The following is a 144179-nucleotide window of genomic DNA, read 5'->3' on the forward strand; positions in this document are numbered from 1 at the left end:
GGACATGAACCAAAAACATTTACTTTTACCATTCTTAACACAAACTGCAGTATGGGTTAAGGATGGAAGAGGCCTAGCCCTTAGGGAGGGGATTGGGCACCCCGAACCTAGGGGCTAACAGGCGGCGGCGGAATCGCAAGGTTCCGAGGGCACGATAAATACTTTCTATAGTGCTGGGGAGTGACTGAAGGCCCCCGTGTCTAGTGAAGGGTGAGTTCACACCCTGCCGTGGTACCGTCTAGTCGGCGTGATTGTCGCACATCGTGAGACCCTGTGAGGCAGTGTGTCAGGCAACACGTGGTACGTGGATGACAGTCCACACCTAGCAGAGGGTGCGGTTTTTGGGACGACCTCTGTGAACAGGCAAGACTGGTGAAAACGGTTAAAGTTTCGATTCCCATAGCCAAGTGGGGTCGGGATCAGACCGTCGGCTTCCTCCCTGGGTGACCAATCATCACTACGGGGTCAGGGGTCGCTAACGACTCGGTCACCGGTCGGTCCCATCACAGATGACAGTAAGACTCTATGGAGCCGTCGTGTGGGGCTTAATGTAGAGTCTAGCCACAGTAAGCCAAAAGCGAATGCGTCAGTAGGCGAGCTGTGTCTCCTGTGATCGGTGGGCTTTGAAAAGAAGACACCGGGAAGCAGGAGAACTTGAACTCTCTGTCCAGGGTTGCCTGGGTGCAGACCTCAGGTGGAAAGGGGTCTGCCCGGGACTGCGCCTTATGGGAGGTCCGAAGGACTTAAGTGGCTTTACTCAACCTTTAATTTCTCATGTTGGTTTATTTTTGGTAATACTTTATCCTCTTTACTTGAGTAAAAGCAGGCTGAGACGGTTCCAAAAACAATTTAGATGGCTGGGCTCATTCAAACCTTTTCAGTCAAATTCCACAATTATTACAACCCTACTGGGCTTATACGGGATTACACATTATGGAGAAAAAAAAATGACATTATGATTATGTTATGTATTTTTATTATTATTATTTTACTTCTTTAAAGTCTCTCTCTCTGGGACACTTTCAGTAGAGAGCCTTTCAGCAGGCCTCGCTAACTATTGTTTTGGGAAAACCTTATCTTGTTATGATACACTTCCCCCCTCACAGGCCTGGAAGCTCACTCTAACTCTGACAGTGAGCAGAGTCATTGTCCTTTACTGTACCTCGGTACCCTACTGTACCTCGGTACCATCTGTTTCTCATTTAACCATATTTTAACAAATTATCCTCCAAACAAAACAATTTTTGTCACACCCAATATTTTTGGCTGTGGCAAACGGGAGGGAATGTGTTTGGAGAATTTCATTTTCTGAATTCATATTTCATTTTCTGAATTCATATTTTATTTTCTGAATTCATATTTCATTTTCTGATTTCATATTTACATATTTCATTTTGTTTTCATCTCATTTTATTTCAGAATATATATATATTTCATTTTTGCTTAACCATGTTTAAATCTGTTTACCCCTAACAGAACAAACTTAATACAATTTGACACAAATGGTGTCCCGTGGTGATGTATATCTAAAACAAATCAAACATGTCTATACCTAAATACACACAATGGTCTTAACTTCCATGTAATTCTGATGTTTATTCTATTTTTCAGACTTATCTATTTGATAGACGGTCCATATCTCTTCCCATGATCTGTGAGGAAGGATCATTTTTCGTGAGTACGAGGATTCAAGTCACCTGAGTTCCTATATCATTTTTGTTAATATTTACAGTTGTCTTGTCCCAAAATGCAACTCTCTTCTTTTGATAAGATCTCATAGCCTCGTCCTGGAAATGTTAAATACTGTCATATTAAGTGTATAAAACCTTACTGAAATGATGAGGACAGAGGTCCTATACCTTACTGTTGTGGAGTCAAAAAAGGTCCACCCTGGCTGGGACATATCGCGAAGGTCATAGGTCAAGCAAGGAATGGACCATGACGCTCCACCACACTAATCAAATTTTCAAAATTCTACATTCGTCAATCTCAGGTGAAGCGACTTCACCAAACAAATTAAAAACAAAAAATATATATATATATATATATTCTCTTTCATTAAATGCACTCTCTGTAGTGCACCCCACCATCAACCCAGGTGAGGCTGTGAAGAAACTTTGGAAAGATTCTAAATTTAGTGATAAAGTTTGTCATGGTGCGACAGGACAATGTTTGTTATTGATGGATCAAAGGTTTCCTTTTCCTATCAATATATTTTAAGGAACGTGTGATTTTCTCCTCTCTCTCATAAAAATATTCTAACTCATGTTAACTAAACGTTACAGGCCCCAAATTATAAGAGAAAATATCCTTGGTTTAATCTCAGACTGCCCTTTGACGCACTCCCCCCAATGATTCCAAATTATACAGTCCTTTATCTTTCATTATCAAAATATTTTCACCTTTGGTTGTATTCTGATTTAAATACCTTTAAAAGACTTAAATAACTTTGGAAATATACAGTTCTTTTGACTCTCCTCTTTAAAAAACTTAAAGCTATCGAAATGTTTTGACTTAAATTGTTCAATTATTATGTTCTGTTTCAAATACCTTAAAAAAAAGTTTAACCCATGTTTTCTTCCCTTGTTGTTTATGCTGCCTTGACATTTAACACTTCAAATGCTATCTCAGGAGGGAATTGATAGTAAAATATGTTATTGTTGTTTAACATGGTATAGATATCATTCTCAGTGTTAAAAGTCAATGCCATGATGTTTTGATCTGATAACTAATGCACGAGACGAGAATCTGCCCCACTCCAGGGACAGAAAGATTGACCAGCGAAATGTCAAAGTGTCCAGGACACTGGATAATGGAAAGCCAAAACATTCTACATCCTTGACTTCTGAGTCCACGAGACTCAGTCACCACAACATCCCATCCATGTTATGTTTAATTGTCCAATCAGAATGTGACTAATGTATTCTGTAAACTCCATATATCTGTGAATCATTATGCTTGTCACTCAGAGAGCTACGATGGGTGATTTTGCTCTACTGTACTTGTACAGTACTTTGAACTCTGACTAAACTTCACAAAAACGCATATTCTCCGGTGTGGTCTCATTCATTGTGTGGAGTACTTTATTATGGTTGGGGAAAACTGTTTATACATATGGAATATGATTTTACAATTCCATCAGTTGCCATGTCTTCTTTGGCCTTTAACGACAATGTGATGCTGCATGCATGATTTGAGGCATTTCGTTGCAAAAGTTTGTTCGGCAAAAGTCAACCTGCTGGTGGCGCTATAACAGGCCAATGTGAAAGGAGTGGCATTTGTTCCTCGACCTAGTGGGAATGCGTGCAGAATTTCTCTGTAATCGCAAGCTGTGTTCATGATTTAAGTCATTTTGTTCAAAAACGGATCAATCCTACAAACTTTGACGACTGAGATTAGGTGGTAACAAACTGCGAGGACGTACGCACGCACGCACGCACGCATGTACACACACACACACACACACACACACACACGGACGGACGGACGGACGGACGGACGGACGGACGGACGGACGGACGGAGGGGAAAACATACTCTCCCCTGTGCCTTCGGCTGGTGGAGACAATGATGGAGTGAGTGCGAGACATGGCTGCTATGGTATTCTGATTTCCATATGCATTGTGGGGAAGCGTCGTAGGGAGTCCGCAGCAGTGCCCGGGTGCGACGAACCCCTTGAGGGCCCTATGGAGCGGAGAGAGTGCAGGAAAGATAAGCAGAGTGGAGTGAGGGGTGCAGAATGCCAAAGTGGAAGGGAAGGAAGGGGTTAGGTGTGTATTCAGGAGTCGCACCAAATTCTGGGCTCTGGGTACAAGGATTCACTCACATTTTGTGCTTTAGCTATTGAAAAATAGCAGATATACAAGATCATAGCGTGGCACCGAGTGCCACGCTCTGAGCTTGTAGATCTGCTATTTTTGAAAAATCATGAAAATTTGTCTTTGAATATTTCAAATCCTTCTAAGATTTTTTGAAAAACCTATGTTTCTATTTCAGTGGTGCTCAAACTTCTTCATGTCAAGGACCCCCAAAATGATATGTATTTGGCCACGGACCTCCATCTCAAAACATTTAGTTCCAGGGACCCCCCAGAAGCAAAATATTAGTTACAAATGTTCGCTTAAAAATACATATATTCAAAGATTTGCAAACATTTTCACGACTTTTCAAAAATAGCAGATCTACAAGCTTGCAGGCTCGCAGCATGGCACTCTGTGCCTGGCTAGCACTGGTTAAGTCTTGGCTGCGACTGCACTAAAATCCACTTTGCCAGGCGGCCGGACAAGCTGCTTTTCTATTGTGGAAAACCATGGCTGGTTAAGCCCAGAGCGACCGGCCCGTTTTGGAACTCACAACAAGCCGCGTGTAGCTGGCTGAAGGGGGGAAAAAAGCAACGAAAGCGGCCTAGCCCCATTTTCACGCCTGTGCATTTTCTCCTCCACAACGTGAAAGGGACTCGGGAGTCACTGGGCGCAGCTCTGATGCTTTTAGCCCACATTCAGCAGCCGTCAGGCAGGATTCAGTGGGTCAGGTGCAGCGCGAGGCGGGGGGAGGCGGGGCGGCTCACGTGACTCTGGCATCCCCCAGGGGTGGAGCCGGGGGAGGGTGAGAGCACCAGGAGATGGGGTAGGCACTAGGCAGGGGTGTCGCACCAAATTCTGGGCCCTGGGTACTTTAGCTATTGAAAAATAGCAGATATACAAGCTCACAGCGAGCTTGTAGATCTGCTATTTTTGAAAGATCGTGAACATTTGTGCTAGTCCTTGAATATTTCAAATCCTTCTAAAGGTTTTTTGAAAAAAACCTATGGTTTCTAGGTCAGTGGTGCTCACACTTTTTCATGTGAAGGACCCCCAAAATGATATGTATTTGGCCGCAGACCCCCATCTCAAAATATTTAGTTCCAGGGACCCCCCAGAAGCAAATATTGGAGTTACAAATGTTCGCTTAAAAAATACATATATTCAAAGATTTGCACACATTTTCACGACTTTTCAAAAATAGCAGATCTACAAGCTTGCAGAGCTTGTATATCTGCTATTTTTCCATAGATAAAGTATCAAATAATTAAGGCCCCTCCACCTTGGGCCCTATTAACTCAGTCCCACTTTCCCCCCTTGTGACGGGGGGGGCTGGTGATTTTGATGACGACGCAGATATTGTAGACAGAGGATCATGAAGATGAAGATGATGACGATGATGATGATGATGATGTTGATGATGTGGTGATGAAGATTTTCAGTGGTGTAAATTAACTAAGTACATTAACTTAAGTACTGTACTTAATAAGTAACATTTTTAGGTATTTGTACTTTACTTGAGTATTTCCAATTTCCAATACTTTTACTTCTACTCCACTACATCTCAGATCCAAATACTTTTACTCCACTACAATTGTTTGAAAACGTTAGTTACTAGTTTACTACTTTACAGATATAAATTACAATATTAAAAAACATACATTAACCTCTTTAGCCCTATTTTCCTACGCTATTTGAAAATAGCCAATCTCCATGCAGGCTCACAACACGTTGCGATACGATGCGTTGTGAGCTTGTAGATCTGCTATTTTCAAACATTATTGTACTTTTACTTTTGGCACTTTAAGTACATTTTGATGCCAATACTTTCATACTCAAGTCAAGTACATTTCTACATTGCAGTATTGATACTTTTACTTAAGTAAAACATTTGAGCACTCTTTCCACTACTGAAGATTTTGATGGAGGATGAAGACGTATGAATTGTGATAATGATGAAACAGACAATTAATACAAGGTTTAAATTACTCCAATATAAATGGTTAATGAGAACATACATAACTCCTGTCAAACTCCATATGTCCGCCAACATTCCAGATATCTGTACCAAGTGCTTAATTGAGAAAGGTATTATTTCACTGTATGTGGGAGTGTCCTAAGATGCAAATATTTTGGAATGAAGTCATAAAGTGTCTGTCAGGAATCTTTAAAATTACCATCCTACTAAGTGCCAAGCTCTGTATACTTGGAATTCACCCAAGGAACTTTATACATTCAGCAAAGCAAATTAAAATATTTGACTTTGGTCTTCTTCAAGCCAGAAGAGCTGTGGCATTATGTTGGAAAAGTGTGGAAGCCCCAACATTGAGGATGTGGCATCGAGAACTCATGAATTCCATCGGGCTGGAGAGGTTGACATATATAGTTAGAGGTAGAAGGAGTGATTTTGAACAACTTTGGGGGATGTATGTGGGTGCCATGGAGACACTGACAGCTACCTGAATGTAATGACAACATATGGATAAGAAGAAAAACAAATGTTAATTCATTATTTATGTTTTTATTATTTTTATTATTATTTTCAATAACGCATGTGCAGGTGGTATATGTGTGTGTGTGTGTGTGTGTGTGTGTGTGTGTGTGTGTGTGTGTGTGTGTGTGTGTGTGTGTGTGTGTGTGTGTGTGGTGTGTGAATGTGTGTGAATGTATGTGAGTATATGTATTGTATTGTACTATTGTATGTTTATTGTATGTCAAAAAAACCAATACAAATATAAATTATATATAAACAAAATTGTGCTAATGATTCTGATGATGGTGTTGACGATGACGATAATGATGGTGATGACGATGATGATGGTGTTGACGATGACAAAAATGATGGTGATGACGATGATGATGGTGTTGACGATGACGATAATGATGGTGATGACGATGATGATGGTGTTGACGATGACGATAATGATGGTGATGACGATGATGATGATGATGATGGCAATGAAGCAGGGCGGAGCAGACTGCGGCCCCATCATATCTGGGCCAGCAGGATTAGGTGGGAGGCTCTGCAGATAAACCACCACAGGGGGAGGGGAGGGCGAAAATGTGTGTGTGGATTTCTGTGTGTGTGTGTGTGTGTGTGTGTGTGTGTGTGTGTGTGTGTGTGTGTGTGTGTGTGTGTGTGTGTGTGCGTGCGTGCGTGCGTGCGTGTGCGTGTGTGGTAGTGTGTGTGTGTGTGTGTGTGTGTGTGTGTGTGTGTGTGTGTGTGCGTGCGTGTGTGGTAGTGTGTGTGTGTGTGTGTGTGTGCGTGTGCGTGCGTGTGCGTATGCGTGTATGGTAGTGTGTGTGTGTGTGTGTGTATGTGAGATTGTGCAGAGGAGGTGGGTCAGGCCAGGGTTCAACCATCAATAAAGACAGGAGTCTGAGCCGTCAACATGAATCTGTCCCATATAGCGCCACCATCAGGTTAATTTTTTCAAACACATTTTTGGACACTACAGATTCTGCCCTAAAATCACGCAAATCGCTACACAGTATGTCTACACTCATGCCATCAACATGGATCTGTCCCATATAGCGCCACCATCTGGCCGATTCTTTCAAACACATTTTTGGACACTGCTCCTACACATTTTGCCCTAAAATCACGCTGTGACCTGTCGGTCGCTTATCTCCCGATTAGGGAGTCTTACCGGTATTGTAGTTAAAGTCTGATCTCAGAAATGCACTTTTACTTTCATCTGATCTACACCCTCACCACCAGAACCATTTTAGGCAAGTGCGCGTGCGCGCGCATGCGCATATACACACATGTGTTGTGTGATAGACAAAAAAAGAGACAAAAGGACAGTAGTGGTACACGTCTCTTGCTTCCTATGACTGTATGTTCCAGTAAATCATTAAAAAATTTGACTTGCTATGTCCATCTATTATCATAATGCATGTTCACTAACATTATCATGTCAGCGTCGATTAGTCTCCAAAGCAATTGTGCTTTGATGCAAACATGGAAGCTGGAAACCATATAAAAAAGTCTGAGAGGAGAAATGAAGAGCAGGTGCGTTTCCGCACGAGAAGATTAGTTTGCATGAGTTTGCATAAAATTGTCCCTGCGCGGAGAGACAGAGAGCGAAAACACATCGTATTGGCCTTCAACTGACCAATTGTTGTTGACCAATAAAATGAAATGTGTGTATGTGTGTGTGTGTGTGTGTGTGTGTGTGTGTGTGTGTGTGTGTGTGCGTGCGTGCGTGCGTTTGTGCGTGCGTGCGTGCGTGTGGATTACCCTCTGTCACCATCCCACGGTTCCGTTCGGGGCATGGGAGGCAGTCGTATCCTTGGTTACCGTCGGGAAGCAGGCAGGACAGGGGTTGAAAGTGGGTCAACACTACAGATTAAGGCTCAGATCTGGACACACATCTCTCTCGTCTTTCTCTCTCTGGCCTATCTCTCTCTCTCTCTCTCTCTCTCTCTCTCTCTCTCTCTCTCTCTCTCTCTCTCTCTCTCTCTCTCTCTCTCGCTCACACACACACACACGCACGTACGCACGCACGCACGCACGCACGCACACACACACACACACACACACGCACGCACGCACGCACGCACACACACACACACACACACACACCGAAAAACATACAAACAAGTACACAGACAAACAAACCAAACGTCATACAGAATGCCACATTGGATGTATGTTTACAGAATAGCCTACTGAACGTCGGCGACACAAAGTGCTGTCCTTTTACCAGCTGATAGACAGTACTACACAGATCCAAATCCGAGCTATTATTGGAGCGGTGAAAGCGCTCCCAATGAACAGGTATATCCGTGGGTATGTGGCTGGCTGGCTGGCTGGCTGGCTGGCTGGCCCTGTCCGTAGCCTGGGCAATACCTTGAGTGGCCACACACAACACACTAGTTAAAGGAGGGGCGCTGTTTTGTGCAGGCCAGGCACACTCACCACTCACTCACAGGCACAGTTTACACTCACTCACTCACTCACTCACATAGGGTACAGCTGCTCAAATTCACCGCTCCACTTCGAACCGAGGTTTGATTTTTTACTATGAGGTGCAACACCTTGGTCTCTCTGTTAGCCAAGGTTTACCTTCTAACTCAATAACAACAGAATTCTCCCCATGGAATCTATAAAGGTCTATTGATCTAATCACTTTCACCCCTGTATCACTATTTTTGAAAAATAAATTTAGTTTAATTTTATTCATGTTCCAAAATAGCAGATCTACAAGCTAACGTTAGCTTGTAAATCAGCTAGCTTTTGCTATTCGTCGTATGATGAAATATATAGTGCTTAAAGGGGAAGACCACCCATTTTCAATATTGAACAATGTCATTAATATACCTTAGATGACATCACACCGTTGTACTTCAATACAAACCCCAAAATCAATCCTCCAGTTCTAGGCAACGCAGAAGGGGAGGAACTTTTTTTCTATTTCCACACAACTCCTCTAAGGTATATTAATGACATAGTTCAATATTGAAAATGGGTGGTCTTCCCCTTTAAGTGGTTAAAAAGCCATGGATTATTAGGCTAAAGTATCAGCGGGAGACTGATTATGCTCGATGTCTTGCGTTTCGAAAATAAAAAAAATAAAACCACCCAGCTCTATTCCACTAATGGACACGCGGACAAGTGGACTTAAGCGTTAAAGCCGAGACAGGCAAGTTGAGGGCAAAGCTTATGTCCATCAATCAAGTCACACTTATGTCCCTCGTGTCCCACTTATGTCCATCACGTCCCTCTTATGTCCACCACCAGGGACGTGTTGCCCATTGGGGAAAATCGGGACAACTCCCGAACGGCCGGTTCATTCCCGGCCGGTCGAGGCCGGCCATTAGGAAAAAAAAAAAAAAATGTTGGTCTTCATTCCATTTTGGGGGCTGGGCGGCCAACAAAGTAAATCGTCACTGTCGGGCAGAAACCTTGTATCTTTCAAATGTATAAATTTTTTCGCAAAGCAAAGCCCTGCTTCATCATACAAGGCCGTTGCACAAAAGTAGTGAAAACAGCAGATCTACAAGCACACAACGCCTCGCGGTGCGAGGCGTTGTGTGCTTGTAGATCGTCTGTTTTCACTAGTTTAGTTCATTTTTAAAATGATAAATACAAAACGAACGGTCTTGGACATACAAGGTTTCCACCCGACAACGACGTTATGTCCCTCGTGTCCCACTTATATGTCCATCACGTCCCTCTTATGTCCATCACGTCCCTCTTATGTCCATCACAGCCCAGTTACAGTATGTCCATCACGTCCCTCTTATGTCCATCACAGCCCAGTTACAGTATGTCCATCACGTCCCTCTTATGTCCATCACAGCCCAGTTACAGTATGTCCATCACGTCCCTCTTATGTCCATCACAGCCCAGTTACAGTATGTCCATCAGGTATCAAAGTTCTGAGTGTGCTGCCCGGTCGCCACAGATGACCTATGGGGCTGTTAAGTATGACATCATTTTGTAGGCAGAGGAGAATTTCTGCCCCCAGTTTCCGTGAATCTTTTTACTATTTTTACTATTTACACATTTTTCTTTTCTTTGTTGTTGAAAGGAAAGTGTTAGAATTATACTTTAGTCGTTATCGTTGTCTCGGATCTGTTGAAAATAGCGAGGGAGGCAGATTCTCTCTGCCTACAAAATGATGTCACGGCTTAAAAGCCCCATGATGACTAGTGGTGGAAAAAGTATTCAAATGTAAAACATTTGAGTGCTTTTTGACAACACAGAAGAGGGGGAACTTTTTTTTAACTCTTCTAAGGTATATTAATGACATAGTTCAATATTGAAAATGGGTGGTCTTCCCCTTTAAGTTCATAAATTTAACATGAGTATATAACTAAATGCGTTTGAAATTAATTCATAATGTTACATTTCAGGATTCCAATTAAAAAATAACAAATAATAATTCAGGATTCCAATTCAAAAGCTGCGATGCGTTTTGAGCTTGTAGATCTGCTATTTTTGCTTCTTATTGCAATATGCAATGCGGCCCTCTGGAGTGAAGGTGGAAATATAGTGGCCATCATCAAATTTGCCCACCCCTGACGTAAATGAAAAGACAGTTTTTTAGAACCCAGGCAGGGATTTCTATTAGGGATGTCATTAAAATAATCTTCTAAAAATCTTCTTCACATGACTGATGTTTGTAAAGAGTGATCCCACAAAGACAGCAGGATTAATGAGTTTAAAGAGTAGAACTGTATAAGGGGAATCCTGGACTTTCCGTTCCATAAACCGCAATCAGAGAAGGCGTGTGTTTCTGTGGCAATGATGGTCTCCTCTTGTTCAGTGGGTGTGAGAAATGAAGAGTGCTGGTTGGCTGTATAGGATCCATAATAAATGAATTGATTGAAGAAGCCTTGAAAGGTTCATCACGAACACGCATGGTTTGGGTTTCGCCAATCCCAGCTTGATTGTTCTTGATCCCCCAAATAGAAATCAGCTGTTGTGGAGCCTGGCTATCCAGAAAAATGCCACATCTGGCTAGATCTAAAGGACAACTTTAGTTTTTTACAACAAGGGTATAACATATTTTAGATTGTAATTAGCGAAAAGAAAAAGTGAGTGTTAAAATGTTTTAATTTGCTTCGTTCTATTGTTTTATCGCGTTTGTTGTGCTAAAATGTGGGGCATACGTACGCATGGGGGCATGCGTACAAGTGGCTAAATATGTCTTTTTAGACACAATAAGCCAGCAGTTTCTTTGCAATTTACAGTAACACTTCTAGCCCCCATAAGTCACATCAAACCATGAAAGGTTGCGTTGTATCTTGGGAATGGGCTTATTCTGTGTAGAATGACATATTTAGCCACTTTTACGCATGCCCCCAACCACTGAAATAAGAATCTCTAAAACAATAGAAAGAAGTAAATGAAAAAACTTTAACACTCATCTTTTATATTCTTTAATTACAATCTAAAATATGAACCCTTGTTGTAAAAAACTAAAGTTGTCCTTTAAGTTCAAGACATTTTGAGCCAGATTTCTGGAATACGCATCATGTAGAGCAGGGGTCTACTGTCTTCAACCCTTAGTTGAGAGAGAGATGAAGCAGGGACCCCCACAACCTTTTCGTAGATTCCATTTCTTTTTTACAGCAAAATCATCAGTGTATTTTGGATTCATGTCAATTTGTGTTTTCTTGTAGATCTGCTATTTTTGGCTGAAGTTTTCAGAATATGGACGTCAGGGTTCAAGTGGTTAATATATAAGAAAGAAGAAAAGAAAAAAAAAAACGTTTCTATCACACAAAGATTTAGAGGACCCCCCGTAGTAACTCTGAGGACCCCCTAGGGGTCCCGGACCCCCTGTTGAAGACCCCTGATGTAGAGGGACATTCTTTGGCTGCCAGAGATGATGATGGGTCAACAATTGCAACAAAGGAATGAATATATAGGCCTATATTTGTTCCATTTTCTTCAGGTACTCATGGTGCTCATTTGAATGCATCCTTCTTGAAAATACATTTTAGTTTCTTGGATCTCTGCAAACTCACATGCTTACAACTGATAAAATCACTAACTATCAATGTTATGTTATCTGGTGTTTTATATGTTGCTATGGGGACAAAAGTACAATATTTCTGTTTGAAATGTAGCGGAGTGAAAGTCATGAGCTTGCAAAAACTCAAAATATGTACTTAAAGAACGACTTTGCCACTTTTCAACCTATCTTCATATAATAGGTCCTCAATAATGTTCATAATAAAATAGCACAAAGAAATTCTACTTGGTCCAGGTCTCTTAGTTAAGTCTTTTTAGTTAAAAAATGATGCTATTTTATCATGAACATTAGTGAGGACCAATTATATGAAGAGAGGTTGAAAAGTGGTGAAGTCGTCCTTTGAGTACTGCACTCAAGTAAATGTAGTGTCCACCAGGGACGTGCTGGCCATTGGGAAAAGCGGGACAACTCCCGAACGGCCGGTTCATTCCCGTCCGGTCCAGGCCGGCCATTTGGAAAAAAATACAAATAAAATGTCGGCCTTCGTTCCATTTTTGGGGCTGGGCGGCCAACAAAGTAAATCATCACTGTCGGGCAGAAACCTTGTATCTCCAAGTTTCAAATTCATACATTTTTTCGCAAAGCAAAGCCCTGCTTCATCATACAAGGCCGTTGCACAAAAGTAGTGAAAACACTACTTTTGTTCGCGGTGCGAGGCGTTGTGTGCTTGTAGATCGGCTGTTTTCACTAGTTGAAATCATTTTTAAAATGATAAATACAAAACAAACGGTTTTGGACATACAAGGTTTCCACCCGACAACGACGAAATATAACTCATGCACAGTAATTGGCCCACTGGCTTGTCACTTGTCATGATCTGAAATGGCAGCGCTATAGAGAGAGATCTCACTCTATATAGCGTGCAATGAGGGCCTCTCCAACTCTTTTTCCCGGGCTGAATCAGGGGCCCAGCACGTCCCTAGACTGTCCACCACTGGTCTCTTCCATTGTGACCACGTCTGAGGACATGAGAGGACTGTAATGGCCTCATTACTGAGGGGACAACCGCATTTTGGCTTCCCTCCATGTCGCTGTAATGAGAGTAGGCAGGCGTCCATGGCACAGCTAGGCCTGTCACAATTATTACATAATCACCTAATCACAATTACAAGATAATCGAAATGATTTCGCATAATCGTCTTAATCGTTGGCATGTCGAAAAAGGTTCACACATTCTCAAAAGTATTCAAAGAATTGTGGAAATTGCAGATCCACAAGCTCACAATGCATCGGATTATGAGCTTGTAGATCAGCTATTTCCACTATTTTGAATATTTTTCAAAGAATAAAGTTATTAAATGTATTATGTTATAATGTTGTAATATAATACTAATGTAATAGTCTGTAGCAAATAATTCCATCTGAATAGAGATATTTAACAATTCTTTTAACAAAAGAAATCACTTAATTCACACACCCTTGTACACTGAAGATTTCACTGTGTACACTACACATACATTATGTCCACACATTCTCCAGATGTTGAAGTGGAAAATTCCAGAGGATCATAAACTCTAAATATAGCTTATTATGCATACAATATACAATATACTGTATATTGAATGTGTTGTGTATGCATGTAAATTATAATTATTACTGAGGGCTATTTTCCCCACAATATTAGCATTTTAAAGTAGGTCAGTGATTCTAACCTAGTTCCACATTTATTTTTATATAACCAGAGCTCATTTATTTTATAGTTGCATCAGCTAAAACCCATGTTATAACATGCATACATTAAAGTCTAACACAAGAGTCACAGACGAGGTGTGGAAGAGTCCGTCTCTGTCACACATGTATGACAAAGGGCTCAGAGTATAGACTATAGCTTCAGTACTTTCATAATGATTTGCATACTGTGACGCTTGGCCAGCAAGCACTGCAGTGTGTGTGTGCGTGCGTGTGCGTGCGTGCGTGTGCGTGCGTGCGCGTGCGCGAGATGGTGGAAAGTGCCAGAGTGCACCGCATCTCATCTTCTGGACAAGTCCTTAATCTGTGTGATCCATGGGCGGATTATGATGGGGTGTGAGTGGGGGATGGAGGGCACATGGGGGTGTCACTGCACTTGAGATTCATAACTGAGTTTGGACAGGGGGGTGGGGGGTGCACCGGGGGTGTTTTTGTTTTTGCATGTCATGTGTTGTACTTTGCTGTGTGTGTGTGTGTGTGTGTGTGTGTGTGTGTGTGTGTGTGTGTGTGTGTGTGTGTGTGTGTGTGTGTGTGTGCAGGGGCGTGGCACCAAATTCTGGGCCCTGGGTACAACGATTCACTGCGGGCCCCCCATGAATGTTCTTCAAAGGGGGAGGGGGTTTAACCCATTTAGACTGGGAACGCATTATTTTGTGCTTTAAATATTGAAAAATAGCAGATATACCAGCTCACGCTGCGAGCTTGTAGATCTGCTATTTTCGAAACATCGGGAACGTTTGGGCAAGTCTTTGAACATTTCAAATCCTTCTAAGGTTTTTTGAAAAATCCATGTTTCTATGTCAGTGGTGCTCAAACGTTTTCATGTGAAGGACCCCCAAAATTATATGTATTTGGCCATGGACCCCCATCTCAAAATATTTAGTTACAAATGTTTGCTTAAAAATTACACAAAAATACATTAACCCTCAGTCCTCTCCCCGTAACACCCCTGTGTATGTGTGTGCTCCAGTGCGTGTGCATGTACATGTGCCGCTGTGCGTGTGTGCATGTGTATGCGTGCGTGTGTGGGGGTTCATGTGTGTGTGGAGAGCACTGTGGCCATGCTGCAACCACAAAGGAACACTTTGTCTTCCTGCATATCTTATCAACAGAGAGAATAAGATTCCGTCCATCCGTCATTGGCTGTACGCATGTGAACAGGGTTCAATTCCCCATTGACAAACACTGACACCAAATGAATAACGTCGATTCTTATATGAATCGTCAGCACATTATTAGCCTGAAAGCCCTGCATACTTTGTCGACATGCTGTGAACGAGTAGATCTGTTCTTTTATTAAAAAGAAATTGAACTTGTTTCAAAATGTTTCGCCTGCCCCAAAGTATGGGTGTCAGGGTGGAAGTGGTTAAAATGACGGAGTCCCACACCCCTGAGTATGGCAGAGCAAAATGGCCTCTGTGAATATGGTCAATTACCAGATAATTGGCCAAATCCCGGGTAGGACGGTAAACATATGGTTTTCATCTTTAATGTTAACCCCAAAGTACACTGTGCAAGTCAGGGGTTCTCAACTTTTTCAGGCCGCGACCCCCAAAATAATCTTATTTGAACAGGGGACCCCCCACCCTGACGAACGAAGTGGAGTTGGAAGAGTTGAGGCATTACATTTCACGGTTCTATTGTGAAAATAGCTAATCTACATGCTCACAACACCGTTGTGAGCATGTAGATCGGCTATTTTCACAATTTATGTCTGTAATATTTGACAATTTGTTCAAATTGTTAATTTTAGAGGTATTAAAAAGGTCTTAACCCATTTAGTGCTCCAGACATGAAAGGGTTAAAAGTCCAAGCTGCCGGCCGCCTGCTCCGTCCACGGCCAGTCTCTTATTTTGAAGGCCGGAAGTAGATCAAGCTCACAATTCCTACTTGACGATCTTTACGATTCACCCGGAAGTAGTTCTTGTCCAGATGTAAACAGGAGTGGAAGATGGATCCCTTTATACTTTTGCTATTTTAGCGAGAATCCAATGCCAACTTTTTGGCAGAAAATGGACTATAAAGATGAGAAAGACCGTTGGCTTCCATGTTATGGGCACACTATTGTGTGCACGTGGATGCGCGATGATGATGAATCGGCGAGTTCACCCGTGCCAGCACTTTCCAACGGACGGTACGTAGCCCTTGCCAGCTTTACTGTATATACAGTAAATATCGCGAGTATACGCGGGATCGGCACTGTAGATACCTTTTAATATTTTGCGAGTATTCGCGGGATCGGCTACAAATGAGAAGTCCTTAAATTGTCACTTTAGAAATGTGCAGATACACTTAAACCAGACCTGGGCATTGTACTCTGAACGGCCCTTATAGGGTTAATGGCACGTTACAAAATAAACACACTTTCTAATTTTACCTCATGCATGGACTAAAATGAATTTCTTTTATTTTGAAGTTTTCTATTCACATACATATGCAAAGCGTACATCCGTGTGCGTGATCATTGGATGTTGTCTCAATAACAAGCAGGTGTTTAGACTCGTCACACGTCAAGACGACCTGCCTTACCTTACCCATAAAGAATGGCTAAAGTGGCTAAAAAAAGAAAAGTCGATGCCGAATGCCGGGTTTTCAACAAGGAGGTAAAGCTGTATGTTTAGTTTGCCGCGAGCACATCTTGCAGGGACAGTGATGTCATTACGTGCGCATCCCGCATCAAAAACTCATTCAAGTCACCCAGGGACTCATTCATGTCATGGTCCTGGGGTCCCGGGGATGCGCCTCCATTGGAGTCCATGTTAAAATAATTTACCGCGTCGCGGTAAAAGAAAAAAAAAAAATTCCACAGACACCACCATTGTTCATGGGTGAAAGCATCCTACTTTACCCTACATTAACACAAATAAAATCCACGTAGAAAGTCTTAAACAGGCGATAGAAACGTCAATGTTTTGATTCCACCGACGTCCGACAACATTTTGCGCGCGTAAACTTTATATTGAGGACTCATAAAAATGTTCTGGGACCCATTTGAATGACCACCTGTGGGTCCTGGGACCCATTACATTGAAAACCTAGTAACATCACTGCAGGGAGCACTGTCTTTTGGCCCGGCCCTACACAATATATATATATATATATATATATTTTTTTAAGATTTGTTTTTGGGCTTTTTATGCCTTTATTTGATAGGATAGTAGACTGACAGGAAATAAGGAGAGAAATGGGTAATGACATGTGGCAAAGTTCGTCCGGATCGGGAATCGAACCGGCGACGCCAGCAGGCATCATAGCCTAGTATGTGGTATGCACCTTGACCACCGGGCCAGCAGGCACCCCTCTACACAATATTTTTTGTTGTTCATGTGGCCCCGAGCATGGAAAAAATAACTGGCCACCCCTGACTTAAACTGTATGTTGGTGTGTTTACTGCTGAGTGAGAAAACAATGTTGCCCATTAAACCAAACATCTGGGGACCCCCCCCGCCCCGCCCCAAAATAGTTTGGGGACCCGCCCCACAGATTGAGAAACACTGGTGTAAGTCATGTCCTGTGCTCAAGTAAGTCAAACTGACCTACTTTAAAACCTTCTATATCTCCCTCCAGTCCCTGCATGGGCCAAACATCAGGCGCACACAGAGGGTACACAAAGGGTACCCTCTGTGAGTACCAGGCCAGCACATGTGCGTGTGCGCACGGATGCACATGCACATGAAAGGGGGGGATGTTTCCTGGACAGTTGTGCGGGGGCTAAGCTTTGCACTGTAAAGGCTACGTGTGCCTCTGTATTAATACCTTATTTAAGAGGATTGCAGGCAGATGGCATCCCCCTTTGTTTGAGGATGTGTTTATTATTGAAAATGAGGTGAACTGGAGCCCGGAGCGAGCCCGCTGGCCAGTGGACACGCCCACTTCTATGTTTTTTTCTTCTGGATTCAGGATCTCACTGCTATGGTATATATCTCTCTGTCATTGGACGCTGAGAGTGGATTCTGTATCACCGGCCAATCGGCTCTCTTTCACAGACAAAGGGTTGGATGAACCGGCATGAGAAAAGTAGACCAGCGGTTCTCAACCTGTGCTCACCAGTAAACAAACCAACATACAGATGGTATCTGCACATTTCTAAAGTGACAATTTAAGTACTTGTAAGACCCTGTACCTGTAATATTTCAAAAAAAAAGAAAAAAAAAAAAAAACATTGTCTCACAACGCCTCGCAACATAATGTAATGCCTCAAGTCTAACAACTCCACGTGCTCGTCAGGGTAGGGGGGTCCCCAGTTCAAATATGATTATTTTGGGGGTCGCGGCCTGAAAAGCTGGGGGGTGACTTCTGGAGGTCCAGCATGACCATGCCGCAATATTTGCCATCGTGAATTGCATGTTTGATGTAATCATTCAAATAGATGAGGCATGTATCTGTGGAATGGGACTCTCTGAAGCCAGATTGGAACTCATTGATCAATTTACTCTCTTCAAGATATTTAGCCACCTGTTCGTAGACAAAAAATGTTCCATTACCTTAGGCTTAGAGATGGAACTAAGGATTGAGATTGGCCGGTAGTTGCAAGGGTCAAGTTTACTGCCTTTTTTGTGCAGGGAAAAATGGGACAGATCCCTGTTGATGACATGAATTTGGAGATACTGTGTACCGCTTTGCATGATTTTTTTTGGATGCAAAAATCGTCCTGATGGTGGCGCTAGATGGGACAGATGCATGTTGATGAGTGATGACATGACTGTAGAATCTCGATCTCATCATCATCATCATCATCCTTGTCCAAAGTCGGCTTGTTGTGTTGTGTGGCCTGTGACGTTAGCGTCAAAGCGTTGTCTGGCATCGATTGATCTGAGGCAAAATAAACCCAATCCATGATCTGATAGCGCAGTTACGTCGACGTCTTGAAAGGGGATTGTAGAGAGAGGGGGTGGGTTGACGGGGAGGTGGTTGGTTAATAGAAAAAGCAGCGCGAGAGAGAGAGAGAGAGAGAGAGAGAGAGACTGACTGAGAGAGAGAGAGAGAGAGAGAGAGAGAGAGAGAGAGAGAGAGCGAGCGCAAACGAGGGAGAGAGAGAGAGAGAGAGAGAGAAAGGGAGCGCAAGACAAGTCGCCAGGATACTGCATCCATCCAGTAACAGGGTACAAGTGCCACAGGGGGAAACTATCTCAAAATGGATGGAACAAAGCCTACCTTGGAGTCTAACGCGGAGGAGAGTCAAGACGAGGGACAAGAGAGCAAAGGTAGGCTACGACATATTGCGTCGGTGACATTGTTTTTTGCGCGTTTTGGTTTAGTTTTGTTCCCTCTCGCATCCTCGCCGCCTGGCTGATCGCTTCAACCTGAGGCGTCAATTGGGTATGGCAACAGGGGAAGTGGCTACAGGGGGAAAGTAATACAATGCACTTCTTAAAAATTAATTCATCGTGCCTGTTGATAAGGTATGGCAACATGACGGGTGTCTGTCATGTTGCCATACCTTAGCTTTCGCTGGACTGACGCCACTGGCTTCAACCTGGCAATGGCTTCTCTCGGTGCGCGATCACACAATAGCGACCACCACGGGGGTCCCAATCTACAACATCATCAATGCAAAAAAACAAGAATTGATCCGATCAATATAGCCTACGAACCAGCTGGGGAATTATGAAACGTATTCAAATATGCATAATCGTTTTTTATTATGTCTGACATTTTGGTGCGCGGCAGTCAGCACAGACGGATGAGGGGGGAGGGGGGTGGGGCTGGGAATGGAGATGGGATATGGGGGGGGGGGGGGGGCGGTACGTGGACGGCTCACCGTCTGTTTTATGGAGCATATTAATGCTAATTTGCCTTGCTTTGTTCGTAGCCGTGCGGGATCACACGCCGCCATTACCCTATTTCTAGTTAATGAGGAGGGAAATAAAAAAGGGCCCATAATAAAAGCGTGTCAGTGTGTATGTGGCCGCGCGCAACACGCCTGAGCGCAGGATGGCATTGTTTTGCGAATGTGAAAGGTGTGTGTGTGCGTGCGTGAGCGTGTGTGTAGGCTGTTTCATCCAGACATGGGGATAAATGTCTTGAGATCTCGTTACGTGCGTGTATGCACACAGACACAGGGATCATCAATGGACTGCACAGAAAGAAAGAAAGATCTTATAACAAGGTCCCTCGGCTGATCGAGTATTTGCGCCTGCTATTAGGTGGTCTGTGCGTGTGTGACTGGCTGGCTGGCTGGCTGCGGTGGTTTAAAATCAAATGAAGACATGATCAACTTGATACACTTGACACAAACACACTGGGGGATGGTCAACAACACGCCCATCACCTTAACGCCTCGAAATAGGCCTACATAACGCACTTGGGCTTACTCACAGTCAATTTACACATACTGAATTGAGGCTTTGGAATTTCAATAGATTATCTTATTGAAACACCTTCTAGATACAGCTGTGTGTGTGTGATCACTTAATAGAATAGAATGAAGAGAAGACTCTTCTTCCACAGAGAATGGGAATGGGTGTAGCCTATCTGGTGGTGTGTTTGATGTGGCATTGCAATGTAGTGAGATTGCACCTTTGCCTGGAATGGATGCACTGCAGACTAAACTGTGGACTGTGGACAGATCACTTGTGATTTTAGGTTCTTATTTCCCAACATGCCTGTTCCGTCTTAATAGCCTACACCTGTCGAGAAGAGAGCTGTCATCTTGTTATTAATACCAGTAAGACTCCCTAATCGGTCGCTTATCTCCACAAATATCACAGCCTCCACCTCTCACGTCATACGGGCAGCCATAGTTACACCTGGAATGTTGAATCTCCATATATGGAGATAACCTACCCATCACACAAAGTCTGACCTCACCAGCCCATACCTGGGCATGGACGACTTATATCTCCATATACGGAGATGGCCATATATGGAGATACGATGACATCACAGAGTCCACAGCTGATGATGTGGCGTGATGTCATACAATACACAAACAAGCCCTATATAAAGGGGCAATTCTCACCAGGGAAGAGAGCATTCCCCACTAGCTGAGTATCTTAAGATGGTTGGATGTGATGATAAGCCACAAATAGGCCAAAAGTTTGTTTTACCAATTATCAAGACATACGGGCAGTTGACAGTTTGCCATTGTTACTCATTGAAGTTGAATCTCCATCTGAATCCCTTTTATGCCCATATATGGAGATCCCTGCTCTGAGTATCTGACATCACTAATCCCTTTTATGCCCATATATGGAGATCCCTGCTCTGAGTATCTGACATCACTAATCCCTTTTATGCCCATATACAGTATGGAGATCCCTAACAGAATCCATTTTATGCCCATATATGGAGATACCTGCTCTGAGTATCTGACATCACTGTGATGTCACCTGTTTATGCCTAAATATGGAGATCCCTGCTCTGAGTATCTGACATCACTGCGATCTCACCTGTGATGTCACAGTGACACATCACCTCAGTATCTGTGATGTCACAGTGACACATCACCTCAGTATCAGGCGTTACACGTATACATTGAGCAGGGCAAAGGTGTGACGTGTGTGACGGACGGACGGACGGACGGACGGACGGACGGCCGGTGGAGGTTTTCATACTAAACTGCGACCTTACGGTCGCAATTATACGTGTTCTCTCTCTCTCTCTCTCTCTCTCTCTCTCTCTCTCTCTCGCTCTCTTTCTCTCTCTCTGAATGTATAATTGCATGTTTTCTCTTGCATTTTAGAAATCAACATGTTTGTATAGGTGCCTATTTGGAGGAAAGGGTTCTGTTGCAAAACACCATACAAATGTCAAAATACAAATGTCTGTCATTCATTGTTATATGAGTTAAAGAGAAGGATATCCTTGGAAATAAGCCGCAAGACTCACCTGAGTTTCCTTTTAGTTGACCTTGTACCAGTGTACTGTACTGTCATGAAACTGTACCTTTCCCTATGCAAGCTTCTAATTAGCTCCTTTCGGAACCACTCACTCCACGGCTATGCCGCTCCGAGATGTGGTTCCTACTCCTAGTCACTCCATGCCCAAATGAGGCGTCGCCGGGGGTCGTTCGCCAGGTTTTCAACCGCTCTTACCGTCACCAAGCGTTGTATCCAAAAAGAAATGGTCCTATACCCGTTTCTTGCATCTCTACTTTTTTAGCGGCGGGGGTAATCTAATCGATTTGTTGAAGCAATACTTTAAAAACGCTCACTTTGTCAGCCCGGTCTGTGTTTTTTTGTCAGCCTGTTGCCATTTCTCACAGGGAAATCTCGCAACACGCTCCCATTTCTCGCTTGAGATTAATGGCGAGTCACGTGGTTGCTTCCGTAACATTTCACTGGGAAAACACAGACAGGGCTGATGAAGAGAGCGTTATTAAAGTATTGTTTCAACACAACGCTTGGATTACCCTTTCCGCTAAAAAAGTAGAGATGCAAGAGACGGGTACAGGACCATTACTTCTTGGATACAACGCTTGGTGACGGTAAGAGCGGTTGAAAACCTGGCGAACCACCCCCGGCGACGCCTCATTTGGGCATGGAGTGACTAGGAACCACATCTCGGAGCGGCATAGCCGTGGAGTGAGTGGTTCCGAAAGGAGCTAGCTTCTAATAAATACTTCAATCAATCAATCAGTCAAACCATACAAATCAATTGGTCACTGCTTCGAATGGGATTGGCATGATCCCATGAAAAACTATCAACATTAGTTTTGTTGAATCCCCCCCCCCCAAATATATCTTAAAATATGTTTTCAATTATAGTCTAAAGAGAGCAATGGACCATTTTGACAGCAGACATTTTGACAAGAAACACAGCTGAAGGTAACGTAACGTTAATCGTGGGTGTGTTTCAACACTGTAGGTATTTCAGTATGCCAGCCTGTCCAGGCTGGCACAGGGTGGGAGAGTGTTTTTTGCAGGTCTTTCAGTCCGAGTGTATCATAAAAGCAACTGGGTTAAGGCACCGGAAGCTTGTGATTGGCTGCACGGAGGTGACGAAAGTCAGGGGGACGGAGATACACCTAAACCTAACCTTAACCCCTAACCCTAACCTCAGTAAAACTAACGCTGGTGAATGCTAACCTGGTGAAATGCTAACCTGCCGACGCTGGTGAATGCTAACCTGGTGAATGTTAAACTGGTCGGACCAACGGTGCTTAACCCAGTTGATTTTTTGATACGCTCGGATTGGAAGACCTGCAAAAAACACTCTCCCGGCATAGGACAGCACAAATGAAACAGACACAATTTATGTTTTTACATTCTGCTGTCTTTGTCTGTCAAAATGTCAGCGGTGGTCGTGGAAAGATGGATATCTACTGTAACCAGGGCAGGAATTTCATGGAGGCCGTAAAGGTCGTTGCCCCTCAGTTTGGCCTTGTGCCCCTCAAAAGAATTGCATGACCTGAGGCCACAGTGGCCTTAATGCACCAGCTGACTGTACCACTTTCTCCTCTGTCTCTTTCTTGTCAATATGTAGACACCAGTGTCTATGTCACGGTTTGATAGAGAAACAGTACGGTCGAGAAACGGAGCACTCGTCGTGCGGCACGGGGCGGAACAAGCGGTCGCCACAACAACGTCCTCCAGGCGGAGCCGCTCGATTGTCCACGACATTGCAAGCGGCGCAAAGGCCAGCGGACCTTGGTCCTGCTCTTCGCCCCCGAGCGCCGCAGGCGCGAGTGGCCGCGAAGTTACGAAGCCGTGGTGAATGCAATCGTTATATTTATTCCCAGGCCGTAAGGCCTGGGCAAGCCCACGATAAACGCCCTGTCCAAGTGACTACAATGGAGCGCTCCCTAGCTCATAGTAAGCTAATGGCTAAACACTGCCGAGCTAGGCTAGTAAATAAAGAAAGAGAGTCGCAAACGAGTGACATCAGCGCCTTCACTAGTGAATGGCTGTCGTCGCCATCTGGTGGTGATTGGTGTGTGGTGAACGACAAAACAAGTGCTCTTACAATGAACGTACTGAGTTACCCAAACGTACTGTAACATCTATATCCTGCAACCTTTGTCTCTTTTCTTGTCATAATCCTTAATCTTTCAAATCAATTAACTGTTACAATGGACTAAAATCTTGTTTTATTTGACGGCCCTCCTGCCCTGGCATTTGGCCTTTGTGCCCGCAACAAATGGACAACACAAAAGGCCAAGTGGCCTGACCCAAAAATGACAAGACATTTCAGGCCTGACTGTAACATAACATAAGGGAAGAGAGTGTTGTCATCTCAGTAAAACAAACCATTAATTTTACAAATGCAGTTTTTAAACTAGCTGTGATGTAATGTGCATGGAGGAGGGTGTCCCTAAGCAATGATGATGAAAAAACTATGATGATAGCTCTATGTCTATGACAGGGGTCTTCAACATTTTCATGCCAAGGACCCCTTAGCTGAGAGAGAGATGAAGCAGGGACCCCCACAACCTTTTTATAGATTCCATATAGTTTCATTGTTTGACACACGATCATCAGTGTATTTTGGATTCATGTCCATGTGTGTTTTCAGATATTTATATGAACCGTCAATACTTAATAAACTTGACCTTTCACTCTGTACTTAGTCTGCTCTTTTTCCCCTCTACATCAAACCTCTTTGCCGAAAATAGCCGATCTACAAGCGTTGTGAGCTTGTAGATCTGTAGATCTGCTATTTTTGGCTATAGTTCTCTGAATATGGACGCTAGGGTTCAAGTGGTTATTATAATAAAGGAGAAAAATGTTTCTATCACACAAAGATTTGGAGGACCCCCTGTTGAAGACCCCTGGTCTATGATGATGGGTAGGGAATGCAAGCCAGCTCAAGTATGACCTAGAATGACCCATGTATGCTCTTGTAAAAAAAAAAAAAAAAAAAAAAAAAAAAAAAAAACGAAATAGAAATAGTATCCCACAACCTTAATTAGAATTGCCCCGTGTGTTTGTTTGTGTGTGTTTCCATCTGTAACTCCACGTTCAGCAGTTGTTCAATTGTCTAAAAAACATAATACAAAAATCAATAACGCATGTACCTTGCCCAACATCAACTTTATCACCTTCAGATGTGTCTCTACTTCTCATAATCCCCAAATGTTTAAAATATTTTCCCAAATTTTGGCCTGTAGGCGGCTTTGTCCTGTGATGCGATTTACATCACAAATGGGCGTCAACAATCCCAACTGCCTGCAAGCAGACATGGAGTGAGGGGGAGGGGCGCAGTTCCAGAGAGAGCAACATCACAGTCTGTCTGCTTCACACCAAGGGGCTGTAGGCTAGTTATTCTTATTATACTTTGCCCACTTTTTAGGTCACCTTCAGATGTGTCTCTACTTCTCATAATCCCCAAATGTTTAAAATATTTTCCCAAATTTTGGCCTGTAGGCGGCTTTGTCCTGTGATGCGATTTACATCACAAATGGGCGTCAACAATCCCAACTGCCTGCAAGCAGACATGGAGTGAGGGGGAGGGGCGCAGTTCCAGAGAGAGCAACATCACAGTCTGTCTGCTTCACACCAAGGGGCTGTAGGCTAGTTATTCTTATTATACTTTGCCCACTTTTTAGGTCACTCTGGTATGCCTACCGTACCAGTACATTTTACAATGGCAGTGTGGCATTCTTATCTGTCTAATTCAGGTTCTGGGGCTTAGAGGGGTCTATTCCAGTGATGAGTGATGTCAGAAATAGGACTAAATTTAAGGACGGCCTGCTTGTTGTCTGTGCCATCAGACTTTAGTCAAGTGTGTGTGTGTGTGTGTGTGTGTGTGTGTGTGTGTGTGTGTGTGTGTGTGTGTGTGTGTGTGTGTGCGTGTGTGTGCGTGCGTGCGTGCGTGCGTGCGTGCGTGCGTGCGCATGTGTGCGTGCGTGTGTGTGTGTGTGCGTGTGTGTGTGTGCATTTGACAGCTGGAATGCTGCGACCATAAGCTTATCACTCGTTAAGATGCTGAAGATTTGCGGTGAGAGCTAGAAGCTGAAATGTAGCTTGGGGTTGTGTGTCTGTCGCACATGTGTTGTGATGAAAAACACTGTTTAGAAAGTAATTTACTGTCGCACTGGTTTCACTTATAGACTTACAACAAAACAAGAATTGTCTACAGCAAAGGGAACAGACAGTGGATGTCACAGGGTTCAATGTGTGACAATCAGTTTGTCATAACGTTACTCGTGTCTGATGTTGAGATCTCTGGGTAAAAATGGGCGATTGGACAGGGCTGTAAGAAGTGTTGGATTGTATTTCAAAGGCTTGGTCTTCTTCAAAGATCAGTTTACCCCACTGAGATCTGTTCAGTAATGTCAAACGTTCTCAGTGAGTATTACTATCCGTATACACCACTTCAATAAAAGATTGCATTCCGCTGTAGGTCACACATTACTGTTCATAATGAATTAGGTAAAATATTTGTTTACTTTTGTGCACTCGCTGCCTAATATAACCTACAGAGGGTGCTACAGTTAGCATTCCTGGTTCCTTTAGGACAAGGGTCTTCAACCAGTAAGACTCCCTAATCGAGAGATAAGCGACCGTAGGTCACATGTATACACAAAGAGGGCAAAAATGTGTTTTTCCAAAATCTTCCTGAGCCATGTTGATGACATGAGTGTAGACATACTGTGTAGTGATTTTCGTGATTTTAGGGCAAAATCTGTAGGAGCAGTGTCCAAAAATGTGTTTTTAAAAATCGGCCTGAAGGTGGCGCTATATGGGACAGATTCATGTTGATGGGATGAGTGTAGACATACTGTGTAGCAATTTGCGTGATTTTAGGGCCAAAACTGTAGGAGCAGTGGCCAAAAATGTGTTTTAAAAATCGGCCTGTAGGTGGCGCTAGAAGAGGGCCATGTGAGAAATGAGGGGTGGGGTCTCCGCGTTGCCTTGGCGGACGAATAGGTACCGGCCCCGGCTCTCCCGGACGCTCCTAGGCCGAGTTAGGGCATTTGGTATTTTTTTTTACACCTGGGGGTCCCCCAGGGACCTGGGGGTCCCTGGAACTCCGGGGGTCCTTGGAGGTTGTAGTTTGGCAGGCAAGGAGTTTGTGTGCAAAATGTGGCATGGATCGGGGCAACGGTTGCGGAGATATGAGCAGGGCAAAAGTGTGACGTGTGAGGTGTGACGGACTGACGTGTGACGTGTGAGGTGTGACGGACTGACGCACGGACACCTGGTGGAGCTTTCTGTAGTAAGTGCGACCTACGGTCGCAATAAGGGGTCCGGGACCCATAGGGGGTCCTCAGAGTTACTATAGGGGGTCCTCCAAATGATAGAAACCTTTTCCGCCTTTTATATTAACCACTCGAACCCTTGTGTCCTTATTCTGAGAACTTAAGCAAAAAATAGCAGATCTACACAAAGCCTCGCGTTCTAAGGTTTTTTGAAAAACCTATGTTTCTAGGTCAGTGGTGCTCAAACCTATCCATGTGAAGGACCCCCAAAATGATGTGTTTGGCCACAGACCCCCATCTCAAAATATTTAGTTCCAGGGACCCCCCAGAAGCAAAATTTGAGTTACAAATGTTCGCTTAGAAAATACATATATTCAAAGATTTGCACACATTTTCATGACTTTTCAAAAATAGCAGATCTACAAGCTCACAGCGTGGCACTGTGAGCTTGTATATCTGCCTTTTTTCAATAGCTAAAGGCCCCTCCACCTTGGGCCCTAGTAACTGAGTCCCGCTTTCCCCCCCATGTGTGACGCTCCTGCAAGGTTTCCACCCGGCCACGACGATGTATGATCCTTGATGGCTTCCCACCCTAACACAGTGACTGTTTGTTGGAGTGGCCCGCCTGGCCAAGCCAGAGGCACTACTTTCTAACCCTCTATGCCTCCAGGACGCCCCAGAATGGCTGTAGTAGTATTTGATGTTGAAGGACAATCTATGCTGCTTTCATTTTCCTGCTTCAGACAGCATTGATGGACTTAACGTTCCAAGTTTTATTTGACACAGTTAATACAATTTGTACAATATGCAAGGAAATGCTTGTTGGCCAGGCATTAGCCTCGGAAACCCAGGCTTATTTTGGTGATCGGAAGAAGAATAAGCCTGGGCAGTGGGCAAACCCCCCTATAACTGTGCTGGTTCATGACATTTTAATTGTATAAAATACATTTAGCCGTTCAGATATCTTATTTTACATCAGCATTGTTCATGTGAACTGGTTTGTTTAGACTTATCCATTATAATGATAAAATCGCTATGATTTATCACTCGTTTTCCACCGCGGATCACCTCCCCATTTACTCAAAGCGGACAGCAGCAGGAGTCATGTCCCCCTCCACGTCATTTCGAGACGCCGGAGCACCCGGCGAGATCCGCCGGCCAACAAATAATGTCTGCGTTAGTCTAGAGTAGCCAGGCATAGTCCAAAAATAGAATAGCAATACAAGGAGATACTATACATCAGTGATGTTACTAGGTTTTCAATGTAATGGGTCCCGGGACCCACAGGTGGTCATTCAAATGGGTCCCAGAAAAGTTTTATGAGTCCTCAATACAATGTTTTCGAGCGGTGTGAGCTTGTAGATCGGCTATTTTCAAAATGTTTGCCTATTTCTTATATTTATTTTACAATTTGGCTAATGTTTGAACTTAGAACTATGATTTCTAAATACACTAGTCTACAGACACCCATTTAATTATATTTATATCACTGGGACCCCAATTTATATTAAATGTTAAAATACTAGAGTACAAATGGAACAGGTCCATTTGGTTCCATTTGTTCACCGAGTTACAGACCCATAAAGTTCTATTTGGTTCCTAACTATCATTTATTTGGGGACCCCCTGGAACTCCCTCAAGGACCCAGGAACCCACTTTGAGAACCACTAGTGAAAATACTAGTTTTTAGCTGTTCCAGGTTTAACTGATAATAAATCTTTACAGTGTTTATCTTACGCAATACATTAAAAAACGAATTAAACTATCTAAACTAATATAGCAACTTAAGTAGAAGAAGTAAATTATTTTAACATGGACTCCAATGGAGGCGCATCCCCGGGACCCCAGGACCATGACATGAATGAGTGAGTGATTGAATGAGTTTTTGATGCGGGATGCGCACGTAATGACATCACTGATACATTATACAGAGTTTTGTATGTTCTGTGTGCAATATCACATGCAAATGAATATGTGATAAGTGGTGATCTTGGCAAATGTGCAATGGACATGCAAATGCCTATGGATTCTATACAAATACTACAGCAAGAGACAGTAACTGTATAGACTATGGAATAATGTACTGTAGTCAGGTTTGTATACTAGTGTAACTAGACTACTGTATGTAAATAAATAAATATTTGCCACATAATTTTGAGATACTGTACAAACATGGAAGTAAATACAGTACATAAGTCAATAAAACACGTAACATATCGTCACTGTCGGGCAGAAACCTCGTATCTCCAAGTTTCAAATGTGTACGTTCTTTGGCAAAGTAAAGCCCCGCTTCATCATACAAGGCCGTCGCACAAAAGTAGTGAAAACAGCAGATCTACAAGCACACAACGCCTCACGGTGCGAGTGGTGGGTTTGTAGTTCTGCTGTTTTCGGCTAAAGTCCTCAGAATATGGACGCTAGTGGTTAATATAAAAACGGAGACAAAAGTAACACAAAGATTTGGAGGACCCCCTGTAGTAACTCTGAGGACCCCCTAGGGGTCCCGGACCCCCTGTTTAAGGCCCCTGCTCTATGTCCAACATTCTGCTTGATGGCCTGCACTCATGTACAGTTAGAGTACACGTTCAATGTAAACTGTGTTACGGTTATGTTTACAGACTTAATTGCAGACAGTACAGTAAATGGGGGTTCATGGTCTTGATTGGAGGAGAAGAGAGTCTCTTTAGTGCCGTGCATGACTAGGGCTGCCACGATTATGACATTTTACATGACGATTAATTGTCACTCTAACAATTGCGATTAACAATTTAATTGTGTTTTTTGTCGTTGACAATTAGATTTTTGGCTTTTAGGCTTTGAAGTTGCACATGGCAATTATGACACATAACTTAAATATAAAAATATACGATTATGCAAAATAATTGCGATTACCTCAAATAACTGTGATTAGACGATGTCTAATTATACAGTATGTAATAATTGTGACAGCCCTATGCATGACACTGAGTGAAGCACCGTTTATGAACTGGAAAATGAGTGCTGAACGCAGACACTGTTCATAATCCCAGCGAGAGGGGACATACACATTGATCTTTTTGCCTGATTGCTTGGCATAATCTCTAATCTGTACTTCTACAGACGTGCGCTGTGCTCAGGACTCAGAAGTGCTGACACCAACCATTAGAGTGTTCTCCAGTTATTATAGCACATCACATTCAATAGTATGAGATATTTTGAGTATGGCTGCACAATTCATTGCAAAATCTTTACATTTATTGTTACAATATTATACACAAAATGTCTTTAAATATCTATCCATCCATCCATCCATCTTCAACCGCTTATCCGGAATCGGGTCGTGGGGGTAACAGTTCCAACTGAGATTTCCAGATTTCCTTATCCCGAGCAACTTCCTCCACTCCCCCAGATCCATCTGGTCTTTGGTCTGCCACGGGGTCTCCTCCTAGTGGGACGTGCATCGAGGACCTTCCTAGGAAGGCGCTCGGGGGTCATCCGTACTAGATGCCTGAACTACCTAAGCTGACTCCTTTCCAAGGAGCAGAGGTTCTATTCCAAGTCTCTCTCGGGTGACTGAACTTCTCTCACCCTATCTCTAAGGGAGATGCCAGCCACCCGTCTGAGAAAACTAATTTTGTACACTTGCACCCGCGAACTTGTACTTTTGGTCATGACCCACATATCATATATTTTTCTACAGAGAAAGTATTGACATAGATTTCTAAAGCCGGTATTCCAGTGCCAACTGAAAAAGAGAAGGCTACTGACATAATGACTCGTTATATTTGTCATCATCTCATAGCCTTAAACTCTTTAGCTCTCTAGACTTCGTTATACAATAAATAGTGAAAATAGCCTGATCTACAAGCTCACAAGACATCGCATCACAACGTTTTGTGAGCTATCTTTGGCTAAAGAATATGGATGCTAGGGTTCAAGTGGTTATTATAAAAAAGGGGGGAAAAAATCACACAAAGATTTGAAGGACCCCCTAGGGGTCCCGGACCCACTGTTGAAGAACCATGGTCTATAATGAAAGACGTGCAGACACTGGAATCAGATTAACTTAGAGTTTGCTACATTAAAGCTATACTATGTAACATTTTTAATAAAACAAATCTTAAAATTGTCCTAACTATTAAATCGCTGAAGTTTTAGAACACCCACTCTGTTAATTTCAGGCAATAGCCTTTTCTTATTATGTTTTCTACTACCGCCGTGTGGCCGTGACCGGGACTGTTTTTCCTTCCCTTTTTCCTTTTTCTTTCCATCATTCCATACGTGTCTCCCAGATGATACACTACCGGCCAATCACAGCGCGCATCATAAAGGACCGGCCAATCACAGCGCGTCTTGCCGTCTTCTCAGGAGGTAGCTTGAGGAACGCGAGACCACTCTATGGATTCATCTCGGCGAGGGCAAGGCAGTCGCGGTGGTCCGCGGCAGCCCCGGGTGAAAACGACCAGACAAGACCGTGTTTTTTGTAAAATACCTGCAATACCGCTACTGACCAGTAGTCGAGCAACTTCCAGAGTATAGCTTTAATTATGGATATTTGAATCTTTGATGGAGAGAGAGAGAGAGAGAGCCTTCCTGGCCTTCCTGTTCTCAAAGTTATTGTTATCGATCGCGAAACATCCATATTGAACGAGCTCAACTTCATTGTCTTTCTAAGGAGCTGTTCACACAGAAAGCATTTATTGAGCTGCCTGTGCATTTCTGCTAGGGGTGGGCGATATGGAAAAATACAATATCACAATATTTTTCATGTTGGTTTTTATGGTTACTTAACAGTACAACCACCTACAGTACAAGAAAAACTAAAAGAAAAAGGAGTAACAGACCATTTAGACCAGTGGTCCTCAAAGTGGGGTCCATGGACTCTCTTGGAAGGTCTAAATTGACCCTTACGCAATGAATCTCTTGTTATTAACAATTCAAAAAGGCTCCCTCATTGTATCACAATATATACGATATCTCTGAAAAGACATATCGTGGAGTCATTGTATCGTCCCAACGATATTTATCACCATATCACCCACTGCTAATTTCTGCCATGCATTTCTAAGCTACGAGCGTTCTTTCCAAAAAAAATATTCAGTGCAGTTGGTGTCCAGCGTTTCTTTACCCAAGGTAAACTCATGTAACCTCAACTTTTGAAGAGATGCGCCGCTCACTTCCCTATTGGAGCGCCACACCCACAAGTGTCAAACATTGTGTGTAGGCGTTTTGCTCAGTGCATGTGCAGCGCTCTGGACATGATATTCAAAGCTCTCTCTCTCTCTCTCTCTCTCTCTCTCTCTCTCTCTCTCTCTCTCTCTCGCCAGCTTTCTTCTTTGTTCTAAATGAGTGACTTGACCTGTGTGAACATACCTCCTTTCACTGTTCCCACCTTGCCTCAATCCATCCATACCGACCCACCCACACACACACACACACACACACACACACACACACACACACACACACACACACACACACACACACACACACATGCATGTGTGTAAACTTGTGCATGTGTGTAAACTTGTGCACGGTGCGAGCACCATCGCAGCATTACATAACGTGGCGTCTGCTTGCCATTCTTGAGTTGCTGGTTTTCAGATCCGATCCATGAGATTACAATATCTTAACCGTGGTGATGGCGGGTGTGTTTGTATATGTATAAACTCAGTCTACACCAATAATGATGATACATATTGTTGATAACATGTTATGGTTTAAATTCAGCATTTTAGTAGCAGGAAAGATGGAGTAGAAAGAGAGATGACATATTATGTGATATAGACCAGTGGTTCTCAACCTTTTCAGGCCGCGACCCCCAAAACAATCATATTTTAACTGTTGGGGACCCCCCCTCCACCACCCTGATGAGCACTAAGAGTTTAGGCATTACATTCTGTACAACACGGTTCTGTTGTGAAAATAGATGATCTACAGAGGCGTTGTGTGCATGTAGATCGTCTATTTTCACAATTTCTGCCTCTAATATTTGACAATTTGGCCAATGTTTAATTTGGCATTTTAGAGGTGTTTAAAAGTCCTTAAATTGTCACTTTAGTGCATACACTTAAAATCTATGTTGGGTTGTGTGAGAAAACAATCTTGCACATTACGTAAGTTAATCATCTGGGGACCCCCCAAAATAATTGGGGACCCCCCCTGGGGGTCCCGACCCACAGGTTGAGAACCACTGATATAGACCATGAGCAGGATGCCAACCTATGACTAAGATTATGTCTGTAAAAGTGGTATGCAAACCAATTGGCAAAGATGATGTCTTAAGATAAACGATGAGTATACCAATAGTAGATTGGCTGGCTGTAGTGATCAGCTCCCAGATGTGTGTGCGTGCGTGCTTGCACGTGCGTGTGTTGAAACGTAAGCATGAATAGTACCATGGTGTCTCTTTGCACCAGGGCAACTGGACCATGCCATGACGTTGGGGTTCTAAGCAGGGGCGTCAATTGGGTATGGCAGGGGTATGCAGCTGCCATACCCTGGGTTCAGGGGGGAAAATAAAAGTTACTTTTAAATATAAATACATGAATGTCTCTTTGTCTATCTGTGCTTGTTATTATGTTGTTAAAATACAGTAAAATAGCTACAAATGCAAAATGGTCACTTCAACAAGGTATTAGCCTAGAATAGATGATTATATTCTCCACATTTCAGCTGCACGGGTGCAATGCATTATTGTGGCATGTTTACATGCCAAGTTTAGCTGCACTTGAACAACCATTCCAGGCTGCCATATCCCGCCCAAGAAACCATAGAAACCGGGGGATTGGGGGGAAAAAAGAAAATGTACTGTACTTCTCAAAATAAATGAATCATGCCTGTTGATAAGGTATGGCAACATGACTGGTGTCTTACACCAGTCATGTTGCCATACCTTAGCTTTTTCTGAACTGAGGCCACTGGTTCTAACTAAGTAGGACTTTGAATGTTTGTCTTTATTACAATTAATGAACGATAAAAAAAATAGGCGATCTACAAGCTCACAACGTGTTGCATTGCCATTCTTGAGGGGCACCATTGCGCAAGGAAGTTACGAAGTATAATACAGGATTAAGAAGTTAATCAGAAATCTTCATGTTGGGCAAACATGGAAACACCAGAGGAATATGACCCAGCTGAGCCTGGGTCAAAGGTCACTCTCAGAAGTTTTCTCCCCTGCTGCTGCGACGTGTGATGGTGTTTGATGATCACAGAGTAGGAGACAGCAGGAGAGGAAGCATTTTGCAGCGTTGGTTTAACCATAAAGTAAACACATGCACACAAACAGTGCACACATGGATACATACAGTGAGAGTTGATTTAGCACTGAAAGTGTGAAAATGGCGCAAAACCAACATGTAAGGGTCTAATTTTTACTTAAATACATTAACTTTTTCCCTGCCAGATGTTGTTATTTATTATTGGGTTTTGTGCCAGCAAAAGCACCTTACCTTTGCGATGATATAGACAAAGATGTATTCATTTTTTTTTTTGAAATTTTCTCTTAAAGAGGTGTGCCGTGGCTCTACCAGCAGTAGGGGGCAGCCTCATGCAAGAATTAATGTGAAAATGGTCTCAGATCACTCTTGCTCGTCAAGGCTGTTCAAGGCTGATGAGTCGCTACAGAGCAATAGATCCAGAGAAAAACACATGGAAGAGTGTTGTGACTCCATTGATGCTAACGTCCAGTTGGATTTTAAGAGTACTTTTATGGGAGCTGTTTCAACGGTACACACCCGCGCGACGCCTCATCAGGTTACAGACATCAAACCAAGGTACAAAAGAACGAGCCAAAGAACGTACAATTGGCGTTCCGCCGCCGTAAAAAATGGGGCGAACGTGAACGTTCAAAGCGTTGATAGAGTTAACACTGATTATTTTAAACAAACACACATACACACGCACACGCGCATGCGCACGCACACACACACACACACACACACACACACACACACACACACACACACACACACACACACACACACACACAGTGGTGGAAAAAAGAGTACTACATTGCATGCAGTATCAATACTGCAATGTAGATTTACTCTGTTCCAAGTAGAAGTATGTGTTAAAAGTACAGATTATGCAGAATGTCCCATTTCAACATTTCAAATATTTAAAAATCTTTTGAAAATAGACGATCTACAAGCTCACATCGAGACACATTGTGAGCTTGTAGATCGTCTATTTTCAAATGGCTGAAATGTACCGTATAGGACTGAAGTGGATGATGTAATGATCAAATCTACTATGGAACTAGTAAATAAAGTTTTCATTTAAATGTAGTGGAGTAAACGTACAATATTTGGATCCAAGATGTAATGGAGTAGAAGTAAAAGTATTGAAAATTGGCGATACTCAAGTAAAGTTCAAATACCTAAAATTGTACTTAGGTACAGTACAGTACTTACACATGGTAGATATGACACATAACCTAAATACCGTATTGGCTCGAATATAGGACAACTCTGATTATAAGACGACCTCTATTTTTCAAATATTATTTTGGGAAAAAAATATGTTGAAGACGATATAAAATATTTATAAAGAAAAACGTTTTTATTGTAAAATTATTATAGAAAAGCTCATTCAGAGATAACTTTGTTCTGTATTGTATTGCATTAACTACAGTCAATTACTCACAGAGGTTTACTGCCTGGCTGGGGAATAAAAAACACTATTTCCCATCAAGCTTAGCGACCGCAGATCTGTGTCTTTTTGCTCCATTACTCTACACTGCGCCAGACGCATGAAAGCGATTGCCGATTTGTAAACAGGATCCATACTATTGACTAGGCTGCTAGCAACGTCAGCTTCGGTTGCGCTTTGGATTAATCGTCTTCACTACGCTAAAGATCACATGTGCGTCATTGAATGACGGGCGCACACGAACACCGATGTTTGCGAGAACAACGCACATGCACGCGCCCCGGTAAGTGCAATTCCAATGCAAGTCAAGCCATCCGACTTTGCCAAACAGGAGGTGAAGTGAGCCGAGGTCCAAATTTCGCTGCGCATCATGTAGTGTAATTACCGTAGGAGCTCAGTGTGACGAGAGCAGGGAAAGGTCCTGAAAGATACATAACGTATCTCTCCGGTGAGACGACCCCATATTTTGAGGATGTGTTTTATAGAATAAAATGTCGTCCTATATTCGGGCCAATACGGTATACAAAGAAATTACTGACATATTTGACAACTTTATACTTAAAAGAGAACATTGATAGTGGAAATAGACGATCTGCGACGCGTTGTGAGCTTGTAGATCTGCTATTTCCACTATTTTTTACTTTTTTAGAAATATATGAAAAATTTTCAACATGGAAACGATTATGTCAAAAAATTGCGATTAGATGATTATGTAATAATTGTGACAGCCCTACACACACACACACCTCGATTGTCCTCCCCTCCCCGAAGGTGTGCAGTAGCATGTGAGAGCCATCACAGAGGGAGAGACTCATGTGTTCCTCATTTGGAGCCATTTGCCCAAAGCATGCTGTCAGGCTCCATCTGGTTGTGTGTGCGTGTGTGAGCGTATTGTGTGTGTGCGTGCGTGCATGTGTGTGTGTGTTAATGTGTGCCTGTATTTGTTTACGTGTCAGTGACCCCGGAGTCATCCAGGGAAACGTCTATGTCAGCGCAACGGTTGTTGCGCCGGAGGAAATGCCTATTTTTGTGTGCACGTGTGGGCGAGGCCACATGGAACCCTATTGTGTGTTCGCGTTCACGCTTCTTTTCACCGAAATTGTCTGGGCCCGGATCTCCATTTAACGACCGGGTACACATTATTGCACGTAATGTTTTGCTTTAGCTATTGAAAAATAGCAGATATTCAAGCTCACAGTGCGGCACCGAGCTTGTAGATCTGCTATTTTTGAAAAATCATGAAGATTTGTGCAAGTCTTTGAATATTTTGATTCTAATACCGTAAGTGTCTCCTAAATCCTTCTAAGGTTTTTTGAAAAACCTATGTTTCTATGTCAGTGGTGCTCAAACTGTTTCATGTCAAGGACCCCCAAAATTATATGTATTTGGCCACGGACCCCCATCTCAAAATATGAACTTCTAGGGACCCCCAGAAGCAAATATTGAGTTACAAATGTTCGCTTAATACATATATTCAAACATTTGCACACATTTTCACGACTTTTAAAAAATAGTTGATCTACAAGCTCGAGCACCGAGTGCCGCGCTGTGAGCTTGTATATCTGCTATTTTTCAATAGTTAAAGCATTAAATAATTCTAGACCTGGCTTTTTTAACCAAACTAACGAAAATTGCCGATCTCACAACACCGTGCATTGTGAGGGTACAGTCATGGTTCATAGTTCTGTGTACGACTGTACATGACTATACACTGCCACAGTACTTGGTTAATTTTTAATTGCCTCATTTTATAGATTCTTCCTTAAGCCATCTGCTGAAATATTTACTGCCTTATTCCACTGCTATTTTTACCAGGCGCCTTATGTTCATTTCTATCGTTCACTTCATGTACAGTATGTATTTCTTCACGCTGCCATGCTGACATCTGGTCTGTTTCTTCTGTTTCTTTCTTTCTCCATCTCTTTCCGCCCTTTCTTGAACCTGCAATGGGTCAGCTTGTATGACTAAGAACTTCGGCCGAGGGCCCAAGACCGTGTTTCCGCTCCTGTCCCGTCCGCTTGTGCGTCTGTGTGTCTGTGAACAGACCTGTGAATAGTTTTCCCTGGAGTCCTTGGATCATGATGTAACTCCCCATGTAGGCCCTGGCCATTTGTTAGAGCTCTGCATGGGACTGTTTTGTTGGTCCCGCTTCCTGTTGCATCTAGGGCTGTCCCGATTATGACATTTTACATATGACGATTAATTGTCACTCAAATAATTGCGATTAATGATTTAATTGTGTTTTTGTCGTTGACAATTACATTTCTGTTTGGCTTTTAGGCTTTGAAGTTGCACATGGCAATCATGACACATAACTTAAATATACAAAGAAATTACTGACATTTTTGACAACTTTATACTTAAAAAAGAACATTGATAGTGGATAGCCGATCTACAAGCTGCGACGCGTTGTGAGCTTGTAGATCGTCTATTTCCACTACTTTTTGAAAGTGTTTGAAACTATATTAACATTTCTCAACATGGACACGATTATGACTATTATGACAAATAATTTCGATTACCTCAAATAATTGCGATTAGTTCATAATGTAATAATTGTGACCGCCCTAGTTGCATCTCTGATTTCTGAAATTCAGACTATTCTTGCCCGTTCCTCAACTTCCAGCAAGGGTTCATATTTTAGATAGTCATTAGAAAAAAGAAGAGTGTTGATTTTAACAGTTTTGATGCAAGTGGCTAAATATGTCTTTTTAGACACAATAAGCCCATTCCCAAGATGCACCGCAATCTTTCGTGGCCAGATGTGAGTTATGGCGGCTGGTGTAAAGAGTAACAAAGAAATTGCCGGCTTATTGTGTCTAAAAAGACATATTTAGCCACCCCCACCCACTGAAATCAAAAAACTAAAACCGCTAAAACAATAGAAAGCAGTAAATGAAAACATTTTAACACTCATCTTTTCTTTTCTCTAATTACGTACATTCTAAAATATGAACCCTTTTTGTAAAAAAGAGTAGTCGTTTTAGTACAGTCCTGCAGTATTTCCATTGCAAACAGAAACACAGAATATGAGAGAGAGAGTTGGCCATTACAGCACCAGGGACAGCGACACAGTAGGCCGGTCTTACAGTGGGTTATTAATTAATACATAATTGCAAACACTATATTCTTTTTTGCTCCTCCAGTTTGTTTAAAATGGTTTCCAGTAACAAAACAACAAACATGAGAAATGCAATATCAGACCTGCCGCCCTTTGCTTTGCTTTTGCTTTGTAATCGCCGGCCTTGATCTTCATTTCAACGTGTTATGTTGACTTCATGCTGTGCTCCTCCATGCTGCAACCGTGCATGGTTCAGGTGGGAAACATTTTGTTTATTGTGGGACGGTGTGGGACCCACAGGTTGTTTTTCTTGCAATCCCAAATACAGGGAAGTGAGGGCACTAATGTTGTTGTAAACTATTGGTCACCCGATGGCAGATGTCACTTCTCATGCTTTTTGTACTGACCAATGGACACTTTTTGTTTTAAAACAAGCAGCAGCTTGGCCATCAGTGGCCAAAGGTATTTAAACCTTTGGTCATTTTATCGTCTAATCAGGCTTTTATGAACACCCTGAACAGTTTTTAATTGGCTTGATTCAATATTTAGATATTTTATGTAAATGTTACCAGGTCCTCCAGGCCCAGGGCCTCTCCCCATACACACATTGTAACTACAAACTCCATTTTAATCATGATAGATTCATCAAAAGCACCCATTATCTTTTCCGGTGACTCATACTACCCTCCTAATACCTGCGCAGGCCGTGTTTTCGCAATAACCTTTTTCATTTATTTTTAGTATCTTTTATTGTATTTTTTTTCCCCAAAGAATTGTTAAAAATAAATGAAAAGGTTATCACGTATTAGGGTAGTATGAGTCATCATAAACAATAATGGGTGTTTTTGATGAATCTATCATGGTTAGTTTGAAGTTACAATTGGTGTGTATGGGGAGAGGCCCTGGGCCTGGAGGGCCTGGTAACATTTTACATAAAATATCTAAATATTGAATCAAGCAAATTAAAATATGTCCAGGGTGTTCATAAAAGCCTGATTATACAATAAAATGGCCAAAAGTTTTTTTGGAAAGTGAAATATCCCTTTAAGTATTATTACTGGTGTTATGACGAGATAAGGGTGACACACTGATGTAGCAATGACTATTAAGGACACTTTATTTGGTTAGGGTCACTTTTTTTGTTTGGCACTGCATTGATAAGTAGTACTATAAGTATTGTTGCAACCGTAGGTCGCAGATTAGTATGTGAATGGTCACAGCTTGTCCGTATTTATCTCTGTGGTTCTATGGGTTTGCCGCTCTGACATCACGCTCTGGCTTCACTGTGATGTCACACTAACAATCCCTTTTATGCCCATATATGGAGTTCCCTGATGTCATCATTATTAACTCTCTTACTGCCAGATTATTTATTTATTTATTGGGTCTGGCGCCATCAAAAAGCGGCTTACCTTTGCAACGTTATAGTAGATTTAGAGACTTTTTTTTTCTTCTTTTTTTTTTTGCCTTATATTGCCTCTCAGGCTGCGCTTTCGCAGGCCAGCCAGCAGAGGGGGGCGTAATGCCATTAATGTGAATGTGGCCGCTTCCTCTTCCCATACAATGGGAAGACACAAATGCACACACAGCCCCAGGGCCTGAGATAATCAACACGGAAGCAAAATGGTCTCCGTTGATGTCAACGCATAATGGATTTTTAAGAACATCACTGCTCGCGATGTGATTACAGTACACGGCGGCACGACCCCTCATCAGCTTACAGTCATCAGACGAGGTAAACAAACGAGCGCCGTATTGGCCGTCCTCACTCATTAAAATTGGGGCGAACAGGAACGTTCAAAGCAGAATAAGAGTTAAGCCCATATCTAACAGGACTTCATATGGGAATGCCCATATATGGAGGCCACATCGGCCACATTATACCACACTAACAGAATCCATGTACTGTATGGCCAAGACAGATGGCCAAGATAGCCCATGTCTGTGTGGCTGGTTCTACAGACAGGGATCCCCATGTATGGGCATAAAAGGGTATGATGTCAGATGTCATAGAACATTCAGATAACGAATAACTAAGTAATCATGTTTGGGTTCTCACAGAATATCTCCATATACAGTACATGGATCTCCATATATGGGTACCAGGGGTCTCCAGATATGGGTAACTGGTCCGATATACATCACTGGCCAGATGGCCAAGAATTGGCGCAACTTCTTACTAGTAGTGATAATAGCAGATATACAAGCGGCACTGAGTGCCGCGCTGCGAGCTTGTAGATCTACTATTTTTGAAAAGTCGTGAAAATGTGTGCAAATCTTTGAACATAATGTATTTTTTAAGCAAACATTTGTAACTCAAATTTAGCTTCTGGGGGGTCCCTGAAACTAAATACTTTGAGATGGGGGTCCGTGGCCAAATTACATGTCATTTTGGGGGTCCTTCACATGAAAAGGTTTGAGCACCACTGACATGTAGAAACATCGATTTTTCAAAAATAGCAGATCTACAAGCTCGCAGCGCGGCACTCTGTGCCGCGCTGTGAGCTTGTATATCTGTTATTTTTCAACAGTTAAAGCACAAAATGTGAGTGAATCCTTGTACCCAGGGCCCAGAATCTGGTGCGACACCCCTGAACAGTCAGAACGGCGCAACTCACGGTGCTTGTGGCATCTCTAATGGGCAGAAGTGAAAGCGTTTATTCCAATTTGGGTGTGATCGCTGGACATTCTTTCCTATTCAAAATATACGGTATGGAATTGAGCATCTCTGGGCGCTGCTCCTCATGTTTTGTGCGTGGGCATGCATGTGCGGGAGGCGAGGGCTTGTGAGTTCACGCTGCGCGGTAGCAAATTAGTCTACGGCGGATATATGAATAGCAGCGAGTGGCAGGTTGGCGCAGCGTGCCTTGTTCCTGCGCGCTGCCAGCCTCGCCTGGCCCTCCTCCATCGCCCACTGTCGGCCAAGCTGCTCCTCCTCTTCCTCCACAGCCCATAAAAAGAGCCCCGACGCCGCTTAGCGCTTGTCATCGAAGCCTTGATTGACGCCCGTACAGATTTTGACATCGTAATACTTTTTGGTTTGTTGCAGTAGTACATGGGTCTTCAACTAAGGAACCCTTAGTTGAGAGAGAGATGAACTAGGGACCCCCACAACCTTTTCATAGATTCATTGTTTGACAGCACAATCATCAGTGTATTTTGGATTCGTGGCAATTTGTGTTTTCAGATATTTAACCACTTGAACCGTCAATACTTAATAAACTTAACCTTTCACTCTGTACTTAGTCTGCTCTTTTTTCCCCTCTACACCAAACCTCTTTGCCAAAAATAGCCGATCTACAAGCTCACAACGCCTCGCGAGCTTGTAGATCTGCTATTTTTGGCTAAAGTTCTTTGAATATGGAAACTAGGGATTAATAGGGGGTTAATATAAAAAAAGGAGAAAAAAAGTTTTTTATCAAACGATTTGGAGGACTCCCTGTAGTAACTCTGGAGACCCCCTTTAGGGGTCCCGGACCCCCTGTTGAAGACCCTTGCAGTAGTAAACCGGCTCCGACTTGCATGGATACATTACTTAGGGATAAATCCTATTTCTGCTTAGTTGAAATTATTTATACTGTAGATGGCAATGAATGACATAATAACACCATTTAATTAAAGAATTATGTAATTTTTAACATGTTTAGTTGGCACTTTAGAGTCAGCCTATGCCGTTTTTGTAACGTGCGCGCACGCCAGAGAACTGGTTCTGCTCTATTCTGTTTCCTAATCAGGGGCGTCAATTGGGTATGGCAGTGGTATGCAGCTGCCATACCCTGTGTCCAGGGGGGAAAATAAAAGTTACTTTTAAATATAAATCCATGAATGTCTCTTTGTCTATCTGTTCTGGTTATTATGTTGTTAAATTACAGTAAAATAACTACAAATGCAACATTTTACAAAATGGTCACTTTAACAAGGTATTATAATTATATTCTCCACACTTGTATTCTCCCCATCTTGACAAAATGGTATATTCCCAGGTTGCACAGGTCAGCTGCACAGGTGCAATTCATTATTGTTAAATGTGGCACGTTTCTAACATGCCAAGTTTAGCTGCACTTGAACAACCGTTCCAGGCTGCCATATCCAGCCCAAGAAACCGTAGAAACGGGGGAAAAAATAGAATGTACTTATTAAAATAAATGTATCATGCCTGTTGCTAAGATATGGCAACATGACTGGTGTCTTGCACGCGTGCCTTGAAGGCGCATGAAGGCGTGCGTGCAAGACACCAGTCATGTTGCCATACCTTAGCTTTTTCTGAACTGACGCCACTGTCCCTAACACACATGCCGACACACTGCAAACTCTCATTCCTTGTGCGGTCCCTGAGGCCATTATACTGTAAATGGGACCCTCTGTAATCGTATCATCAGTGAGCGGATGAAGGGCCACGCGAGGGCCACTGACTTCTTTGACATCTCAATGAAAGTGACATCATCCCAGTCGGTTACATAACCGCAGAGCGATCGCCACAGCAGCGCTCCTGGCCAGAGGGGCCATTTAACAATTTTTGGTGGAACGGGCTAATCCACTAATAGCGATTGTTAGACTCCGCTGAAGCGACCAATCGCATCACGTTACAGGTGATCACTGAGATGATGGTGCCTTTGAATAAGGACATGTTGGAGAGGGGAGAGTCTTTCTTTTTCTATGGATTATTTCTCAGGCAGTTTTTGTGCTTTGTTGTAGACGGTGCATAGAGACAGGAATCTGCAGGCAAGGAAGAGAAAACCATGTAACGGTTCTCAAGCCAGAATTGAATCAGGAACATGGCGAAGATGTCATCATCCACGCACTATATGGTCACCTGACTGGTGTACCCTGTGTAGGGCTGTTATGATTATGATATTTTACATAACGATTAATTGTCACTCAAATAATTGCGATTAATGATTTAATTGTGTTTTTGTCGTTACATTTCTGTATGGCTTCTAGGCTTTGAAGTTGCACATGGCAGATATGACACATAACCTAAATACACTAAATACAAGAAATTACTGACATATTTGACAACTTTATATTTAAAAATCACACCCGTGTGAAGTGGAGCTGTGTGTGTGTGTGTGTGTGTGTGTGTGTGTGTGTGTGTGTGTGTGTGTGTGTGTGTGTAGATCATGTGTACCGATTTTTGTGACATTTGAAGAAAATATGTAGGAAAAGGAGCAAAAAGTGTGTTTTGGAGAAAATTCAAGATGGCGGAAAATCTATCCTGGCGTAAATGGGCGTGGCCTATATGGGGAGATGCGTCTTGACCCAAGGAATCCAGGGAAAAAAGAATTTTAATTTTCCGATCTACGGTTCAAGAGTTACGGGGCAAAACGTAAAGTGGGCCGTTATAGCGCCACCATGAGGCCGAGTGATGTAATTATTTTTCGATTCATTCTTAAAATCATTATGAATCTCCTCTCCGAGGTTTGAAACTGTAGCTCCTATGGTTTACGAGAGAAAAATACTTGAAAGTGATTTCTTGCATTGTCCCATTATAAGTCAATGGGGACAATTAAGCGTCGTTTTTTGCCGATTACGTCGGCATGGTAAGGCCGATCGGAACGAAAGGTAATAGAACACCATTCCCGGCCGAGCCGCACATTTTGATGTATATATTGCGCGAGTGGCGTAAATGGTGCGGCACTAGTTACGCGCCGAAGTCAGGCTACATACAGACACACAGACAGACACACACACAGACCCACACAGCCACGTATAGGGAGCTGCACACAGCTCCAAAAAGAACATTGATAGTGGAATTTCCACATTTGTTTTAACTCATTCGTAGTTTACGGCCGAGGAGCCCGAAGTTTTTTCTATGTCTTTCACTGCTGGCTTCTCCTACCTGTTAAAGCGGCCGCTAATCCAGTTCCCATCGTGTGTGATCGGACACTGCTATGCATCGTGTGTTCGCGTATTCCATCAGCTTCTCAAATCCTTTTATTTTTTTTCAATTGATCAATAAGTTCTCCGTCTGTAAGCTGCCGTGTTTACACAGAAAGCCAATGAATAGAGGATAGAGGACGGACAGCCGCTTCCGGTTTACGGTCTCAATGTTAACTGGTCCGCTCAATAATGTGTCTGTGTAGAAACCGATCACGGAGTATTAGTTCCGGCCTATTTTAGTTCCGCTTCGATAATAAGGGGTATTTTTTTGGCAGAGGTTGAGTTAATACTGGAACATATATGAACATGATGTACATGATTATCACAAAATAATCGCGATTATGTCAAATAATTTGCGATTAGACGATTATGTAATAATTGTGACAACCCAGACCCTGTGACAAGTGCTAAAATGGTAAATGGTAAATGGTGCTTTTATATAGCGCTTTTAATCCAAAGCGCTTTACATAGATTGTGCATTACATTCACCCATTCACATACCGGTGGCGGAGGAAGCCATGCAAGGCACCAACCTACTCACCGGAGGCAATTAGGGGTTCAGAGTCTTGCCCAAGGACCCTTCGACATTAACTCAGGGGGAGCCCGGATTCGAACTGGGAACCCTTTGGGATTTATACCCTTCGTGCTCTAATACCAGTTTCTCTACCCCTGAGCTATGCCGCCCCCTCTAGTCTAGTCCTCTTTTCGGGACGTGAGGTTGTTTGGAACAATTTCGGGTTTTGTAAATTAGATTTGTGTCTATTCAGACTGTAGAGACATTTGAAGGGATGGAAGGTCCTTTGCAGGGTTCAGTCCTAAGCCAGCAGGGGCCCAAACAAGAGCAGTGGTCATAATCATCACCACTTCTCATCTGTAGACCCACAAGCTCAACTTCATCTGACAGTGAGGAGAGGAGAGACCCATGAACAACGGGGCTGTCATCTCCATTTAGACTCACAGAGGAACACTGTGAGGAGCTCAAATAAATTGATATAATATTTGAGCTCCTCTAGTGAAGTGGTTCTCAACCTGTGGGTCGGGACCCCCAGGGGGGTCCCCAAATTATTTTGGCGGGTCCCCAGATGATTAACTTAATGTGCAACATTGTTTTCTCACTCAACAGTAAACAAATCCAACAAAGTGTATAGTGGGTAAATGCACATATTTAAATGGACAATTTAAGGAATTTGTAATACCTCTAGTCTAAAATGACAAATTAAACATTGGCCAAATTGTCAAATATTAGAGGCTGAAATTGTGAAAATAGCCGATCTACATGCTCACAACAAAATATAACTGTGTTATGCTAAATGTAATGCCTCAACTCTTAGTGCTTGTCAGGGTGGGGGGGTCCCCAGTTAAAAAGTTATTATTTTGGGGGTCACAGCCTGAAAAGGTTGAGAACCACTGCTCTAGTGTTCCTCTCTGTGATGGATAAAGCTCGCCTGGTTCTATGCAATAATATTGAGTATCAAAAAGATTGTCCCTATCTAACATATAATTCACCAAATGTCTGAGTGAGTGTCTGAGTGAGTGTCTGAAACAGCGTTTCTCCTCAGTGGCTGGAGCAATTGATCTGAAATCGCATCACCATTAGCATATGAACACACCTGACATAACTGTGAAGCCCGTTTGTCACTTTCACAAATCATATGCTGTATATTAGCATTTTTATGGTGTATCTACTATCCATTCTGCTTCTAGCATGAGGCACCATGTTTAACCAGCAGGGGGGGGTGTCTGGCCCTGTGGGGTGTCTGGCCCTGTTACAGATGTTGTCCAAAAATCATGCAGATTGGTACACAGTATCTCTGTAGCCATTAAACTGAACAGGCCTGGAGCAATTGATCTGAAATCGCATCACTTGGGGTCCTTGACATGACAAAGTTGGAACCACTGATATATAGCATGTTGTTCATGCTATATATCAAACTGTTAGGATTTACAAGACCTTTCTTAACTCAAGAATGCTGTCTCTTCTATTATCTGAGGAATGTGTGTGAGTGTTTGTGTGTGTGCGTGTGCGTGTGTGTGTGTGTGTGTGTGTGTGTGTGTGTGTGTGTGTGTGTGTGTGTGTGTGTGTGTGTGTGTGTGTGTGCTATTGTGTGTGTGTGTGTGTGTGTGTGTGTGTGTGTGTGTGTGTGTGTGTGTGTGTGTGTGTGTGTGTGTGTGTGTGTGTGTGTGTGTGTGTGTGTGTGTGTGTGTGTGTGTGTGTGTGTGTGTGTGTGTGTGTGGGAAGGGGGGTGTGCTTGCATGTGTGTGTGTGTGTGTGTGGGGGGGGGGCCGCTATGGGACCCCCCCACTGGGACCATCCCACTGGCTCTGGCCACCTATGGGCGGGACTACTGCCCACAGAGGAGAACACTTTCAGCTCACATGGAAAGAAACACATCACAACAGCGCATGGACACGACCGACAACATCTACTCACTTCAGACTCCACAACCAACCTCTCAAAAAATGACAAGCTTAAACCCAGCTTCAGCACTAAAAGGTACTCATTTCACTGCTCTTTGGTGTGTGTGTGTGTGTGTGTGTGTGTGTGTGTGTGTGTGTGTGTGTGTGTGTGTGTGTGTGTGTGTGTGTGTGTGTGTGTGTGTGTGTGTGTGTGTACAAGCATGTGCGTTATTTTTACTCTGTGTGTATCGCGCTGTTTGCATGTATGTGTTTCATTCTGTTCAACATTGAACGTGTATGTGTTGCATTGATTGAAGAATGTATTCGAAGGTTGCATTTGTGTTTAATGCTGTTTCTTTTTTCACAATTCTATGCATGTATAACCTTTAGCTTTAGCACCACACCACACCACACCACACCGCAACACATACAAATACATTTTCCATTACACAAAAGTACTCTGAATATGATACAATATTACTATGATAATTATAATACACTAGATTATAATAGTGGTTATAACACAATATAATCTATTATCATGTATTACAACTATATCCTGGTGGTCTAAATGAAAAGTCAGTGAGTGATCAGTCATTATTAAGTGTTGGGCCCTGTTTGGCCTAGCTCAGACCTACTCTAGATTAGATACTTTTTAGTATGTGTGCACTCCCCATTGTACTCGATGTGGAGAATGTGTGTTTACTGTCCCTACCCCCGCTGCTTGCTGTGTCATAAACATTCTTTCAGCCCTATCACCCCTTCCCCCTACTACTATATCTTTGTCATTGCCTTTCACAATACATGCTTCTTTTCCCCACTCACTCAATGAGAGAGTGTTTTTTACTGGTGATTCAGTCAGAGTGTATGAAAGGGTGCGCTCGTTTTATTGTCCACGACATTGCAAGCGGCGCGAAGGCCAGCGGACCTTGGTCCTGCTCTTCGCCCCCGAGCGCCGCAGGCGCGAGTGGCCGCGAAGAGCGAGTTACGAAGCCGTGGTGAATGCAATCGTTATATTTATGCCCAGGCCGTAAGGCCTGGGCAAGCCCACGATAAACGCCCGCGCAGTCCGGTGCGCATTTCCGAACGCACCCTTTCCCCACACTCGGACTGAAACACCAGTAAAAAACACCATCCCCTCACTCAATAGCATGCACTACAATTACACCAGGGGTAGGCAACCTTAGACATGGGTGCCAACATTGCCACAGGGGAGGTTAATCACGGCCACACTGGAATAATGTGTAATATAGAGGATTCTCTTTTCAAAATCAATATTTAAGAAGAATGTCAATTACATCAAGTCCCCTCACATCTGGATGCACTTTACATCCTGCACACAATTCTTCATTAAACAAACTCTGAACTTTGACTACAGACTGAGTCTGGGAGATGTATTTTCAGCATTTTTAGTTTATAATTTCCAGCCCTCCTAATTTTCAGTTGCCTACTATAGAATATTATTGATTCATTGATTAGTATTGATCACTTTTATTGTTCCACCAATGTTTGGTATTTTTGTTTTGGTTGCCCGTAGTGGATTGTATTTTGATTTTGTTAGGGGGTTTAGTTTAGAGATACTTTCTTAATTAGATTAGTACTTTTTGGCTCTGTAAGTCCTGAAGTCCTTATCTTATCACTTAAAGGCCCGCTGACACGCCCCCAAATTTGAATAGTATGATACAGTAGGTCATGTGGTGTCTCTGAAAACGGTCTGAAACTATTAAACTCATGTCACAGTGTAATCTGCCCCTCGCTCCCCAACAACAGCTAACCAGTACAGTATGTAGTCTAAGTACAGTACATTAATTTGATTGGCTTATTGCGCATTCTCACAATGACATCATACATAAGATTACTTTTTAAAGTGACAGTACCCCTTTAGATGACAGTCCAGCCCTACTTTTAGAAAAACAGACATTTTGTCTCTGCTCAAAAATAATAATAATAATAATATCATTCACTCCACAATTACTGTGCCTTACAATGTTCCCTACTTTCTTTCCAGAAAATGCTGTCTTTGATGGTGACCCTAACTCAACAACATCCAGTGCTGCCCCAAATACACGCAGAAGGCCAAAGACAAGAACTAAGTTCAGCTCTTCACGCACCAAAAAACAAGCTTCGGTGCGTGCAGCGGAAACACCTGTCCAACGCCAACACCGCCAACATGCTGATGCTACTGCACGAGCCACGACACGCGCAGCGGAAACACCTGCCCAACGGGAAAGACATCGACGTACAACTAACATTGCACAAGCTACAGCACGCGCAGCACAAACACCTACCCAACGGGAAAGACATCGACGTGCAACTAACATTGCACAAGCTACAGCACGCGCAGCACAAACACCTGCCCAACGGGAAAGACATCGACGTGCTGATGCTACTGCACGAGCCACGACGCGCGCAGCGGAAACACCTGCCCAAGGGGAAAGACATCGACGTGCAACTAACATTGCACAAGCTACAGCACGCGCAGCACAAACACCTACCCAACGGGAAAGACATCGACGTGCAACTAACATTGCACAAGCTACAGCACGCGCAGCACAAACACCTGCCCAACGGGAAAGACATCGACGTGCTGATGCCACTGCACGAGCCACAGCGCGAGCAGCAATCTACTCCAAGAGGTTGGCTCAAGCAACCAAACAAAAACGCTGCACAGCATGTCCTGATGACGTGCAATACTTCAACGAGACTCTGTATCCTGCAAAACACACACTCAGTACAGTCAGTCTTTTCCAATGCCCTAAGTGCACATATTGTGGCGCATATTCTTGGAAAGAGGAGAGAAAGGGATTCTGCTGTTCAAACGGTCGTGTCGATCTCCGCTATGACCCTGAACATCCCCAACCAGGTTCACTCCCTCCACAACCTCCACAGACCATCAGAGACTTATTTGAAAACCCACAATCAAAAACGCCAGAAATTACAATAACGCCCTAGCAATGGCCTCTATTGGTATGAAGGAAATCTTTCCACCAGGACCATCAGACTTCAACCCAGGCCTGCGTATCCAAGGGAAGATGCATCATTTTATTGGCAGCCTGCTTCCTGATTCAGATTCAACAACCCCCTGCTTTGCACAACTGTATGTGTACGATCCACAGAATGAACTACGCAATCGCAGAGCGCATGCTTCAAATCAACACCTCGACGAAAGTCTACTGGAGAAAGCACAGGAAGCATTGCACATCTGTAACCATCTCATACAACAGTTCAAATCAGCTGTCGAGCTTGCTGTTAACAATCCTGCTTCAGAGATGCACATCTACCTAAATGACAACGCTCCACAGAACATCCATCCAGGTTTGTACCCAACAGCTGCTTTCCTCTAATAGAAATCCACTCTTTCAAATTGACATAGCCCACATTTTAAACTCAACTACACTTTCTCAACTAAAATATTACAAATTAAAACTTGACATACAATGCTCCCTACACTAACGTCCCAAAACCCTGCTCTGGAAGTCTACTGCTGTTGCTCTATTTCGCTTTTCCGTAAAAAATATAGCCTTTATAGATAGGATCACTGCATCTTTTCCAATATCCACTCTTTACCATGATACATTTACTCATACATACAACTTCTCCCCCCACAGGTACCATAAACCTTCCAACTGGCACAGATATTGCTGTCATTGTGCCAGGCACAACTGAAAGCCAGCAGTTTGGCCGTCTCCACGTACAGCTACAACTTCGTGGTGGTGGTTTAAAGCACATCGACTCTCTTCACCCACTGTATGACCCGCTCGCTTATGTGCTACTATACCCTGAAGGCAACTATGGCTATCATCTGTCACTGAATCAACGACAACCTGATGGTAGAAGGGGGATCTCAGTCACAGATTTCTATCGCTACCACCTTCAAATACGTGACCCAGCAACACACTTCAATTTATTACTCCGTGCAGGTATTTAATATCATTAACACCCATGTACCTCCTTTTTAATTAAAGCCATCAAATACAATCACTCCATTGAAAACGTATTACTGCCAATATTTCCATTGCATTCCCCTCCATCCTTATCCCCATATTTCATCATGCCATTGTGTCCGCAATATAAACTTACATTTATTTCACATCTCTTCCTACAGGAAAACTAAGCATGCAATTCGTATGTGACCAGCAAGCAAAAATTGAGAGCCAGAGACTCAAATTCCTGCGCTACAACCAGAAGACCATCAAAGCTGAGAAGTACAAATGTGTACAAGATGCGATTGCATCTGATGAACCTATCCTTCCAGGAAGGATCACAATTCTTCCTTCTACTCTTTACGGTTCACCACGTTGGTATGCCCGCCAGTTCCAAGATGCAATGGCTATTGTTCGTGAAAAAGGCAAACCTGATTTATTCATCACTTTCACCTGCAATCCAAAATGGCCAGAAATTCAACAGTCACTCCTGCCAGGCCAACTGTCTGAAGATCGTCCTGACATCGTCGCAAGGGTCTTCTACATGAAGTGGGAGGCTGTGCTCCATGAAATACTTCAGAAAGACATTTTCGGCCATGTAGATGCATATGTCACAGTGAAAGAAGTACAGAAGCGCACTCTCCCACATACACATGCACTGTTCACGCTGGTGGCTGCTGACAAACCTCGCGTCCCTGCTGACATTGATCGCATTGTGTCAGCAGAAATCCCTGATGCCACGGTTAACCCTACACTGCATAGGATCGTCAAAGAAAAGATGATACATGGGCCATGTGGCTCACTGAACAAGAAGGCTCCCTGTATGGTCAATGGCAAATGCAAAAAAGACTTCCCAAAACAGTACAGGTCAGAAACGGTCATGTCTGAAAGCTCCTACCCTTTCTATAGGCGTCGCGAGGACACAGATGGAGCACCAGGCCGTTCCTTTACAAAGAAAATCCAGGGTGGCATAGAACTCCCTGTCACAAATCAGTATGTTGTTCCATATAGTCCATACCTGTGTCACCAATACGAGGCACATATCAATGTTGAAATCGTGTGCTCTGTGTCTGCTGTAAAGTACCTCTACAAATACCTGGATAAAGGTCCCGACAGATGCATGGTCTATGTTGGAGGCCCAGAGCAGGACATTCAACATGATGAAATCGAACGATATGAAGTGGGTCGCTACATCAGTGCCTCTGAAGCATTCTGGCGAATGTATGACTTCCCTATCCAAAAGAAACATCCACCTGTTGAACAGTTGGCAATCCATTTGGAAGGAGAGCAAATCATCATGTTCAACAATGACGGAGAAGCCCATGATCATGTTGCATCCGGCCCACCACGTACAACCCTCACAGCCTACTTCACAGCAATGCAAGAGAATCCTGATAAGAGACACATCACATATCCAGATGTCTTCAAGCATTTCTCCTTCACAAACAAGACCTTCAACCGCAGGACAAACAGACTGAGTCGTAGTCATAACAAAGAGGAGCTCTCTGACATGATTGGTCGCATTCCTGTACTGGCCTTCACTCCCCACAACGCTGAGCTGTACTTCATGCGTATGTTGCTCTACCGTGTTCAGGGCCCAACCTGCTACAACGACCTACGCACTGTCAATGGAGTTTTGCATGAAACATATGTGGCTGCATGTCTTGCCAGAGGCATATGTGAGGATGACCATGAAGTGGACAAGGTCATGGAGGAAGCTGCGTCTGTTACATTTGGCCCTCAACTACGTGAGATCTTCGCAAATATAATAATGTTTGTGTTAAAGAAGGACTACTTACAATTCTGGCAAAGACACAACCATTCCATTTCAGAAGACCTCACACATGCTGCAGGCCTAACACAGCCAGATGACAACATAATCAACCAGGTGCTGTTGGAGCTTCAGGATCATGTTGAGCGACATGGATATGACCTAGCTGTCAACTTCAATCTCCCTCTGCCAAATCGTGCTCTCATTCGACAAGCAGACCCCCACGACATCAGACATGAGACACAACACAATGTCCCCGAGCTGCAGGCTTATATTCAGGCCACACAACACCTTCTAAATGACCAACAGAGAGCAGTAGCTGACTATGTCCTGGAAAGTGTAGGCCTTGAACTTGGAAAGCTTATTGCCCTTGATGCAAGTGGCGGTACTGGCAAGACCTTCACTCTTACTTTCATCCTCAAATCTGTGCGTGCTGCTGGAAAAGTAGCCCTTGCAACAGCCTCATGTGGCATTGCTGCAACATTACTTCCAAAAGGAACCACCTTTCACAGCCGCACCAAGTGCCCCATTGTACTCACAGAAGAGTCAATGTGTGCTATCACCACAGGATCCAGTACAGCAAAACTCATCATGCAATGCGCCCTGTTCGTCATCGATGAGGTGTCCATGATGGATCGCCGTGCTGTCGAAGCTGCAGATCGAACATTCCGGGAACTCAGAAAATGCCCAAACCTTCCATTTGGAGGTAATGCCTTTTTAAAACCTGCACCATTCATTACATTTGGCACAATTTACATTCTGACATGTCTACATTTACACTATATTGCAACCATTTAATTCTCTGGACCCTAACCCTAACCCTACATCTGTGCCAGCAAATTGTTACAAGAAAAACAACTACAAAAACAACACATTATATAATCTCATTCATAACAAGTGTAACTAATGTAACACCTTTGTCACCCTCAGGTATTACCACCATATTCAGTGGAGACTGGCGGCAGATCCTACCAGTCGTTCCCCATGGCACACGACCGCAGATCATTTCACGATGCCTGAAGAGTTCCCCTCTTTGGAACCATGTTCACACCATGCAACTCACAATCAACATGCGCATAACACATGCGACTGCAGGAAACATGGAAGAAGACATGTTGTTCCACCAGTTTCTCCTTGATCTGGGAGAGGGAAAGATCCCCACAATTCAAGAAAAGGGTGAATTCACTGTTGCAATTATGGATCGCTTTCTCCTACCAGGATCAACTCTGCATGATATGGTCGACTGGGTATTTGAGAACCTTGCCCAAAACATGCACAACCACCAATGGCTTTATGAAAGGGCAATCCTCTGCCCAACTAATGCAGAAGTGGACACGGTCAATCAGTACATTGCCCACAAATTCCCAGGTCAGGAGCACATCCTCCACAGTGTGGATACCGTGCAAGCACATGACAGCCATAACTACCCAGTGGAATTCCTCAACACACTCTGTCCGTCAGGCATGCCACCCCATCGCCTGTCACTGAAGGTTGGTATGATCATAATGCTCCTACGGAACTTTGACACAATCCATGGCCATTGTAATGGCTCACGCTACATCCTGCAGCAAGTCTGCCCACATGTTCTCCTTGCACAGCTGGTATCTGGGATTCATGCCGGCGCCCAGCTACTCATCCCAAGGATTCCCATTTCACCCTCTGAGAATATTTTCCCCTTCACTCTCATCCGCAAACAGTTTCCTGTACACCCATGCTTTGCCATGACTGTTAACAAGTCACAAGGTCAATCACTGACACGCGTGGGTGTATACTCTGTCAAGGACTTCTTTTCACATGGACAACTCTACGTGGCAGCAAGCCGAGTTGGCAACCCCCTGCAACTCCGAATCTTGCTACTCAATGACGACAACACCAAACGCACCGACATCACCAATGTTGTATACAAAGAAATATTGACCCATACATAATGCCTTCCATACTTTCCAAAAAGTATTCATTGCTTTTATTCATCATAAACATATTCTATATTGTTGCACAACTATGACACCATTGGTAGTCATGATACTGTAATTGCAAAGTATGATGTACTGTTGTTCCCTTTCTGCTGCTCAAGTATGTTCAAATTTCTGTTCTGTCATGTAATTGAGTTGTTGTTTTTTGAAAGTGTATACATTTTTTTTTTTTCTGTGAAAAAAACAAATAGATATATTGTTTTAAAAAAAGTATGTTCAAATGTATAATAAACCAACCCCTCTACAGATTTACCAACACTGTCTGTCTCCATGCATTGCACTCCTCCATGGGTTAAACAAATCTACAATTGCGTTACCAATTCCCCAAACACAGCCTGACACAGAAAGCCTACTTTCAATCCCTCATATATTGTACACACTGCACATAATTTGAAGCACATCAAACGGGTAAGGACTAGTTATAAGTTACTTATGAACCATTTAAACCTTGTTGAATGTGGTTAATGCTCTGACTCTGACTCTCAGAGCCGTCTACAAGTTGTGTCTTTTTCTCATGTTATCATCATAACGTTCTCTGCAGCGGCATAGCTCAGGGGTAGATAAACCATTATTAGAGCACGAAGGGTTCCCGAAGGGTTCCCAGTTCGAATCCGGGCTCCCCCTGAGTTAATGTCGAAGAGTACTTGAGCAAGACTCTGAACCCCTAATTGCTCCCGGTGAGTAGGTTGATTCCTTGCATGGTTTCCTCCGCCACCGGTGCATGTGTGCGTGAATGGGTGAATGTAATGCACAATCTATGTAAAGCGCCTTGGATAAAAGCGCTATATAAATGCACCATTTACCATTTGCAGCGGTCGGCTTTTTCTCTCTTTACTTTGTCTTTATTACCAGAGCTAGAATGTGAGGCCTTCCTCTGCATAACGCACCCTTTTGTTGTTTTCTTTTTGGCCTTTACTCCTTTGACTTTTTCCGTCTTCTTGCGCTCTTTCTTGGTCTGTGGCATGCCTTTGTCCTGGCACGTGCTCGGGGGGTCGGTTCGTGGACGAGACCCCCGGGCACAGTCACCTCTTTCCCTTTTATGTCTTGACTCCCGCAACAGACGGTTTCTCTGTCTGAGCACGGTTCCCGGTGATGGGGTCACCATGCTAGCTCTATAGTGTGCCCTGGTCACTGGATCTCATCGTGGTTTCCATTCCAGGTCCTTGAGTGGGTTCCAGGGGGTCCCCAAGGTAAAGGATTCATAGTTAAGAAGAACCAAAATCGCAGAGAAGTGGAAAATCTCACAGAGAAAAAAATCTCATCAAATTGTGGTCCATGGCCTATCGCAGAGGTCTTCAACGTTTTCAGGCCAAGGACCCCTTAGTCGAGAGAGAAATGAAGCAGGGACCCCCCACAACCTGTTCACAGATTCCATATAGTTTCATCGTTTGACAGCATAATCAGTGTATTATGGATTCATGTCAATTTGTGTTTTCAGATATTTAACCACTTGAACCGTCAATACTTAATAAACTTGACCTTTCACTCTGTACTTAGTCCGCTCTTTTTCCCCTCTACACTAAACTCCTTTGCCTAAAATAGCCGATCTACAAGCTCACAACGCCTCGCAGCGCGAGGCGTTGTGAGATTGTAGATCTGCTATTTTTGGCTAAAGTTCTCAGGGGGGAAAAAAAAGTTTCTATCACACAAAGATTTGGAGGACCCCCTGTAGTAACTCTAAGGACCCCCTAGGGGTCCCGGACCCGGAAGTGGAAAAGCCCTTTAATTTCTTGCTCGAGGCTGACAATCTCCTTGCTTACACTGACAAGTGATTAACATATACGGTACAGCCTGGCCGAGCTCTTCAGGTTTGTCAAAGGTTCTCAGCGACTAGTTTAACCACTTCAACCCTAGATTTAGTGAATTAGTTGACCAAATTCCAAAGTGCTTTATGATATGGCCCCTCCTGATTTCACTACTCTTAATATCTCTGCCGAAAATAGACAATCTACAAGTTTAGCGACAAGAGTGTAATTTAAGCATTACTCAAGCCTATGTCATTATGTGATTACCACAGGTTTCTATTTCTCGCCGTCCATAACGAAAGATTTCCATTTCGGCTACCAGTGTGTGCGGCCACCTTGTCTATGTCTATTGTTATTGTCAGACAAATCGATATCATGCAAGTTCAATGCATTTTAATTCAAAACTTATTTGCTTAGTGTTTCCATTGAACTAATGTGCATTACGTGTTTTCGATTAAGCTTCAAAATCCACCTCCTCCAAGCGCATAAATGTTTTTGCAAATTTTGAAGTGTTTCCATAAAAAGATTTATGCGCAAAAAAGCCTCAATGCGCAAAAAAACTGCTTTATGGAAACGCAACTTATGTCTCTTTCTTGAAGACTAGTCATTTGGATTCTTCTGCCGTGGGCCGGCTCCACTACAAGGCCTTTGGAGTGGTACTGTAGCATTCCTGTGCATAGGGACCACCACAGCAACCAGTGCAGATACAGTAGGTCGATGATGTCTGAACACACACATCATAACAGTGTGGAACACTTTTACAGAATGTGTGCTGGCGTAATTATTTGTGTATGTTCACATACACAGCCGATACTTTCTATAATAGTTTACTTTTATGGTATGCCCTAAAAGTGTGTGATGTTTGACTGCAACGTTGAGTGATTGTGTGTCTGTGTGTGCGTTCGAGTGTTTTACGGCGCTCTGTGTACGTGCAGTTTACGCTGTTGGCATGGAGTCTCAAGTGGTCCCACTTCTGAATACTAGTCCAGATGTAAATGTGCAAACACGCTTGCAGTGGTTGACAAATTAATTATACAGTATGTGTGTGTGTGTGTGTGTGTGTGAGTGTGTCCTGTTGTGCATTCCATCTGTGTAAACAATTTCCTTTCCATCGTGCCCTGTAATATTTGCATGTACTCTTTAACGGTGATATACTGCGTGTGTATATGCGTTTGAGTGGCCACGTGTGTGTGTCCTGGGACTTGCGTCCTCCCCTGCCCAGCTGTCGGAGTTTAACCCCGATTTGCCAATACCACAGGGAGATGAGGAGGGAGCGAGAGAAAGAGAGAGAGGGGGGGGGGGGATGGGGGATGGGGTCAGGACATGAGGAGGAAGTTGGGAACAAAAGGCCTCACCAGGAAGGGAACAGGCCTGCAGACCCACAGGTCAAAGAGATAACGTATCGATTGCGCGTAGCTAAATCGCCTGAGGTTTTGGACGAGGTTGACGCCCCCTCGCGGCTTGGGAGCTTAGTTTTGAGTGTAGCAACATTTTCCTAAATGTGGTCACATGTTCAGATTTTGGATTCTGATTGGCTTAACACAGTGGTAAATCAGTCAACAACCTTGAGCTGGCTCATGGACCCTGCCCACTGCTGTGTTGCAGTTGTAACCTTTCCAAGATCAATGAGCCTCCCAAACAGTAAGCCATTTACCATGAGAGGGAGTGGGTTGTTGGCTGATTTACCAGTGAATGTGGATGCAATCATTGTTGTTTATGGGACTATATCAGACCTGGGCATTGTGTGGCCCGGGGGCCGTATGCGGCCCTTTGTTTCACTCTGACCAGCCCTTGTAGGGTTAATGGCAAATTTCAAAATAAACACATTTTCTAATTTTACCTTATGCATGGACTAAAGCTGCATTTCTTTTATTTTGATGTATTTTTATTCACGTACATATGGACACAATGTGTCGTTGTCTCAATAAAAGCAGGTGGTCAGACTGGTCACAAGTCAAGACGACCTGCCTTACCTTACCCATTAAAAGTGGCTAAGAAAAGAAAAGTCAATGCTGAATGCCGGGTTTTTAACAAAAATTGGACTGCTATGTATTTATTTACTGAAGTCGAAGGCCTCGTGCCACAACCCTGAAACAGCGGTAAATCAGCCAACAACCCAGTCCCTCTCATGGTAAATGGCTTACAGGCCTACTGTGCAGGAAAAAAGGGGGGAAAACCGGAAAATACCAAGGAAGTGTTTATTTTTTTATTTGCACATCGCCCGCTACCACTGTGCTTTCTGCAGAGACGCGCATTTAACGTAGAATGACAAATAAAACGCAGTACTATGCAGGAAAAAAGGGGGAAAATAGGCCTACCAAAGAAGTGTTTATTATTTTTATTTTCACGGCGTCCACTCTCCCTCTCCCTTCTGCATCGCGAGCCTAGGGGGGCGTCAACCTTGTCCAAAACCTCGGCCGATTTATCTCCTCGCCTATCGATCAGAGCGCCACGATTATGACTCAAACCTTTATCCAGATTATTTTTGCTAGATATTGTGATTGCGGCTATTAACCCCGATTAAACAAGGAAACAATATTCCATGCACTTCTTGAATGGTGTCCTTAAGGGGAAGACCAGCCATTTTAAATATTGAACTATGTCATCTATACTATAATTTTGCGAATGTCTGTCTGAGTGAGTGTCTGTCTGTCTGAGTGTCTGTCTGTCACAGCGTTTCTCCTCAGTGGCTGGAGCAATTGATCTGAAATCGCATCACCATTAGCATATGAACACACCTGACATAACTGTGAAGCCCGTTTGTCACTTTCACAAATCATATGCTGTATATTAGCATTTTTATGGTGTAACTACTATCTATTCTGCATCTAGCATGAGGCATATCTATTCTGCATCTAGCATGGGGCAACATGTTTAACCAGCTCTGTGCGTGTGTGCGTGTGTGTGTGTGCGTGTGTGTGTGTGTGTGTGTGGGTGGGCGGGGGGGGGTGTTGGCTGGCCCTCTTTCAGATGTTGTCATGTAGATCGGTACACAGTATCTCTGTAGCCTTTAAACGAAACGGGTATTTGTTACATTGATGCTCCTACATTTTATCATGCAAGCACCAGAAAGTTACTTTCCATCCCTCATATACTGTGTGCACAGTGCACACCCCATAACCCACACACTGCACATCATTTCGGAGCTCATATCTTTGAACGGGTAAGGACTAGTTAATATAACTTAGAGGAGTTGTGTGGAAATAGAAAAAAAGCTCCCCCCCTTCTGTGTTGCCTAAAACTGGAAGACTGAATTGTAATTGTAAAGGTGTGATGTCATCAAGTTGTACTTTACAATACAAACCCCAAAATCAATCTTCCAGTTCTAGGTAACACAGAAGGGGGGGAACTTTTTTTTCTATTTCCACACAACTCCTCTAAGGTATATTAATGACATAGTTCAATATTGAAAATGAGTGGTCTTCCCCTTTAATGACTACTTTTGAGTCTTTTACATGAAATAAGGTCTCCGTATGTAGCTGTTGTGTCGGTATTGCGCGATTAGAAGCTGGGCAGACCACCAATATATTCACGATAGTACAGTCGGTAATGATCATCTGCTCCCGAGTGGTGAGAAAGGGATTTAAAAGCCATTCGCTTCATTACACTCAAACTAGGGCTGCTGCAAGTGCTGACCTTGCAGCTGTGGACCCAGGGGTGTCACAAGGGGGGGGGGGGGGGGGGGGGGTTGGACTGAGTTACTAGGGCCCAAGGTGGAGGGGCCTCAATTATTTTATACTTTAGCTATTGAAAAATAGCAGATCTACAAGCTCACACTCGGTGCCGCGCTGCAAGCTTGTAGATCTGCTATTTTTTTGTGAAAATGTGTGCAAATGTTTGAATATCTGTATTTTTGAAGCGAACATTTGTAACCCCGATTTTGCTTCTGGGGGGTCCCTGGAACGAAATATTTTGAGACGGGGGTCCGTGGCCAAGTACATATCATTTTGGGGGTCCTTCACATGAAACAGTTTGAGCACCACTGACATAGAAACACAGGTTTTTCAAAAAACTTTCCAAGATTTTTCAAAAATAGCAGATCTACAAGCTCGCAGCGCAGCACTCGGTGCCACGCTGTGAGCTTGTATATCTGCTATTTTTCAATAGTTGAAGCACAAAATAATGCGTAATAATGTGTTCCCAGTCTAAATGGGTTAAACCTCCCCTCCATATGAAGAACATTCATGGGGGGCCCGCAGTGAATCCTTGTACCCAGGGCCCCAGAATTTGGTGCGACACCCCTGCGTGGACCGCACAGCGCTGCATCTAACAGAGCAGTGGTTCTCACATGCTGGAAGATTAGGGTCAGTGATGCACAGCGTGGAAGAAGTGGGGGTTGGGGGGGGGGGGGGGGGGGGGGGGGGTCGGGTCTGACCTGGAATCAGGGACGGGCCGCCGGGTATGATCGGCTTACCTTTGTGCAGGGATCTCCCACCCCGAGGTATATTATATTGTCACCTTTCTGTCGAAAAACGGCGAGCAAGCCGATTAATGGAAGGAGAAAAAAAAAAATGGTTCACACAATATTTGTTTTCGGGATGGGGTGCAGGGTGGTATGTAGGGCTGTCACCATTATGACATTTTACATGACGAGTCATTTGTCACTCAAATAATTGCGATTAATTGTGTTTCTGTCGTTGACAATTACATTTCTGTTTGGCTTTCAGGCTTTGAAGTTGCACATGGTAGATATGACACATAACCTAAATATACAAAGAAATTACTGACATATTTGACAACTTTACACTTAAAAAAGAACATTGATAGTGGAAATAGCCAATCTACAAGCTCACAACGCGTTGCGATGCGACGCGTTGTGAGCTTGTAGATCGGCTATTTCCAAGATTTTGGACTTTCAACATGGAAATGATTATGACGATTATGAAAAGTAATTGCGATTATGTCAAAGAATTGCGATTAGACAATTATGTGATAACTGTGACAGCCCTAGTGGTATGCAGATGCACGGGCAGATGCAGAATGAACAGAAAGAGAGAAAAAAAAGTCAAGAATTCCACTTTGATTTGGGAAACACCTCTTTGTGTAGCGCAGAGTGCTTTTGTCAAACAGACGGAGCTGTTTCTGTTTCATCCGCGCTTTGCCGGGGAAGGTGGCAGCCAGTTTCTCTCTCACTCACTCTCTACTGATGGGCCGATAAGCGATATTATCGTTTATCGGGATAAAAAAACACTCACGATAATCGTATCGTGAAGATTTAATTTATCGTGATATCGTCCTCCGTCATGCACTGGGTTCAATTCACCCTTTATTTGCAGAGCTGCATATCCAGTACCACTTAAACCCTCTAGAATTGGTAAAAGGTACTTAAAATGTACATACCGTACTTGATACAGTCTCTTTTTTTCACTCTATCATGTCTTTGCCAAAAAGTAGCCGATCTACAAGCTCACAACGCGTCGCGATGCGACGCGTTGTGAGCTTGTAGATCGGCTACTTTTTGGCAAATGTTCTGCCCCAAGATAACGGATTTTGATTATCGCGATAATAACGTAAATCGCAATTTCTTTGGTCACAATAATCGTGATATGACATTTTCATATCGTCCCATCCCTACTCTCTACCCCACCCTCTCTCTCTTTGCCTCGCCATCGCTCGCACTTCATCTTTCTCTCTCTCTCCCCCATCTCTCTCTCTCGCTCTCTCTCTTTAGGTTCTGCCCGCAACTCTTCTGGGAATCTACCCACAATGCACTGTGAGGAGAATTGCCCCCATAATGAATGCAGAGCGTCTAAATTGGAATATGGCCCTAGGCGGGGGGACCGGGCCAGCCGTTGAAATATTCACACAGCTTTATTAAGGCTTCTTTTAAGAGACCAGATGCACTGTGCGTCTAGCAGCAGCAGCAGCCACTGCAAACCGGGTTATTTGTGCCGTCGTGGCCTGTGCCCGTTTATGACGAATCATAAAGCTGTCGGATCACTAAGTGACACATCATGCTGCATCATCTGGCCGCGTGTGTGACTCTCGTAAAGCCAGAGTTATGCTTGGCCGCGCGTGCATCGTGTCGCGCACCACAAACGACAGAGCCGGTGTTGTTTTTGACAGCACATTTTGATTTAGTTTTAGTCATAGCCTTTTGAGTACATTTTAATTTAGTTTTAGTCATAATTTAGTCACCTGAAAAGTTTTAGTTTTAGTCTAGTTTTAGTTGACTAAATATCATAAGATTTTAGGCGACTAAATCTACAGTTGATTTAGTCAACTGAGATGTACTTTGGCAGGCCTTGATTGGATCGTAATGACTGATTTTACACTTGGTTGCGTGCTGAAAACAGCCAATCTACACGTTGTGAGCTTGTAGATTTTTATTTTCAGCGCGCAACACCTGAGAGCAACCCAACATAAAATTACCCTCTTCTCCACTAGTCCCTCCCTAACGTTTTAGTCTAGTTTTTATTTTGTTGGCGAAATTGTCAATATATTTAGTCTTAGTTTTAGTTACTGTATCACAGCTTAGTTTTTATTTAGTTTTTATTTATTTTCGTCAGTGAAAAAAACGCAGTTGACAAACATTTTTCGTCATAGTTCTAGTCGTCGAAATCAACACTGGGCAGAGCTATACGCTCACGTCGCATTGCAGCACGACTGGTCGTGAGCTTGTAGATCTGCTGTTTTAGGCGTATAACACCGGCGTGTAACCATGTATCGGTCAGGCTTCGGTTTTCAGCGGGAAGCAAGCAGAACAGGTCTCCCTCCTCGTTTTAGACAGATAGAGCCTTGAGGAAACGAAATCTCCTCGTTCTTGAATGAATGATCTATTGATCAGCTGATTTAATGACCCAATTCTTGTCAAATAAATATTAGAGATGCTCCGATTGCGATTTTCGGGGGCCGATACCGATCACCCATCAACTGGAATCAGTATCTGCCGATATTCCCGATCACAGCGTCAAATCCATACATTCTTCTATTCATTTTGTTAATGTAGCAGCATTTATGTATTTAATGATTCTTCTTACAAAACATTGACATTGTATATTAAATATAAACATTAGGAGATAAGAAAGTATCATGAATTGACATCTGTTATATTGCAGGCTGAGGCTACATTCAGTCCCACAGATAAATATTGTGAAAATAGCTGATCTAGCTTGTAGATCGGCAAAGCCGATACCGATCAAAGCCGATATTATCGGCATTATCGTCCGATCGTGATCACTCACCGACTAATCGGCACATCTCTAATAAATATCAATAGTGAAGGCTAGCTGTCCCTGCCAGCTTCTCTGACTCGTTATTTAACCCATTTAGGCCTAGAATTATTGAATGCTTTAACCAGTGAAAAATAGCAGATATACAAGCTCACAGTGCGGCACCGAGTGCCGCGCTGCGAGCTTGTAGATCTGCTATTTTTGAAAAGGTCGTGAAAATGTGTGCAAATCTATATGTATTTTCAAAGCAAACGTTTGTAACTCAAATTTTGCTTCTGGGGGGTCCCTGGGACTAAATATTTTGAGATGGTGGTCTGTGGCCAAATAAATATCATTTTGGGCGTCCTTCACATGAAAAGGTTTGAGAACCACTGACATAGTGTCTCTCAAGAACAGACTGAGCTCCATTTAAGTGACAATGGCTAGCCAGATTGCTGACATAGGTTTTTCAAAAAATCTTGGAAGGATTCAAAAGACACTTATAGAATCGGGTCAAAATTCTAATTTTCACGATTTTTCAAAAATAGCAGATCTACAAGCCGCGCTGTGAGCTTGTATATCTGCTATTTTTCAATAGTTAAACATAACATAATGATACACAATAATGTGTACCCGTTCAGTATTTTCTTGAGGCATCCACGGCTCCTTATTGTACGGTTTGCTTTCCATTTTATTCTGTGGGCTATGTTCAAAGTTCAGTGGGGCAGGTTCACTGCTGTTGCACGTGTGTGCACGTGAGAATGTGTGTCGTAAGCCTTGAGTGGTAGTGTGCATGGCATACGTGTCTGTGTGCATTTGCAAGTGTGCAGGTGAAGAGTGGAGCGTGTGTGTGTGTGTGTGTGTGTGTGTGTGTGTGTGTGTGTGTGTGTGTGTGTGTGTCTGACGGTCTACTCTATCTACCGCTGAACTGGGTCGTGGGTAACACGTTGCCATGGCAACTGCTATTCGCCGGGCCCTGGGGCCAAGAAATGCTTTTTCCGCTTTTTACTCTCTCTCCTCTCTGTTCTTCCACTTTCGCTCCGTCTCGCTCTTCTTTTTTTCCCCCCCTCTCCCCTTTCAGTTCCTTCGTTTCATCACTCCGCTCGTCTCTGCCATCCTCTCGGGCGATCTGCTCGTTCCTCCGCTGCCTCCCGTCTTCGTTTCTTTCTCTAGCTCTCTCTTTCACCCGCCGTTCTCTCCCTCTTTCTCGGTCTCTCCCTCCGTCGGCCACCGCAGGGACGTGCAGAGAATGTTAGAGAGGCAGGGGCTGAAATCTCTAAAAGGGCCCTTTGGTGAAAATATTGAAAATAGCAGACCTCCAAGCTCACAACGCGTCGCGCTGCGACGCGTTGTGAGCTTGGAGGTCGGCTATTTTCGGTGCCACCACACCCTGAGTTTGCATAATCAATTCATTACCGGAGATGTGGCGTAAGGCATGTATTTCAGAGAGGGCAACATAAGATGCTGCATTCAAGTTCAGGAGAGTTTGGACAAGGCAATTCTCTTGAATGCTGCCTTCAGGTATAGCATGGAAAGAGAGAATTTGCATTTCTTTCACCATAGTAAAAACTGCATTCATGGTCTGGAGAGGGCACTTTTTTACAGACTGATAAAAGGGCTGGGGCTCAAGCCCCCTTTGATGTGTATGTGTGCTCGTGCCTGAGCCACTGTACTGTGCCTATCTCTCACTCTCCTTGTCACTCCATGCATCCTCTCCCTCTCTTTCTTGTACCCTCCTTTTCAACCCTTTTCTATGCTCCCTCCCCACTCTTTATCTTTCATACAGCTTCCCGTTTTCAACTCCTCTCTTCCTCCAGATTCATCCTCTTTCCTCGCTCTTTTCTTTGAATTTGTATCCCACGATTTTGTAACCCCTTTTTCACCCGGTGTCAATTATCTAATGTAATCCTGGGCGCTACACTCCCTCTGCCAACCTGGGGAGAGCAACGGACTGACCTCACGCTTCCTTCTATGCATGAGGAGTCCAAGTTGCTTCTTTTCACCTGACAGGGGGGAGTTTCCCTAGTTGGAATGACACGTTATTCCAACCAGCTCCTTTCCCCTCCATCAGGCGCCCCGGCTGGCCAGGGGGAGGCAGTATAGAGACCAGGATTACTGCATGTTTTTTGTACCTACCCTAGGAGACACAGGGAGAACATGTTCATCGCTCTTTTCTTTCTGCCACTCCTCCTCAACACGCTATTCCTTTATTTTTCTCTCATGCGACAAAGAACGAGCATTTCCAGCCAAATAAGTTGACACGGCCGTTCAATGAAGTATGAATTATCCATTATGCCCCCCTCTCTCTCTCTCTCTTTCTAATCTACCCCTCTATCTCCGCCTCTGTCTCCCTTTCTCCCTTTCTTTCTTGTGCTGTCGACTCCTCTCTTCCCACTCCTTCCTTCACTGTCTGTCTCTCCCACTCTTGTCTGTCTTTGCCATCACAGAGTGGTGGGTGGCTGTCGATGACAGCTGAATCGTTGTTGCTCAGGGGCGTCGCACCAAATTCTGGGCCCTGGGTACAAGGATTCACTGCGGGGCCCCCATGAATGTTCTTCATAGGGGGAGGGGGTTTTAACCCAGTTAGACTGGGAACGCATTATTACGCGTTATTTTGTGCTTTAACTATTGAGAAATAGCAGATATACAAGCTCACAGCTGCAAGCTTGTACAGTAGATCTGATATTTTTTTTAAATCGTGAACATTGATTTGGTTTTTGAACCAAGGTTTTTTGAAAAAAAATATGTTTCTTTGTCAGTGGTGCTCAAACCTTTTCATGTGAAGGACCCCCAAAATTATATGTATTTGGCCACGGACTCCCATCTCAAAATATTTCGTTCCAGGGACCCCCCAGAAGCAAAATTTTGGTTACAAATGTTTGCTTAAAAAATACATATATTCAAAGATTTGCACACATTTTCACGACTTTCCAAAAATAGCAGATCTACAAGCTCACAGCGTGCTGTGAGCTTGTAGATCTGCTATTTTTGAATAGCTAAAGTATAAAAGAATCTAGGCCCCTCCACCTTGGGCCCTAGTAACTCAGTCCCCCCCAGTCTCCCCCCCCTTGTGACGCCCCTGGTTGTGCTTGGAAAGTGTCTTTCGCAGAGGAGCCTCTTGACTGTTCGAGTGGAGGTCTATTGTATTGTGTTTCTCGCCCCCGCTTCCCTCGTCTGTTAATCGTCACGGTGATTGTCGTCCTCGTTTATCGCGGGAGTGTTGTTCTGGGGAGGCTAAGAAGAGAGCCACATGCCTCCCTTATGTTGTATTACTGATGAATACTGTACGTGTACAGAGTGGACCACAATGGTCAATGGTCCAAAACAAACCCCCCCTGGGGCTTTTTGGGTAATCCTTTTAGCATAACCTGACACTGTTATACTGCTAATAAAGCAGTACAATCGGTCAATGAAACCTCCGGCGGCCATGTCTTTTCACTAGGAGAGCATTCCACGTACAGAGGTTCACACTATCTCCCTACTGAACAGGACAGACAGACAGACAGACAGACAGACAGACAGACAGACAGACAGACAGACAGACAGACAGACAGACAGACCACTCAATCGATTGATCTACCACAGTAAAATGGCTACAGACAGACAGACAGACAGACAGACAGACAGACAGACAGACAGACAGACAGACCACTCACTCGATTGATCTACCACAGTAAAATGGCTACAGACAGACAGACAGACAGACCACTCAATCGATTGATCTACCACAGTAAAATGGCTACAGACAGACAGACAGACAGACAGACCACTCAATCGATTGATCTACCACAGTAAAATGGCTACAGACAGACAGACAGACAGACAGACAGACAGACCACTCAATCGATTGATCTACCACAGTAAAATGGCTACAGACAGACAGACAGACCGACCGACCGACCGACCACTCAATCGATTGATCTACCACAGTAAAATGGCTACAGTATAAACGTCACTGTCTGGCCAAAACCTCTTGAGGTTTTTGATTTTTTGATTTTTTTTGGCATTAATCAGGGCTATTGAACACCCTTTACACCTGAGTGTTGGTTACAATAATATTGAACCAATGGAAAGTAGTAAAAAGTGCTTGGGACAAAACCTCCTAACTCCACACTTTCTGCCAAACCAGCTAACTCCATCCGTTTTCATAAATATGAGCTATTGAACACCCTTTACGTCTGTGTGTTGGTTAAAATAATATTGAACCAATGAAAAGTAGTAAAAAGCCCTTCGGTCAAAACCTTTAACTCCACTTGAGCTCATTTTCCAGAGAATTAACATTTTGGAGTTTGGAGGTTTTGGCCCGACAGCAGAGATAGTAGTTATGCATGTACCAGGTATGAACAGTAAATAGATTATAAATAGGTAAATATATAGGCATAAGGCATGTAGATGTATATCCTTAGATATATCATCAGTGTGTGCATAGGGAAAGCATTATGTACACAGAATCAAGGCTAAGCAATGTATATCAACTGATACTGTATGCGCAATCTACGGCATCACCAGTAATGTGCATATATACCGTATTAGGAGTGAATGCGCAGATTCAACAGTAATGTGTACATCAACAATAGGTACAGTCAATCTGCATTGAACGGAGTGAGAGGGGAAAAAAACGCGTAACAGCAGATAGTCTGAGCAGGCTTATAGAGTACATCCATGAGCCACAGAGCCAGAGTGAGTGAGCAGTCACTAAGCATTAATCCAGTGATGGTGGAGGATGGCATTCCTAAAACATTGTGTTGTCACTTGTCAGGGACTGGCCTGCGGTGGCTCCTTCAGTTAAAACCAGTACTTAAAAACACCTAAGCTCTCCATTAAAAAGGTTAGCAGGGTGCTAGTGGACCCTGATTGTAAAGAAATGAAGTGAAGTGAGCGGTGCTGCTGCTGATGATATACCCACATGACGTCACATTATGGGGGGTCAAATACAGGTATGTGTATATTGGTAAAATGGAAAACCCTTGGATTATGTGACATCAGTATTTGATACCATGGAAAAACACTTGGAAACACCAAAAAGTCACACAAAGCCACGTATTGGAGCGGTTAGCATCGCTCAAAAAGACAACACCAACTCACTCAACCAAAGAAATTGCTATTAGAACTACCGGTATGTCCATATTAGTGAAAGAATTGCACCTGTTGCAATAGAATTTACTACTACTAACTTTTAAGTGACTAATAAACTGCTGGACTAGACTAATGGTGTAAAACAGAATACCTTGTTGTTTTACTTTGTTTTTATTCAGTTTAAGCAAACTACAGAACTACAGAGTTCCTTTTTTCTCTTTTTTTCTTCTTATACAATTCCTTTAGCTGTATATTGAACATATATGAAAAGATTAAACAAAAGGGTGCCATGGCATTGGTCCGAAGGTTCATTAGTCCGAAGGTTCATTAGTCCGAATTTGTTAAGAATACTTTGCCTAACTCTAACCCTAACCCTAAACCTAACCTCAGTAACCCTAATGCCCTAAATTATATACAGAATACCTTTTTAAGTAAAAAAAAATCAAACCTCGGTTCGAAGTGGAGCGGTGAATCTGAGCAGCTTGCTAAATGCTTAAACTGTAAACTGTGCCTGTGAGTGAGTGGTGAGTGTGCCTGGCCTGCACAAAACAGCGCCTTTAACTAGTGTGTTGTGTGTGGCCACTCAAGGTATTGCCAGGCTACGGACACGGCCAGCCAGCCACCCACCCACCCACGGACATACCCACGGACATACCTGTCTATTGGGAGCGCTTTCACCGCTCCAAAAAGAATAATACCTTTTGCTGAGCCACAGCGACTTAGTGATCTATAGAATTTTGGACTTTAGATCTGCTAAGAACGTTGCCAGCAGCCGATAGTGACATAATTGAGTAAACAGACAAGGCAGTTAGAATCACAGGTACCAGTGGACAGTGACATAAGGTATCTGTTCTTGGCTCTGGCTTCTGACATTACATCACGACAGGAGAATGACAAAGTGTCCACGCTCTCAGCAATGAACTCCAGCTGGTGTCATTTTTCACCTCAGGCTCAGGGACAGGAGAGAGAGAGAGTGTGTGTGTGTGTGTGTGTGTGTGTGTGTGTGTGGGTGTGTGTGTGTGTGTGTGTGTGTGTGTGTGTGTGTGTGTGTGTGTGTGTGTGTGTGTGTGTGTGTGTGTGTGTGTGCAGGGACGTGCGGAGAATGTTAGAGAGGCAGGGTCTGACATTTCTAAAGGGGCCTTTTGGTGAAAATATTGAAAACAGCAGACCTCCAAGCTGACAACGCGTCGCACTGCGACGCGTTGTGAGCTTGGAGGTCGGCTATTTTCAATACTTGATACCACACTCAACTAATCATATTCATGTCAATACTGGAGATGTGGCGTAACGGCATGGCTTTCAACACAGAGAGGGCAATTCTTTCAACATAAGATGCTGCATTCAAGTTCAGGAGAGCTTGGACACGGCAATTCTCTTGAACGCTGCCTTCAGGTATGGCATGGAAAGAGGGGCATTTGCAATTCTTTCACCATAGTAAAAACTGCATTCATGGTCTGGAGAGGGCACTTTTTTACAGACGGATAAAAGGGCAGGGGCTCAAGCCCCTTTGATGTCTATGCATGCTCGTGCCTGTGTGTGTGGGGGGGGGGGGGGGGAGGGAGGGGGGGGCAGAGAGAGAGGCAAAGCGAGAGTGATGGTCCGACCGCGCTGCATCTCCTAAATCCTACAGTAATGAATAGAGCATTGATTTCCATTAGGGCCGGCTGGCCGGTCTCTGACCGCCCTCGACTGTCTGCTCTCCATTAACTCCCTTTAAACTGTGGCTGATAAGCAGTCAGCAGGCGTTGCCGCAGGGGACGACCGGATGACAGATATCCCCTCTCTCTGTTTTAACCCATTTAGAACGGGTACACATTTTGCGTATCATTATTTTATGCTTTAACTATTGAAAAATAGCAGATATACAAGCTCACGGTGCTGCAAGCACTGTGAGCATCTGCTATTTTTTTTAAAATCGTGAAAATTATAATTTTGACCCGGTCCTATAAGTGTCTTTTGAATCCTTCTAAGGTTTTTTTGAAAAACCTATGTTTCTATGTCAGCAATCTGGCCGGCCATCGTCAAAGAAAAGGTCCTTTTCACTTAAATGGAGCTCAGTTAGTCTGTTCTTGAGAGACTACGCTCAAACCTTTTCATGTGAAGGACCCCCAAAATTATATTTATTTGGCCACAGACCCCCATCTCAAGATATCTAGTTCCAGGGACCCCCCCAGAAGCAAAATTTGAGTTACAAACGTTCGCTTTGAAAATACATATATTCAAAGATTTGCACACATTTTCATGACTTTTTCAAAAATAGCAGATCTACAAGCTCGCAGCGCGGGCTTGTATATCTGCTATTTTTCACTGGTTAAAGCATTCAATAATTTCTAGGCCTAAATGGGTTAAAAAAGGGAGAAATGTTGGATGGTCGCCGGGAGGCTGCGGGCTCCATTAAAACATCGGAGCATTTCGCTGATGCTTTGATCCAAGGTCTTACGCGTGGCATGAGTGCATGCATGAAACGTGAACTCGCTCAAAGTTCATGACTTGGTATACCCATTCAGCTATAGTACATTTTGTATTCAGTCTTGATCTGGAGGTTTGGACTAGAGATGGACCGATTGCAAAATTCTTGGCCGATACCGATCCACCGGTTTTATGAAGGTCTGACCTGCCAAAACCAAATCTTTATCTAAGAACTAGAAAATAGGGTTGCTCCAGACCAATACCCTTTTTTTCAGGCCAAGTAGGCCTACAAGACATACTTAAATTTGAGTACCAATAAGCTAGAAGAACACTAATGCTAAATCAATCACAATAGTACAATATCCAAAATCAGACAATATCCAGTCTAATATGACCGTATGGACTAGGCAGGAGGAAAGCAGGTGACGCATGCTTTTTTCCCCCTTCTTTTTGGAGACGACATTGACACAGGATTATGGAATATATCCTTACGTTGCAAAGGTAATCAGCACCATCTGTATTCTGTAGGCTGCCACTAAGTAGACTGGCTGCTACTTGCTAATGTTTACTTTAGTCACAGGACCAGAACATCAAGCTGTGCAGTGCCATAGACACAATTGGCATAAAACCGGTATTTATGTCAGTGACCGGCAGGTTTGATATCATACCTGCCAATTTTTGATATTGTCTGATTCCGATTTCCATCCCTAGTTTGGACGTGGCGTGTGGAAGGAACACGTTATTCCAACCAGTTCCTTTCCCCTCCATCAGGCGCCCCGGCTGGCCAGGGGGAGGCATTATAGAAACCAGGATTACTGCATTTTTTTGTGAGGGTATCTACCCTAGGAGACACGAGGACATGCACTCCACACAGAAAGGCCCTTTTGCCAACCCCACCTAGGGTGTGGGCGCTGATGACTCGGAGGAGAGAACACACCCCCAGTGCCCACAGCGTCCCCCGGCGGGAATCGAACCTTCTAGCTGTGAGGTGACAGTTATATTTGTATCTTCGAGCGGTGCAAACTGCTCCTACGTTTCACTCTGTGTGAGTGTCAGCCAAAAAACATGTGTGATCATACACATATACTGTAGTAACTGACGTCACAGACAGATCGGCCCATGCAAGGAGATATGCACGTGTCATATTTTGCACCGCTGTCTTCGCACAGGTGCGATCTTTTTTTTTTTTACCTGTTTACTTACAACAGGGGTCGTTTTCAGGCCAAGGACCCCTTAGTTGAGAGAGAGATGAAGCAGGGACCCCCACACAACCTTTTCAGAGATTCCTTATAGTTTCATCGTTTGACAGCACAATCGTCAGTGTATTTTGGATTCATGTCAATTTGTGTTTTTTTTTTCTTCAGATATTTAACCAGTTTGACAGTTCAAGTGTTGGGGTACAACAGGTCAACTGTACTTAGTCTGCTCTTTTTCCCCTCTACACCAACGCTCTTTGCCGAAAATAGCCGATCTACAAGCAGTGCGAGGCGTTGTGAGCTTGTAGATCTGCTATTTTTGGCAGATCTTGTCGTCCTTGGCCAGTCGGAGGATGGAGTCGTCGGACTCGCCCATTTCGCGGATGGCACCGCAGATGGCGTAGGTCTTGAACTGGCCGTTGAAGCGGCCGGTCGACAAGTCCACCTCGGCGATGTTGATCTGGATAGAGGCGTGCTCCTCGGCGTCGATGATCCTGTTGCTGGCAGAGCATTTGCGGGGGATGTACAGGTCCACGAGTTCTCCGGCGTCGTTCTCCATGTTTACAGATGCGTCCGTTAAATCACCTACACGCTCGCTTATGACAAAAGACAGGCGGGAAAGCTACCGTACTCAGTTGTGTACTCATTATTATAGTACTAGAAGTCTATGATGTCGGTGTTATGACATCATATGAATGACACCAGGGCTCTCCATATAAGGGCTTAAACGGCATTATCATAGTATTACAAAGGCCAGTATATTGTGTCAGTACTATTAAATCATGTTGATGACATCAGGGATTCCTATATATGGGCATAAAAGGAACGCCAAGACAGACCGATGGATTTTTGGCTCTAGACAACCAGAATTCTCTATCACAAGGGTCTTCAACAGGGGGTCCTCAGTGTTAATACAGGGGGTCCTCCAAATCTTTGTGTGATAGAAACCTTTTTTTCCCTCTCCTTTTTTTATATTAACCACTTGAACCCTGGCGTCCATATTTGGAGAACTCTTGCCAAAAATAGAGGATCTACAAGCTCTACAAGATTTACGAGCTTGTAGATCGTCTGTTTTTGGCAAAGAGCTTTGATGTAGAGGGGAAAAAGAGCAGACCAAGTACAGAGTGAAAGGTCAAGTTTATTAAGTATTGATGAAACAAATTGACATGAATCCTAAATACGCTGATGATTGTGCTGTCAAAAGATGAAACTATGTGGTATCTATGAACAGGTTGTGGGGGTCCCTGCTTCATCTCTCTCTCTCAACTAAGGGGTCCTTGGCCTGAAAACGTTGAAGACCCCTGCTCTATCAGCATGGGTTCTCTGCTCTGTGATACACTTGTCAAGTCTGAAGTTGAGCTACTCACTGTATGAGTGTAACAGAGGTGATGAGAACCTCCCCACCCGGGCTTTGAACCCGGGCCTCCCGCGTGAAAGTCCAATATCTTAACCATCACTCCAAAGGGATATCCTTATGCAACAAGGGAGATACTAGACTTTTTGCGGCTTCAGGCTGGGGCTGGGACTCACTCCGCCACATGAGCTCACAACTTAAAAAAAAGTTGAAATATGCACAAGCTTTCTGACCGACAGTGACAATATTATACCATCAACTGGTTTTGCATTGGGAAACGTTTTGCATCAACCATGACTTCAGAATGCAAAAGAACAGAGTTATGGTTTAGGGTTGTTCTTTGCATGTGACCCTAAAGCCTCTATCATAGTCAGTACTGAAGAGCTATCACCTCACGGTGGTGTCGTTTTCTAGCTGTCACCTAGGCTTTGTTAAACATTTTTGGTGATAGCTAGAAAACTACACCGCGGTGAGGTGATAGCTCTTCACCTTGGACTATTATAGAGGCTTAACAGGACATCCTGCAGCTCACTTTTGGGTCACACCCAACTGCTTTGCAGCACTTGGCAGTGCATCACTGGTAGCACTTTTGTGAAGTAGCAGGTGCAAGTGATTCTGTACGACCTTCCTGATCGATAAATATCAACCGGTAGCCAATTTCAGTACTACAGTATAGTAAGTACATTGGCCTGTTTTTGGGCCAAGGGTTTACAAGCAATTCAGCCAACTCCCCAAAAGCCTTATCAACCAACCCCCTTATCCCTACAAATTTGGACTAGTTAATGCAACCGTGCTGGCATTCCGTTGTGCAATGTCTTCAGTGCCATCTCAGCTCACAACATTGCGTCCTCGACACATGTTGGTAAAATAGGCGATTCAACAGGTGATTCTGGATTGAAAATTAAGCCACCCCACCTGTGCTGCACACACACAGTACAAGTAGGTCGGGAGTGGCTTATTGTCGGTATCAGCCGGTAACACGCGGGAGTCTGTCCCCGTTACAATGCGCTAGACCCCTGGGAGATGGACTGCTGAGGTGGAGCGCCACACCTACCATCAGCTCCCAGTACTTGCCGCACGACTTGCCAAGCCATGCTACTCATACGCTGAGTTGGCGGTGCCCGGAATCGAACCCATGACCTTGCGGTCCAAAGGCAAGAGCTCTACCGACTGAGCTACCCGGGCACACACACAGTACAGTGTTCATTTTTTGATTGAACGGTGGGACCGTAGGTCGCAGTTTAGTATCAGAACCATCACATCTTGACCGTAACTGTATGGGTAACACTTGTCTGTCTTTTTTTGTTGATTGACTCCCTTGATTTGGTTCCCCTGACATCATTGTGATGTCAGGGGAACCAAATCCCCTTTATTATGCCCATATATGGAGATCCCTGTGATGCCAGGGGAACCAAATCCCTTTTATGCCCATATAATGGAGATCCCTGATGTCCTCAATATTAAGCCCATATCTGTGAATGCCAATATACATGTCAGTCTAACCTATAGACTATACATGTCAGTCTAACCACTGTGGCTGGTTCTACAGACAGGGATCTCCATATATGAGCATAAACGGGATTGTATGTATGACGTCAGACGTCACTGACCAGGCGTTTTAATGGTGGTATTCTCTCTTACTCTGTATTCCACCAGGGGGCGCTCCATTAATGATTATTTCTAGTGATGTAATCTCAGCTTCATATCAGGGGAGCTTATGTACAAGTTCAGCACCCGAAACAGCCGTGTATGTGTGTGTGTGTGTGTGTGTGTGCGTGCGTGCGCGTGTGTGCGTGCACATAGCCGACACAGGCCCACAGGCCCACAGGCACACGACTTAACTTAACTGTAGGGGAAATCGCTTAACTTCATCGCTTGTCAGAATCAATTGATTAAGTCTGGAGCTTGACGTGTGCTGTGCAGTCACGAGGTCTCAGCGCCTGTCCTGCATGGATCCTCATGAGGCTGGATGGAACGCACTTAACTCACCAGATCCTTTACAGCTAACTGTGCATCTGTATCACCAGAGTTGTTTTTGACAGCAAATTTTGATTTAGTTTATATAGTCATAGTCTTTTGAATAAAATGTAATTTAGTTTAAATTTTTGTCACAGTTTTAGTTTTAGTCTAATTTTAGTCGACTAAATATCATAAGATTTTAGGCGACTAAAGCTACAGTTGATTTCGTCAACTAAAATGTATTTTGGCAGGCCTTGATGGCATCGTAATGACACTTGCATGCTGAAAATAGCCGATCTAGCAACCAAACATAAAATGACTCTTCAGCACCCTCCCTAACGTTTTAGTCTAGTTTTTATTTTGTTGACAAAATTGTCAATATATTTAGTCTTAGTTTTAGTCATCAAAGCTTAGTTTTTATTTCGTTTTTATTTCGTTTTCGTCAGTGAAAAAAAACGCTGTCGACAAACATTTTTCATCATAGTTTTAGTCGACGAAATCAACACTGTGTATCACAGAGCAACATGAGTGCCACTACTGACCTGACAGTTGTTCTGTATTCAATTCAGTTATTCTGTTTTCAATTCAATTCAATTCAATTCAATTCAATTTAATTCTATTCAATTCAATTCCTAAAATAGCAGTTTTACAGATTTAAGATTTTTAAAACATTTCTAAAATTGACAAAAATAACAGATCTATGGCTGCAGACAGAGGCTATGGCTATTTGGGGGTCCTTGGCATGGAGAGGTTTGGGACCCCCTGCCCTAATGGATTTACTGCTCACCTTAAAGGACAACTTTACAACAAGGGTTCATATTCTAGATTGTAATTCGAGAAAATAAAAGATGAGTGTTAAAATGTTTACATTTACTGCTTTCTATATTGTTTTAGCGATTTTAGTATTTTGATTTCAGTGGGTGGGGGCATGCGTACAAGTGGCTATATATGTATTTTTAGACACAATAAGCCGGCAATTTATTTGTTACTATTTACACCAGCCCCCATCTCTGGGGGCATGCATGCTAATCACCAGTAAGACTCCCGAATCGGGAGATAAGCGACTGTCAGGTCACATACACAAACTTTAGAAGGCAATCGTAGCGTTTGGGAAATGGGACAGATGCATGTTGATGACATGACTTTAGAGATACTGTGTACCGCTTTGCGTGATTTTAGGCCAAAATCTGTTGGAGCAGTGTCCAAAAATCTGCCTCATGGCGGCGCTAAATGGGACAGATCCATGTGAAACATCTCATCTTTTGTTTTCTCTAATGACTATCTAAAATGTTGTTGTAAAAAAACAGTTGTCCTTTAAGCCAAGCGAGTTCAGTGTCAGACCTGACGGCGGAATTCAGGGTTTTAACACAAGGAGAAATGTCACGATATGGGTCTTCCATCGCCTCTACTCTTGAAAACAGAACAGGCTATATACAGTACAACGCTAAAACAAATACAAATCCCAATGTGAAATTATGAGGCTTCAGAGAGGTGCCAATTGGAGCAGGTTGTCATGGAAACTGCAAAGTGGCACATGCATGCAAGATGGTTGCGTTTCTTTTTTCTTCCCAGGCTTACTTCCTGAAGACCTATTTTTAATCCACTGTTATATAAGATATGACTCCTGCGCTCAACGTAATGTGCCTTTTGTGTTCCCTTTTATTCTCTTGACAAGTGGTGGTATATATCGCTTGTGAGGGACTGGAATCTATCGCAATCTATCGGTGTTAGCTGATACTATCTGTCTATAAGCTACCGCAATGCTCTTTGGGACTATCCGTGTGATTTTGCATTCAATGGCCACAGCGGTGCACATTATCCTCATCATCTGAAATTAAGAGATTGTTTTATACACTATGTCATGGGTCTTCAACAGGGGGTCCGGGACCCCTAGGGGGTCCTCAGAGTTACTACAGGGGGTCCTCCAAATCTTTGAGTGATAGAAACTTTTTTCTTCTTTTTTATATTAACCAATTGAACCCTAGTAGTGTCCATATGAGAACTTTAGCCAAAAATCGCAGATCTAGCGCGAGGCGTTGTGAGCTTGTAGATCAGCTATTTTCCGCAAAGCGCTTTGTTGTAGAGGGGAAAAAGAGCAGGCTAATTACAGAGTGAAAGGTAAAGTTTATTAAGTATTTACGGTTCAAGTGGTTAAATATCTTAAAACACAAATTGACACGAATCCAAAATACACCGACGATCGTGCTGTCAAACAATGAAACTACAGTATATGGAATGTATGAGAAGGTTGTGGGGGTCCCTGCTTCATCTCTCTCTCAACTAAGGGGTCCTTGGCCTGAAAACGTTGAAGACTCCTGCACTATGTGATAAATTATAACTTTTTTATCATACCTTTCAAATTTCAATGAAAGGCAAGTTGAAATCTCTCTCATGCATTTGTCATGTCATGTTGTGCTGATGGTTCTGAGATCAAAGCTGAACACGCGACAGGTCAGCATGAGCGGCGTGATTTGGCCAGTGATGCGCACCGAAATTAGCCGATCTACATACTCCCCTAACACGTGAGCTTGTAGATCTGCTATTTTTGGTGCATGATGCCCCTGTGTCCAACTAAGTATAAATGAGGCATTAGCCATCTGGTGTAATTGCGAGGAAACCTCGGGTATCTGCCTGCTAGGATGTGACAATCGGCAAAGCACTGGGTCCCCCCGCTCCCCTGGTGCCCTAGAAAACCACTAACAGATCATTTATTTAGAATAAGACCATGACTTATTCATGCTATCTGGTACAGAGTGTGGAGAGTTTTCTTTTTTTTCCCCTTTCTTTTCTTTTTTTAGGAATGTTTCTTGAACTACATTAAAAACCAGGAAAGCATCTTTCTCGTTTAAGATTTTTGCTTTGGCTATTAAAAAAATTATAGCAGATATACAAGCTCACAGTGTGTCACTTTGTGTCGTGCTGTGAGCTTGTACATTGGCTATTTTCGAAAAAGTGTTAAAGTGTTGAATCATTTGCATTTTTTTAACACAAATCTTCTCTTCTGAGGGCGTCCTTGGCACAAAACCCTTTCAGGCGGAAGTCAAATAGATCATTTTGGCACAACATTTTTTGAGAACTACTGATTTAGAAGGCATTTGTAGAATTGGCCTCTTAATTTAGACCGTGAACGCATTATTACGCATTATTTTATGCTTTAATTATTAAAAAAATAGCAGATATACGAGCTCACAGCGCGGCACGAGTGCGCTGCTTGCAGATCTGCTGTTTTTTTTTAAAACGTGACATTTTGTGCAAGTCTTTGAATATTTTTACACGATTCTATAAATGTCTTCTAGGCTTGTATATCTGCTATTTTTCAATAGCTAAAGTATAAAATAATTCCAGGTGTTAGACTAAAGATAGATAGTGTGGAGGGGTTGTGAACAGCGTTGGGACAATTTACAGTTTTATATTCAGCGTTCTGCTGGGCTCTGGCTCTGCACTGATGCATGCTAACTCACCGCTAACAACAACACAGCTGCCATGGAAGATGTGTGCACCTGGCCTGTAGCCTGAAAGTACAAATACAACCACATGATTTCAACCACCCACATGTCTACTAATTATGTGTATTTACACCATTGTATTTGATTGAAATGTTTTAAACCACACCATATATTCAATGTTATACGAGTAAAAAAAAAAGGTTTCCTATGTAAATAAGCCGTAAGGCTTTCTTGGATCTCCTTTTAGTACTGTCATGAAACCGTACCATTTCCTATGCAAACTTCTAATTAGGGATGCAAATTATCAATTAATTAATTAATTGATAGTTGGTTAATGATTACTGTGATCTTGTTAAGGTCACATTTCACACACCGACCATATCTGTAACTTTACCTAGGCAAAGAAAAAGTAAAAAAAAAAATGCGATTAATTTATTTTAGTAAATTTTTTTTTAGATTAATTGTTAACATCCCTATAGAAAAAAGAAAAAGAAAAGAAGAAAAAACACTTAAAACTATACCAGTGGTTCTCAAAGTGGAGTCTGGGGACGTCCAGTTGATCCTCAGCAAAATGTGTTAATAGTTAATATAAAAAGGATTGGAAGATTTGGAGGACCCCCTGTAGTAACTCTGAGGATCCCCTGGGGGTCCCGGACCCCCTGTTGAAGACCCCTGGTCTAATTATTATACCGTTAATGTCACTCGAGGGCAGGTGCACACAAACACGCACCGAGTTTGGAAGAAGAGTTGCAATCGGTGTCATCAGCAGCCTGCGTTGAGCCCCAGTGCTTTTATCATGACAAGACTCTCCCCGCTATCTCTTTGTTCTATCTGCTTTACCAACGTACTTAGAACACAAAAGACCACCCCACGAGATCAGTGTGTGTTACGTAACTTACAGCAGTCATACCGTATGCTTTTCATCCGCACTGTGCCAGACGCAGGGCCGCCAAAGTTACATTCGCTGCCGATTTTTAATAATACCTAGAGAGTCCCGGAAATCCACTTTGAGAACCACTGCCCTAGAGTCTAGAGCAGGGGTCTTCAACGTTTTCAGGCCAAGGACCCCTTAGTTGAGAGAGAGATGAAGCAGGGACCCCCACAACATGTTCATAGATTCCATATAGTTTCATCGTTTGAAAGCACAATCATCAGTGTATTTATTTTGGATTCATGTAAATTTGTGTTTTCAGATATTAACCACTTGAACCGTCAATACTTAATAAACTTGACCTTTCACTCTGTACTTAGTCTGCTCTTTACCCCCTCTACACCAAAGCTCTTTGCCAAAAATAGCCGATCTACAACCCTAACGCCTCGCAGCGCGAGGCGTTGTGAGCTTGTAGATCGGCTATTTATGGCTAAAGTTCTCCAAATATGGACGCTAGGGTTCAAGTGGTTAATATAAAAAAGGAGGAAAAAATAGTTTCTATCACTCAAAGATTTGGAGGACCCCCTGTAGTAAATCTGAGGACCCCCTTGGCTAGCGGTCCCGGACCCCCTTTTGAAGAGCCCTGATCTAGAGGGTTCAGCTGGTTAAGCCAGTCGGGACGTTTCATGCCCGGGTTGCAAATTTGGGAGTATAGATGCCTTAATGGTCCACGTCACATTGATATAAACCAGTATGCGCACGCCGGTCGGCACCAAATGAACCCCACTGTTCATAGGATGCAATGGATGGCACTCGTGTTTAAAAATGCATTCCATCAAACTTTCAGATGCCGTTTTTCTCCCAGTGTGGAGGAAGAATGCTTAGGATTTTTACTGTAAATTCTCACTCTTGAAATATATAATCCTTAGTTTCTGTTGATTGTGAACAATAATAGCGATTCAAAACAGTTGTCCTTCAAACCCCACCTCTATTCACCGTCATCAGAACAGAGGGAGCGCTCCTCATGATCACCCACCCGATCCACTGGATCACCAGAGCGTCTACTGCTCGCCCAGCTGCAGTCCATGAAGCCTAATTATGCTCCGTCCTGCGACGGTGTCGCGCGCAGAGCCGCAGACCTCCAAGCTCAGAAGGGTTGCATTGGTGACGCGATGTGAGTTTGTATATCAGCTACTCTTGACGAGGAACACCGTTGCGCAATGAAGTATATATGTCTCGATAAGGGCGCACCCATGGGAGCACCTCACTAGCACACAAGAGGAGGTTGAATAACCAGTGCTCCCCAAAACAACAGGTTTGGGGATCTGTTGGGAATTGATTACATGATACAGTCAGCTGTGCATTCAGTCTCAATGTTTGTAAACAAATAATTGGCCTATAACACGGTCTCTCCTCTGTCCCCCCCTGCAGGATGCTTCGAGTGCTGCATCAAGTGTCTGGGCGGCGTGCCCTACGCCTCGCTGGTGGCCACCATCCTGTGCTTCATAGGCGTGGCGCTGTTCTGCGGCTGCGGTCACGTGGCGCTGACCGGCACCTTCACCATGCTGGAGAACCACTTCTCCCGGGAGCCCAGTGACAACACCACACTCGCCACCGTGTAAGTGCGCGCGTGTGTGCGCGCGCGTGTGTGTGTGTGCGTACGTTCTGTGTTTGCGTGTGTGCGAGTATGAGTGTGCGTGCGCACGTGCTTTGACTTACTGCCAGGGTTGGAAAGAGTACTTTAATTCTACCGGACTTAATTGACTTAAAGGAGTAGTTCACCCCCAAAATGAAAATGTTTCTATTGATTACTCACGCCATGGAGACTTGAGTTCAATAATATTTTTTGGGTATTTGTCGCATTCCTAAGACAAAATGTTGATAATAATCCCCAATGATTCTGGGTGCCCATCCAGAATCAATGGGGGTACATTTATTGTAATCAAATTATTGTCTTAGGAATGCGATATATATATATATATATATATATATATAATATATTATTGAACTCAAGTCTCCATGGTAATCAATAGAAATGTTTTCATTTTGGGGGTGAACTACTCCTTTAAATGTCAATCAAGTACGTAACAAAAAACTCTACCTTGATTAAAAGTTACATTAAAAAGTTACTCAATGAACACTAACAAGAGTGATTATGCTTACACAATGTATATAATATAGGTGTAAATAAAATAGCATGTCTTGGTCTGTGTGTGTGTGTGTGTGTGTGTGTGTGTGTGCGTGTGCGTGTGCGTGTGCGTGTGTGTGTCCAGGATTCAGATCTTTCAGTACATCATCTACGGCATCGCGTCCTTCTTCTTCGTGTACGCCATCATCCTGCTGGCTGAGGGCTTCTACACCACCAGTGCCATCAAGAAGGAACTGCAGAGCGACTTCAAGACCACGGCCTGTGGACGCTGCATCACTGCCTTTGTACGTTAGCGCAGGGCCGTCACAAGGGGGGGAAAAGTGGGACTGAGTTACCAGGGCCCAAGGTGGAGGGGCCTTAATTATTTTATACTTTAGCTATTGAAAAATAGCAGATATACAAGCTCACTGCTCTGCACCGAGTGCCGCGCTGCGAGCTTGTAGATCTGCTATTTTTGAAAAGTCGTGAAAATCTGTGCAAATCTTTGAATACATGTATTTTTTAAGCAAACATTTGTAACTCACATTTTGCTTCTGGGGGGGGGTCCCTGGAACTAAATATTTTGAGATGGCGGTCCATGGGAAAATACATATCATTTTGGGGGTCCTTCACGTGAAAATGTTTGAGCACCACTGACAGAAACTTTAAAAAAAAACCTTAGAACGATTTGAAATATTCAAAGACATTTTCACAGTTTTTCAAAAATAGCAGATCTACAAGCTACTAACTAATCACACTAAACCACATGCAGTAGGCTATATGCATGCCAACAAATCTATAAACATATCCATAAACAAGACTTGTTTTCACAACTGCAAAAATGCACACATACTGTACAGGTCAGACACACACACTTACAAGTACGTCTGCACGTCCGTCCGTCCGTCCGTCCGTCCGTCCGTCCGTCCGTCCGTCCGCACGCACGCACGCACGCACGCACGCACGCACGCACGCACGCACGCACGCACGCACGCACGCACGCACGCACGCACACACACACACACACACACACACACACACACACACACACACACACACACACACACACACACACACACACACACACACACACACACACACACACAGTAGAATCCTTGAGGGGAGCTGTGGCACAGTTTGTCCTTTCTAGCCTGATTACTCTAATTGCTACAGATGTCCATTAACATTAGCTTACACATGGACTGTGTGTGAGCGCGTCAGTGCGTGTGTGCATCTGTGCGTGTGTACATGCGCGCGTGGAGAATTGTCACGGGCGTTGATTGAAATAATATTTGATGTATTTGACAGTGTCAAATTGTACCATGAAAAACTAAGACGAGTGCCCGGGCTGCCTCGCAGGCTGCAACGCCAGCCTGGCAGCGCGTTGCGGGTTGGAACCCCCGTTTCCAATGACCTTTGATGTGTGTCACTCACCATCTCTCTCCCCATCAGTCTACTGTCCTATCAATAAAGGCATAAAAGCCCCAAAATAAATAGTTGAAAAAGCACACAGATGATGAAGAAGAATGAATCGCCGCTTGGTGCCAAACACAAGTTACCCAAGTTTGGACCGTATATGTCCCTGTGCCAAACACGAGTTTCCCGAGTTTGGACCGTATATGTCCCTGTGCCAAACACGAGTTTCCCGAGTTTGGACCGTATATGTCCCTGTGCCAAACACGAGTTTCCCGAGTTTGGACCGTATATGTCCCTGTGCCAAACACGAGTTTCCCGAGTTTGGATCGTATATGTCCCTGTGCCAAACACAAGTTTCCCGAGTTTGGACCGTATATGTCCCTGTGCCAAACACGAGTTTCTCAAGTTTGGACCGTATATGTCCCTGTGCCAAACACGAGTTTCTCAAGTTTGGACCGTATATGTCCCTGTGCCAAACACAAGTTTCTCAAGTTTGGACCGTATATGTCCCTGTGTCAAACACGAGTTTCCAGAGTTTGGACCGTATATGTCCCTGTGTCAAACACGAGTTTCTCAAGTTTGGATCGTATATGTCCCTGTGCCAAACACGAGTTTCTCAAGTTTGGACCGTATATGTCCCTGTGCCAAACACGAGTTTCTCAAGTTTGGACCGTATATGTCCCTGTGCCAAACACAAGTTTCTCAAGTTTGGACCGTATATGTCCCTGTGTCAAACACAAGTTTCTCAAGTTTGGACCGTATATGTCCCTGTGCCAAACACAAGTTTCTCAAGTTTGGACCGTATATGTCCCTGTGTCAAACACGAGTTTCCAGAGTTTGGACCGTATATGTCCCTGTGTCAAACACGAGTTTCCAGAGTTTGGACCGTATATGTCCCTGTGTCAAACACAAGTTTCCGAGTTTGGACCGTATATGTCCCTGTGTCAAACACGAGTTTCCAGAGTTTGGACCGTATATGTCCCTGTGTCAAACACGAGTTTCCAGAGTTTGGACCGTATATGTCCCTGTGCCAAACACGAGTTTCCCGAGTTGGCCGTTTTTGTTTTGCTCTCCCTACTCTCCCTACTTCCTACTTCCGGTTTCGCTATGATCGCGAGCTCTTTCTTTCAAACATGGCAGCCATGTTTATTTACATTTATCTTTTGAATGCCTGAACGGATTTCCAAGCAGATTTTTTTGTTTGAAAGCTGTGAATTGCATGCACACGTGTGGTGCATCATCTGTGCATTATCCATGCATGACCCGTGCACATTAAACATATTAAAAGGTAAAATTCTGGCAATTAGAGACATTAGTTGATTTTAATTCTTGGCAACAAACTTGTTAACCCTCTCCTCAGCTCACATTCTTTCTCTGGACTCCTCTCTTTCCCCAATCCCTTCCTCTCTCTCTCTCTCTCTCTCTCTCTCTCTCTCTCTCTCTCTGTCTCTCCCTCCCTGTTCTCCCGTGCAGTTCATGGGTCTGACGTACATCCTGGCCCTGGCGTTCCTGGCCATCCTGGGCTTCACGGCCATCCCCGTCTTCCTGTTCTTCAACATGTGGACCACCTGCGCCGCCATGAAGTCGCCCACGTCCAACCTCACCTCCACCGACTCCATCTGTGTGGACGTCAGGCAGTACGGTCAGTACGCACTGGGCTGTCACCATTATGACACTTTACATGACCATTAGTTGTCACTGAAAAAATTGCAATTAACGATTTAATTGTGTTTTTGTCGTTGACATTTACATTTCTGTTTGGCTTTTAGGCTTTGAAGTTGCACATGGTAGATATGACACATAACCTAAATATAGAAAGAAATGAAGGGCATATTTGACAACTTTACACTGCGGTGGAGACACAAACACAATCGCTCGCGAGTAAACGGTGTGCGATATTTTACTAAGTTGACAACAATCCAGCTCTTGTCGCACGAGAATTTCACGAGGCCGCGTCCGCTTGCCTCTCCACTCCTCAACTTCTCCGCCAGTCCCAAATAATGGTCCACCTTTCATTGAAAATGAATTACTAGGACGCATCACCTCCCCCCGTCTGACAGTGTCGTACCTCAATGTTAAATTGGATGAAATAATTTGGACAAATAATAGCTCGAAGCAACGTATTGAAAAAAGTTAAATATAAAAAAGGGAAAAAATAACTAAAATTGTTCATTTTTGGAACTATGACATTTTAGTAAAAAAAAAAATCTGAATTATGAACGATGAACTGAACTAGTTCATTTTAAAAATGGTGAACTGAACTTTGAACTAGTTCATATAGAAAGTGAACTTTCCAAACACTGCCGTCTGAAAGGCGCTTCATAGGTCTTTAACTCTTGAGAGTGTAAAATGAAACCAAATGGACCCTTATGGGTTTACTTTTTCACTCTCAAGAGTTAATTGCCTGCGTCACTAAATTTACAAGAAGTCTACACAATTAGAGGATGTAGAAGAATTGCTATTTTGGCCATGTTTGCCTGTCATCTCTCCTATGGTACCAACATCAATACAGCATGAAATTGTGGATAAAATCCTATCCAACGAGGCTGAGAGGCTAAATCTAATCGAATGGTGGTCCGTGGATCAAATGCTGTGTAAATAACCGACCTTGATAAGAAAAAGGTTGAAAACCACAGCCGTAAACTGAAAGAAAATGTGCCATTTCCAATTATCCTGCTGTAAAATCCTGAGCGATCATTTCAAACATTTCAGAATTCACTCAAGGGGGTGCTATAGACCACCTTTTTTCAGCATGGGCACACTTTTCATGTCCCAAGAAGAATCCATGGGCACACCAACATAATACGGGGGTGTAAATATCGCCACTGTCGGGAAGAAACCTTGTATCTCCAAGTTTCAAATTTGTACGTTTCTTCGCAAAGTAAAGCCCTGCTTCATCATACAAGACTGTCTCACAACAAGTAGTGAAAACAGCAGATCTACAAGCACACAACGCCTCGCACCGCGAGGCGTTGTGTGCTTGTAGATCGGCTGTTTTCACTAGATTAAATCATTTCTAAAATGATAAATACAATACTGGCTTTCAAGCAGTTTCAAGGGGCACACTTGACCCTTCTCAGGGGCACACCAAAGGTCCCCAGGCACAGTGGTTGAGAAACACTGCTATAGACACGAATACAGTGCAGCAAAATCATAAATCACATCCACTGCAAATCCACATCCACACAAATATAGATGGCTTGCTCACCCTCTCCCACCCAGAACCCTCAACTGTTATACAAACAAAAAAATGTGATGCAATACAATGGCCTGGTTAATAGATGAAGATAATGGATCATTTACGTCAGTGGTGCTGTGTGATCCCTTAGGCTCGTGAGCTGTGTTGTTTTCTGTTCCTGTGTAGGAGGAGGGGGCCAGCCTGCCCAGGGGACGAGGCACACCTGACTCCAATCGTCCCCTGGAGTATTTAAGCAGGCTGGCCATGGCTGTGCTCTCTCTCTCTCTCTCTCTCTCTCTCTCTCTCTCTTAGCCTGAGCGTTTCAGGCAAAAATCGTGCACTTTATGAAAGAAGCATGCAATTTGGCACACAGTTAGAACAAGCCATATGGAACATTTTTGGCTATAGGGGCATCGCAGATTTGTCTTTGGAAACTTGTGGGAGCCAATCAAAGTTGGGCTCTCATAGACTTTACTATACAGTACAATAATACACAAAAATAATAATGCTTTAAGTAGCGTGTGAGGGATCAAACTAGGTGTTTTTCGGGATTCTGAATTCATTGCAAGCATTTGTTTTGCACGAAAAACATTCCTTTCCGAGAAATGGCCACAACAAAACTGTGAAAAGTGATGGCTCATCAGTAAACCATAGTTTATGGGGTCCGTTTTTAGCCCAAGGAATGTTTTTCCTGCAAAACAAATGCTTGCATTGGATTCAGAATCCCGAAAAACACCTAGTTTGACCCCTCACATGCTACTTAAAGCATATTTATTTTTTGTAGCATTTTACTGTATAGTAAAGTCTATGAGAGCTCAACTTTATTGGCTCCCGCAAGTTTCCCTAGACAAATCTGCGATGGCCCTATAGCCAAAAATGTTCTGTATGGCATGTTCTAACTGTGTGCCAAATTTCATGCTTCTTTCATAAAGTGGACGATTCCATCAAAATACTGCCTGAAACGCCTGGACTAACATTTATTCCAGTCAGCTGGAGTTTATGTGAAGGACCTGTGTCACTGCTTTGAACCGTATGATAAATGTCTGTTACTACATAGCACCAGGGATTTAATAGTCCGGTAGGCGTGCTACCCGACACCAGGGTCTGCAATTCTCAATTGAAGATTAAGGAGACCCCCACCAACCACTGGAGATGTACTAGTTCTATTGTATTAACATATTCTACCATACAGATGAGTTAAAATACAGTTTTATTCATTAACTCTTCCCACGCTTTGAACGTTCACGTTCGCCCGATTGCGCAAGACCTTACCGCCAATACGGCGCTCGTTCGGTTCGTTCGTCTGATGACTGTAAGCTGATGAGGGGTCGCGCGGCCGTCTACTGTAAACACATTTTCCGCGGTGATGGTGTAAAAAATCCATTATGCGTTAGATCAACGGAGAACAATTCACTTCCTTGTTGATTTCCTCTGGCTGTAAGGCTCTGGGGCCAGTGACTGGTCTTCTTCTTCTTCAACACATAACAGGCAAATTCACATTCATTCTCGCATGACGCCGCCCTCTGCTGCCTGGCAGACCAAAGTGCACTATTGCACAACCAAAAAAAATAAAAATAAATAAATAAATGTCTGTCTGTCTATCTACTATAACGTCGCAAAGGTAAGCCGCTTTTTGATGGCGCCAGACCCAATAAATAAATAAATGATCTGGCAGTAGGAGAGTTAAAGTAAGTTCCGTATCACAGCTTTAAATATTAAAAAACAAATGTTTACATTGTAGTTTTCTTGCTTACACACAATAGAGACAGTGTGTAGAAGTGGATTTAAACCATTGGGTCTGTTCCTACACCAACCTCCTCAATGTTATTGTCACATCACAAGTTTGCAGGTGTAAAGGAGTGGGTGATATCTAACAATGTAACACTTCCCCATGTCTTTTGTGTCTCGAGAGCTTGCGCCCAAAGGGTGCCGGAAAACCTCTGCTAGTCTATGTAAAATGCACAACAAATTAGAAAACACATGCTTAAACGCTTGCTCTTTTGTGTAAGCCATTTACCATGAGAGGGAGTGGGTTGTTGGCTGATTTACCAATGTTTCAGGGTTGTGGCACGAGGCGAAGCCGAGTGCCAAACAACCCTGAATCAGCCAACAACCCACGACCCTCGAATGGTAAATTGCTTTTCTACCACTTCTACCATATAAATGAAAGAAAACATAGTTGTAACTTGCAAGGTTGGAAATGTCACAACTGCAACACAACAGTGGGCGGGTTCCATGAGCCAACTCAAGGTTGTTGACTGATATACCACTGTTTTAAGCCAATCAGAATCCAGTATCTGAACATGTGACCACAAAAAGTGGTAGAAATGCATATGTACGGTATAGACAATATAATACAAAAATGCTATGTGGCTAATACAACTGAAAGTAGTAGCTTCATACACATTTCCCTATAGTGGGATAAAAAACATTTGCTAAACGTCTGCTAAATATATTTCTAAATGATCCCAGCACCACCCGACCTATATCTGGTCTACTTTTATATAATAACGTGATTGGATGCTACCGGTAGGATGTCAATCCTTTCTATCCTATGCAGTTCTTGTAGAGTATAGCCCTCCTGTGATTGCATATCTGCAGATCTGTACAGTGACCTACTGTGCATGACCCACATTCAGAGGACAGCTGGCCCACTCATAGATATGCACGTTGCATATGTTGCATTGGCAGCCGTACTGCACCATACTGCATAAGTCATTAAACCCCAATTTAATCACTGCTGGTTTCACATTGAAATCAGCAGTGAAACTACTCACAAGCTACCGTAAATACCTGATCTTTGGCTGAGTTTCCATTGATTTTTTTAGCCACTCTTTTAGAGGTGAACTTCATACAATTCAATTAATTTCAAAGCAGCTTTATTGGCATGAGAAAACATACGTTTACATTGCCAAAGCAAGTTTCAAAACATAATAAAAACATTTGAAAATGGGGAACATATATATATACAGTTGGAGGGGGTACAGCATTTGTATACATTTTGTCATTATGTACTGTATATACAAGCAGGGTATGACGCTTTTTGGAACAGATATCAGCATTTCTTTTTTCTCGATACAATTTCAATAGCATAGAAAAGAAGGAAAGGGGGGAAAAAAAGCCTCAAATTTAAAACGTGTTTAAAGGTATCAGCTCTGTTTATACTGTATTATGTGCAGTAGGTCTAGATGACTCTCAATGGTTTGTAGTCCTTAGGGTGGTTGTATTCCATTGTCTAGCCTTCTTTTATCGCAACAGTTCACAAATCTTGCTGTGTTTGCATCATTGTTGTATTTCTCCCAGTAGTTATGGGAGTTTTTTGTTGTTGGTCATGTTTACAAACTAGGGATGGGACAATAAGCGATATTATAGTATTGTGATAAAAAACACTCACGATAATCGTATCGTGGAGATTTATTTTATTGTGATATTGTCCTCTGTCATGCACTGGGCTCAATTCACCTTTTATTTGCTGAGCTGTATATCTGGTACCACTTAAACCCTCTATAATTGGTAAAAGGTACTTACTTGTATACGTACTTGATACAGTCTTTTTTTCACTCTATCAAATGTCTTTGCCAAAAAATAGCTGATCTACAAGCTCACAACGCGTCGCAACGGGACGCGTTGTGAGCTTGTAGATCGGCTATTTTTTGGCAAATGTTCCGGCCCAAGGTAACGGATTTTGATTGTCACGATAATATTGTAAATCGTGATATGACATTTTAATAAGGATCGTCCCATCCTTATTACAAACTCACTTTGGGTGTGCATAATCTGTGGGTTAATTGTAGTATGTGTCTCTGATGTCTTGGTGTAGTGGGCAGGTGGTTAGAAAGTGTAGCTCTGTTTTTCCACCACATTTTGTGTGCATGTGTGTCATCATGCAGTATATTTCCTCTTGTATCCTTCAGGTGTGATTCCATGGAGCGCCTCACCGGGAATAGCCTGTGGCAACACACTGACAGACATCTGTAGTACCAGTGAGGTGAGACACTGATGGTCCAATAATCCTCTATTCATCTCTGCCGTCTCCCCGTTCTGTCTGCTCCCTTTCTTCTCTCCAGCTGTCTTTCTGTGCCAGCGTTGTTTTTGACAGCACATTTTGATTTAGTTTGAGTCTTTTGAATAAAATGTATTTTAGTTTTAGTCATAATTTAGTCACCCGAACAGTTTTAGTTTTAGTCTATTTTTAGTCGACTAAATATCATAAGATGTATTTTGGCAGGCCTTGATGGCATCGTAATGACTGATTTCTCGCTTGGTTATGTGCTGAAAATAGACGATCTACAAGCTCACAACTTGTAGATATGCTATTTTCAGCACACAACACCTGAGAGCAACCAAACATAAAATGACTGTCTTCTCCACTAGTCCCTCCCTAACGTTTTAGTCTAGTTTTTATTTTGTTGACGAAATTGTCAATATATTTAGTCTTAGTTTTAGTCATCATAGTTTAGTTTTTATTTAGTTTTCGTCAGTGAAAAACAAACATTTTTTGTCATAGTTTTAGTCGACGAAATCAACACTGTTTTATGTACTCTGTTGTCTTTTCTCCTCTCCTTGCTAACTGAAACTCTCCCATGATCCCTTGCAGTTCTACCTCTCCTACCACCTGTACATCGTTGCGTTTGCCGGCGCCGGAGCCACCGTCATTGCGTTGGTAAGCTCCTCATGACACTTCCCTTAATGCAGGGGTCTTCAACAGGGGGGGGGGGGGGGGGGGGGCACCAAATCCTTGTGTGATAGGATCGGGAGAGTGTTTTCTGCAGGTGATTCAGTCCGAGTGTATCAAAGGGTGCGTTCGGAAATGCGCACCGGGTGTGGTTAGGGGTTAGGGGTTAGGGTTAGGTTTAGGCATAGTTTTACTGAGGTTAGGGTTAGGATTAGGGTTAGGTTTAGGCACTCACTACACTGAGCACATACCCGGTGTACATTTCCGAACGCACCCTTTGATACACTCGGACTGAAACACCAGCAGAAAACACTCTCCCGATAGGATCATTATTTTCAATTAAAAACTTTGAACCCTCGCATCCCTATTCTGAGGAGAACTTTAGCCAAAAATAGCAGATCGACAAGCTCTCAACGCCTCGCAGCGCGAGGCGTTGAGAGCTTGTAGATCGGCTATTTTCAGCAGAGGTTTGGTGTAGAGGTCAAAAAGAGCAGACCAAGTACAGAGTGAAAGGTCAAGTTTACTACGTATCGGCGATTGAAGTGGCTAAATGTCTGAAACATGAATCCAACATAGACTGATGACAGTGCCGTCAAACAAGTCGATGTAAATCTGCACAACGCATTTATACAATATGTAGAGGGGGTCCCTGCTTCATCTCTCTCTCAGCTAAGGGGTCCTTGGCCAGAAAACGTTGAAGACCCCTGCTGTAATGCGCTCCAGAATATGCACGTTGCCATGGCACGCTTAGCGGTTGTCATAGCAACCCTGCCGCCTCTCAGTTTTGTGTGCATCTCTCCCACCCAGAGGGATGCACATAATGCCCTATATAGCCTGCAGCGTACACACACACACACACACACACGCACACGCACACGCACACACACACACACACACACACACACACAGGAAGGATACAGGCTGACACACATCATGATGGCACTTAGTACCGTGTCAACATTTTTGTACTCTTGCTTTTTTAGTAGGACACAGTGGGACAATTGTTGTTTTTTGTTAAGGGAACAGGAGACATGAAAAGGGCAGCAAGCTCTACCGGATATCATTACTGATCCGTCTATCTAATCATAGTGGATGAGACATTGTAGTCAATTAGTTGATTAGATGCGATCTTAGACTTAAGTGTGGGACCCTAGTCTGGGATCCCTTCACATTTCGGGGTTTGATCCGGTCGGAGGAAACCACTTTGTCATGTTGTAGTTCTCAAAGGACTACAATTTGTCCAGAAAGATCAAACCGGATTCAGTTTTAACCCCAAATAATTCCCCTGCGCTCAAGGACTTACTTTTAGGGCCTACCTAATAAACCCCTTGATGCGGCGTAGTTTTGCTTTTGGAAAATTCGTTTGGTATATGCATCTTTTAGTCCAACTCCTAGCGACTGGCAAGACCACACTAGGCTACTCTAGCATTTTAACAGGGATTGGGGAAACAAACAGAGGGAACCAAAACAAAACGATGCTGCATCTTCTGCATGCTTGTGGTTTCCGCCTAGAACGGGTCACCAGGCTTTCCTCCGAGAAAGCCTGGTGACGTGAGGTTAGCGGGACCGTAGTAGGCACTAGGGGCAAGGCGAAAAGGATATGTGTAACTCCTATTCAAAGAGACTTCTTCAGAATGCACCGTACTGACTGTGTGTTCTCTGTCCTGTCCTCGTCCACTTCTTCCTCGCTCTCTCTTTTTGTCCTCTGCCAGATCCACTACCTGATGATCCTGGGGGCCAACTGGGCCTACCTGAAGAGCGCCGTGGGCACGCACGAGTACCAGGACATCAAGACCAAGGACGACCAGGACCTGGAGGCCGAGGCCCGCTCCAAGGACGGCCAGAACTCCTCCTCTTACTCATAAGGACGGGCCTCGCTTCTGTCGCCGACCCCTCCTCCCATCTCCACCACCCCCCGTTCCTCCCCGGCCATCGTCCCCTCCTCTCTCCACACCCCTCTCCCTCTCCATTTCTCTCGCTCACCTCCTTCCACCTCTCCTCCCCCCCTCCTCTCTGAATTAAACAAACCAATCGGTCATGTTCGATAGTCACGCAAACCCCGATTCTCTGTCCCCCGGTTCTCCACTGTGGGTTGGTTTAGTGGTCCATAAAACGTTGTGGGCAGGGCAGTGACCACTGCATAGATGCTGACGAGTTCAGTGTGTGGCCGGTTACGTTCGTCTACTCAACACGCAGCCGCTTTGGTGGCTAAAACGTGCCATTGGTCTATTCGATAAAACAGTTGGCGGGTAAATTCGCAAAAAAAAAAACAAAAAAAAAAAACAGGGTGGATTTGAGGGTTCCAGGTGGGGGGGGTGGGGGGGAGGATCAGGGATAGCCTTGGTGGGGCCCAAAAATTGGTCGCAAAGACGCTTCAGAACCGTCAGAGTTCCCTGTCGTCGGGTCGAGCTCGGGTTCTGATCGGCGAGTAGATAGCGTGTCGCTTTTTGGGACGCAGCTAGTGAACGTGACCCTTGCAGTGATGGCTGTTCAGAGCCAGCGCAGCTTTTCTCAACACAATCTCCTAAACCAGTGGTTCTCAACCTTGTCAGGCCACGACCCCCAAATAATCATATTTGAACCGAAGAGTTCAGGCATTACATTTTTTATAACACGGTTCTATTGTGAAAATAGCAGATCTACATGCTCACAACGCGTCGCGTTGCGAGGCGTTGCGAGCATGTAGATTAGCTATAATATTTGACAATTTGGCCAATGTTTAATTTGTCATTTTAGAGTTGTTAAAAAGTCCTTAAATTGTCACTTTAGAAATGTGCAGATACTCTCTATAAACTTACACTTCATGTTGGTTTGTTTACTGTTGAGTGAGAAGACAATGTTGCACATAAGTTAATCATCTGGGGACCCCCCCAAAATAATTTGGGGACCACCCTGGGGGTCCCCAAATCGACCCACAGGTTGAGAACCACTGTCCTAAACAGCCTAAAAACCACTCGGTCACTGCCTGCTTCCGCCCCCACCTCAACCTTTCCACACAGTGAAGCCAGGCAGGAAACTAACTTCCTCTGCTTTTGTTTGGTGTTTTATATACGTATATATATGAATATGAATATATTGTGTGAATGTGTATGAATGTTCTTCTTTTGTTAATACACTTTCAAAAGGTATGCCAGGTAACTATTACTATTATTATGATCTCTTCTGGTTTTCTTTATTCCCTTTATTCCCGTTTTCCTAGAACTTTTTCTCTTCTCTTTGACTGGTACTTTTTTTATTGGTGATGCTTGATATGTCGTTGCACTATTTACAAAAAAAGGAAGTTCGGTGTAAAAAAAAAAAAGGCCCTCGTCCGTTACAAAGCACTCAAGGACCCCCAACCCCCTCTCATCCAAGTCACTAAAGACAGGAACTCCGGTTGTGTGCCAACTCGGAGACGATCACACGGTGCATGATCCGTATTTTCCAAATCAGAATTAAAAATACGTAAACAAAGTTGCATTTGACACTAGAGTTGTGGTTCACCTCCAAAATGACTTTTTTTCTATCAACTACTTGATTATAATAAATGTACCCCCGGTAGGGGACCCAAAGTGTCTTTGGGTACCCTATCGGAATCAATGGGAGCTTTATTGGCTTAGGGGCTTTAATGGTTTAGGAATGTGACAAATACAAAAAATATCCATACATTGGGGTCTCCATGGGGTGAGTAATCAATAGAAAAAAAGTCATTTTGGGGGTGAACTACTCCTTTAAGGGTACAGTCACACATGCGTGAATTGAATATCCGTGTCCGGTTAATTTCCATTCTGTGCGAGCAAAGTGATGGAGCAAGTTCACGTTCACTTGCATCACACCAAATTCAACCGGTGTTGGCCACTCCGCTGCATTTTGTGCACGGGTGACCGTACGCGGAAGCCGCATGTACCTTACGCAGGAACTGAAACGGTGACTCCTTGTGACAAGAGACCTGACCGTCTCAATGTGTTCCAGTCTGTTTCTGAATCCATTTATTCACTGTTTAGGCAGCCTGGGGAAGATCAGATCTGTGCCACTAAAGGACCCCAGATTCTATATCGCAATGCCGCCCCACCAAAGTATCGTGATATTACGATCATATCTTTGGGTCAGGTATCTGCGATACTGTGAAAAATATTGCACAGGGTAGCAAATATTGCGACACGCGGCCAAGCCTAACCGCACCATCAACAGTGACTCGCTGATCAATCAGTTTGTGGAATAAAACAGACCCGATAACTCATACTATCACTTTATACAGCCACGCCCTTTTTGTAAATGGGGTTCACTTGTAAATATCTGAACCAGACCCTTTGAGGATCTCGAACACCTCTCCACGTGGGGGAAAAGCTCTTTATTATTCTCCACAGATATGTAAATGTACCATTTGGGATATGTGTTTAGCATTCGACCACTAGTTCCGCATTTGATATAATTGTAATGTAACATCTTTAAACGATATGTTGTGAGAGGGATTACAGTGCAGTCCTGATAATGATAAGATATGACATGATAGATTTGAGGTGCTTGTGATGTATACATTTTAAAATGTGAAGGAAATTGATTTTTTTGAACATATTGGTTTTAGGCAGCTGGGTATTATTTTTCCTCTCGTGATTCTGTAAGAAATAACTTTTATGGAAACTGTTTGTGCTTCTTTTACGACGGCCAGCCAAACGAGTGACTCCAAATGTTGATGATGTCACGTTTTTTTCAGTTTTTCTTTTGTTTCGTTTTCGTTTTTATGCCTATCACATGAGCCACAGAGACTGTTTTGGATGTTTACACTAATATAAATAAAAAAAACAAGTCAGGAATTTTCATACGTTGATTTTATAATCAGATATCGTTTAATATTCAAAAAACTATAATCTATATCAGTCATCGTTGGTTAGTTTTTAACCCCCTCTGAAAAACAACCGCGGAGGGCCGTTTTGAAACTCATGAGATGAGCATGTCAGTATCGTCCACGTGTGCAACTGTGTATTCTGGGGGGAGAAAAAAAAAAGGAATATATTGCCATGTGTGTTATTTTTGTTCGATATACGTGCTTTGCCCGCCCGGGAATCACTATTGAGAGGTGAAAACAAACACATTCAGTGTCCTATTAAGGCAAGGGTCTTCAACAGGGGGTCCGGGACCCCTAGGGGGTCCTCAGAGTTACTACAAGGGGATCCTCCAAAATCTTTGTGTGATAGAAACTTTTCTCCTTTATATTAACCACTTGCCAAAAATAGCAGATCTACAAGCTCACAACGCCGTGAGGCGTTGTGAGCTTGTAGATCGGCTATTTTCGGCAAAGAGGTTTGGTGTAGAGGGGGAAAAGAGCAGTACAGAGTGAAAAGTCAAGTTTATTAAGTATTGACGGTTCAAGTGGTTAAATATCTGAAAACACAAATTGACATGAATCCAAAATACACTGATGATCGTTCTGTCAAACAATGAAGCCATGTGGAATCTATGAACAGGTTGTGGGGGTCCCTGCTTCATCTCTCTCAACTAAGGGGTCCTTGGCCCGAAAACGTTGAAGACCCCTGCATTAAGGGCCAATTCACGCTTCGACGGGACGACCGCGTCGCTCCCCCCCGAAGACGAGAGGGGGTCTCGCCGAGAGCGAGGCGGTCGCTTCCGTCGACGTATGAATCAGACTTTTGAAGGCGACGCGTGGCAGCAGGTTGTTGTCGTTTCCTCGTTCTTGCATGAAGGAGACAGGACTGTCTTTTTGCAGTTTTTTCAGGTGATGTGTAGTCAATTGTACTGACAACTATGGTAGGCAGTGTTTGCCCCTCCCCCCCCAAACTCCCTGACCCCCCACCCCTTCTCCCTGACCCCCTCCCCCTGCCTCTTTTTCTAAACAAGAACAACTTCCGTTGTGCTTTTGATGGCATTGTAGACCCCCCCCATCCCCCCCGTAGGTGTTTTCATCATTGTTTTTATTTTTTAAGTTGGCAAAATAGTTCTATGACTCCTATATAGTGATGATTTTTGTATCCTTCTCTAGTAAAAACTGATATTTTTTATTCTCGTGACATACGGCTGGCTCCCGACTTTTTCTTGAGTGTGTTTCTTGAGTTGATGTGTGGACAACCGACGTATGCACAAAGAATGCTTGCAATGGATTCAGAATCATGAAAAACCCCTAGTCACTCATGTAGATTGTCTATTTTCACGATTTCTGCCTCTAATATTTGACAATTTGGCCAATGTTTTTGTCATAGAGGCATTAAAAAGTCCTAAAATTGTCACTTTACACACAACATTGCACATTAAGTTAATCATCTGGGGACCCCCCCAAAATAATTTGGGGACCCCCTGGAGGTCCCGACCCACAGGTTGGGCACCACTGCTCTAAAGTGCGCCTGTGTTCAGAAGCTAACAACTCACATTAAATTATAATCAGCGTCCTGCTGCCATTTAGGGGCTGTTAAGTCTGACATCATTTTGTAGGCAGAGGAGAACTTTTGGGGCCAAATGCCCCCAGCGCCCGTGAATCTTTTTACTATTTTTACTATTACAATTTTTTCTTCTCTTTGTTGTTGAAAGGAAAGTGGTAGAATTATACTTTAGTCGTTATTTTTGTCACGGATCTGTTGAAATAGCGAGGGATATTGATAATAAATCTGCTTGGAGGTCTGACTACAAAATGATGTCACGGCTTAAATGGGATGAGGGAGTTTCATCACGGAACAAAAGCCATTGGCATACAGTAGACTCTTGAACCCTATAGCATCCTATTCTGGTGGGAACATTAGCCAAAGATATGCGATCTACAAACTCACAACGCACCGCCGAGATATGGTTTACTGTAGAGGGGGAAAAAAGGACAGAACAAAGTACACAGAAGTGAACTTACTTGGCCTTACTTCCAATGACGATTTTATTCATCAAGATGTACTCAACACTCGATCTGTCAATGAAGCCACAATGGATTTCAACTAAAGTCAACAGGATAAATGCATGTTTCAGGTGCACAAGATCCAGGATTCAAGAGATCCCATCAGATCGTGGCATGTTATTGCTCTCAAACCTACTCTGTTCTGGGTTCTATAATACTTGCAATATAATTAGCTACATAGTTACAGTACACAAATAACGTTTTAAATTGAAGTGCCAAATTGCAAAGCTTACAAACAGTCTATCACAACAAACTGAGGTTTTTGAGCGGTGGTCACACCGTCTCCTATACGTGGCCGTGTGTGTGGGTATCCGTCCGGCCGTCCGTGTATGTAGCCTCAAGCCTGCAGTACCTTTTCTGACCACACATGTTAAGGGAGGGGCGCTGTTGTTCTCACACACACACACACACACACACACACACACACACACACACACACACAGGGGGGAAGGGTGGGTCAGCATGTGTGGTCAAGTTTTATTATTATTATTAACAAACTGAATGTTTTAGGGTCAAATAAATTAGAGTGTGTGAAGAAACTACAGCATTGTAAAGCACACTAACCCCGCTGCACCCACCCAGTAGTGCTGTTGCACAGCCTCCACGACCACCGCTCAGTTCACACGGGTGTGATTTTTAATACTTATACCGGTACAAGAGTACAAATCTAATAACGAAATTGCTTGCTTTAACAACTACATAAATCAATGTCTGGTCTTCAAACCCTGGTTTCGAACTTGCACAACATTATAGCCTAGTAACTCGTACTTGTAGATGGAGGCTTCAAATAATCATTGGAATCATAACATGGCTAATGCAGTTGAACCACCATGCATCCACCCTCTGTTTCTAGCAGCTACAGTTCGCTTATTGTTATTCTGAATTACATAAACAGAAATTGATGCATCAAATTACAGCAAACATTAGGAAATGGCCCACTCGATGCCACTGAGAAGGAGGACCAAATGTTGTTTGCTGCTTAATATGTAGTGACAGCAACACTGCTGACTGAGCATACAAGACAGGAATCTATTCATAGTATTCTCTTTTCCCCAGAAGTTTATTGTCAATCTTTCAATGATATAATCACCACCATCTATTTCAGGGGTCTTCAACAGGGGGTCCGGGACACCCACATTCTTGTGTGTGGGGGGCCACCAAATTCTTGTGTGATAGGATAATTATTTTCTATTAAAAACTTGAACCCTCGCATCCCTATTAGCCAAAAATAGCAGATCTACAAGCTCTCAACACCTCGCGCTGCGAGGCGTTGAGAGCTTATAGATCGGCTATTTTCAGCAAATAGGTTTGGTGTAGAGGTAAAAGAGAGCAGACCAAGTACAGAGTGAAAGGTGAAGATTAGGTATCGACGATTTAAGTGGCTAAATGTCTGAAACACAAATCCAACATAGACTGATGACAGTGCTGTCAAACAAGTGGATGAAAATCTGCATAACACATTCATACAATATGTAGAGGGGGTCCCTGCTTCATCTCTCTCTCAGTTAAGGGGTCCCCTACAAGTGGCTAAATGTGTAATTTTACACAGAATAAGCCCATTACCAAGATACAACGCAACCTTTCATGGTTGGATGTGACTTATGGGGGCTGGAAGTGTTACTGTAAATAGCAATAAAGAAACTGCTGGCTTATTGTGTCTAAAAAGACATATTTAGCCACTACGCATGCCCCCATGCGTGCGCATGCCCCACATTTTAGCACAGTAAACGCGATAAAACAATAGAACGAAGCAAATGAAAACATTTTAACACTCACTTTTTCTTTTCTCTAATTACAATCTAAAATATGAACCCTTGTTGTAAAAACAAAGTTGTCCTTTAAATAATGCCATGTGAATTGGAATCAAACTATGCCTACATTTGGCCGGGAACACCGAACAGAACCTCCTCAAGGACCCCTGGGGGTCCCCCGCATGCCACTTTGAAAAACTGAAACTGAGCTAGTGAAATATGTATGAGTTCCTATACACCCAGTGACACTGTAGGAGCAGATATATAAATAGACACACTACACACTGTCAGGGACGTGCTGGGCCCCTGATTCAGCCCGGGAAAAAGAGTTGGAGAGGCCCTCATTGTGTGCTATAGAGAGAGATCTCTCTCTATAGCGCTGCTGCTACTCAAAGATTTGCCATTTCAGATCATGACAAGTGACAAGCCAGTGGGCCAATTACTGTACATGAGTTATATTTCGTCGTTGTCGGGTGGAAACCTTGTATGTCCAAAACTGTTTGTTTTGTATTTATCATTTTGAAAATGATTTAAACTAGTGAAAACAGCCGATCTACAAGCACACAACGCCTCGCACCGCGAGGCGTTGTGTGCTTTTAGATCTGCTGTTGGCCGCCCAGCCCCAAAAATGGAACGAGGCCGACATTTTATTTTTATTTATTTCGCCTTTCGGGAGTTGTCCCGCTTTTCCCAATGGCCAGCTCGTCCCTGCACACTGCACTTGGAGAACATGCAAAGGAAATTGGGTATTCCTCAGAAGTGTGCTCATCCATTTTCTATGGACGCACAGTCAGTGGTGGAAAAAGTACTCACATTTACTGAAGTAAAAGTATCTATACTGCAATATAGAAATACTCTGTTACAAGTAGAAGTCCGGAATTCAACATTTTACTTAAAAGTAAAAGTATGAAAGTGTCGGCATCAAAATGTTTAAATTACCAACAGTAAAAGTGAAAATAGCAGTTCAACAAGCTCACAACGCTTTGAACATGTAGATCGGCTAGTTTCAATTAGCCAAGGTATAATAGGGCTGGTGGTTTATATGTTTTGTAATATTATAATTTATATCTGCAGTGCAAAGTATAACTAGTAGCCTACCTAAAGTTTCAAAATAAATGTAGAGGAGTAAAAGTACAATATTTGTATTCGAGATGTAGTACAAAGTACAAATACTTCAAAATTACTTAAGTAAATACTTGACACCTCTGGTACTCATCCATTCTCTATGGACATGCTTATGCATACTGTACAGTAGCAGTAATAGCCTACACTGTACAGTATGTAATTCTGTTTAGGTTTAACAGAAGTGAATTTTCACTAATGGAGCAGAGTACTAGAGAGTAGGCATTATTCTGTTAAGCTTGTGGCTTGTCGCCACCTGGTGTCCACATTGGGTTTTGCTTTTAGCACATGGCTATGGCAGACCTAAAATGTGGGCCCTGTATCTGTGGTTGTAAATGTAAATGTACCACAGTCAGTCTGGACATCTAATACGTCATCGTAACTCAATACTTATTTGATTGCGAATGTAGGTCGCAGATTAGTATGTGAACGGTCACAGCTTGTCCGTATGTCTGTCTGTCTGTCTGTCTGTCTGTCTGTCTGTCTGTCTGTCTGTCTGTCTGTCTGTCACGCCTGACACTGTGGTTCTATGGGTTTTCCGCTCTGACATCATGCTCTGGCTTCACTGTGATGTCACACTAACAGAATCCCTTTAATGCCCATATATGGAGTTCCCTGGTGTCATCAATATTAAGCCAATATCTAACAGGACTTCATATGGGAATGCCCATACATGGAGGCCACATCGGCCACATACCACACTAACGGCTGGTTCTACAGACAGGGATCTCCATGTATGGGCATAAAAGGCTATGATTTCAGATGTCATAGGACTGGGTCTCCATGGGTACCATGTGTAACTGGTCCGATATACATAACGGCCAGATGTCTTCCCATGTCGCCCTGAGGCGTCTTAATGGTACTCACGATTTGGACCAACTCAATTTAACTTTTTATGTTGATGATCTATTACGAAGATGTATTAGATGTCCAGACTGACTGTGGTACATTTACATTCACAAACAACCACAGGCCTACAGGGCCCACATTTTAGGTCTGTCATAGCCATGTGCTAAAAGCAAAATGGAACCAAAAAGGAATAGTGCTTATTTTGAAGTGCAATTCTGACTGCAATACCGATACTGAAACCCAGAAGTTATTTTTCAGTGACACAGCACTGTGTCACAACAACTTCAAACACAACAGGTGTCTCCTGGTACTTTTGAAGAGTTATTTCTGATGTTAGCGTTCAAAACAGGAACTTCACCAGAGATACAGTATCACACAGATCAAGTATCAAGGGCAGGCCTACTGGGACTCAAACAAAGAACCTTTGCATTTATACAATATGAACAACTCACCGCACCCAGTGCACCACAGCACCTAGATGGGTTTCTAACAGGACTTTTGACGGGTTTGTCCAAATGCTAAATTTCAAAAACTTGCTTGCGTACCTGCCAGGCCTAGAATTTCGTCATTTTAGGGGCAAGGCCACTTGGCCTTTGGTGTTTTTTGAGGGCACAAAGGCCAGGGATGATAAGCTAATCTGCAGTGAAATAGATAAATTATGGTATTTACAATCTGATCCATGATCAGCCTTGCACCAATCAAAGTCACTGGATTGGTTTAAAGATTTCAGAATCTCAACAAAAGACACTGGTTTCTACCATGACTGACAAGAAAGAGACACTGTGTCTACTGTCTACATATCGGTAAGAAAGAGACAGAGGAGAAAGTGGTACAGTCAGCTGGGGCGTTAAGGCCACTGTGGCCTCAGGCCATGCCATTTTTTTTGAGGGGCACAAGGCCAAACTGAGGGGCAACGACGGCCATGGCCTCCATGAAATTCTGCACTGGTACCTCCATTCAAACCCTACACTGGAAACCAAAGTCTACAATATCTACACCCCATCATCATGGTAACTTATTTTTTCCCTCCTGCACTGGAAACAAACATCTACTAAATCTACAATACATCATACACTATCTATAGTCATTTTTTTGTTCATTACTATTTTCTGCTTTGCATGAAAATGTCTATTAGCGACACATTTGCAAGAGGCAAATAACTCAATTAGGTCAATGTCACAGCCATATGACATCATCAACATCCACAAGAGATCCATATGGGAGCCACACTGTTATTAGACCTTGTCTAGTTAATTGTATATACCATACATGGGCAACTGGTGGCCCGGGGGCCACATGCGGCCCTCACCTTCACTTAATGCGGCCCTCAGGTTAACGCCGGAATACTGATATATTATTGATTTCAGCTGTTAAAATTCCAAACATGACCTGCTTTAATACCCGTCAGTCTATATTAGTAGCTTAATGACTAACTAGTATAGTAGTATTATTTTTTATTTTTTTATGTCCAATGTATTTGTATTTAGGTTCATGAAGTTAACAAGAGTATATAACAAAATGCGTTTGAAATTGAATCAAAATGTTACATTTCAGGATTCCAATTAAAAAATAACAAAAAATAATTCAGGACTTCCAATTCAAAAGAGGCAAAAATAGCCGATCTACAAGCTCAAAACGCATCGCAGCGCGATGCGTTTTGAGCTTGTAGATCTGCTATTTTTGCTTCTTTTGTATGTGATATGACAAAGTGGGAAATATAGTGGAAGGTGAAGGTGGAAATATAGTGGCCCTCGCCATCATCAAAGTTGCCCACCCTGTACAAAGATGACAAACAGCTGTATATTTTTCCTACAACATGTATTTATATAAATACAGTGCAATTAAACAAATTGTTTGTCACATCTCTCCTCTGCTGAGGTGCAATTCTGTCTGTAAACAGCGTTCAAAACTCCTTTTATGGAGGTATTTCCAGGGAAATGTGCTATGTGTGTGGTAGACTTGGAGGAGTGTCTTGTAATATTTCGGGGGAAAGGCTATTTCACGTACCCAATTTGTAGGATTGAATGTCACTCAGACAATTACTCAGACGCATTTTGTCACTCAGATATTGTGACGTTTGAATGTTGGTATTCTGCTATAGCCTACTGCAAGGTTCCCCAATAGGCGGCCTACTGTCTGGCCCCCACCAACCCCAGTAATAATGGTGGTATAAGAGCAGCAACAACACAGGTATATCGTCGTTGTCGGGGGGAAACCTCGCATCTCCAAATTTGTATGTTCTTTCGCGAAGTAAAGCCCTGCTTCATCATACATGGCCGTCGCACAAAAGTAGTGAAAACAGATCTACAAGCACAAGACGCCTCTCGGGGCGAAGCGTTGTGTGCTTGTAGATCGGCTGTTTTCACTAGTTTAAATCATTTTTAAAATGATAAATGCGAAACAAACGGTTGTGGACATACAAGATTTTCACCCGACAACGACGACATCTGAACTGTCGCTGGAGTAGCGGGAACACCACCGTTGCCCCATGCAATGTTGTGGCCCTCGGCTTGGTACCCTAGACATAATTTCGGCCCTTGGGGAAAACGAATTGGGTAACCCTGGCCTACTGTCTCTAATTATTAATGGGCATGTGAATAATCATGTTGATAAATTAGCATCTGTCTTGTTTCTGAGCTGTTTGGTTAGAACCTGACAAGACTCCGACAGTTTTCACCATTATAATTCAAATGTTGAGAACAATGGGGGAATAATGTCGTCAATCCAAAGCAATAACCACTGAAAAAAGGACACTTAGTTGGACATTAAGACAAACACTTGAACCTGTATTTCATGAAACGGAAGAGTGAACAATAAGTAGAAATCAACAAGAATAGAATTGTGGAACACAAATATTTAGTTTGGTCTAGACATTTGGAAAATATCCTGCCATTCCAAATACATGTAAGTTATTAAATGCCCCCCCCCAAATCAACATCATACTGTAACTTGTCATCTTATTTAGGCAGGAAACTAGGGGTGTAACGATATTGTAACTGAATTGAAAAATTGTTTTTTTTTCTGCAATGATCTACTATATCGATATGCAAAAGCAAAATATCACACCGTTTTGTATCGTATCATTTTGCAATGCAGATGATGTTTTGCAACGCAAATAACCGATTGTATGGAAGTAGGTCGGGAGTGGCTTATTGTCGGTATCAGCCGGTAACACGCGGGAGTCTGTCCCTGTTACAATGCGCTAGATCCCTGGTAGATGGACTGCTGACTGTGCTGAGGTGGAGCGCCACACCTACCATCAGCTCCCAGTACTTGCCGCACGACTTGCCAAGCCGTGCTCTCATACGCTGAGTTGGCGGTGCCCGGAATCGAACCCATGACCTTGCGGTACAAAGGCGAGAGCTCTACCGACTGAGCTGTATGGAAACTAAGTATTTTACCTTGTATTTAGCAATTTTAAGAGGGAAAATAAAAAAGAGGAGTCTAATTACTTTTTTCACTAATTCCATTCCATATAGCTGGGGGCGGCATAGCTCAGGGGTAGAGAAACTGGTATTAGAGCACGAAGGGTATAAATCCCGAAGGGTTCCCAGTTCGAATCCGGGCTCCCCCTGAGTTAATGTCGAAGGGTCCTTGGGCAAGACTCTGAACCCCTAATTGCCTCCGGTGAGTAGGTTGGTGCCTTGCATGGCTTCCTCCGCCACCGGTGTATGAATGTGTGTGTGAATGGGTGAATGTAATGCACAATCTATGTAAAGCGCTTTGGATTAAAAGCGCTATATAAATGCACCATTTACCATTTAGCTACTCTTGGTCTATCGATAAATGTGCATAATCTCCGTGTTCATGTCAAGGTGCAGGTTTGTCCATATGTGCTGAAATATAATGTCCATGTATTTGCTAGAGAATCACAGTGATTACTTATTTATATCCATAATAATATATTTTGCCTTACAAAACTGCACTATTGACACGTTTCACACATATTTAATTTCTTTGCTAAATAGTTACTATATCGATTTTAAATCATTAAATCGAATCGCATCGTATCGTATCGCCATGAATGAACCAATATCGTCCATGTATCATGATGTGTACCGTATCGCTATTAAATCGTTACACCCCTACAGGAAACAACCCTATGTCCTCTATTAGTCACAGTGACTGTTGGATTTATTTGACCAACCAGATGTCAGCTTTAAGGCCATTTCATACTTTGTTGCACAATTCTTTGACAAATTTGTTTTCGCTTGAAAAACATATCATTTTCGTTGAGCAAATGGTTGAAGAACAAACCGTTTGAAACATCCTGATGCTCACACAGTACAGAGGCTTCATACAGTGACATAACAGTAACTTACAAATGACCAACAGTAAGATCTGGCACATTCATGACCAGTGTTGTTTTTGACATCAAATTTTGATTTAGTTTTAGTCATAGTCTTTTGAATAAAATGTATTTTAGTTTTAGTCATAATTTAGTCACCTGAAAAGTTTTAGTTTTAGTCTAATTTTAGTCGAATAAATATCATACGATTTTAGGCGACTAAATCTACAGACAGTTGATTTAGTCAACTAAAATGTATTTTGGCAGGCCTTTATGACTTCGTAATGGCTGATTTTACACTTGGTTGCATGCTGAAAATAGCCGATCTACAAGCTCACAACGCGTCGCGCTGCGACGCACCTGAGTGCAGCCAAACATAAAACGTCTCTCTTCTCCACTAGTCCCTCCCTAACATTTTAGTCAAGTTTTTATTTTGTTGACGAAATTGTCAATATATTTAGTCTTAGTTTTAGTCATCACAGCTTAGTTTTTATTTCGTTTTTATTTCGTTTTCGTCAGTGAAAAAAACGCAGTCGACAAACATTTTTCGTCATAGTTTTAGTCGACAAAATCAACACTGTTCATGACTTACCAACATTAAGATTTGGTACATTCAAGACAACAAAATACAATGTGATGTTATTTTTTAAAATATCTAAAATCTAAACAAGACATAATTAGAATGTTGTGATAATGACATTTAAGCATAGCAGTCCACCATAGAGAAAGGAATGTAGTTGTTCTATCATTAGTGCATCTTCCGGTCAGGCAGTGAATCAAACTGACCTTTCTTGGCAGAAACAGCCACAAACGTGTACCTTCAAACTGTAAATCCTGAGTACTAATTTAACTGAGCGTCTTACTTCAGTCTGCAGTGCATAGAGCAGGGGTAGGCAACCTCAGGCACGGGTGCCAACATTGGCACAGTGGAGAGTAGGCTAATCACTGGCACACCGCCATATGTGTGAGAGAGAGTATTCCCTCACATCTGTATGTAATTTCTACTTTTATTCAAACTCTGAACTCTGACTAATTAGGAAGTCTGGGAGATTGGTGGGTTATTGCTAGTCTAACGATCATTACAATGTCCTGATTATTGAATTATTTCAAAAGAAGCAGCAGGGGGAAAAGGTTGTTTTATTTATAGACACTCCAAATCTGTTCTATGTTTTGATGTGGTCATAATTAAACGTAATGTTGCTATGGCACAGTGACTATCAAGAAAATATAAACGTGGCACTTCATGTCAAAAAGGTTGCTGACCCCTGTCATAGAGTGAGGAACATGGAGGAATAGAGGAAGAGAGAGGCAACCGTGTGTGTGTATGAAACGGAGCTGATCTGCACTTTACGAAATCACATGGAAAAATGGGAACCGACACTCTTAACTGTCTTTTTAGTGGAGTCATCCTCTCATTATAGGCAACAATAGAAACTTCAAGGCCAGATACTGAAGCTTCAGTTCAGTGGTGTAAAAAGTACTTACGTTCTTTACTTAAAGGGGAAGACCACCCATTTTCAATATTGAACTGTGTCATTAACACCTTGACGTCCGAAATAGAATGGTGGTTGGTAGATTAGCCGTGACATTTCTATTATTGTATTGTGATCTGAGACATAATATTATGTTTATAAACATGACCCCGCAGCCCCTCCATCTTGAACAGCGCCGCTGTTTTTTCTTTTTTTTTCCCCCCCAGGCCAGTAACTCACCATGATTTTCTCGATTTCCGTTGGGATAGAATGGGGGTTTTGGCCGATCGTCGATGTCCCCGTGCGTTTCGCGTGCGCGATCCTTTCACGTAAATGTCCCCGCAAATAGTCCATGTGTGACTGAAGAACAGAACTGAAAAGTTTCGCTAGCATAGCCCCAAGCATGGCTGCAGGAGGAGCTTGAGTGTGTAGACAGTAAACGGATGGGTGGAAGGTGCCTTGGAGAAGGAGAGGCGCTGACGTCACCTCTGCTTCATGCACGGTCTGCATGAGCTATCAGTGCACGAGTGGTGACTAGGGAAGGTTAGACGATCGCCGATTTTCGGATCAAAAGCTTTTATTCCGGTTTTAAAGACAAAGTCCGGGAATGTACGACGTGGCTGAGAGTCCCTGGGGGGATGTGCGATATAGTACGGTTTTAACATTAAGGGGCTCCCCTTGGCTTAGAAGGTGTTAATATACCTTAGAGGAGTTGTGTGGAAAAAAAAAAAAAGTTCCCCCTCTTCTGTGTTGCCTAGAAGGAAAGAGGATTGATTTTGGGGTTTGTATTGCAAATCACAACTTGATGACATCACACATTGTACTTTACAATACAAACCCCAAAATCAATCCTCCAGTTCTAGGCAACACAGAAGAGGGGGAACTTTTTTTAATTTCCACACAACTCCTCTAAGGTATATTAATTACATAGTTCAATATTGAAAATGGGTGGTCTTCCCCTTTAAGTAAAAGTATCAATAATGCAATGTACTGTAGATGTACTCTGTTACAAGTAGAAGTCCGGTATTCAACATTTACTTGAGTAAAAGTGCAAAAGTATTGGTATCAAAATGTACTAAAAATACCAAAAGCAAAAGTACAGAATGTCCCATTTCAAGTTATCAAATGTAAAACAATCTTTTGAAAATAGCCGATCTACAAGCTCACAATGCGTCGCATCGCAACACATTGTGAGCTTGTAGATCGGCTATTTTCAAATGGCCAAAATGTATATACGGCTGAAGTGGTTAATGTATGTTTTGTAATAATAATAAAAATCTACAAAGTAACTAGTAACTAAAGTTTTGAAATAAACGTAGTGGAGTAAAAGTACAATATTTGGATCCGAGATGTAGTGGAGTAGAATAAAAGTATTGGAAATTGGAATTACTCAAGTAAAGTACAAATAACTCAAAAGTGTACTTAAGTACAGTACTTAAGTAAATGTACTTAGTCACTTTACACCACTGCTTCAGTTGTACTTTGTTGTATGCTGTCGTGCACCGAAAATATATCTACAAGATCACAACACATTGCAGCATAACACGTAGCGAATCAGTCATCTTTGGTGCGTCACACCAGTGTGCTTGGTGGTACAGTATGTGACCTCACATTGTACTACTGTAACCCTTAACATCATACTGCATAATCCAACATATCTGAAGTCAAATCATTCCTTTAATTGATTTTCAGACATATCATCCTTTAGCCACGATGCTTGTAATTCTATTATATTGATATGAACTTAGAAATCTGTAAACTGCTCTCCCTTTCCTTGAGTCTTTGCCTCTTCCACAAATAACAGCTATTTGAAGCTGTTCAAAGTCCTTTCCTTATAGAGCATTGCAGCGGAAGTGGTTTCCTGGTGCCACTTAACTCATTGAGTGCCTATCCCGAATTAGTTCGGGATATATTATCGCATACCAGAGTGCCTATCCCGAACATGTTCGGGATATTAAAAAAAAAAAAAAAAAAATTAATTTTTTTTGGACCCCATCAAATCTAGTGAACATGATTTCAATCGCGATTTTGCATGTTCCACCCCCATACAACCCCATCTAACATACAGGGCAGCCATGTTTGTTTACATAACATGTAAAACATAATGGCGATTATCTCAAGAATGCCTGAACGGATTTCCAATCGGATTTTTTTGTTTGAAAGCTGTGAACAAACTGCACAAATCCACGTCAATGCAATCCAGGATTGCATTGGATTTTTTAGAGCTCATTCTTCTCTGTTTTTTTCCCATGCATGAGGTGTGCAAGGTTTAATCATGGCTAAGTTGACGAAAATAAGGCTTCTAAAATGCTTGGTAGCCAATAGCTAACTTCAAGCTAACTTCATCCTCTTCCTGTACATGCACAAAGGAAAGTGTTCAGGCAAGTCATGGCTGCAGGGCTTCTGCATATACCAGCATATCTCTATAGGATTTTCTATGGCCACTGGGCGCCCTCTAGTGGTGAAAGGGGTGGCACTCAATGAGTTAATATTCCCCATTAATTTTCGCCATAGACTTTTACAAAAATATTTATAACAATTATGTTAAGCCTCGAACCAAGCCATCCAGGATGGCAGTGAATCATGAACATGAGACCTTTGTTTCTATGAAAAGAACATTTTGAAAATAGCTAAACAAAGGGTAGTTATTAAATGTAGTATATCAAATAATGTAATATTAAAATATGTTTTCACATAGGATCAAATGTTATATGGTCAAGATTCACTGCCATCCTGGATGGCTTGGCTCTAGGCTTAACATAATTGTTAAAAATATTTTTGTAAAAGTCTATGGCGAAAATGAATGGGGAATATTAAGTGGCACCAGGAAACCACTTCCGCTGCGATGCTCTATGTGGTGTGGCCATTTTCCTGCCATCTCTGCTGATTTGCATATCGCAGACATGTTCCTGAACTTCAAAAAAGATTAGCACTGTACATCCCCGTCTTGTACAGTAGGTGTCATCTTCACGTCCACAACGCGCCAGTAAACTCAACACAGGGTTCATTGGTTTAGTAGTCTTGCGTTGCCTCCACGATTTGCGAATGCTCCCGGCATACAGTCTGGGAGACGGAGGTTCTAACAATGAGTGCGAGATAAAGCAGATGTGACGCTTTACCCTTGGTGCAGTAGCGAGAACAAGTCTTACTGGAAGCGTTATGTCATCTTTCAATATTTTTTGAGGCGTTATTTTGTCTTTCTCTGGTGTTGTTGGTGCAACTTCCATGATTGCTGTTGTTGGTGCAACTTCCATGATGTTTTCAAATGTTTTCTTAAACTATACACGCATTACAAGAATGTGCCGCACAGACTCTGTCTGTGCGAGTGTGTTTCTTCTATGTTTCCAATAGGACTACAGTTCAGTGCAGTGGCGGCTACTTCCGATACTCGCCGTTTGGGAATTGTAGTTCCAGACTCTATATAGCATTCGGGGATTGTGGAACAGCCGCCTGGCTACGCGAGACTTAGCGGTTTAGCAACAGGGGGTGTTGGGCGGCGCTTTCTTGCGGTGCAGGTCGACGGTGTCGTCGGACACCGTGTGCTCGCCGCGGTCGTCCGTGGAGAGCACGCGCCGCACTGCCTCCTCGAAGGCCGACGCCACGTTGGTGGCGTCCTTGGCGCTCGTCTCGAAGTACGGGTGGCCGCCGTTCTCGCCGCACCACTGCCGCGCGTCCTCCGCCGACACCTGCCGCTCGGCCACGTCCAGCTTGTTGCCCAGCACGACGAACGGGAAGCCCTCGGGGTCCCGGACGTCGGCGTAGTAGGCGAACTCCTTCTTCCAGTTGGCCAGGTTGCGGAAGCTCTGGCCGTCGTCCACGCTGAAGGTGAGCAGGCAGCAGTCGGAGCCGCGGTAGAAGGGCGTGCGCAGGCTGCGGAAGCGCTCCTGGCCCGCCGTGTCCCAGATCTGCAGCGTGACGGGGCGGCCGTCCACCTCCAGCTCCTTGTTGAGGAACTCCACGCCGATGGTGTGGAAGAGGTGCGTGTCGAACTTGTTGGTGACGTAGCGGTTCATGAGCGACGACTTGCCCACGCCGCCGTCGCCCAGCAGGATGACCTTCAGCAGGGTGGACTTGGGAGACATCATGGTTGGAGGCCCTGGGGTGGAGACTGGCCGGGGTGGAGACTAGCCGGGGTCAGGGACGGGGGCTACGGTATCTGTACCGGAGATTCAGGACACAGGAGCAACGTGGGACAAGGCTGCCACCTGCAGGGACGTGCAGAGAATGTTAGAGAGACATTTCTAAAAGGGCCTTAAGTGAAAATATCGAAAATAGCAGACCTCCGAGCTTGGAGGTCGGCTATTTTCAGTACTTGATACCACACTGAACTAAGCATACAAAAAGGCAATGTGGCATACAGCATGGATTTCAACACAGAGAGGGCAATTCTTTCAACATAAGATGCTGCATTCAAGTTCATGAACAGGAGAGTCTGGACAAGGCAATTCTCTTGAATGATGCCTTCAGGTATGGCATGGAAAGAGGGCATTTGCACTTCTTTCACCATAGTAAAAACTGCATTCATGGTCTGGAGAGGGCACTTTTACAGACAGATAAAGGGCAGGGGCTGCTGGCCTACTGGTCCAGGGCGCATACCAATTAGGCATTGCTACATAGGCATGGATGCCTGGCAGCGTCGCCGGTTCGATTCCCGATGCGGACGACCTTTGCCGCGCGTCACCCCCCATCTCTCCCTATTTCCTGTCAGTCCTATCAATAAATGCAGAAAAGCCCCCAATCGTATTGGGGCCGTTGTATGCACTTTCAAGTCAACTTACTTTCCAAATTAAGCTTCCAAATGAAGCATGTATTAGATAGCATTTTTATATGGACTATTTCTATGCATTTGATGAATTGATGTTGATGTTTTGATGATGTATTACCTTGTGCAGTCCTATCTTATTGTAAGTCGCTCTGGATTAAGAGTGTCTGCTAAATGACTACATTTGTTAATTGTAAGCTTTCACATTCATGTCATATTGATCAGCATGTCGATTTCCATGTCAGGAAAATGACTAATTGATGTCAGTCAGCTATGTAACACAGTTACACTGCCTTAGCCTCCTCATTAGCCGCTGATTAATATAATTAATTTCTTACAGGATGTGCAACATGTAGGATGTTGGTGATATGCAGCGTTGGGTATCACATGTACTGAGATCACATGTTCTTCTGTCCTTTACTGTACATCAAAACAGTGGTGGAAGAAGTACTCACATGTTTTACTTAAGTAAAAGTATCAATAGTAGAATGCAGAAATACTCAAGTTACGTACCAGTCTGGTATTCAGAATTTACTTGAGTAAAAGTACAGAAGTATTGGCATAAAAAGAAATATTCCATTTCATGTTTTCAAAATGTATAAATCTTTTGAAATAGCCAAAGTCTATTATTTAGGGCTGAAGTGGTAAATGTATGTTTTGTAATAATATTAAAAAATGTACACTAAATTTTTATAATAATTGTAGTGGTGTTAAAGTACTATATTTGCCTGAGATGAAATAGAATAGAAGTTAAAAGTATTGAAAATGGGTAATATATCTAACCAAGTTTGAAGTGAGCGGTGGTGCGCGTGTGTGTGCGTGGCCGTGTGTGTGTAGCAGTTCATTTCAGGGTTGCGTGTGTGTGTGTGTGTGTGTGTGTGTGTGTGTGTGTGTGTGTGTGTGAAAGCGCCACTTGGTCACCAGCTGTATTGCAGCTCATGCTCAGGCTACATACACGCACAGTAACCTACACACACACTCACGCTAAGGAGACTGTGTACCACCGCTCAAAAATACATCAAAACCTCAGAATTGTAATTACTGTAAGTACAGTGCTTGAGTAAATGGACTCTACTTTACACCACTGCATAAAAACGTATAAAACAAGTCACGGCAAATGGTATTTCTCACCGCGTTATTATTACTGCAGACAAATCATTTTTAATCCAAGCACCTGCGAGGGAGAGAGGAGTGCAAACAGAAGGTCATTTGTACCACAGCAGTCATTCTCATTAAGCTTAACTCATATAGTGCCAATCCCGAGAAGACTCGTGAAAAATACTCGAGTATCACATGGTGCCAATCCCGAGTATACTCGTGAAAAGTAATATATTACTGTAACGGCGGATACATTACCGAGAACAATGGCCGGAGGTCCGGAGACGAAATCCGTCGCTGATTTCGCATCATCACGGCTCCACGAGCACAAAATAGTCCCATCCATAACATTGAGGTGGACGGGGGATCTCATCTTTAATGTCCATTATCTCAAAACTACACTTTAGAAGCTAGGATGGAGGCAGATGCTCGCTTATGTTATACATGTATAAAAGCTCCCGGTCCGCCATTACACAACTCCACGTGGACAAGGATCGGTTCCGGCGCAGTACCCGATGACGTCAGACCGGAAGTGATTGCGCTGTGGACTTCTGGCCTTCAAAACAAGATAACGGTTGTGATGCCAGCCTGAAGGTGGCATCGTGGACTTTATAATCCGTTAATTTCAGGGGCACTAAATGAGTTAAAGGAGTAGTTCACCCCCAAAATGACTTTTTTTCTATTGATTACTCATGCCATGGAGACTAGAGTTCAATAATATTTTTTGTTTTTTGTCGAATTCAAATTTGATAACAATAAATTTACCCCCATTCGTTCCGGATGGTGACCCGTTTCGAAACGGGTCACCATCCGGAATCAATGGGGGTAAATTTACTATTTACTATTTTTTGTCTTAGGAATGTGACAAAAACCAAAAAATATTATTGAACTCTACTCTCCATGGCATGAATAATCAATAGAAAAAAAGTCATTTTGGGGGTGAACTACTCCTTTAAGCTTAAATAAACTAATATATTTTTTATGTATTATGTATTTATTTTTCAGAAATAGCTAAAATAGCATATCTACAACTTAGTGATGTGATGCGATGAATTGTTTGCTAGTAGAGCGTCTATCTTTGCCATTTATCGTACATATGACAAAGTAGGACTCAAGTGGTTAATATAATAATCTTCTAGTAAGGTTGAGGCTGTTATTGTGTGGTAGTAGTGGTACTGTGATGTGTTTTGGAGACAGAACTGCTCATAAAGTATGTCTTCAATGCAGAGAGAAAACGACAATGCAGTTGTACTATTAGCTTTACAATGCTGTTAGCCATAGTAAAGAACTTCATTCACTCACTGAGAGACATACCACTCGGTCAGTAGTAGTACTAGCCTTGCTTAAATTCCTTTCCCATGACCAATCCTATTAGCCAAAATAGTTTTTGTCAGGTTTCAATCTGCACCTTCAATGAAGACTTAAGTGTACCTTTAATCCAGTAACACACCAACACACTTCCAGAGGGAGTCTACACATTCCACTCCAAACTGTCAGGGGTGTCGCACCAAATTCTGGGCCCTGGGTACAAGGATTCACAGCGGGCCCCCCATGAATGTTCTTCATAAGGGGAGGGGGTTTAACCCATTTAGACTGGGAACATTACGCATTATGTTGTGCTTTAACTATTGAAAAATAGCAGATCTACAAGCTCACAGCGCGGCACTGTGAGCCACGGACTGTGCCATGGACCCCGATGTCAAAACATTTAGTTCCAGGGACTGGGACCCCCTAGAAGCAACATTTGAGTTAAAAATGTTCGCTTAAAAAAATACATTATATTCAAAGATTTGCACACATTTTCCCCGACTTTTCAAAAATAGCAGATCTACAAGCTCGCAGCTTGTAGATCTGCTATTTTTCAATAGCTAAAGTATAAAATAATTAAGGCCCCTCCACCTTGGGCCCTAGTAATTCAGTCCCACCCCCCCCCCCCCCCCCCCCCCTTGTGACGCCCCTGGGAGCATGCATCCTAAAACAGGCCTGAATAAAAGTACAACAGGAGAGAATTCTATTCAGCCTCATACATCACACTAGACTAGATCAGTGTTTCTCAAACTTTCAAATTTCAAGGTCTCCCCTTAACTCTGACAGTGTATACACATGGAACCAAATGAACCTGTTAGGGTTCATTTGGTTCCATTTGTACACTGTCAGAGTTACAGACTTATATGGGTCAATTTAGACCCCCCGAAAAGGAACCCACAGAGCCCCTGGAATCCACTTTGAGAACCAATGTTCTAGATAATGGAATGAGTTCACAGTGAGATATAAGGCATGCTTTCTATCTATAGGGTTGGGATCCGGAGCTGGAGGACAGAATCGGAGGAACCGGATCCACCATTGAGGAACTTTAATTGGTTCCATCACATTTGGAAGGATTTCAGCCACCCGTGAGACACTTCATGTCGACTATACAATTACAATACCGGTTGTTCTCATGCGTTTTAATTTCAATGATCAACATAACTCTGGGAGTGTACAAAATGGACCCGTAAGCATCCATTTGGTTCCATTTGCACTCTCAGAGTTACAGTACTCTTAGGAATCTTTGAAGGAAACCGTTAAGGAGTCTTATTGTTAAAATCCTAAAATGGATCCCAACCCTATTTATAAGCCCTCAATCTGCCTACTGTGCATGCCATCCATTTAATAGCAACTATGATTTGCTCATTACAAGCATGGCATCCTGAGAAAAACACGACCCACCAAAATAAAAAATACTTGAGTTGGCTTCAAAATAGCAGATCCCCAAGTACGGTACAGTGTTGATTTCGTCAACTAAAACTATGACGAAAAATATTTGTCGACTGTGTCGACGAAAACAAAATAAAAACGAAATAAAAACTAAGCTGTGATGACTAAAACTAAGACTAAATATATTGACAATTTCGTCAACAAAATAAAAACTAGACTAAAACGTTAGGGAGGGACTAGTGGAGTCATTTTATGTTTGGTTGCTCTCAGGTGTTGTATGCTGAAAATAGCAGATCTACATTGTAGATCTGCATTTCAGTTGACTAAATCAACTGTAGATTTAGTCGCCTAAAATCTTATATTTAGTCAACTAGAATTTGACTAAAACTAAAACTTTTCAAGTGACTAAATCATGACTAAAACTAAATTACATTTTATTCAAAAGACTATGACTAAAACAACACTGGTACTGTAGCATCTCCAGGTTTTCAATGGACCTGGAATGGTATTTTAATTGATAGCTCATTAACGACTGCCCTAAGCCTAACGAGTTGTCATAGAGATTGCACTGTTGTTGTTATTGAAAACACGACAGGTTGCCCTAGAAATCAGGGAACCATCTGGAAAGCAGACTGTCCACACCCGAGTGAATCCATGGTTGACAAAGCACCACCAACTGATAAGACATGATAGGCCTGGTATGGGTGGCATGGTATCACCCTGATACCCCTGCACAGGGGTGTGTGTCACACCAAATTCTGGGCCCTGGGTACTTTAACTATTGAAAAATAGCAGATATACAAGATCGCAGCATGGCACTTAGCTTGTAGATCTGCTATTTTTTTTTTTTATCGTTAAACATAATATCTTTCAAAATATATATATATATTTTGAAAAACCTTTGTTTCTATGTGTCAGTGGTGCTCAAACTATTTCATGTGAAGGACCCACAACATTATATGTATTTGGCCACGGACCCCCATCTCAAAATATTTAGTTCCAGGGACCCCCCATGAAGCAAAATCTGAGTTACAAATGTTCGCTTAAAAATACATTTATACAAAGATAACACACATTTTCACGACTTTTCAAAAATAGCAGATCTACAAGCTTGTAGATATGCTATTTTTCAATAGCTAAAGTATAAAATAAGGGTGTGACGCCCCTGCCCATGCAGTATAGGTTGGGATATTAATATCTTTGCAGGGGGCATCAGACTTGTTCCTAAGTTTCAATGGTTCATTCAAAACGATTATAACCGCTTTGAGCTGGCTAATAGATCTATAGATAGATCACCACGTCACTAAATATAACAGCTTCTAATATAATACAACCAAATGGGATGAGTAGGCTAAAGAAGTCTGCAGCCAATTATCCAAGTTTCTTTTTTTCTTTTTTTTAGAAGATGTCTAGTTTAATATTGTGTTCCATAGCTGCATTTTCTTAAAACAAATTTGCAGGCCTAAATGAAGTAATGGCATAACTTCTATCAAAACAACTGAGGTCCATAACTTTTTATATTAACCACTTGAACCCTAGTGTCCGCCTCGTGCTGCGAGGCGTTGTGAGCTTGTAGATCAGCTATTTTTAGCAAAGAGGTTTGGTGTAGAGGGGAAAAAGAGCAGACTAAGTACAAAGTGATAGGTTAAGTTTACTAAGTATTGACAGTTCAAGTGGTTAAATATCTGAAAAGACACATTGACATGAATCCAAAATACACTGATGATTGTGCTGTCAAATATGGAATCTATGAAAAGGTTGTGGGGGTCCCCGTTTCATCTCTCTCTCAACTAAGGGGTCCTTGGCCTGAAAATGTTGACGACTCCTGCTCTAAATATTAAAGTATAGCCTACTTTGCACCAAAACAAAAGTTCATACACAACTTGCCAGCTATAGTTCAGCAGTTGTCTGGCCGTTAAAATGCCTGGCCATCGCTTGCCAAAAGTTGTAAATGAATAGAATTATGAATATTAGTGTAATGTGTGCTCACGCGCAAGTGTAATTAAAGAAACTATTGGGCAGGGGTCTTCAACAGGGGGTCCGGGACCCCTAAGAGGTCCTCAAAGTTATTACAGGGGGTTCTCCAAAACTTAAATAAATAATATCTAGCAGCATTTTCACAGCATTTTCCATTTTCTCTCAAGTCTCCCCCCCAGTTGTACCTCTGCATCCCCCATTTTATACTCAAGTAAAAGTATCAATACTGCAATGTAGAAATACTCTGTCTGGAATTCCAAATGTACTTAAAGTACAAAGTAGGCTACTCATCATGCAACATGTGTCATTTCAAGTTTTCAAATGTGTGCAATAAATATAGCAGATCTATCTATCTATATATAGGCCTAGGTCTGAAGTTGTTAATGTAGGTCTAAATGTTGTAATAATAATCCAAATCCAAATCTACAAAGTAACTAGTAACTAAACCTTTCAAATAATTGTAGATACAAGTACATTTGGATCCGAGATTATGTATAGTGCAGCAGAAGTAAAAGTATTGGAAGTAAAGTACAAACACCTCAAAATTGTACTTAACTACAGTACTTGAGTAAATGCACTTAGTTACTTTACACCACTGGCTTTGAAAATCAGCTGGCCGCTGCCAACAGGCTAATCTGGGCAGTCTCCATCGCAAGACTCCACTATTCTTTATCATTTATTCGCCGCTTTGAATTACTTATTGCATCGATCGCTAGGCCTACTAGTGTACGTACCTTTCAGTTCAGAGATCGTGACATTTGCGCTTGACTTCTGTTAAGTTTAATGTCTCGTCCATTCTTGACGTTGAGGTCCGTGCGGTGACACTGCTGTGCTGTGCTGTGCTCGGTAGCCGCTGATGATGACGCTCATATGACCCGAGTTTGTCACGCCTCCAAACATCATGCGCTCCTGTGGATGCGCTGCTAGCTGGACAAACTGGCCTTTATTAGCATCGGTTCTCAAAGTGGCGTCCGGGGACCCCACAGGGGTCCTTGAGGGAGTTCCAGGGGGGTCCCCAGCTAAGTCGTAGATAGGAACCAAGTGGACCCTTATCATGGGTCTGTTAAACTCAGAGAGTGTACAGAATCTACAAGTGGAACCAAATGGACCCATCTCTCAGTGTTACATTGACACTGATCTTATAATATACAGTAAATTGGTGTCCCAGAGATAGAAATGCCAATTAATGGGGCTCCATAGCCTATAATGTATGTAAAAAAAAAAAAAAAAAAAAGAAGGACAAGAATGACTGCTAGAGCTGTAAACATCTTCTCTTATGGGGGGTCCCTGTCATATCTTTTCAATGGGGCCCGGGGTACTTTTGGGTAATTTGGGACTCTTTTGGGTACACTTTTGGGTATACTTTTGGGTAGTTTTGTGTACTTTTGGGTACTTTTGGGCAATTAGTAGGACCCCTGGGGTCTGTGGGCTAATAAGTGTCAATATGGGGTCCTTGACATGAAAAAGTTTGAGAACCACTGCTTTATTGTATGTCACTGCGCAGCGGCAGCACAATGGTTGACTTAAAGCTTTGTAGGTCAAGGACCCCAAAATGAATATGCATTTGGCCCTGGACCCCATCTGAAAATATTTTGTGCCAGCTTGGGGGCCTATGACAACTGTTTCAAAAAATTGAGTCGATTTATATATAGTTTTCATCGACCTATATTAACACATTCTTCTGGGGACTCCCTCCCTGGAACCGCCCCAAGGACCCCTGGGGGTCCCTGGACCCCACTTTGAGAACCAGCTGGTCCACTACAAGGACCTGGGTAGAGTGGTGTGTACTAAAAAAGTATCCACTCCAGAGTAGGTCTGAGCTAGACCAAACAGGGCCAAACACTTCATAATGACTGATCACTCACTGACTTTTCATTTAGACCACCAGGATATAGTTGTAATACATGATAATAGATTCTATTGTGTTATAACCACTATATTATTATCTATTAGTGTATTATAATTATCATAGTAATACATTAATACTTTATAGTGTATTTGAATCACGGTTATAATCCATTATAGTTATAATTAGGAAAGTTGTAATAAAATTGTATATTGTATTATAATCACAGTTAAAAGGGTCAATTTGTTTCTTACCGATAGGGGTACTTTTGTGTAATGGAAAATGTAGATATTTTTATATGGTGTGTTGTAGTGTCGTGTAGTGCTAAAGCTGCAGTCGAAAAGGGGCTTTAGTAGAAGCATAGTACAGGGACCTTAAGTCTATGTACACAACATAATAGTCAATGTTTAGTTCACGTATCAAGTTAATTAATTATAAATTATGCTAATTATGCTAATGAATTATTCATTTTAAAGATTATTGTTATCTTAACTTGCTTCTTGAATTTATATTTAACAAGGTGTGCAACTGTGCACTGATATAAAGTTTTAATGGGTGATCACTATGTCCTTTTAATCTCTTTCTGATTTGTATTTAACAAGGTGTGTAAAGGTTACCTTACTCTATACAGGTTTCCTTAGTCCGTTTCAATGTTTTTAGCTTTGTTTCTCTGACCTTTTAAATGTAGCACTTTGAGATTTGTCACAAATATAAAGTGTGCTACAAATAAAATGTATTATTACCACCCCTCCCTACCCTTTCCCTTGTCTCTCCCTCCCTCCCCCCCTTTCTGCCTCCCCCCCCCCCCCCCCCCCCCTCTCTCTCTCTCTCACGGCTCTTTAGCCTTTGTAAAGTGTCTTGAGATAACTTGTTATGATTTGACACTCTAATAAAATTGAATTGAATTGAACTCTTAAAAAGTAAGGTAAGGTATTTCTCTGTTACAACTGAATCCCTGATAATACAAAACTATCAATCAAACTGAATGTAAGGACCAGAGTGAAATATGTCCTGTACTTCATACCCAATTAGGGATGGGACGTCACGATTATTGTGACTAAAACAATTGCGATTTACGATATTATCGCGATAATCAAAATATCCCCAACAGCCTGAGGAGGAACATTTGCCAAAAAATAGCAGATCTACAAGCTCCCAACGCGTTGTGTCATCCCGTCTCATCTCACAACCGAAAGCTGACGTTAAACAAGCCGAGAAGAGCGACTGAGAGACGGGGCATGGGAAACTGATAGCCTCACTGTGATTGACAGGGTGGAAGGCTTTATTCCACAGGAACAGTCAAGACTCAAGATAGGGAGCAATCTTGAAAGCAGGCACTAAGTGGTGTCTGAGCAGTGATACAACCTCTGTCCAACTGACGAGATGCTGGTCTACATCTGACAGCACTTAGCTGGGAGAGCAAGGGCTGTCTTACACTCAAGACCAATTTGTCTTTGTCTTAAAAGTGTTGAAAATGGGGAGTTATAGTAGTCGGGGGCTTTAGGGAGATAGAATGGTAATTTCGTGCTAATCAGTCTAAAAGTGCCAAATTTTGCACAGATGTAGCCCAGGGCTTGCTCTAATGATTTAGCTAGCGCGCCTGTGTCGGCGACCTTCGGGGTCGCCACAGCGGCCAAATCAAGTTGGGCTCCCATCGACTTTCTATACAGGAGAAATATACCCAGAAAAACTTTTTTTTTCTGGGTATTTAAGTAGGATGTGAGGGGTCTAACTAGGGGTTTGTCATAATGCTGAATCCATTGCAAGCATTTGTTTTGCACAAAAAAACTTTCCTTGGGCTACAAATGGCCCTTGGGCTACAAATTCGTAACCCTAACCCAACTTGATTTGGCCGCTGTGACGACCCCAAAGGTCGCCGACTCGGGCGCCCTAGCTAAATCATTAGAGCAAGCCCTGGGCTACATCTGTACAAAATTTGGCGCTTTTGGACAAAAAATCCCTAAGGCCTCCGACTAATACAACCAGAGCTGCATAATCAGGGACAAAATGTGAATGTTGTCATCACAATTATTAATTACGATTGATTATTTCTGGTGGAAAACTGATTGATGTTTTATTTTTAATGCCTTTGAGTGTGCTTCTCGCTGTCATATTTTGGTCCAATAGTAGGCCTACAGTATGCAATAGTCTTATAGACTTTGCTGTTCCTCTGTGATCCTGATAAAAGAAAGAATCGGCCTACAATGTTCTGGCTATTAATCCTTGTGTAACAGCGAGGAGACAAGGGCAAGTAGCAAAAAGCTCTCAAAATAAGATGTTTGAATTAATTTCATGCTTATAACCTAAAATAAAAACATAATTCTTTTATTTTTGCTTGAATGTGCAGCCCTAGTTACATTTACATTCCAAAGGGTTAGGGTGAACATATACAGTAATTATTTTATGATGAAATCATAGAACGAACAGGAATTATGGTAAAACTGGTAATTATGAAATTACAAGACTTGTACAAGCTGTGTTGTAGGATATCAAAGCCTAACTTAGTGAAGATAGAGCAGGCCTACAAGCTCACAACGAGCCACATCCGTGACGCGTTGTGAACTTGTCTGCTATTTTCAACGTGCGACACCTGCATGCAACAAAGTATGATTCAGACTTATGTTGTACAATGTAGTCATCAAAATGGGTCAAAAAGGCTTCAAATTCCTATAGTGAAATTATTTTAATACAGCTTTAATTGCTCAATTGAAGTCATGTCACATGGGTACGAAGCATAGTCACACTAGTGTTTCATATTAGCCAATACAAATAAGCCAGACAATCATTATCATGGTTGCAGAAGGGGTTAAAAGTTGAATTAAAGATTAAGCTATACCATGGTTGCCAGCCAAATGCATGATTTACATGTGGTTGTTGTGTAATGAACAAAAATAGCAGATCTATAAGCTCACAAGGCATTGCGCTGCTAGATCAGCTATTTTCGGTGCGTTACACGACGCACAAGTATAAATGAATGTTAGGGCGGCAGGGGGCATTCCAAAACCAGTCAGTAGGTCATTGTTGTTGTCGGGTGGAAACCTTGTATGTCCAAAACAGTTTGTCCATTTAAAATAGTGAACATAGCCGATCTGCAAGCACACAACACCTTGCACGTCTGCTATTTTCACTAGTTTTGTGTGACAGTCTTGTATGATGAAACTTCACGAAAAAAAAACATACAAATGTGAAACTTGGAGATACGAGGTTTTTGCCCGACATGTGACGTTATGATGTCTCAGGATGTGAGTCATTGTGCCACATAAGCCTTGCAGAGAGCAAAGGATCATGGTACATTAGCCACCCCTCACCACGCGCACTCATGCACGCGCGCATGCACACACACATACACACATACACCCGTGAGGAGCTAGATTACTGAGTCACATGCTCACTGTATTCTTCTTAGGGGTCACATGTCTTATCCAACCGGTCTGCTATGCTCCAAATGAATGGGATATTGTAGGGTTCTTGGGCCATTTCCATATACTGACATGCACGTGCGTGCGCACGCACGCACGCACGCACACACACACACACACACACACATGCTTAGTCACTCACTCCCAATACAAATATACTGTATAGGAGAAATCACTACAAAATTCTAGTTAGTCATCATTCTCTACCACTAAAACTGCAGTGTACACAGAGGACTTAGTCTCAGGGTAGTGCTTATTACATAAATGGCCAATGTTTGTGCAACCAATCACTTCATGTACTCTACGTGTACTTTGCCATCAGATTCTCACTCCCAACTCATCGCGTACAGATGTTTGGTCAGGAGTCAGGACCCCGTGGCTCGGCCACACCCAGGCCAGCACCCCATTTCTCAATGTGATCGTGCAGGGCATACCGTACATACATGGGCAACTGGCGGGCCAGGGGCCACATGCGGCCCTCGCCTTCACTTAATGTGGCTCGCAGGTCAATATCAGAATACTGATATATTATTCATTTCAGCTGTTAAACAATTCCAAACGTGAAAACTTGACCTGCTTTAACTACTTCAGTCTATTAGTAGTTGAATGACAAATGTCTTTTTTATGTCCAGTTAAGTTCATAAAGTTAACACTAATTAATTGCATTTGAAATTTCAGGATTCCAACTAAAAAAATAACAACATATAATTCAGGTTCCAATTCAAAAGTATTGGAACTGCGACACGTTTTGAGCTTGTAAATCGGCTATTTTTGCTACTTTCACTGGAAATGAGAGGTTTTTGCTCGACAGTAACAATGTGGCCCACTGGAGTGAGTGTGGAAATATGGCTCTTACTGTCAAAGTTGCCCACCCCTGGGGGGGGGGGGGGGGGGGTCAAAATGCACAGTTACAGGTCTAAAAAGAGCGAAATGAACATTGCGTTACATTGTAGATCCCAATGGTTACAGACCTCTAGACAGAGTCTAATTGGACCCCTGATGGGCCCCGGACCAGACGTTGAGAAACAAGAGTGATGTGTCACGTGACTGATAGTCTCGCGTGGCCAGCCCTCCAATCTCGCTCCACTCTAAACGGAAGTCTGGAGAATCTCATTTGAAACGGCGGATAGAATGAGCAAGCAGCTCACTCACTAGGCTGTGAGTGGAGGCTAAACTGTGACGAAGCACTGGTAGTCAGGGAATATTATCAGAATACCTGTCAAAGCTGGGAATAAATTCCTTACCAAACGATTTCTTCCCCAGTGTGTTCGTAAAGGTGTCTAGTAACATATCTAACAAAGATTGAAATTCAGAATCCTTAGGAGAATCTTTGACAGCTAGGGTAACTTTGGGTCTCTTTCTCTTACTCACGAAAAACATTCCTTGGGCTAAATATGGACCCCACGAAGAACCATCGTTTTGGGGGGACGTTTTTAGCCCAAGGAATGTTTTTCGTGCAAAACAAATGCTTGCAATGGATTCAGAATAATTAAAAACATATAGTTAGACCCCTCACATCCCACTTCCCATTAAAGAAATTAAAAAAGAAAATCCAATCTTCTCAAATGTCTTTTTTATTTTTTAACACAAAATAAGATGAACAAGGACCCTGGTATAAACAAGTTGTGTTTAACTTATGGAACATGTACTGTACTGTTAACTGTACTGTATTATTAACTGTTTTGAGGTTCATATAAAACCTGCGGGCCGCACTAACATTAAACTTTCATATTAAAGTGGGGGCCACAAAATATCGTCTCGCGGGCCGCAAATGGCCCCCGGGCCGCCTGTTTGAGACCCCTGGCCTATAGTATGTGAATGAGACCCAAAGTTACCCTAGATGTCAAAGATTCTCCTAAGGATTCTGAATTTCAATCTTTGTTAGATATGTTACTAGACACCTTTACGAACACACTGGTAAAGAAATCGTTTGGTAAGGAATGTATTCCCAGGTTTTATTAATATCCCCTGACTATGGTGACAGCACTGTCTGTGGTTTTCCAACCAGGTAAGGGTGGGAACCAAAATGAGATCGAACAAATGATATCAGTGAAATTGTAAGAGAAATGTTTAAAAACATTGTCTGAGAGTTCTGCACTGCACAATATTGACAGGGTACAGAGTGACACATATCAACAACCTTTGTCTGTGTAACGTTACTTGCTGCAGTCGCTATGTTTGTTTGACTGCGTAGTTTAAGGCAGTGGTTCTCAACCTGATTTTGGGGGGGTCCCCAGATGATTAACTTAATGTGCAACATTGTTTTCTCACTCAACAGTAAACAAAAACCAACATAATATTTAAGTGTATAGAGGGCATCTGCACATTTCTAAAGTGACAGTTTAAGGACTTTTTATCACCTCTAAAATGACAAATTAAACATTGGCCAAATTGTCAAATATTAGAGGCAGAAATTGTGAAAATTGGTGGAGGGGTTCAAAGGCAGTTCCAGCCACTGTGGTACCACTGCTCCCCACACCCACTGCAGGTCACAAAAGTCATGGCGTCCGCGTCTGGGCCTCCGCGCTGCGCCCAGGCGGGGAGAAAAAGTATCCCGCGAGGGACTTGTGTCACGGTGGAGTCCAAGCTGTCGCACCGCCTGCAGCGGATCTTCTGCGTCGGGGTGCCCTCCACGCCACGGGGGAGCTGCCGCTCGCTCACGGCCCGGGACGTGTACTCCTCCCTCAGGCGCTGAAGCTCCTCGCTGGCCATCTCCTCCGCGGACATCCGAGCGAAGGCCCCGGGCGTCAGCGAGCCGCTCAGCAGGCCCCGGCCGAGGTGACCGCTTTTGGGGTTCTTGAGGTTGGCCACCTTGCTCCTGACGCAGGCCTTGTATTTGGGTTGGTTGGCGGCGTGGAGCCGGTGGATGCTCTGCTCGATATCCCCGGCCAGCGCCGACACCTTCTCCCCCGGCGATTCTGTCGAATCGGGTGCCGCCGCTGAGGCGAGGAGGGCACCGAGAAGGAGTTGGAGGCATTTGGATCTCAGGGCTGGGAAATCGCCGGTGGCATTCGGTGTTCCGGGAGTTCCTGATCCGGAAATCGTGACCGACGATCGTTCGACGTTCACAGACAACGTTTCTGCCTTGGACTTCTCGCACACGCCGCCCCCACCATCCCACGTGTGGCTGTGTGTGGGACTGACATGGACATCCACCTGCGTACAAACCGCGTTGTCAGCCGTATCAGCACTATGATCCGTAACACCCGCACTGCCAGATAGCTCCCCATCGTTTCTGTTGCACGTTGCGGCACGCGTGTCTCGTAACGTTTGATCAGAGCGACCGTATAACTTCTTCCATTTGGACAGCAAGCGCTTGACCGCCCTTTTCACCGAGTCGTCGGCGCAGGTCTTCAGGATCTTGTAGAGGACGTTGACGATGTCTGTGTTCTGCAGTTGCTCCACCGAGATGCATGCGTCGTCGAGGTCACTCAGGAGGGCCGTGAGGTTCCCGAAGCTTTGCTCAGTGTTGAGTTTCTCCATTTGAATAGCATAGTGGATTATTTGTTTTGAGTCCATGGTGGCTGGGAAAAGAAAAGACGAGATAGACATTGAGATCAACAGGCATAAAACAAATTACCATTCAACATACACATTATGCTATCTGATGTATTAACTAGTGTAATGTCCGTTCAGAAGGCATGCCCCTTTGGTCATGCAATATCTGTTCAGTCTATTTAGTGCCGTGCCCATTATCATAGTACTTGCAGGCCAGAGTATGAGGTTAGTACTACAGTATGACGTCATATTGATGACATCAGGGATATGGGCATAAAAGGGGCACAGCCATTTATGACATTTATTACTAAACCCATAACAACAACTTGGCTGCAGTCATACAGTGTTTATTGTTGACTTTTGGTGATTGTATCTTTAAATTATATTTTTAATACAACACACCTATATAGTCTTGTCTAATATACAATACTGTATTCCCGTCTTGTGATCCATCATCCAAGGCAAACAACCACGATATAAGAACTATATGCGCCTAATGCTTCAGATAAATTGCAACACTAGATTTTTTTTATCTGATGAATCTAGGGTTGCAATACCTCCCACAGTTTTTTTTGCTATCTGATTGTAAACAACGTCAAACTCAACAATTCATGGGTTCAATTTGTAGTCCTACAGTGGCCATATTGAGGACCAACACTATGGAAAGCTTGAATTATGCTCTTTCTATCTGCAAAGTGTTTGTTTCAGAAAAAGCCACCATAGACATGTGATAAGTTACTTTCTGTTAAGAAAATAAAGTCAACCAACAAATTTGTTTCCTGAATATTAAATCACGAAAGACCCTAGGGAGGTGCTATTATTGGGCCCCGCATTGATTATAGAATCCTCGTTTGGTATTGCGATGCCCCACTTGCCTTAAAGTTAAAGCTCCAACTATTTTCTGGGGGAGGACCCCCAGATGAGAAGTCATTATTAAGGATGTCTTACTTTGCTTCAGTCATCAAATTTGTACACCTACATTTGGCATTTTAAGGCTGAAATTATACCCATTCTAGTAAAGCAAGCTAGCCTGATAAAAGTATCAAACATGCACAAAATTCAACAGAACACAGGAAAATATATCAGTTAAGAAGTTTTGGGGGGAGGACCACCAGGTAGCCAGATAAGTCGCCCCAAACTCGTTTCCCAACGGGTCTGTGGCCTTAAGCTAGATGCAGAATAGACCAAAATCTAATATTTGCTTCTGGGGGTCCCTGGAACAAAATATTTTGTGATGGGGGTCCGTAGCCAAATACATATCATTCGGGGGGTCGTTCACATGACAAAGTTTGAGAAACACTGATGGCAACATACGTTTTTTTTTCCAGAAAATTGTCTAGAAGACATTTGTAGAATGTGCCTATTAGTGGTACTGGTTAAGGACCCCCAAAATGTGTTTTTGGCCGTGGACCCCCATCTCAAAATATTTTGTTCCAAGGATGGACCCCTATTGCAAAATGTTTTGTTCCAGGGACCCCCAGGGCCCAGAAGCACAGATTTGATTTTAGTCTAATCTGCATCTAGCTTAAAGCCACAGACCCGTTGGGAAACGAGTTTGGGGCGACTTTGAAAGAGGGCGAGTTTTCTGGTATTCGACCACCAGACTGCTTCAATAACGCAACGCCCCGTCGCCTCCTGCAATGTGACGTTTAGACCAGCCAGGTGTTACACAAGACCGTTGTGATTTCCCAAAACTAGGCTGATCACCTGAACTGAATTTATTGACAGAAAGTAGCTCATAGTCATAACATGTCTATGGTGGATTTTTCTGAAACAAACACTTTGCAGATAGAAAGAGCATAATTCAAGCTTTCCACAGAGCCGCAATATTGGTGAGTTTGACGTTGTTTAATACAATCAGATAGCAATCCCTGTGCAACCCTAGATTCATCACATTTAATAAAAAAAAAAAAATCTAGTGTAGCAATGTATTTGCGTCAGATGTGCTACTACTGTGTCATTGTTGAGCAACGTTGATTTTAATAGCAAATTCTTTCAAATATTCGATGGTGGTGTTGATGCAAGTAGTTTTTACCTGAACTCCTTTTATTTATTTCCATGTTCGACAAATATTTCCCACATAACAAAAACAGACGTAAACATGTAGGCTGCCATGTTGGATTTCCTGTGGGGGAAATAGTATACCACTAGATGGCGACATAACCTCACATATTCTTACTGTCAATGTGACCACCAGGGTTATATTAGGACTGGTATAGTTATATATCAAGGCCCATAATTAAAATGTAGGCCTACTTTGAGTTCATTGGAAAATATATGATCCCTTATTTTTCCAACTGTTAGTAGTAATAACATTCCCTGTCTGAGGCATGCTGTGTGGAATTATAATAATATTAAATGCATGCTAATAAACATGTAAGTTCTCTATTGAGTGTTACTCGAAAGGTGTTATTATATACTCTACATTCATATTAAATCACTGTGACAAGATATTCTGTTTAAACAGCAGGCAGGGAGGGAGTGGATGGGCGTTGGTGTGACTTAACTGAGGATGTTTTGGGCTTAGTTATAGTACATAATGTTAAAAGACAGGGCAGATGGCTCTGATATCTGTGTGTTCCCCATTTGGGGACAATGATAACTAAATCCTGCCAAAAGGTGGCTTCCATAATCCGATAACTTTACAGAAACTACTCACTGCATGCCACACCCTGATGGCAACAGATCTTTGTCTGGTGAGTTATGAAAGCGCTATCAGGGGCGTCACAGGGGGGCAGTGGGACTGAGTTACTAGGGCCCAAGGTGGAGGGGGGGCCCTTAATTATTTTATCCACGAGTTTCCAACGCCCCATAGTGCATTGCGTAGACGCTGTACCGAGCTTCCGGCGCCGCAGCCGAGTGTGATTTACAAGCTCACAACGGGGCGACGCGACTTGAGCTTGTATGTCTGCTGTTAAACCGGAAGTGTGGTCCAAACAGGTCCAAATAATCTTCAGTAAACTCCCGCGGAAACAGGTGGATACTTTAGCTATTGAAAAATAGCAGATATACAAGCTCACTGTACCGCGCTGCGAGCTTGTAGATCAGCTATTTTTGAAAAGTCGTGAAATTGTGTGCAAATCTTTGAATATATGTATTTTTTAAGCGAACATTGGTCCGTGGCCAAATAAATACATATCATTTTGGGGGTCCTTCACATGAAAATGTTTGAGCACCACTGACATAGAAACATACCGGTAGGTTTTTCAAAAAAAACTTCAAATACTTGCACAAATCTTCACGATTAAAAAAAAATAGCAGATCTACAAGCTTGCAGTGCGGCACTCGGTGCTGCGCTGTGAGCTTGTATATCTGCTATTTTTCATTAGTTAAAGCACAAAATAACGCAATGCATCCTTGTACCCAGGGCCCAGAATTTGGTGCGACACCCCTGAGCTTTACTATACCAAATTACAATACAATGAACACAGACCATTTGTGCAGTAACAAGGTTAGGTTTAACCCTGCACATTGCAGTGGATGTCGACATGTGCAACAGCATATTTTGGTTCTATGTACGAGTTACGACGTGTCTAAGCCATTAACAACCACAAAAGAGATGAATGCTTGACAGAAAACTAAAATAGTCTATGATTCCCCGTTTTCTGTAATGTACTGCATTATATTATTGTGGCATATTCTATTCCCCCTTAACTCTATGGTTGTGATACTTCTGGGCCCTGGGTACAAGGATTCACTCACATATTGTGCTTTAACTATTGAAAAATAGCAGATATACAAGCTCACAGCGCGGTACAGAGTGCTATTTTTTAAAAATAGCGGAAATTCGTCTGAGTATTCAAATCCTACTAAGATTTTTTGACAAAACTATGTTTCCATGTCAGTGGTGCTCAAACTGTTTCATGTGAAGGACCCCCAAAATGATATGTATTTGGCCACGGACCCCCATCTCAAAATATTTAGTTCCAGGGACCCCCCAAAGCAAAATCTGATTTACACATGTTCGCTTAAAAAGACATAATCAAGGATTTGCAAACATTTTCACGACTTTTCAAAAATAGCAGATCTACAAGCTTGCAGCGTGGCACTCGGTGCCGCGCTGTGAGCTTGTATATCTGCTATTTTTCAATAGCTAAAGTATAAAATAATGAAGGCCCCTCCACCTTGGGCCCTAGTAACTCAGTCCCACTTTCCCCTCCCTTGTGATGTCTCTGACTGTATTATATTATTGTGGAATACTCTTCCCCCTTTACTCTATGGTTGTGATACTTAGAACAATTTGCAGGGGTGTAACACCTGCATGTGGAAACATGCAGCTCTCATACTGAAGCAACAAAGAACAGGCCATGTACAAGACGAGGCAAGTCTCTCTGCTCTTGTTAAATGATATGTTATGTTGGTGGATAATGGATGCTTTGGGTAATGTCTGGTTGTGGAATTTGTTGCAAATTCCGCCGTGTAGCAATGTCGTTGTCGACTTACTAATCTGCAATTGTCCTCTTGATTCAAAGCCAGCGGTGTGTGTAATATGGAGTTATTTAGTGACATGTCCAATTTGTCAAACATGAAAGTTACAAATAATATACTAGAATATGTATGTGGGTGGATGGGGTGAATATAAAACGTACAGATTAGAATATGGAATCTTTGAGGGCCACTTGCAGGCCACAGCCCTTGCATTCCTTGTATGTGTATGCCCTGATTTGTGCACGTGTGAGTGTACTGTACAGTATACTAGTAAGACGCCTCAGGGCGACATGCGACCTTGAGGTTGCGCCGTGTCTTGGCCGTCTGTCCAGTGATGTATATCGGACCAGTTACCCATTTATGCAGATCCATGTACTGTATATGGAGATATGCTGTGAGACCCCAAACATGCTTACTCAGTTATTTGTTATGTGAAAATCCTATGACGTCTATCACATCTGACATCATACATACAATCCCTTTTATGCCCATACATGGAGATCCCTGGCTGAACCTGCCACACAGATATGGGCTGTCTTCCTCCATATATGGGCATTCCACATGAAGTCCTGTTAGATATGGGCTTAATATTGATGACATAGGGAACTCCATGTATGGGCATAACATAAAATAAATGTTGTGCCCATACATGGAGATCCCTGTCTGAACCAGCCACACCACTGTGATGTCACCTGTTTATGGAGATCCCTGCTGAGTATCTGACTGTGATGTCACAGTGATGTGTCAGGGGAACCACAGTGTCAGGCGTGACGTACAGACAGACAGACAGACAGACAGACAGACAGACAGACAGACAGACAGACAGACAGAGATATGTGGACAAGATGTGCACGTTTCGTCCTACGGTCGCAATCAGATTGAACATCAAGTTTGTTTCAACTTTAAGGCCCAAGGCCAAGTAACATAACCTTTTTCATTACATTTCACAGTACATCTCAATTACTGTAGTTCTATAATAGAAACTTAATGTAGTTGTATAGGCCAATTTGATTAGCCATTGTCTGTGTTTTTTCACAATAGAGTGTATACGAGAAGTGTGCTGTTACATGACTTATTAACACAAAATGCCACATGCATTGCTTTGAGTTCACTCTCTGTCTGCGCATTAAAAAGTTGTTTTACAAAAGCCTGCAGTCAATAGCTCTAAGGATCCGGAGATTGAATTGATTTGGTGTCCATTGTCACTAAAGAGCTTCAGGCTCCCAAGAACCTTTTAAACATTAGCTTTTTAAAAGCCCAGATGGAAGCAATGGCTTTTAGGAAGCTTTTAAACAATGTTAATGTTTAACCTTATCCTCATTACACAAGTACGCAGTCGCCTTATGACGTTTTCTGTTGGCATATATCCATTGTTACAGTCTACATTTAGTACAAAGACCATAACAGCACGTATCAAAGCACATGGAAAGTGTTTATGTGACTGTTGGGTGGATGTACGTGCAGGGGCGTCAATTGGGTATGGCAGGGGTATGCAGCTGCCTTAGCCTGGGTCCAGGGGGAAAATAAGTTACTTTTAAATACAAATCCATGAATGTCTCTTTGTCTATCTCTGCTAGTTATTATGTTGTTAAATTACAGTAAAATAACTACAAATGCAAAATGTTACAAAATGGTCACTTTAACAAGGTATTATAGTTGTATTCTCCCCACTTTTATTCTCCCCATTTTGACAAAAGGGTATATTCCCAGGTTCCACAGGTCAGCTGCGCAAGTGCAATGCATTATTGTTAATTGTGGCACGTTTACTAACATGCCAAGTTTAGCTGCACTTTCCATTCCAGGCTGCCATATCCAGCCCAAGAAACCATAGAAATGGGGGGGGGGGATATAATGTACTTAAAATAAATGTATCATGCCTCTTGCTAAGGTATGGCAACATGACTGGCGTGCAAGACACCGTAGCTTTTTCTGAACTGACGCCACTGTGTGTGTGTGTGTGTGTGTGTGTGTGTGTGTGTGTGTGTGTGTGTGTGTGTGTGTGTGTGTGCGTGTGTGCGCGCGTGTGCGTGTGTGCGTATACTTGAGGGCTAAATGTCCCCGCAAACAACTATAGCAGAATTTGAGAAATAGACATTATGACGACAGTTTTGTTCTTCACAAGAGCAATGTTTATGGTTAGAAAACACGCGTGGGTGTGCATGTGTGCGTGTGTGTGTGCGCGGTGGGGTGGGCGTGGGAGAAAATCTCAATAGCCTCCATACATAGATAGCGAGAGAAAGAGATATTTGGTGAGATGGGTGGGGTCAGGCCAAGCTTAGGCCTTGAATGAAAAACCTCTTATTATGAAGAGACTCTCTAGGCCAGCACCGCACAAACAAAGTGGTATACACGCCCCCCTAGCCTTTTCTCCACGGCCACAAAATGATCTGAATTCCTGAGGAACCCGCACACGTGAACCACTGGGATCTTATCAAATCATTTTCCTTGTGGGCCCTCTGGTGCAGTCTCTGCTGTCTGGCCTCACTGGTGGCGAGGCGAGGCTTCCTCCTTATCTGACATGAATGGAATTTTACCAGAACGACGGCCTGCCGTGAGCTCTGACGACCACAGGAGGGCGCCCTTCGCTTTGTTGTGATTTCATTTAAGACTCCTTGGCCCAGGGGCGTCACATCAAATTCTGGGCCCTGGGTACAAGGATTCACTGTGGGCCCCCCCCCCCCCCATGAATGTTAACTATTGAAAAATAGCAGATATACAAGCTTGCAACGCGGCAATGAATGTTAACTTTTGAAAAATAGCAGATATACAAGCTCACAGCGCGGCACCGAGTGCCGCGCTGTGAGCTTGTAGATCTGCTATTTTTTGAAAAATCGTGAAAATGTGTGCAAGAAACCTATGTTTCTATGTCAGTGGTGCTCAAACTTTTTCATGTGAAGGACCCCCAACATGATATGTATTTGGCCACGGACCCCCATCTCAAAATATTTTAGTTCCAGGGACCCCGCAGAAGGAAAAATTGAGTTACAAACGTTCACTTGAAAAGTGCATATATTCAAAGATTTGCACACATTTTCACGACTTTTCAAAAATAGCAGATCTACAAGCTCGCAGCGCGGCACTCGGTGCCGCGCTGTGAGCTTGTAGATCTGCTATTTTTCAATAGCTAAAGTTACTAGGCCCCCTCCACCTTGGGCCCTGGTAACTCAGTCCCACTTTCCCTCCCCCTTGTGACGCCCCTGCCTTGGCCCTATGGCCCAGAGGGACGGCTAGGCTGGTCCCGGCTTGTGATTGGCTAGTTAGTTGTCTGGAGACAAGCAGTCAAAAAACGTGGACAGCAACAGGCTACATTTACCATTCCCACAACAGTGTCTTTTAGTGTGTGTGTTATTAACTCATCGTCATACATCATCATTCATGTGGCCTGAAACTCGAGCTTGCCTTAACTAACTATAGCCACAAGGGGGACCAGCATTCCAGGCTATGGGATAGATATTTTTTTTTTTATAACCCAACCTCTCATTAGAGTTCTGAGGAAGTAGCATCGTCCATTCTCACGGTTTCGCATCCGTCCACCCACGCGCACGCACACGCGGCCCCACCCTAGCCGTTCAGGCACGTAGAGATGGATGACAACGTGGTAATGGGAAAGGCCCCCTCAGGTTCCAACATGCACGCCTACTACACACACACATGCACACACACACGCACACACACGCTCGTATACACACATTAGTGGTTCTCGGACAGGGGTCCCTCATAGTTTTTTTTTTTTAGTTTTTTTTATATAATTTTTATCCCACGATTTGCAACCCATTTTCACCCAGTGCCAATTGCCTATGTAATCCTGGGCTCTGCTCTCCCTCTGCCGCACCTGGGGAGACAATGGACTGACCTCATGCTTCCTTCAATGCATGGGTAGTCCAAGTTGTTTCTTTTCACCTGACTGGGGGGATTTCCCCGGGATGGACGTAGCACGTGGAAGGAACACGTTATTCCAACCAGTTCCTTCCCCCTCCATCAAGCGCCCCGGCTGGCCAGGGGGAGGCATTATTGAGACCAGGACTACTGCATGTTTTTGTGAGGGTATCAACCCTAGGAGACACGGGGAGAACATGCTCATAGGTTTTCTTGAGGCAGGGGGTTCCAACTTCCAAATGGACCCTTAAGGCCTGTAAGAGCTTATACCAAAAGGAGGGAACCAAATGGACCCTTAAGGCCTGTAAGAGCTTATACTGTACAAAAGGAGGGAACCAAATGGACCCTTAAGGCCTGTAAGAGCTTATACCAAAAGGAGGGAACCAAATGGACCCTTAAGGCCTGTAAGAGCTTATACCAAAAGGAGGGAACCAAATGGACCCTTAAGGCCTGTAAGAGCTTATACAAAAGGAGGGAACCAAATGGACCCTTAAGGCCTGTAAGAGCTTATACAAAAGGAGGGAACCAAATGGACCCTTAAGGCCTGTAAGAGCTTATACAAAAGGAGGGAACCAAATGGACCCTTAAGGCCTGTAAGAGCTTATACAAAAGGAGGGAACCAAATGGACCCTTAAGGCCTGTAAGAGCTTATACTGTACAAAAGGAGGGAACCAAATGGACCCGTCCCTCACAGGTCCATTTGGTTCCTTTTGCACGCTCTCAGTGTTATATAGGGGGTCCTTGATAAAAAAAAGAGAAAGGTTTGAGAACCACTGGGCTGGCCTACGTACATGCAGTGTACATTTTTACAGCTAATAACACTCCATTTAGTCTTAGTGCTGTCTAAGTCTTATGAAATTGTTTTTTGTCTAGTCTAGTCTTAGTCGACTAAATATCAAAACATTTTAGTCTTTGTCTTTTGTCATTTGGGATTAGTCTTAGACTTTAGTCTTCATCTTTTAGAATACGTTTTTTTAGGCTAAATATAACCACATCATTCTGAACAAGTCATTGTCTTCTACTGCCTGTAACTTGGTCAAAATAAACCATACATAAAAGATGCATTTGGCTTCAATTTCATTGCAGTTAAATACCAGTGTTCATTTTTACAGCCATTAGTCTTAGTCTTCTGAACTATTTTAGTCTAGTCTAGTTGACAAAATATCAAAATCTTCTAGTCTTTTAGTCTTAGTCGACAAAATTAACACTGCGTACATGTCGATGAGAACGTCCAGGATTAGCAGCGTGTCCCTGTGACTGCTGGCTGTTACCCAGGGACGTGCTGGGCCCCTGATTCAGCCCGGGAAAAAGAGTTGTCCTCATTTGCTTTGCTTTTTCAAAGATTTGGGACAAAGTGACAAGCCAGTGGGCCAATTACATGAGTTATATTTCGTCGTTGTTGGGTGGAAACCTTGTATGTCCAAAACCGTTTGTTTTGTATTTATCATTTTAAAAATGATTTAAACTAGTGAAAACAGCCGAGCTACAAGCACACCTTGCCTCGCGGTGCGAGGCAAGGTGTGCCTGTAGATCTGCTGTTTTCACTACTTTTGTGCAAACAGTTTAATTTTTACTTTTGTGCAAACAGTTAAATTTTTTTCCTAATGGCCGGCCTGGACCGGCCGGGAATGAACCAGCCGTTCGGGAGTTGTCCCGCTTTTCCCAATGGCCAGCACGTCCCTGCTGTTACCACATCGCTCCTCTTTAAGACAAACAAACAACGTTGCAAAACACAGAGCCATGTGACACAGTGTTCACAGTGTCACTGTATTGTTCTGCTATGTTGTGATGATAAGTGACGATCCCGCCTCCGCTGCATGCCCAGCAGGGACGTGCAGAGAATGTTAGAGAGGCAGGGGCCTTTTGGTGAAAACATCGAAAATAGCAGGCCTCCAAGCTCGTTGCGCTATTTTCGATGCTTGTTTTCTACACATTTCTTGATTTCAACATAAGATGCTGCATTCTAGTTCAGGAGAGTTTGGACGAGGAAATTCTCTTGAATCCTGCCTTCAGGTATGGCATGGAAAGAGGGCATTTGCATTTCTTTCACCGTAGTAAAAACTGCATTCATTAGAGGGCACTTTTTACAGATCGATAAAAGGGCAGGGGCTCAAGCCCCCTTTGATGTCTATGTGTGCCCGTGCCTGATGCCCAGCCGGCCCTCCATTTGTGGAGGAGGTTGTCTGTCCTTAAAACGCACGCATGTATGCACACGCACACACACTCACACACACTCGCACACACTCGCACACACTCGCACACACTCGCACACACTCACACTTCTGACCTTGAGTGCAGTATGCAAATGGCTCTCATACTCTCGTGTGTGTGCGTCCGTGCATGCGCACAAGCGTGTGTGTGTGTGTGTGTGTGTGTGTGTGTGTGTGTGTGTGTGTGTGTGTGTGTGTGTGTGTGTGTGTGTGTGTGTGTGTGTGTGTGTGTGTGTGTGTGTGTGTGTGTGTGTGTGTGTGTGTGTGTGTGATAGTAGTGTGTATACTATGCAGGCTTGGGAAGTTTACCTTCAAAATGTTATTGTTGAGAGATTACTAATTACCTCCATCGTGTAATGTTAGTCAGTAACCTAGTAAAGTAATCTAATGTGATTACCTTTAGTAGGCTATACTTTGGTTACTCCAGAGCCCAGAATTAATAGAATATACACCATTAAATAAAGTAAAAGACAAGTTACTGGGAGTAAACAGATTATACTTATAAGGGTACTGATTACAATTACGCGCAAGAAATTATTGTAATCTGTAGACTAACTAACGACATTCCCCAACCGTGTGTGTGTGTGTGTGTGTGTGTGTGTGTGTGTGTGTGTGTGTGTGTGTGTGTGTGTGTGTGTGTGTGTGTGTGTGTGTGTGTGTGTGTGTGTGTGTGTGTGTGTGTGTGTGTGTGCGCGTGTGTGCGTGTGCGTGTGCGTGCGTGCGTGCGTGTGTACGTGCGCCTGCCTCAAGGTCTGTTTATGTTGTCTTCGTGTTTACAAGTGTGTTTGTATACTTTGTCCTTCCTTCATCGAGGGGGTAAATCCGTCGTTTCACAGTGTTTCGTGCATCGTTCCTCGGGTCAGGCATGTGTACACATAGACATCAAAGGGGGCTTGAGCCCCTGCCCTTTAACTGTCTGTAAAAAAAGTACCCTCTCCAGACCATGAATGCAGTTTTTACTATGGTGAAAGAAATGCAAATGCCCTCTTTCCATGCCATACCTGAAGGCAGCATTCAAGAGAATTGCCTTGTCCAAACTCTCCTGAACTTGAATGCAGCATCTCATGTTGAAAGAATTGCCCTCTCTGTGTAGAAATCCATGCCGTTACACCACATCTCCAGTATTGACTTGATTATGCTTAGTTCAGTGTGGTCTCAAGCACCGAAAATAGCCGACCTCCAACTGCGACGCGTTGTGAGCTTGGAGGTCGGCTATTTTCGATGTTTTCACCAAAAGGCCCTTTTAGAAATTTCAGCCCCTGCCTCTCTAACATTCTCTGCACGTCCCTGTGTGACAGCCTCTACGAGCCAGACACAGCCTCGTCAAAGTACACAACCCCAGTACTTGAGTCAACGTATAGATACTCTCCTGGTTAAATATTACTTAACTACAAGTGCAGGCTCCTCAGTCAAATTAGTGCTTGAGTTTACCTGAGGTACATTACAAGCTTTTAAAAACAATTGTGAGCAGTCAAAAGTACATACTTGTACACTTGGGTATTCAAAAGTAAGAATGACCAAGTAAAAGTACCAAAAAGATAATAGTGACTATAGCAGATAGTAATAGCAGATCTAAGTTGTGAGCTTGTAGATCAGCTATTAGGGCTTAAGTAATTCATGTGCTGTTTTACCGCCTAGTACATGTAGTGGAGTCAAAAGTACAATATTTGTGAACATAGTGGAGTTAAGTCATATGTATCCCAAAATACAAATACTAAGTATACAGTCATGTTAAAACGTAGAACATTTTGAAACTAAAGTACAATACTCAAGTAACTGTACTTTGTTACTGTCCAGTGTCCTCCACTGGGCTTGTGTGAGACAGTGGTGTAAAGTGGTGTAAAGTAATTTTGAGGTATTTGTACTTTACTTGAGTATTTCCAATTTCCAATACTTTCACTTCTACTCCACTACATCTCGGATCCAAATATTGTATCCTTTTTTTATTTGAACACTTTAGTTACTAGTTACTTTGTGGATATACATTATAATATCACAAAACATACATTAAAAACACAATTTGTATTGTGTTTTTGATGTGTTTCTGTGTTTTTATGCTGCTTTTTTGCTTTGTATGATGATGTTTTTACATGATGTTTTAATCCTGCCCTGTGCAGCACTTTGTGACTTTGTTTTGAAAAGTGCTATATAAATAAAATTCATTATCATTATCATTATCATTAACGACTTTAGCCCTATTTTATAGCTAGGCTGTTTGAAAATAGCCCATCTACAAAGCTCACGACATGTCGCATCGCGACACGTTGTGAGCTTGTAGATCTGCTATTTTCAAACATTTAGTACATTTACTTTTGGTACTTGAAGTACATTTTGGTGCCAACACTTTCATACTTTTAAAAGTACATTTTGAATTCTGGACTTTTACTTGTAACGAAGTATTTCTATAGTGCAGTATTGACACTTTTACTTACGTAAAACAACTGAGTACTTTTTCCACCACTGGACTGGAGAGGCCCCGGTCTGTTCTGTACTTTTTTGACATTCCACACGCACGCTGCTACGCCTCTACACAGGAAATAAGATTCTCCAAACACGCTGCGACTGTTATGTCTGTTTGGGATGATCATAACGTTGTCCCGGTGTGATAAAAACTCTGGGTTTCCAATTCCAGAAATGAGTGAAATGCTAAAACAACTGATAACGCTCTTGTTTACGTTTTTTTGTGCTACGATGGGGTGGGTGTGGAACGGAGGACATAATAAAATCACCCGGCACAATAATAGCCTTTTTCAGTTTGATTAAGGCAGAAAGGAAAAGGATATAGGACATGGGTCTTCAACAGGGGGTCCAGGAACCCTAGGGGGTCCTCAGAGTTACTACAGGGGGTCCTCCAAATCTTTGAGTGATAGATTTTTTTCCTCCTTTTTTATATTAACCACTTGTCCATATTCTGAGAACTTTAACCAAAAATAGCCGATCTACAAGCTCACAACGCCTCGTAGCTTGTAGCTTGTAGATCGTCTATTTTTTATTTTTAGCAAAGAGCTTTGATGTAGAGGGGAAAAAGAGCAGAAGTATTGACGGTTCAAGTGGTTAAATATTGTGGGGTTGTGGGGGCCGGGGGTCCCTGCTTCATTTCTCTCTCAACTAAGGGGTCCTTGGCCTGAAAACGTTGAAGACCCCTGATATAGGATGTATAATGGAGAGAGGGCGAGATCATTTAGCGACCTACAACCAGGTGGTCGGTAGTTTTCAGCGACTGGGTCGCTAAATCAACCGACCGGGGCGGTAAATTACCGACCGTGCCGCTAAATCAACCGACCGGGTTGCTAAATCGACCGACTGGGACGCTAAATCCACCGACCGGGACGCTAAATCCACGGACCGGGTCGCTAAATCCACCGACCGGGACGCTAAATCCACCGACCTGGTAGGTAAATCCACCGACCGGGGTCGCTTATCCACCGACCACCGGGCTACTAACCCTAACCCTAACCCTAAACCTAAACTTAACCTCAGTAACCTTACCTCAGTAACTAACCTGCCGACGCAACCTCCCGACCGGGTCGCGCCGACCGAGTCGCTAAATCGACCGACCAGGGCGCAAAATCTTCTGACCGGGTCGCTAGATCTACCAACCGGGTCGCTAAATCTACCAACCTAAAACTGCAGGCCGGTCGGTAGATTTAGCGACCCGGTCGGTCGATTTAGCAGCACGGTCGGTGATTTACCGGCCCGGTCGGTTAATTTAGCGACCCGGTCGCTGAAAACTACCGACCACGTTGCGACCCGGTTGTAGGTCGCTAAATGATCTCGCTCCTACTGGTATAATGCCTGATGTTGGTATATGAATGACTTTGTAATAAGGGCCATTTGCCCACTTTCTTATGTGTCTCAATCATAATAATATCAGGCTAGCATGACGGCTTTCTTAAAAGCTACAAAGTGTAAAAAACAAAAAGGAAATGGTAACTTGCTTAGCATGATCTGGTGACCGTGAGGATGCAGAAAGGCTCGCCAGCATCAGCAGCATTTTAAAATAAGGTGCTGCTGAGCTGACAACCTTTGTCATCACCATGTCAGACATCAAGGCATGTGACAGGGGAAAAGGTCAGTGCAGCCGCTGCACATTAAACACTAATAAACAGACAGTAGGACTCAGGGACGTGCAGAGAATGTTAGAGAGGCAGTAGTCTCGCGTAGCCAGACAACTATTCCACAATCTCCGAATGCTATATAAGAGTCTGGAACGGCAGCTCCCGAACGGCGAGTATATCGGAAGTAGCCACTGCTGCACGGAACTGTAGTCCCCTGGTAGTCCCATTGGAAACATAACAGAAGCACACTCGCACAGACAGTAAGTCATTCGAGCGGCCTATTCTTGTAATGGGTGTATAGTTTAAGAAAACATTTGAAAACATCGTGGAAGTAACACCAACAACACCAGAGAAAGACGAAATAACGCCCCAAAAAATGTTGAAAGGAGACATAACGCTTCCAGTAGGACTTTGTTATTGTTACTGCACCAAGGGAGCGGTTGCGTCACATCCGCTCTATCTCGCACTCATCGTATCTATTTCCGTGCCCCAGACTGTATGCCGGGAGCATTTGCAAATCGCGGAGGCAACAGTCTGGCCACGCGGGACTAGAGAGGCAGGGGCTGACATTTCTAAAAGGGCCTTTTGGTGGAAATATCGAAAATAGCAGACCTCCAAGCTCACTACGCGTCGCAGCAGAGCTTGGAGGTCGGCTATTTTCGGTGTTTGATACCACACTGAACTAAGCATAATCAAGTGAATACTGGAGATGTTAAGTGGTTAATCAGTCTAAACTAGTCCTTACCCGTTCAAAGATATGAGCTCCGAAATGATGTGCAGTGTGTGGGTTATGGGGTGTGCACTGTGCACACAGTATATGAGGGATGGAAAGTAACTTTCTGGTGCTTGCATGATAATAATGTAGGAGCATCAATGTAAGAAATACCCGTTTCGTTTAAAGGCTAAAGAGATACTGTGTACCGATCTACATGACAACATCTGAAAGAGGGCCAGCCAACACCCCCCCCCCCCCCCCCCACACACACACACACACACACACACACACACACACACACACACACACACACACACACGCACACACACGCACACGCACACACACACAGAGCTGGTTAAACATGTTGCCCCATGCTAGATGCAGAATAGATATGCCTCATGCTAGATGCAGAATAGATAGTAGTTACACCATAAAAATGCTAATATACAGCATATGATTTGTGAAAGTGACAAACGGGCTTCACAGTTATGTCAGGTGTGTTCATATGCTAATGGTGATGCGATTTCAGATCAATTGCTCCAGCCACTGAGGAGAAACGCTCTGACAGACACTCAGACAGACAGACACTCAGACAGACAGACAGACACTCACTCAGACAGACATTCGCAAAATTATAGTATAGATGATTTATGAAAAATCTATATACATTTTTAACAAAAAGCTTTCTCGATTAATTGATAAAACCTACATGAGCAGAAGTCGGTTATTGGTTCTAAATATCGGTTTCGACATGTTTTCAGTTAATTGCCCATACAGCCCGAACAAGCAGCCAATTTAAAAATGAAAACAAGATCATAGCTGGTCTAAACCCTGAAAACTATGATACAATATCAGATCCTGTATTGACCAGTAAGACTCCCTAATCGGGAGATAAGCGACCGTAGGTCACATGTACACACAAAGAGGGCTGTAACTGCCATTGGTTCCTAGTTGTGTGGGCAATGTGTAGACATACTGTGTACCGATGTGCGTGATTTTAGGGCAAAATCTGTAGGAGCAGTGTCCAAAAATGTGTTTTGCAAGAATCTGCCTCATGGTGGCGCTAGAAGAGGGCCATGTGAGAAATGAGGGGTGGGGTCTCCGCGTTGCCTTGGCGGACGAATAGGTACCGGCCCCGGCTCTCCCGGACGCTCCTAGCCCGAGTTACGGCATTTTATGTGAGCTGCAGTGGAGGGGGTCCTCCACTGGGGGCGCCACCACTTTGGCATCCGTTCTGGAGCACCAGGAGTCGGTGGTCCCCGGGAATTCCCTGTGAGCAGCCATGTTGGAGTGGTCATTTGGTCATTTTTGCACATTTGGTCTTTTTTTACATCTGGGGGTCCCCCAGGGACCTGGGGGTCCCTGGATCTCCGGGGGTCCTTGGAGGTTGTAGTTTGGCAGCCAAGGAGCGTGTGTGAAAAATTTGGCATGGATCGGGGCAACGGTTGCGGAGATATGAGCAGGGCAATAGTGTGACGTGTGAGGTGTGACAGACAGACGGACAGACTGACTGACTGACTGACTGACGGACTCACTCACAGTTTGTGCAGGTTTTGATAGTAAGTGCGACCTACGGTCGCAATTAGCGGATGATGGATTATCAATATTTCATCCACAGATGGCCACGGACACGCCTTGACATTGCTCTGAAGGATGTGACTGCACTGATCAGGGACGTGCTGGCCATTGGGAAAAGCGGGACAACTCCCGAACGGCCGGTTCATTCCCGGCCGGTCCAGGCCGGCCATTAGGAAAAAAAAATTAAATAAAATGTCGGCCTTCGCCTTCGCACCAACAAAGTAAATCGTCACTGTCGGGCAGAAACCTCGTATCTCCAAGTTTTGAATTTATACATTTTTTCGCAAAGCAAAGCCCTGCTTCATCATACAAGGCCGTCGCACCAAAGTAGTGAAAACAGCCGATCTACAAGCACACAAC

General features: G+C 43.2%; 4 protein-coding genes across 4 annotated transcripts; 1 reads left to right on the forward strand and 3 right to left on the reverse strand.

The window, feature by feature from the left end:
- Window positions 1-19114: 19114 nt before the first annotated feature.
- On the forward strand, window positions 19115-93169 carry LOC308279995 (neuronal membrane glycoprotein M6-b-like; the record flags this gene model as incomplete). Its single annotated transcript, XM_080720233.1, has 7 exons — window positions 19115-19184; window positions 81339-81525; window positions 82181-82340; window positions 84925-85093; window positions 90544-90617; window positions 91227-91292; window positions 93017-93169. 7 exons carry the CDS (start codon window positions 19115-19117, stop codon window positions 93167-93169), a joined length of 879 nt encoding a protein of 292 aa, XP_080576359.1.
- On the reverse strand, window positions 72591-72836 carry LOC308309354 (small ribosomal subunit protein eS21-like; the record flags this gene model as incomplete). Its single annotated transcript, XM_080754903.1, has 1 exon — window positions 72591-72836. One exon carries the CDS (start codon window positions 72834-72836, stop codon window positions 72591-72593), a length of 246 nt encoding a protein of 81 aa, XP_080611029.1.
- A 17961-nt stretch (window positions 93170-111130) lies between the features above and the next one.
- Window positions 111131-111742, reverse strand: LOC308309356 (ras-related protein Rab-9A-like; the record flags this gene model as incomplete). Its single annotated transcript, XM_080754905.1, has 1 exon — window positions 111131-111742. One exon carries the CDS (start codon window positions 111740-111742, stop codon window positions 111131-111133), a length of 612 nt encoding a protein of 203 aa, XP_080611031.1.
- A 13188-nt stretch (window positions 111743-124930) lies between these two features.
- tceanc (transcription elongation factor A N-terminal and central domain containing) lies at window positions 124931-127562 on the reverse strand. Its single transcript, XM_080720221.1, has one exon. It carries the CDS (start codon window positions 127006-127008, stop codon window positions 125893-125895), a length of 1116 nt encoding a protein of 371 aa, XP_080576347.1. The 5' UTR covers window positions 127009-127562; the 3' UTR covers window positions 124931-125892.
- Between the last annotated feature and the right edge of the window lie 16617 nt (window positions 127563-144179).

The sequence above is a fragment of the Nannobrachium achirus genome (assembly GCF_963921795.1).
Source record: "Nannobrachium achirus genome assembly, chromosome: 24".
Lineage (NCBI taxonomy): Eukaryota > Metazoa > Chordata > Actinopteri > Myctophiformes > Myctophidae > Nannobrachium > Nannobrachium achirus.

What these genes read in the sequence shown, in the direction of transcription:
- tceanc (XM_080720221.1), bottom strand. Translation starts at nt 127,008, where the DNA reads ATGTCTATCTCGTCTTTTCTTTTCCCAGCCACCATGGACTCAAAACAA.